General features: G+C 43.6%; 1 protein-coding gene across 1 annotated transcript; it reads right to left on the reverse strand.

The window, feature by feature from the left end:
- Positions 1-12,850: 12,850 nt before the first annotated feature.
- EXTL1 (exostosin like glycosyltransferase 1) lies at positions 12,851-78,525 on the reverse strand. The gene is made up of 11 exons (XM_014054533.2): positions 76,033-78,525; positions 37,894-37,987; positions 33,688-33,795; positions 32,220-32,339; positions 28,257-28,389; positions 24,145-24,263; positions 18,914-19,003; positions 17,663-17,749; positions 15,769-15,929; positions 14,932-15,103; positions 12,851-13,298 (listed from the first exon to the last, which is right to left on the reverse strand). The coding sequence occupies exons 1-11, from the start codon at positions 76,968-76,970 to the stop codon at positions 13,110-13,112; spliced, it is 2,211 nt and encodes a 736-aa protein (XP_013910008.2). The 5' UTR covers positions 76,971-78,525; the 3' UTR covers positions 12,851-13,109.
- Positions 78,526-119,190: the final 40,665 nt, after the last annotated feature.

A 119,190-nucleotide genomic window follows, 5' to 3' on the forward strand; every position in this document is an offset into this window, starting at 1 on the left:
GTAGGAATGGAGATTTTGCAATAACCTTCCCCCAGGAGTGGGAAGGAAATGGAGATTTTGCAGTATCCTTTCCCTGAAGTGGGGAGGGAATGGGGATTTTGCAGTATCCTTCCCCCGGAGTAGGGTGGGAATGCAGATTTTGCAGTATCCTTCCCCTGGAATAGGGTGGGAATGGAGATTTTGCAGTATCCTTCCCCTGAAGTAGGGTGGGAATGGAGATTTTGCAGTATCCTTCCCCTGGAGTGGGGAGGGAATGGAGATTTTGCAGTATCCTTCCCCCGGAGTAGGGTGGGAATGCAGATTTTGCAGTATCCTTCCCCTGGAGTAGGGTGGGAATGCAGATTTTGCAGTATCCATCCCCTGGAATAGGGTGGGAATGGAGATTTTGCAGTATCCTTCCCCTGAAGTAGGGTGGGAATGGAGACTTTGCAGTACCCTTCCCCTGAAGTAGGGTGGGAATGGAGACTTTGCAGTATCCTTCCCCTGGAGTGGGGAGGGAATGGAGATTTTGCAGTATCCTTCCACTGCCATGCCCACTAAGCCACGCCTGCAGAGCCAGTAGTAAGAAATTTTGAATTTCACCACTGGATGCCACAGATATTTATAGTATGATAAAGTTAAAGGTTAATGTGGATTTCAGAAATCATTGTATTAGATGTGTCATACTGAAAATACGGTATATAAATATAAAGTGAGGTTGTGTCTTAAAGGTCTCAGCTGAAGAAGCATATCCTAGAAACAAAACAGTAGCAGAAGGATATAGTATTCAATGGGTTTGTTAGGCAGACCCAGTCACACCCTTGTAGAATTCAAACTAGCTACTTTATTGTCCAATATTATGGGCAGAAAACAATAAGGTAGCTAGTTTGGACTTTACAGTTGTGGGCCTGGTTGTTTACGCCTGACATTTACAATTATCAGAAAAATTCAAAATGGATAAAACATTTTTTGATATGGGGCCAAGTAAGATAGAATTTCAAATAGAATTGTGCAGTGATGATGAACATATAATTACTAAAACGTACTTGTATAAACTTACTGAAATTTGAAACAGGAAGGTTAAAAAATGTACGATAAGGTAGACAGAGAATTTTGGTTATAATATACAGATGGGAAAAGGTGTGGTTGAAAGGTTGAAATTTACATTGTGTTATGATCTCAAAGAGAATTTTTATAAAATGCTGTACCTTGGTATAGGATGCCAAATAAATTATCTAGAATGCACTTCAAACGTATGTTGGCAACCTGAACATGAAGGTAATTTTGTCATGCTTGGTGGACGAAAGCTAAAATAAAGTTTGGTCTCAGACACATTCTTTGGTACAGAGGATTTTAAAAATTTAATTGAAGCCAGGATTTCTTCTTTTAGGACTAGTAGATAAAACAGAAAGGAGCTAGTGGAGTATAATATGACCCATTTCCTATTGAAAAGGAGTAGTGGAGGGAGATTAAGGAAACTCAAACTTTCTAGCAGGGGCAACCACATGGGAAGGGGTGAAAAAAGTCAAAATGTTGGTCATGACATCACTCTGGAAAAAAGGTAATGCTTGAATTGTGTACAAAACTTACGATCACAATTGAGCCCAGACGTTCTGTTGCTAAGTGAGACATTACTTAAGTGAGTTTTGCTCCTTTTTACGACCTGCTTGTTAAGCCTTGTGCATCGTTCTCTGGCTTTTGTAGGCAGACTTTGATCCCAGGGCCCTTCATAGCATCCCGCCTTGCTCTGTCCCCAAATTGTACTTGCTTCTTAGATTTTTCCAACTACCATTTTCCTAAAATAGCAATAAGAAGCACAGGTGTTTTATCATTTCAACTACAGATGAGTGAAGCTATGAAGATGCTATAACCACTAGGGGGAATTATCTTCTGGCATCACCCAACCATTTTTGGCACAATCTACACACACACACACACACACACACACACACACACACACATAAATGGCTGTGTGTGTGTGTTCCAGTATAACACTGGAATGCCTTGAGCAATTTCAACCAAACTTGGTATACAGATGACTTACTCTCTGGAAAAAAAATACTATAGGGTAAGACACCCTTAATACCCCTAGGGGTGTGTGTTCTGCTACGATACAGCCTGTTGAGCCTTAAAATGGCTTCTACTGTACTGCTGTAAAATGGCTTCTACTGTATAGCGCAGCGGAGTTGCCATGGTAACAGCTTCACAGTACTTCACAAGGGGGCTCCCTCTGGTAAGGGGGAAAATCCAACATTAGAAATTATGTTTGGTCTGGACATTTCCCCCCTATAAATAAATACCCAGGTGATGTCGGGTTATCAGTATAAAATAAACCTGTCCTCATCATTGTTAGTTCAGCATAATGGAGGTTGGATGGCTCCACATCCTGTTTTACTGCTCTAATATTACTAGAAAAACTGAAATGACAGCTCTTAACACATCACAGTTATGGCTTCTCACAGCAGTTGGTAAACCGATCACTACATCTGTGTGAATATTCAGTTTGGACCGTTAATTTGAAAACCATTTGATTAAAACTCTAAATTGCTTTTGAATGAAACTGGACAGTTGATTCAGGCAATTAGGTCTCCCTGAATTGATACAGACAATTTCAGTTGTTTTTGTATATGCGTGCTAAAGGTTCTTTTTTCCAACTGATTCAGAAATCCAGATAATAAGTGGATTTGGGCAACTAATTTGAACAATCCCTCCAAATGATTTTTCTGTTCAATTGGAAATAGTTGAGTTGGATTCATTTTGAACTTGACGACTGAAATCAGATTCTGCATGGTTTGTGCAAGCCTGTAGACTGCAAGAATCAAAATTGTCTTTTGAAACAATGCTCCCTCTTATTGATAAAAGTTGAAACCCTGATTCGAATCCTTCAGCCAACCACTGGAGGGCATTAGAGATTTATATAACTTGGGTTATGGACATGCTTGATTTCCTCTTGCAGGTAAGACATAGGGAAAGTGAATTAAATTGGGGTCAGGATCTCCTTTATGCCTCCATCTGCTAACCAGTAGCATTGAATAAACCTTCCCGCTGTTTTATTCTTCTTTTGGCATTTCCATTTTTCACTTCTGTTTCATGATCGTAAGACATGAACAAAAATAGGTTGCTTTAATTACTGCTGTTGTGTTTTGAACCTAGTAATATTAAAAGCCTTTCGCCTACTTTATCTCAAGAATTCCTTAGAATAACAATCTGCATGGAAGGCTGGAAGGGCTGCCATATTAAAAATGGCTTAGGCAGGGTGATAATCCCTACAGATAGTCCTCAACTTACAACAGTTCATTTAGTGACCATTCAAAACTACAACAGCACTGAAAAAAAGTGACTTATGACTTTTTCACACGCAGCCATTGCAACATCCCCATGGTCACATGATCAAAATTGGGATGCTTGGCAACTGATCCATATTTATGACCGTTGCAGTGTCCTGGGGGTCATGCGATCCCCTTTGTGTGACTTTTTAACAAGCAAAGTCAACAGGGAAGCCAGATTCACTTAACAACCGTGTTACTAACTTAACAACTGCAGTGATTCACATAACAACTGTGACAAGAAAGGTTGTAAAATTGGGCAAAACTCACTTAACTGACTCAGTAACGTAACTTTTGCACTCAATTGTGGTTGGAAGTTGAGGACTACTAGAATTAGATTATGTTCAATACTGTTTTTATCGGTGTAATTATGTGGATGTGTTCCATCAAGTGCTTTATTTAAGTGGTTTTATGTATTTGCTACCCCATTTCCTTAGTGTGCTTACTTAGGGATTTAATAATTATATAAAGTATGTGTTTGAGAATAAATACAGAGTTTTGCCCAGTACTCCCAGTGCTGATATTATTGGCAATAATTTCCAAAATCAAGTTCTTAATCTCCTATGTTGACCTTCTCCCATTCTGGTCATCTCCAGAGGTCAAAACTATAAGAGCTGTTATCTCCGGTCACCACCACCTATATAGTCAAAGTGACTAGTTTTGAGTGTCATGCTAAGCCATGATAATGTGATTTGTTTGGGCTTCTTTTCAAATGTGCAAACCATTCAATGAGGGCTGTAACATGGTTTCTGTCTTTGGACAATATAGGAGCCCACCAACTGAACTGCTGGTCAATTCCATGCAACATTGATAAACCATGATTTACCAAATAAGTAAATGGTCTCCCTGCAAAGCCCAGCTTTTGAACATAATTGAAAAACCACAAGGAATGGGTTCATGCAAAACCAAATCCCAGGGTTGGGTGGAGCTAGGTGGCACCTAAATTGAAATAAACACATTCAAACCAATCACTTGATGCTTTACTTGTTGAATAAGCCAGGGTAGCATCTAGTATTCCAGAGACATCATGTTAGCAAAGGCAAATCTTGTAGCATTATTTGTAAGCCTTGGTCACTTCAAGATGTCTGAACTTCAACTCCCAGAACTCTTGAGAGGTTGAAGTGAGTAAATCTTCAAGTTGTTGAAGTTGACAAACACTGTCCCATAGTGTATGGATCAGTATTATTTCAGGGCAGGATGGATTCACAGGCAAGTGGGATAATGTTTCAGGTAAGGATGGCTGTTAAGGTAGGAAATTGCCTTCTTGTTTTCGTCTGGTTAAGATTGTATCCATTCACTGCCCATATCAGTAGTAACTGAATAGTAACGAATAGTAATAATACAAAAATGATCTAGTCCATTTTCATGGCTAATTGCAGAGATGAACCTGGACTCTTTTCATTCCAATCTAATTTAACGGGGTTAAGACGCTGAGCTTGTCAATCAGAAAGGTTGGCAGTTCGGCAGTTTGAATCTCTAAAGCCGCGTAATGGATTGAGCTCCCGTTATTTGTCCCAGCTTCTGCCAACCTAGCAGTTCGAAAGCATGTAAAAAATGCTAGGTAGAAAAATAGGAACCACCTTTGGTGGGAAGGTAACAGTGTTCCGTGCGCCTTCGGCGTTTAGTCATGCCGGTCACATGACCACGGGGACATCTTTGGATAGCGCTGGCTCTTTGGCTTTGAAACTGAGATGAGCACTGCCCCCTAGAGTCAGGAACAGCTAGCACATATCTGCAAAGGGAACCTTTACCTTTAAGTATAAATTGAGATAATTCTCATTCTCCCCAAGCTCCTTGGGGGTGGGGGTGGGGGCAAGTTACTAATGAAAGAAAACCTTTTAAACTTGGTTTGATTATCCAGTTTTATTTTACGATGTAAGAATCATATGATTTATGATGAAAGTTGTAAAATGTCCAGCAGCCAAGGACAATTTTGACATCTGGAAAAGTAAGCAAAACCCCAAATAAGAGTCCACTATTAAGAAAATTACATGAGTAAGCAGAAGTGGTAAATTGGTGACCATTTGAAGACACCCACAAAAATACTGAAAGGCTTCAAAAAGCTGAGAAGCCAGTGATTAAATTATTGACTATCCAGTTAGATGCTGATCTTAGGGAATTGAAACTGTTACATTTCTGATAAACTGTTAAAGGTTAAATTGCATGCTATTGTGGAGATAGTGCCGTTACGTTAAAAGCCTTATGTACTGCAACCCCTTTAAAAATGATGCATAGAAAACCATTATTTTTAAAGGGGGGAAATATAGATTGGCATTCACTTTGTTCAAATTATTGTGTGCAATTTGAACTGGTAATTTCCCATCTGTCTAGCCTGTAAGGTCCTGGAACAGAGCAGTTCAATTCCGAGATAATAGATATTGGCTTATATCTTGCCAAAATAAATTATGAAGTTGACAATGTGATGTTTAGAGGCAGGAATGTGCCTGCAAATATCTTTTTTGGCCTCTCTTGTTTCCTGATCCACCAGATTCTACGTTGCATTCCCCCCCCCCCAAATAGTATTTATTGAAACATAATAATAAAGGGGAAGCTGATGTGCCACAAAGCTAAATATCAGCCGCTAGCATTGGTTTTTCTTTCTAAGTGTACCTATGGGACCCACATAGATCCCATAAGCATTCTAAGAAAATAAACACTTGGGTGGATGCAGCACAGAGCTTCCTGGAAATGTTCCCACATGTACAGGGAACAACAAAACAAAACGTAGGTGGCCAGGAGTAACCTCACCAGCTTCACTCATTCATTTATATATTTATGGCAAGTGGCTCTTTTACGATGGGTTACATCTCTTCTGTTGCCACTTGGTAGCACACTTCAAAGATTGCAAAGGCACCAACAGATCCTCAAAAATAAATTCACTCAGCAAGCGATTGAAAGGCACATTATGTACCGTAGGAGATGACCAGGGGAGAGGTCAAGCAGGTCATCAACTTAGAGTCTCTTTGCACTCACAACAGATTAAGTCCAGCCCACCTTGAATTCTGGTGACTCTTATTTACCGCCAATTTGTTTTGACTGTTAGTAGTTTAGATTCTTGTAGAGCAGCTGTGTCAAACTTGTGGCCCGCAGGGTGGTTGCGTCACATGCTGGTCACGCCCATACCCGGTTTAGCGAGGGGAGGGGAGAGTCACAATAAATCACGTGATGATGCCGTGATTACACGAGTTTGACACCCCTGTTGTAGAGTGTTCGCATGCAATGAACCCATAGGCATTTGAACTGCCTTGCTTCCAGATTTATTGCCCCTGACATACAAAGCAGGGATCTTGAAATATATTCTACAGTTTTCAAAAATCAAATATACTGTATATAAAATATATATTTCAAAAAGAAGAAAGAAAAGCTGCTTTATGGTTAACAGGCTGTAGGTTTCCTTGCAGAAGGGATCAGTGGATTGATAGAATTTTACCTTAAGGCCTGCAATGGGATGCTTACAAATAGCAATTGTTCCTTTGGCCAGCACTTCCCTAAAAGTGTATTTGGAAAGTGTTTAATGGAAGACCAATTCCCTGGCTTGGAGAGAGAGGATTTGTGCCACAGCCAGGAAAGGCCTTTTCACGTGAAGGAAGGTTTAGTTAAGGTCCTGCTTTGGCAATAGATGGAAAGAAATACTGTTTTCCCAGCTGAATCACGTACTTGGTTATCAGACTCTGGGATTTATCTAGCATAAGAAGGAAGATCTATTCATCTGTGTGTGATTTGTAGATTGCTGGTTACCAGTCTCATTAGTTATATATCTGGATTTCTGGAGCTAAACATTTGTTTGCTAGAGACCAGCAGAGGCCTGCAAGCCATCTTTTCTTTTTGGATTTCAGGCCTGCCACACTTTCTACTGTGGGGAAAGGTGAGGAGGGATTATATGAAGTTGGGTGAAACGTAGCCATAATAACATTCTTCTTAGAAAATCAAGGTCATCTTTGTCTCTGCATCTGGCCAGAACTGGATGGGTGGAATCTGTCTTCGTGGCAGTGAAAGATTGGACCATGTGATGATGGGTATTGGGACAGGATCTTGAACTTTCAACTGGGTGGGAAAACCTGGAAGCTTTCAGATTCGGGTTTTCCCAGATGTGCCAACATGGCTCTTTTGATAAATTGGATCTTTGAGGAATCTCTTGCTTCAGACTCTGACTTTATATGGGATGCTATTTGGAACCCTGACACCAGCGATAAAACAATGTTTCCTTTCAAGTTCCATTTTCTAGGCTTTCTCCAGGCTTCTTTGAATTCAGGAGCTGTAGTTAAAACCCTGGAAGATACCATATCGGAAAAAGCTGGTTGTAGATTATGATATGAAAGCTATTAGATCTTCACCACCCAACATGGTACTTTCCAGATGGGAAGGGTGGTTTGTTTGACTGCAGTTGACTTTCAATGTAGACTGACATTCTCTTCATCAGTTCCCAAGTCTTCCTTGGCTTGACACCTAATTGTGGCATTATTGACATCTGTTAATCAGCCATTCAGATGTGGGAAATGTTTTGGAGCAACTGTATCAGCCCCATCAGGAAAAGAAATCAAGGAATTATGTCTCCATTTGGCTTCATTCCCATACATTTTTGCCAAGAGAATAGTAACCAAATCCTTCCACACAGCAAAAATACAAACATTAGCTTCACTAATCTTTCAGCAGATATTATAGTAATGTATTCTTTATCCTCCTTTCTCATCTATTTTTTTCTTTCCATGTTGGGAAAACCTCGACCAAATCAGTAACTCCTGGCACTTCCACGCAGCCCGTTTCCATTCCTCAAACCATGGAATTTTTGGTGCTTTCTGAGCTTGGCTGTTTATTTACAGATGTTGCTTTACCCAACTAAGTAAAATCTTCAGGGCACCGATGATATTCCCTAGCTGGGTAATGAAAAGTCTGCAAGAAAACCGCCAAAGCTCAGAGACCACCAAGGCAGGGGTGAAATCCACTTGCCTTTATTACCGGTTCGGTAGCAATGTAAGCGCTCGCACACGGCACCTCTATATATGCGCAGGATCTCCCGTGCATGCGCAGAGCATAAAAAACGGACGTGATGAGGTTCGGGCGTGTGGGTGGAGCCTGTTACTGAGCACTTGCAAAGATAAGCGAACAGCGATTGGGGGGGGGGGGGGAAATCCACTGTACCATGCGGTTTAGGTTTGCTAGAAAGCAGGAAGTGTCAGAGGTGATCATAGGAAAAATCGGTTCATCTGAACCCGCAGCATTTTTTTTACTGCTGGTTCGGGCAAACCAGTAGCATTTTTACCACTGGTTCAGGTGAACTGGTCCGAACGGGTAGCATTTCACTCCTGCACCAAGGATTCAATAGTTCAACCTTGAGCTACAAATACTCTCTTCTATTGATTCCCCAGTCATTCAGAATCATTTCCGAAAATCTGCATAATCCTCATCAAGCAGAGAACCAACTAAAGAGTTCTGGAAAGTCTTTGCACTGAGCAACAATAGGAATGCCAAAAGCGATAGCTGGCCAGCAACCTACTCCCCCTCCCCCTCTACTGTTTAATTCATCCCTTTTTAAAAACAGTATCACTGCAGAGGAAGATGGCGATGCCACCTCTCTGCTTTGTTGGAGAAAACATTGTAAGAATAGCATCAGAGGTGGCATTCATCAGGTTCTGACCAGTTCTGGAGAACCGGTAGCGGAAATTCTGAGTAGTTCGGAGAACCAGTAAATACCACCTCTGACTGCCCTTGCCCCTATCTATTCCCTGCCTCCTGAGTCCCAGCTGATCAGGAGGAAATGAAGATTTTGCAGTATCCTTTCCCTGCCATGCCCACCAAGCCACGCCCATCAAGCCGCACCACGCCCATCAAGCCACACTGACAGAACCGGTAGTAAAAAAAAATGAATCCCACCACTGACTAGCATGGCATTAGAGCACTTCAAGCTGTCGAAGTTCCTCCAGTGAGAAAGTGTTCCCTTCACAGCTTTGTGTTTCTGCTGCAAAACTGCATACACAGCTTTTTTTTTTCCTTGCACCATAGTTGACCCAGAAATTATTCGGTTCAGCTGCCAAAGATAGAGAGCCAGGCTAGTATACAATGCATTTTGACACCTTGGTTAAAATACGTTGCAATTGGTATGTTCCCTTTTGCTAATGGACCCCCAACCTTCCCAAAACTTTTCAGGGAGTTAACATTTCAGCCCCATGGGCCAGTAGAGCTGACAAACTGGAGGGAAGGATGTTGTCTTTGATCATGAACCTCCCTGCCTCACTCATTGTCAGAAATAAATCCTTTGCTTAAAACACCTTGCTTGGAAGAGAAGTCTAACAAAGAGAAATTGGCAAATGGCTTAAGTGCTCTCACCTATTCATAAAACATAGATTGCTAGAGCTGGAAGGGACCTTGGACGTCTTCTAGTCCAGGGGTCTCCAACCTTGGCAACTTTAAGACTGGTGGACCTCAACTCCCAGAATTCCTCAGCCAGCTTTGCTGGTTGTGGAGTTGAAGTCCACCAGTCTTAAAGCTGCCAAGGTTGGAGACCCCTGTTCTAGTCCAAACCCCTGATCAAGGCGGGAGAACCATCCTGGTCAAATGGTTGTCCAGTCTACTTTTGAAAACCTTCAGTGATGGAACACCCATACAACTCTGAGAAACCGTTCCACTGACTCATCGTTCTCTCTCAGAAAATCCTTCCTTATTTCTAGGTTGGATCTCACTTCTGCTCCATCTGTTACGTCTTGTTCTGCCTTCTGGAGCTTTGGAGAATACGTCAACCCCTCCCCCCCTCCTCTCTGTTGCAGCCCCTCAAGAACTGCAAGATAGTTATCCTTCTCTTCAGTAGATTAGACATACCTCAACCGTTCGCCATACGATTGAGCATCCAGACTTTGGGTCACCTTTGTTGCTCTTCTCTGCACACTTTCTAGGTTCTCAGCATCTTTTTTGTATTGTGGTGACTAGAACTGGAGGCAATATTCCAAGTGTGGCTTCACTAGTAGGCATTCAGTGGTTATTATGAACTATGGTGGCATTATCAGCCACAGTGGCGCAGTGCTTAGAGTGCAGCACTGCAGGCTATCTCTGCTGACTGCTAGCTGCAGTTAGGCAGTTCAAATCTCACCAGCTCAAGGTTGACTCAGCCTTCCATCCTTCCGAGGTGGGTAAAACGTCGACCCAAATTGTTGGGGGCAAGAGACTGACTCTGTAAATCACTTAGAGAGGGCTGTAAAAGCACTGTAAAGCGGTATATAAGTCTAAGTGTGATTGCACTTAGTTCTGTTCGGACCGAGGCTTCCCAAAAGCATGAAGCCGACTCCTCGTCCCGATAAAACCCCTTTTATTTAGTTTAAAGTGATTTCCTCTCCAGCAAAGTCCCGGCCAACAGTCTTTCAAGAGATTTCACAGCTACAGACCTTTATCAGGCTTGGAGAGTTGCCAGGCCGCTATCTCCCAAACGTCACTCTGTAGCACACGGTTCCACCACAAAACCGTGGTAGACTAAAGCGCGCTCGACGAAAGCGTGTACCTGACGTCATCACAGCGCGACGAAAACATCACGCTGTGAGCGGTAAAGTTAAAATTAACGCGAAAACCTTACCCTAACCCCCCCAAACCTAACGCTAAACCTAACCCTAACCCTAAACCTAACCCTTAACCTAACCCTAACCCTTAACCTAACGCTAAACCTAACGCTAACCCTTAACCTAACCCTAACCCTAACCCTAACGCTTAATGTAACCCTAAACCTAACCCTAACCCTTAACCTAACCCTAACCCTAAACTTAAACCTAACCCTTACCTTTTCGTGAATCAGCTTGCTTTAAAAGCGCTTTTTAAAGCGCCCTTTTTTCTCCACGGTGGTATTTGTCGCGCTGCTGATGACGTCAGGTATGCGCTTTAATCGGGCGCGCTTTAGTGGACCGCAGTTTTGTCGTGCCACGGTAGCACACAATACTTGGCAAGAAGTCAGGAACAGAACTTCACCCTAATGATAAGAATTGTCTCCTTCAAACTCCCCTCCCCTTTCGCTCCTCTTTATTCCCTATGGGAGGGTCCATTCACTGTCCACTTGTGGTTTGACTCCTTAGTTGACCCTTGTTCCTTAGCTGTTCCCTTCTCCTGGCAGCGCTGCTCATGCACACACTGGGAACAGGCTCCAGCTGTTCTTCTGCCGCACTGATGTCCAACTCCGAAGGCAGATGATAACTGTCAGACGGTCCTGGCCCCCTCTCTGCCTCTGACGCAGAGCCCTCATCAGAGCCTTCCCCAGACTCCAGGATTGGCCCATGTTCCTCCCCAACCTCCTCACTGTCTGAGTCTGCCACCAGCTTTGCTGGCCGCTGGTGGTCCACAACATTATCAATTCTCATGATCTTGATGCTGTCCCTCTGTTGATGCAGCCCAGGGACTGCACCTGCTTTTTGAGCAGCTGCAACCCACTGCTGACTCATACTTAAAGCAGTGGTTCACTAGGACATAGATCTCTCTCGTAGTTGCTACTGTTGAGCTGGGTGTCACCCATTCTATACCCGTCCATTTCTCAGAACAGCGTCTCCTAAACATCACCCTTTCCTGCAAGAAATCTTGCATCAAAAGTAGTCCTTGACTTACAACTATTCATTTAGTGACTGTTCGACATTATCACTGCCCTGAAAAAAAGTGATGTGATCATTTTTCACACTTAAGGAACCACTGCAGCCTTCCCAAAGCCATGCGATCAAAATTTGGCTGGGGAATTCTGGGAGTTGAAGTCCACAAATCTTAAAAGGTTCAGAGATTGAGAAACTCTGTTTTAGAAGGTAATGAGAAGCATGTCTTAGAACAAAGTGGCACGGCTGTTAAGAAAGATTTTCTTCCTTGCTTAGTCAACCACTGGAGAAAAAATTAGCCCGAGGACACCATGATTTCAGCATGTTCAGATTGTTTCATCTTCCCAAAAGACATCATGTTTTGTCTCTCTATATAAAAATGGCTCTGTGAGGGTATGTTTCAGCATAACGCCTCGAGCAATTCCAAGCAAACTTGGTACACAGATGACTTACACTCTGGAAACAAATACTGTGGGGGTAAGATACTCCTAACACCCTCGGGGTGTGTGTTGTGTTAAGATGCAGCCTGTTGTGCCTTTAAATGGCTTCTACCGTTCTGCTATAAAATGGCTTCTATTGTGCAGCGCAGTGGAGTTGCCATGGTAATGGCTTCACAATACTCCACAAGGGGCCTCCCTCTGGTAAGGGGGAAAATCCAACATTAGAAATTATGTTTGGTCTGGAATTATTTTTGAGGACAAATGTATAGATTAGGATAAATAAATACCCAAGCAACACCAGGCTATCAGCTAGTTCTATAAAAAAACAACAACACCTGCCTCTGCTAAAAAGCAGGGAAATAACAAGCAACTCGAAAATACACCCTTTGGCTGATTTCGGCACCTGCAATTCTAGCTAATGGGTCAGTAGAAGCCAATGTAGATTAGGCCCCACAGATTTTGAACCCATGTTCACCATCCGTGTCAAAACACCAAAGCCAGCATTTCTGTCTCTGGTCTGAAAAGAGACGGCTACCTGAAGGCATTCGAGAAAGAGTTGTTTTCTGCAAAACTTTATTGATACTGGTAAAACCCAATAAAGACTGAACATTCCTCTGGCACCACCCCTGGCTACCAGTGAGTGTTTCCATTTTTTTTTTAGTATCCAAAGTTCAAAGGGCATCGATGCAGTGAACCCAACCCCAAATCCGGCCATAGCGCCAATGGCCTACAGCAAGCAGTGAGTCCAGCGTGGTTGGTGTCTTCTCCAAGCGCCTTCCTTCTCAGAGAGCATTGGTGAGCTTTCTCCCCCAGAGCTAGTCCCTCTCCATTTGCCGGTACTTTTTCCGTAGCACAGATACCTGATCCTTGAAAAGCACTGGGTCCAAGCGAAACTGCGAATGCACCAGAGGCATGTAGCCAAACCAGGCAGCAAAGCGATTGACGCACTCCTGGCGTTGAGCGAAATGGAGACTGCTGTTGGATGGGGGCGCACTCTTCAGGAGCTTCAGAAACAGAGAGAAGAAAAGGAGAGAGACCCAGCATCGATATTGTAGAAGATTTTTTTATCCCATCTTTATTACTTTACAAATAATTCAATAGACATTATAACCCTGTTTCTTCCCATTTTCCACATAACGAGAATCCTGTGAGGTGGGTTGAGTTGAGAGTGGGGGACTGGCCCAAAGTCAGCCAGCTTTCATGCCTAAGACGGGACTAGAACTGACAGTCTCCTGGTGATTTGCCAAAACTTACCCAATCGTCTTTCGCGCCTAAGGCAGGACTAGAACTCAAACTCTCCTGGTGATTGGACCAGTTACTCAGCTTTCATGCTTAAAATGGGACTAGAATTGACAGCCTCCTGGTGATTGGCCCAAAGTTACCCAATCATCTTTCGTGCCTAAGGCGGGACTAGAACTCAAACTCTCCTGGTGATTGGACCAGTTACTCAGCTTTCATGCCTAAAACGGGACTAGAACTGACAGTCTCCTGATGATTGGCCCAAAGTTACCCAGTAGGCTTTCATGCCTAAAGCAGATCTAGAACTCATGGTCTCCTGTTTTTTTAGCCAGCATTTTTACCATTACACAAAAGGACTTTCATTTCAATTCCAGGCACATTGTTAAAGAGTGAAATTCTGAATTGACAATAAGTGCAATTGCCCTCTTCTGCTTTCCATGGTGAGTGCTTCCTTGTGCCAGAGTTGGTTTAATTTTTTAATTCAAATTCTGGATAAGGATGACAAAAACAATAGCTACCTGCTGCCGTTGCTTCTCAACAACTGGCATTGAGAGGCGGACTCCCTCTAAATATGGAGCTTTTCACCTTTCTGTGTATCATCCAGCTGCCATAAAAGCTTCATGTATATTACCCTTATCAAAAAAAAGTGCTCTTGGCTCACACTGTTCTCCACACTAAACAATTAGCTCAGGTTCCAAAGAGCCACATGGACCTCTCTGCAACGTATGGATTCCAAAGAGCAGCACAAGTAAGGTTGGGCAATCTGCTATCCTTTAAACCGGTGTGTCAATTCCCACTGTCAGTAGCCAATACTGCCCTTAGGGGAGTGAAATCCTCACATCTCCAAAGGATACACATGGGAGAAGGCTGGCCTAAGTCAGTGATGGCTAACCATTTCTGGACTGAGTGCCCAAAGTATGTACATGCGTGAATGGGCATGCACACCCGAACCCCCAAAATGCAATGCGCCTGGCCCCCTGCACATGTGTGTGACCCCCTGCATGCACCCCGGCCCCCTTGTGCATGCGCGTGTGACCCACACACACGCCCCCGCTGCACACCCCACTCCCCGTGCATACGCACATGTCTCCCCATGTGCCCCCCCAGTCCCACGCATGAGGCCTCGCAGATGCTGGCCACCCCCCATGCATGCCCGGCAGAGACCCGAAAACCAGCTGGCTGGTGGGAGGAGTGCGTGCATGTGTGGCAGAGCTTAGTTGGGGCAACGGCTCACATGCCCACAGAGAGGGCGCTGCGTGTCACCTGTCTAAGTCATATTTAAAGGGCATCAAAAGTATTGGAAGAAAAATCTCAAGACAGGAATAATGCCTTCCCTTGTCTCCTCTTCCACCACCACCACCACCGCTGGCCACTTGGTTTCCACCTGCGCCTGCCTACCTGCTGAGGTGGGCTCTCCCTGAGATGTTTCTTCTGGGTCACTTTGATGGGGGGCAATTTGGTTACAGCAGAAACCAGAAAGTTCATCAATATGTCCTCACAGTTGGCAATCTGGTCGACAAAGTTCCTTAGCTTGTCAGGCAAATAGTTGCTGAAGAGACTGTGATAATACCTGTGGAAGGAAAACACAGGGGTTGAAGAAATGTATAGGGATCCCCATCCTCAACCTGCTCCCTCCAGGTGTGCCTCCTGGACCCCAATTTGTTTTTTAAATCATTCCCAAGTGCATCATTTAGAATGTTCTGGTTGAATATTAGGATATTTCTAACATGTCCCAAAGGTGCTTTTTCAAGAGGCAACTGGACTTTCTGGTTTTTCTTTGAAGAGGTTTCTCTTCTGAAGAAGCTTCTTGGATGAGAAGCAAAACGTCTTCAAAAAAATACCCCCAGAAAGTCCAGTTGCTTCTTGAAAAAGGCAAGATGATGTAGTTACTACCGGATTAATTGTAAAGACATCAAGCTTCCCGTTTACTCTTCAAACGTATCCGAAAGATGCTTGAGGTTCACCCACATTTGTTTTAGAATGGGACTGAGGGAAGAACGTATCTGAAAAGTATGAAAGCAAATTCCAGTGGAAGGTTAGGGAGAACCACTTGCAAGCAACAGCAGTGGGGACCAAAGGGGGTGCTGAGCTTTCCTCTCCTAAGAAGAGTTCAAGCAGAAGCTGCCGTATCCCAGAGAGACCTCCATCGGGATTCCATCACTGAACAGGAACTGGGTTTGATTGCCTCAATAGGCTCTTTCCAACTCAGGGAGGTTCTTCAGCCAGGAAGGGTACCTGTGATAGAATGCTGCTGCCGTGAGAACCATAGAGAACTCATTGGTCCATTTGGAAGTGTAGATCCACTGGTTCTTGCCCGTATCCCAAAAATGGCTGCGCATTGGGAAGCCTACAATCCGGTCGGGGAACTTTCTCCATACCACAAAGGCAAAGTCAACCTAAAAGGTAAGGAGGAGAACAGGAAAACAGTTTGAGGAAAGAGAATGTTTCATTTGAAGGCTTCAGGTTGTCTCCATGAAAGTCATGCCTTCTACTTTAGATTGATATTCCTTCTCTCCCCCCCCCTCCAAAGAAGCATCATCTCTAGAACAGGGATGGCCAACCGTGGCAATTTAAAGCGTGGCACGACAAAACCACGCTCCACTAAAGCGCGCCCGATTAAACCGCGTCGCTGACATCATCAGCAGGGCGACAACAGCGACCGCGGAGAAAAAAGGGCGCTTTAAATAGCGCTTTGAAAGCAAGCCGATTCAAGTTAAGGTAAGGGTTAGGTTTAGGGTTAGGTTTAGGGTTAGGTTAAGGGTTAGGGTTAGATTTAGGGTTAGGTTTAGGGTTAGGTTTAGGGTTAGGTTAAGGGTTAGGTTTAGGGTTAGGGTTAGGTTTAGGATTAGGATTAGGTTTAGGGGGGTTAGGTTCAGGTTTAGAGGTTAATTTTAGCTTTAGCGTTCACAGCGTGCTTTTTTCGTCACTCTGTGATGACGTCAGCTACGCGGTTTCGGCGAGCGCGCTTTAGTCGAACGCAGTTTTGTGGTGGAATCTTTCAAAGACCTGTGGAGTTGAACTCCCAGAGTTCCTCAACCAGAATAGCTTGCTGGGGAATTCTGGGAGTTGAAGTCTACAGATTATCTCATGACATTCATGATATTCGTAATGTGTATCCCCTTAGATATCCTCTATGATCCAGAAATTTCTAGAGTTCCTACTGCTAGCCATGCTGACGGGGCATTCCAAATGCAGTAATGAAAGTTATCAGGTTGGGAAAGGTTGAACTATTCTCATCAGCAGCAATTCTCCAATATCAGCCACAGTCTCTGCTAACCAGTTCTGGAGATGTCACAAATTAAAGCTAGAACCTTTTGCAAGCAGACCACGCAAAGATTGCTCAAGTTCCCTTTCCATATCTAAACAAGCATTTTACAATGGGGAATCAGAATTGGATAACTAATAGACAAAAGAATTCCATATTTTAGTTTATATAGGTAATTTCTTTCCCCCCATTTTTCTAAGTCAACCAATTTAAATTTCAATCATTTAATTTACAATGCATATACATAAATATATTGTCAGGGTTCCAAACAGCATCCAAAATTAAACCAGAGTCCAAGGCAAAGTTCCAATTTATTAAGAGAGCCATGTTGGCGCATCTGGGAAAATCTGAATCTGAAAGCTTCCCGGTTTTCCCCACCCAGTTGAAAGTTCAAGATCTTGCCCCCACACCCACAAGTTCATCACATGGTCCAATCTTCCATTGCCATGCTGGCAGTCCAACCCATCCAGTTCCGGTCAGGTACAGAGGTGTAAAGTCAAAGGATGACCTTGGCCTTCTAGAAAGAATTTTGTTTTGGCTACATATCACACAACTCTGTATAATCCCCCCTCCCATTTTCCCACAATAGAAAGTGTGGCAGGCCAAAGATCCAAAAGAAAAGATGGCTGCATGCCTGACATATATAGGCTTATAACATAGGTTTTGTCAAATAGGTAAGATATATATGTACATATATTTGGAGAGAAGGAAAATAGTATTTCTTAAGGATCCCTAATGGACAGACTGTTTCTCACCTGTCCAGGTTGGAGGCCTTGCCCTGTGTTTAAGTAGTCACATGTCCCTTCCTGATTCCAAGGTCCATGGCTACAACACAAGTAGAAAGATTCTGGAGAACTTTCTTACCTCGCTGGTTGAAAGGCTGGTATATTCATCAAGGCTCAACACAGCATCTGTCCCAAGAGAAGAATAAGGCAAAAACCGTTCGCTGACCTGCAGGAGAAGAGGCAAGAAACAGAAAAGCACCTTCGGTCATCCCTTCAAGATAGAACCAGATAGGAAATCAAAGTCGTGTAGAACAATGCTACTTTTGTTGTAAAGATATAGGAGAGCCAAGTTGGGTTAGTGGTTAAGGCACCAGGTTAGAAACCAAGAGGCTATGAGTTCTAATCCCACCTTAGCTATGAAAGCTGATTAGTTGAACTTGAGCCAGTGGTTCTCAGCCCAACCCATCTCACAGGGTGGTTGTTTTGGGGAAACTAGGAGGAGGAAGATGTGCTTGATATGTTCGCCACCTTGAATTTATTTGTGAAATCTATTTATATAAATGGGTGTATGTGTGTGGGTTCCAGCATAACTCTGGAATGCTTGGCGTAATTTCAACCAAACTTGGTACACAGATGACTTACTCTCTGGAAACAAATACTGTGGGAGTAAGACACCCCTAACCTTCTCAGTGTGTGTGTGTATCTGTTTGTGTTCCAGTATAACTCTGGAACGCCTGGGCCCCTGAAATGAAAAGGAATGATATCTAAAGTATCAAATCACAGTATTTTTGACAGTGATAGTGTGCATTTTGGATCCACGTTCCTGTTCGTCTGTGTCTGTGTGTTCCAGCATTACTTGATACTACAGATATAATTCATTCCTTTTCCTGTCTAATACAGGATGGTCATAAATAAATACCCGGGCAACGCCAGGTTATCGGCTAGTTATTAAAAATGGGAGATAGGTAGATAGAGATGATAGAGAAAAGGGGGGATAATCTTACAAGTCTCCTTCTCTTTCTCCCTCTCTCCATCTTCTCTTCATGAAAACTAGGGGTGGACTTGTCTGAGATGTTTCCATAGATTACTTTTCTGCTGTAGGTAATTATTTCCTCTTGAATCCTTGCCCACAGGAACACTTCTTTTGAAAATTAAGAGACCAAGAAAAACCAAGTGGAAGATTTACTCTTGTCCTTGGATTGGACTTTGGTTGAATGTTTGCCCATTGAAGGATGAGGAGAAGAACTGGTTCTGAATGATAGGTGAACTGGGGTGTTTAAAAAGCAGGATTCCTGCTGGAGTGCAGGATCTCTGTTGATTTTTGCCAAGGTCTCCCCTTCCTAAAAAGTGCTCCATGACAACCCCAAACACAACCTGGATGGCCTCTTACCTTGTTGCTGCTTAAAATGACAGTCAAGGGAACTGTGGTCGGTGGCCACTTCTGTGGAGGTGGCTTCTCACAGCTCCACAAAACTAAAATCTGTACAGGAAACAAGAAACGCCATCTGAAACAAATGTGCAGCAGGACGAGAGTCTGCATTTTGTGCTGTATTTATTTGTTTGTTTGTTCCTTCTGCAGCTTTATCTGGCCACCCATCTTCACCAATTAACTCTGGGCAGCCAACAAGGCTTACAAACAAAAACATACATCTTTAAAAGAATTAAAAGATTAAAAGATGCCAGATAAAAATAACCAATTGCTCAATTCATTGCAGAGCACAGCATGTACAAAAAATCAAGCCTTGCTAGAATCCTGACTCTAAATTGAGAAGGGAAAGCCAAGTTTTTAAGTGGGTTTAGGTGGACAGATATTTCATTTTTCTCCAGAAATGATATCCTCCCAAAGCCCCAGATTCCCCTAAAAATCAGACTAGATTTTTCTATGGGGTGCGGGGGAGGCTTTAAGAGTGAAGCGAGTCAGCTAAGGATTTAAAAGCAGCGGTGGGATTCAAACAATTTAACAACTGGTTTTCTGCCATAATGACCAGCTGGGTTGGTGGGGCTCAGTGGTCATATGATTGGCTGGGCGTGACCAACTCAACGTCACTCACATTGATGGGTGCTTTGCCTTAGCTGTTACAATGGAATAAGGGTTAACTGGAGAGGCAGTTTCTGTAAGCAAGGCAATAAAGATTAGGCTAGAAACAACACCAGATTGTTTCCTTCCTGCCTTCCTTACAGGATTAGCCCTGGAAAGTGGGGGAAAAAACAAAAGGAGATTTCTTCCAACAACTGGTTCTCCGAACTGCTTAGAAAGTTAACAACTGGTTCTCCCGAATAGGTGCGAACTGGCTGAATCCCACCACTGTTTATAAGCACTCTCTCTCATCTGGACAGCAAGGCCCAGTCTTCTTAGCCAATCTGGCCTGTTGGCAGCCTGCTTGGGGATTATGGAAGCTGAAATCCATCTCTGGGGATTCATCGGGCTGGAGAGGGACTGGGTAAAGAGTTAGGCAGAAGACAGCATTTCATGAAGGCAGTCTTAAAAGCACGTTTTTTGGTTTCTGCTGCAAACACCTCCCATGGCACATCTCCTCCCATCAGTGGGAAGGAACAAAGCCCGTTGGCACAGAACCTCATTGAAATGGGCAGGAGCCGTGCCAAAGCCCAAGAGCTCTGCTTATTTCCATGGGTCTTATATAAGGAAGCATGCAGAGACGACTCTTGTTGTGCTAAAGGCGCCTTGTTTGAACTCCGTCGCAGTACAAACAGTACCTCCTGCACTGATCCTCAAAGCCGCCCTCTATTTGGGGTGGTCCCCTGGTTTTGTCTCATCACCAGACTGCCTCGGGAATTTCAGCTTGTACAATTTTCCTTACCCTGCTTGGCAAGCTGCCCGAGGCCCTGCTTTCAAACGGCAACTGTAGGTTTGGAAGCAAGTATTCCACTGTGCAAAATGCTGCCACGTTTTGGCTTCCAGAAGGTTGTTCTTGAGCCAGCATTTTAGGTTCATAGGAATGGTTGACAACCCCCCACCCCCCAAAAAATGTTAATGGTTTCCTGCAACAAATCTAAACTGTACGACCAAGGAGCAGCTAAAAAGTTGCTCTAGTAAATGCATTTCAGTTTGGCTTGTCATAATGAAAGCTGCAGAGACGTTGGTCGTTCTTAATGAAATTTTCCCACTTGATATATTTGAGATCTTTCTCGTAAATTGTTTTGTAGGGATGTGGTGAAAGGAGACTTCTTTTAGCAGCAGTCATGTCAATCTCATCTAACAAATGCTCTGTCTTACACATTGGCCACAAAAATCAGAACACCAAATACAAGCTGGGCGGATACAACCTCGTAGATGACCCTCACTCAGTCAAGGACCTAGGAGTACTCGGTGCATGGAACGCTGTTGTTACCTTCCCACCAAAGGTGGTTCCTATTTTTCTACTTGCATTTTTACATGCTTTTAAACTGCTAGGGTGGCAGAAGCTGGGACAAGTAACGGGAGCTCCCTCCGTTACGCGGTGCTAGGGATTCAAACCACCAAACTGCTGATCTTTCTGATTGACAAGCTCACATCTTAGCCACTGAGCTAATGCTCGTAACTTATCTGTACTTTTCTTGCTGTAAGCTTTTCTATTAAGTGTTTTTTCCCACAACATTCCATGGCCTCCCTGCCCATTTGCAATTCCCAACCTCACAATGCCTTAGAAAAAGAGTCCCTCTGGGAGTCAGTGTAATCATGGGAAGCTGGGAAGCAGACAACCTTTGGAGACATCATTCTACTAGGAAAGGTGAGACATTTGCACATTCCCATTGAGTGCCTCAGATCTAAACAAAACGCAGGACCATCACACTCTGAGCCGAGGTGGCGCAGTGGTTAGGGTGCAGTACTGCAGGCACGTCAGCTGACTGCTATCTGCAGTTCAGAGGTTCAAATCTCACCGGCTCAAGGTTGACTCAGCCTTCCATCCTTCCGAGGTGGGTGAAATGAGGACCCAGACTGTGGGGGCAATATGCTGACTCTGTAAACCGCTTAGAGAGGGCTGAAAGCCCTATGAAGCGGTATATAAGTCTAACTGCTATTGCTATTGCTACTCTACCCAAGATAATTTTGTAGACATATTTCGGATTTCCTCCAATTGAATGAGATTTTTTTTTTTAAATGCAGGATTTGGCAGTAATTCATATTGTGGGGCAGGACCAAACAATTGCCACTCAACCTCTCCAAAAGGAAACCCAAGCCTTCATTGTTGTTCCTTTCTTTCTCCTGTCTCTGAATTACTTTTGACTCTTGGCAAGTATGATAGGTGGACAGGTCTCTGCAGTTTTCTGGGCAACATTTTTAGAAGCAGATTGCCATTTCTTTCTTCCAGGAGCTGAGATGTAATAATTGGCCTCAACACTAGAACTCATGGTCTCCCAGCGTCCACCTAGCATCTTTAAGAAGAACCCCAAACAGGCTCCTGTATAATGCATTAGATTACACACCAATGCATGTTTCGTTGGTACTTTTGCTAAAGTAGCCTGAATCTTCCTGTCAGGCCTGCAGTCATCTTTTCTTTTGTATCTTTGGCCTGCCACACTTTCTATTATTCTATTATTCTACTATGCATTTTCTATTGTGGGAAATGTGGGGAATTGTACGGAGTCAGATGCTATGTAGCCATAACAAAATTCTTTCTAGAAAGCCAAGGTCATCCTTTGTCTCTGCACCTGACTGGAACTGGATGGGTGGAACTGCCAGCATGACAATAGAAGATTGTACCGTGTGATGGACTTGTAGGTGTGGGGGAAAGATCTTGAACTTTCAACTGGGTGGGGAAAACCGGGAAGCTTTCAGATTCGGGTTTTCCAAGATGTGCCAACATGGCTCTCTTAATACATTGGAACTTTGAGGAATCCTTTGCCTCAGACTCTGATTTACTTTTGGATGCTATTTGAAACCCTGACACTTTCCTTCTAAAGCAGACAAGCTATGAGGACAATGTGTTTAGACTCCTGAGCTCACATACTTAGAAGACTCTATTTACTGCCACACATTTTGAAACGCTCAGGATGGGCGCGGCCTGGTTAGCTGAGCTCATCTGCAGTAGAGACATGGCTGTTGACAGGACTTGCCCTGTAGTTAAAGGGGAAGGTGAGACCTGCTGACAGCAATGAAGGTTACTAGCCCACCCAGGTGTATCCTAAGGCTGCCACACCCCTCTGACATACAAGGGAATGGAAAAGGCGCCAGAGCTTGGTGGGTTTTGTACAGCACAACTCTGGAAGATGACACCTTCTAGCAATCTTCACAACAAGAGGTGTGAACCACAATGTAAAGGTTGTAGACCAAAGCATCAGAGGTCTGGATTAAGAGGGTAACAAGGAGGGGAGAGCTGCTATTAAACATGAGGATGATGGGAAAGAGGCGATAGACATTCGAGATTAGGGCAGTCCTCGACTTACAACAGTTCATTTAGTGACCATTCAAAGTTAAAACGCCCCTGAAAAATGTGACTTATGACCGTTTTTCATACTTACAACCTTTGCTTCATCATCCCCATGATCAAGGTCATGCCATTATCCCCCTTTGCGAACTTCTGACAAGCAAAGTCAATGGGGAAGCTGGATTCACTTAACAACCCTGTTACTAACTTACCAACTGCAGTGATCCTCTTAACAACCGTGGCAAGATAGGTCGTAAAATGGGGCAAAACCCATTTAAAAAATGACTTACTTAACAACACAAATTTTGGGCTTGATTGTGGTTGTAAGTCGAGGACTACCTATATTGGACTGGACTGGATTGTCCTGCTACCTATTTTAGGTGGAGATAGATCATTTTTCACGTTCTTCAACATAAAACCAGCATGTTCGTATATAGATAGTCCTTGACTTACGCCCAGAATTGGGACTGGAACGTCCATCACTATGCAAGGCAGTTGTTAGGTAAGATCTGCCCAATTTTACATCCATTATAGCTGTGGTGGTGCAGTGGTTAGAATGCAGAACTGCAGGCTCTTCTGCTGACTGCCCAACTGCCAGCAGTTCAGCAGTTCAATTCTCACCAGGCTCAAGGTTAACTCAGCCCTCCATCCTTCCCAGGTGGGTCAAATGAGGACCCAGACTGTTGGGAGGCAAGAGGCTGACTCTGTAAACCGCTTAGAGAGGGCTGTGAAGCACTGTAAAGCGGTATAGAAGTCTAAGCGCTATTGCTATTTTCCTTCCTTCCTTCCTTCCCTCCCTCCCTGCGGTTAGAATGCAGTATTTCATGCTAACTCTGCTCACTGCCAAAAGTTCGATCCTGACTGGCTCAAGGTTGACTCAGCCTTCCATCCTTCCGAGGTCAGTCAAATTGGAAACTCAGATTGTTGGGGGCCATAGGCTGACTCTGTAAACTGCTTAGAGGGCTGTAAAGCACTGTGAAGCGATATATAAATATAAATCTAAGTGTTATTGCTTGTCTGGAATGGTTGTTAAGCAAGTCATAGCACTTGCAAAGGGAATCATGCAGTCCTTAAGCAAATTCGGCTTCTCCCGTTGACTTTGCTTGTCAGAAACCAGCCAGAAAAGTTGCAAATGCAATTATATGACCACAGGACAATGCAATCATCGTAAACACATGCCCGCTCACATTTTGTTTGTGTGATTTGGAGGACACCGCAACTATCATCACCACAACAACTATAGAAATTCCTTTACCTTGGCGCAGTATTGGGATCTGGAGACAGCTTGGGTGAGCTTGAGGATGGGCTGAGAAAGGGAGACAATTGGTGAGACCGCCCAGATTAACGCTGTAAACTTCTCGGAGGGGCTGGATCCTGTTAGGGGAGAGAACTGGTGAGCCTTGAAACCCTCCTCCAAACCTGTCTTGGGTTTTTGGCTCACCTGCTGAAGTTTAATCCCCATCTAACCAATTATCAGTGGTTTATTTAGTGCTACCAGTTTACATGACATTTTCAGAAGATAAAAGAAGAGTGGTCTCCACCCACAGGAAACTTGCAATTCAGATTTCATTGCCAATGAAAACAGTAGGAGAAAAACAAACAGGAGGAATTAACGCAGATGAAACAGAGATAACAACATTAGTGACAATTTCAGCTGTGCTCATTTACAGGAGGAATCCACAATGTTGCTCTAATGGACGCCAACTGTCAGGTACCCTGCCCCATCAGTCTTTATTACTTTATCAATTTATATTTCATGATTGCTCTACCAGAGGAGCTACAAACTTGGCAATCTTAAAACTTGTGGACCTCAGCTCCCAGAATTCTGGGAGTTGAAGACCACAAGTCTTAAAAGTTGCTAACTTTAGGGACCTCTGCTCTTGCAGTTCAAGGCAGCCTACGCAAGGATCTCCCTTCACTTTAACCACTAAATTATTGTCAAAGATAGACTGAGTGACGAAAAGTGATAGGCCCAAGATCTCCCAAGGAGTGGCTGAGATGGGAGCTGAACTCCAGTTCTAACCCAACACACCCAGTTCTAAAAGCCAACACAGTTCTAGGCTGCATAAACAGAGGGATAGAATCACGATCACGTGAAGTGTTAACACCACTTTATAATGCCTTGGTAAGGCCACACTTGGAATATTGCATCCTGTTTTGGTCGCCACGATGTAAAAAATTTGTGGAGACTCTAGAAAGATTACAGAGAAGAGCAACAAAGATGATTAGGGTGCTGGAGACTAAAACATATGAAGAACGGCTGCAGGAACTGGGTATGTCTAGTTTAATGAAAAGAAGAACGCAGGGAGACTTGATAGCAGTGTTCCAATATCACAGGGTCTTCCACAAAGAAGAGGGAGTCAAACTATTCTCCAAAGCACTGAGTGTAAAACAAGAAGCAATGGGTGGAAACTAATCAAGGAGAGAAGCAACCTAGAACTAAGGAGAAATTTCCTGACAGTGAGAACAATTAATCAGTGGAACAACTTCCCTCCAGAAGTTGTCAGTGCTCCAACACTGGAAGTTTTTAAGAAGATGTTGGATAACCATTTGTCTGAAGTGGTGTAGGGTTTCCTGCCTAAGCAGAGGGTTGGATCTTCTCTAAGGCAATTGTTAAGTGAGATCCGCCCAATTTTACATCCATTATAGCCATGGTGGTGCAGTGGTTAGAGTGCAGTACTGCAGGTTCTTCTGCTGATTGCCAGCTGCCAGCAATTCGGCAGTTCAAATCTCACCAGGCTCAAGGTTGACTCAGCCTTCCATCCTTCCGAGGTGGGTGGATCGAGGACCCAGATTGTTGGGGGCAAGAGGCTGACTCTGTAAACCGCTTAGAGAGGGCTGCAGAGCACTGTAAAGCGGCATATAAGTCTCAGTACTATTGCTATTTCATTCTATTCTCTTTACTGTGTGGGTTTCTCCCTTTTGATTTCTCTCCCAGAGGCCTGACTGTAAGCTTCTTGGGAGCAGCGGCTGTTTCTCTGCCTTACTTATGCAATTCTTTGTCAGCCCTTCAAAGTAGATCAGGTCAAGAAACAGGCAGAGCAGGGACTCCAGGAATGTTGTTTATTTTAATTTTTGAAAGCCTGTCCAAGTTTCTCTTTGTCCCATCTTAAAAGTAAACAAAACCACAGTGGTCTTGTTTCTTTCTTATGCTTCCTGCAATCCTTAGACTGTGTAATCTCTACGTCCCTCTTCAACGGCTTTTTCTTTGGCTTTCTCAAACCTTCCTCAAAGTCATCTCTACGATTCTTTGCATGCTGTAAGGTTAGACCCTCTCCCTGATGATAGATGCAGTGGGTAAATGCTAATTTAAAAAAAAAAGATTTTAAAAAAATCAGAAGATAGGCATCAGCTTCCTCGGGAAACTTTAAAATTTGCAGAAGTACAAAAATACTTCAGTGGGAAAATGTCTGAGGCACAACACCTCCTAAAATAGATCACCACGCAAGCAAATAAACATTTGAGATAATGATATTTCTGAGTATCTGTAAAAGATGAAACTGGAAAACAGGTGGTGGAAGTCACAGTGCCTGATGGGCTATCCTGGAAGAGAGACCACAGGTACTCCTCGGCTTAAAACCATTTGTTTAGTGACCGTTACAACAGCACTGAAAAATGTGACTAATGACCGGTCCTTGCACTTCGTGGCACGACAAAACCGCGCTCGACTAAAGCGCGCCTGATTAAACTGCGTCGCTGACGTCATCAACAGGGCAACAACAGCGAGCGGGGAGAAAGAAGGGCGCTTTAAATAGCGCTTTAAAAGCAAGCCGATTCAACTTAAGGTAAGGGTTAGGTTTAGGGTTAGCTTTAGGGTTAGGTTAAGGGGTAGGTTTAGGGTTAGCTTTAGGGTTAGGTTAAGGGGTAGGTTTAGGGTTAGGTTAAGGGTTAGGATTAGATTTAGGGTTAGATTAAGGGTTAGGTTTAGGGTTAGGTTTAGGATTAGGTTTAGGGGGGTTAGGTTTAGATTTAGGGGTTAATTTTAGGTTTAGCGTTTACAGCGTGCTTCTGTCTCCGCGCTGTTGTCGCGCTGTGATGATGTCAGCTATGCGGTTTCGTCGAGCGCGCTTTAGTCTAACGCGGTTTTGTGGTGGAACCCTTGCACTTATGACAGCATCCCCACAGTTACGGGATCAAAATTCAGATGCTTTGGCAACCGGCATGCATTTAGGATTTTTGCAGCATCCTGTGGTCCTGCAATCATCCTTTGCGACCTTCCCAATCGGTTTCCAATGAGCAAAGTCAATGGGAGAAGTTGGATTCACTTAATGACCACCTCATGTAACAACTGCACTGATTCGCTTAACAATCAGGGCAAAAAAAAAAAGCTCATAAAATCAGGCACAGCTCACTAAAACCACTGCCTTGACGGGCAACAAAAATTCTACTCCCGGTTGTGATCGTAACACAAGCACTATCTAAATACTTGAAAAGGAACATTCATTGCTGCAACATTTTGTGGTAGGTCCACCACTCCAGCAACTTCAACTTTTTAGGAAAGAAGAAGTAGGAATAAAAAGAATCAAGTTGTTCTGACCGAGGCTTCCCAAGAGAATGAAGAAAACTCCTCGTCCTGACAAAAACCCCTTTTGTTAATTTACTGTGAATTTTGCTCTTTCACAGCAAAGAGTCTTTCAAGGGAGGATTTACAGCCACAGGCCTTATCTGGCTTGGAGAGCTGACAGGCAGATAGTAGTCTTGAGAGTAGTGGCCATTATTTTCAAGAAATCTCTCTTGCAGTTTTGTAAGAGGAAGGACTATTGTTCTGACCAAGGTTCCCAAGAAGATGAAGCAAACTCCTTGTCCCAACAAAAACCCCTTTTATTAATTTACTGTGAATTCTGCTTGTTCACATCCAGCAAAGTCTTTCAAGGGAGGATTTACAGTCACAGACCTTTTCTGGCTTGGAGAGCTGACAGGCCGATATCTGCAAAACCTGTCAAGGAGTCTTGGAGAGTCACGAACCAATTAAGCGAACTAATTGTCTCCTGCAAACTCCACTCCCCTTTTGCTTCTCTTTTGTTTCCTCTGGGAGGGGCCATTCATTGTTCACCTGTGGCCTTACTCCCAAGTCGCTCCCTGTTCTTTTACTGTTTCCTTCATCTGGCAACTCTGAGCATGCGCACACTGGGAACACGCTCTAGCTGTTTGTCTCCCTCACTGATGTATGACTCTGAAGGCAGCTGATAACTGGCATACGGCTCTGGCCCCCTCTCTGCCTCCAACACAGAGCCCTCATCAGACCCTTCCCCAGACTCCAGGACTGGCCCATGTTTCTCCCCAACCTTTCCACTGTCTGAATCTGCTGCCAGCTCAGCTGGCGGGCCACAACACAAGTTAGAAACAGCACAGAGGTATTTCCCCTACCTTGCTGCGGATAATAGAAAGGGAAGTCGTTCAGATGAGTAGAGTATTCTGGTAAGGCCACCAACCCTCCAGGAAGTGTGTTCCAGAAGAACTTTGGGCGTGATTCCTGATGAAATATCCGATCTTTTATTATCTAGCAAAGAGAAAGATAGTTGTCATTACACCCAGATCCAAATGTGCCATGCCATTATTGTCTTTTTGATACCTCTTCTGTAATTGTGTGAGGATACTGGTCACACTGGTTGGCTACCAGCAGGCATATTTTGTGCCTTAAGTAAGAAACTGCAGGTGAGACAGTCTGATAAAGCTCTGAAAATGTTACATAAATGTTAACTATTACTATAACATTAAGCAAAGCATGCTAGGCTGAAATACTTCTGGTGCAAACTATACAAGAGTTAAGAGCTGGATTCAATAAAAAATAGTTGTCTTCAAAAATAAAAGCAAAGCAGTTACTGTATTTTTCGGAGTATAAGACAACAGGAGTATAAGACGCACCAAGGTTTTCAAGAGGCAATTTTTTTAAAAAGTAGGTAGGTAGATAGAGGGATAGAGAGGGAGAGAAAGAGAGAGAAATACAGTAGGTAGGTATTGAGATAGAGTAGTTAGGTAGATAAAGGGAGGGAGGGAGGGAGGGAGGGAGGAAGGGAGGGAGGGAGAGAGAGAGAGAGAGAGAAATACAGTAGGTAGGTAGGTAGAGAGAGGGGGATGTAGGTAGGTAGGTAGAGGGATAGAGAGAGAGAAATAGAAAGAGAGAGAGAGGGAGAAATACAGTAGATAGGCAGGGAGAGAGAGAGAGTAGGTAGGTAGATAGGTAGATAGAGGGAGAGAGAGAAATACAGTAGATAGGTAGGGGGAGATAGGGTAGGTAGGTAGGTAGAGAGAGAGAAATACAATAGGTAGATAGGGGGAGAGAGAGTAGGTAGGTAGGTATAGAGAGTATGTAGGGAGGTAGATGCTTCCAGGTGCTGGAGAAGGAAATCACTGACAATCTGCAGCACCTAAGACTTGTTTCTGCTGGCACAGCACTTGATCAATCTAATTCTCATCAATCACTCTAACCAAAGAGCTTTCCAAAAGGAAAAAAAAAGTTTTTGCACTCTGTTTTCAGCCTCTTTTTTGAGGAAAAAAGGTGTGTCTTATACGGTATATTGCATGCAGGGAGTACAATTATTTATATTTGATTTCTAATTTCCGAATGACTTCATGTGGGCCGGATAGGGACAGGCAAAGAGGCCATAAAATGCCCAGATCTGCTATAGGCATTCACCTCTAGACAGGAATTTTATTGGCTAAAAACATCTTGAACAGGTCAGAGCACTTGATCAATCTAATTCTCATCAATCACTCTAACCAAAGAGCTTTCCAAAAGGAAAAAAAAAGTTTTTGCACTCTGTTTTCAGCCTCTTTTTTGAGGAAAAAAGGTGTGTCTTATACGGTATATTGCATGCAGGGAGTACAATTATTTATATTTGATTTCTAATTTCCGAATGACTTCATGTGGGCCGGATAGGGACAGGCAAAGAGGCCATAAAATGCCCAGATCTGCTATAGGCATTCACCTCTAGACAGGAATTTTATTGGCTAAAAACATCTTGAACAGGTCAGAGGAAAAAGGAGACTTCTCTTACCGTATTTTTCAGACTATAAGACGCAACGGTATATAAGACACACCAAGATTTTGAAGAGGTAAGTAAGAAAAAAAAGTTTTTGTCCTCCCTGGCCTCCAGAAGCACTCTGCAGGCTTCAGCAGGGCTGGGGAAAGGCAAAAATGTGCCCTTTTTTGCAAAAACAGGTGGAAAATGGCCCGGGTTTTTTGTTTTTTGTTTTTTTTGCAAAAATGGGGGCATTTTTCCCTTTCCCCAGCTCTGCTGAAGCCTGCAGAGTGCTTCTGGGGGCTGGGGAAAGGCAAAAATGCCTCAGTTTTTGTGAAATACGCCCGTTTTTCACTTAAATAGGATGCTGGGGTAGGGCTTTGTGAGGCCAAAAATGGCTGTATTTGGTGTATAAGACACACCAACATTACCATGCTCTTTTAGTGGGGGGAGGAGGTGCATCCTATACTCTGAAAAATACGGTATATTTACATCTATATACCTAAAATATTTTTAAGCATTAAATGATATAGTTAGGACCCTTCAAGAGGAAGTTAAAACTTAAACTCTTTGATTTCCCTTCCCCATTTCTCAAAACTTTGGAGCAGAAGGAAAAAAAGAGACAATGATGTTTCCCAAGGTGAGAGAGATTGTGGGGTGGGGAGATTGAAGAAGGAAGGAAACAAAATTAAAAACATAAATCGTTTGGCAGCTTATCTCATAAACGGCAACCCAGCCCAGGTGGTGAGAAAGCCGGGAGCAAACATTTCAAACTATTCAAAGAGACTTCGCCTTTTATTGGCACCTATGAATTTCTGCCAGTTCTGGGTCCAAGAAAGGCAGCCTGAAGTCCCCTTGTACTCATAGATCTGGAGAACCTCACAGCCAACCTAACTGTTGTGGCCCACCAGCGGCCAGTGGAGCTGGCAGCAGATTCGGGCAGTGAGGAGGTTGGGGAGGAACCTGGGCCAGTCCTGGAGTCTGGGGAAGACTCTGATGAGGGCTCTGAGTTGGAAGCAGAGAGGGGGTCAAGGCCTTCTGACAGTTATTAACTGCCTTCGGAGTCAGACATCAGTGAGGCAGATGAGCAGCTGGAGCCTGTTCCCAGTGTGCGCATGCGCAGAATTGCCAGACGAAGGGAACAGCTATGGAACAAGGGTCGACTTGGGATGGTGAATGGCCCTTCCCATAGGGAATAAAAGAGGAGCGAAAGGGGAGTGGAGTTTGCAGGAGACAATTAGTTCATTCCTGCCTTCTTGCCAAGTATTGCGGATTCTGAAAGATATCGGCCTGGCCACTCTCCACACCTGATAAAGGTCGGTATTTGTGAACTATCTTGAAAGACTGTGGGAGAGGAAAGACTTTGCTGGAGAGGAATTCACTGTAAATTAAATAAAAGGGGTTTATCGGGAAGAGGACTCGACTTCGTGCTGCTGGGGAATCCTAGGTCAGAACACTAACTGGTGTATCAAGCAACAAGCCGAAAGGTTGGTGGACAGCAGGTGGGAAGATGGTCCAATAATAGCCATCCCCATGTGGTTTAGACCAGCTGTGTGGAGCTTGACCCAAGGATCAGTGAAGCCATGGAGGGAATCGCATGACATTAACCACACATCCTCCCTTATCTCTCCTCCAACTCAGCCCTGACCTAGAAGCAAAGAGAGAACTACTAGAAGGAGGTTAAAGGGCCATGGGAACACACCCTGAGGAATGACACACCTTGACACACCTAGACCAACTTGAAAGCTAAAGGTTCCCACCTCTCTGTGGCTTCCTCTGGTCAACATGCCAATCCATTATGTGCTGAACTTGTTGCAGGAAGCAAGCCAATTTGTTTCAGTGTTGACTGTGTTGGGCAGTGGTGGGTTCCAAATCCTGTTCCAAGCGGAATGGTTGGAACGGGCCCGGCATCACCAACATGGACACGTGCGGAGCACGCACACACAAGCATGGTGCGCGCATGCGGCGTACTTGCCTGTGATGCTTCCGCAAGCCTCCATGATGTTCCAACTGCTCGGCGGAGCGTCACACTGGTGCCGTATATGCCAAAGGCTTAAAGGAACAGGTAAGGAGCTCGGGCGGGCGGGTGGGCCCTCTGGAGCACCGTATCCAAACAGTACCCGGTGTTCCAGGCAGCTCCTGAATGCCTGTACTAGGGCATACCGCCTGCAACTCATCACTGGCGTTGTGTGACCCTATTCACTGTGCTCTACAAGGCACGTTTTATGGCTTGTGTTCTATGAATCCAGCCAATTCTAATTTATTTAGCCAACCACGGTTCACCGTGACATGTGACCCCAATCATAGAAACAGGAGTAATTACAGATGAAATATTTGGGCAAATGGCGGGCACGTTTCTGCAGCTTACCTCAAGAGTGGTTTGAACAATCTTCTCCACAGAAGAAAAATACGTTTCCCATAAAAACTGGGTTTGCTGCTGGAAGGCCAGGATTTTGTCACTGTTCAGACATCGGACCGTAGATGGAATCTGTTGAGGAAGCAGCATGAACAGAAGACATGACGGGGGAATGCAGAGAACATTATGATGGAGGGAACAACCGCAATCATTTTTATAGAGATGTTTCAGTCTTTCAGTTTTAGTTTAGTTTAGTTTTATTGATTTTGTATGCCGCCCACTCCCGAAGGACTCCGGGCGGCTTACAATAAAACGAGGGGGATAATACACAAAACAACATATTAAAATATACAACAGTCACAAATTCCAATTAATTTTACAGTGTTGTGTTAGTTTTCCAAGCTTCTAAGGATCTTATACTGCTTATACATTTCAGTGAAATTATTAAAATGGATGTAATTTTCCTTGTCTGTATTTTATGCTACTATACTGTACAACTGAAATACAGTCTTGTTGTTTTGATGGAGGAAAGCATCAAGAGTTCTTCCTTCAACAACAAAAAAGCACCAAGCATGGTGTGGAGACAACCAACCAAACTGAGCAGTTTGGTCTAGTGGCTAAAGCATCACGCTAGGAGACTATGAGTTCTACGCCCAGCTTAGGTATGAAACCAATTGGGTGACTTTGGGTCAATTAACAGGAGACTGTGAGTTCTAGTCCCACCTTAGGCATGAAAGCTGGCTGGGTGACATTGGGTCAATCACCAGGAGACTGTGAGTTCTAGTCCCACTTTAGGCATGAAAGCTGGCTGGGTGACATTGGGTCAAACACCCAATGATTGATCACTGGGCCAGTCATTCTCTCTTAGTCCAACCCATCTCACCAAGGTTGTTAATGTGGGGAAACAGGAGGAGGAAGGAGTATTAAGAATGTACACTGCCTTTGGTTATTTAAAAAATAATAAAAAGTGGGGATGAAAATAAATAAATTAACTTCAGAATGGGTGTTGACTAAGCTGCGTATGCATATTATAGCTATTTATCCACAGAATCAATATTCCTCTGACCAGCAAGGATCTATGCACGACGCTCCTGGCAATGTCATAACAAAGGTTACAATAATTCGGCTACCGGAATTCAACACATTACTAGATCAGTTTCTCTATTTAAATCAATTCCTAGGTTACCCATAGCAAGAACAGCAAATAAGTGAGACATGATCAATGAAAGGCCATATAAAAATACTGCAAAGAGGTAAATAAATTAATACCCCCGTATTCCAAATAATTGCTGTACTTTATAGAGAAAAACGAAAGCATCTTATACAAAGGACAAATGTTCTTTTTGGATGGTTTAAAAAATAATAATAATAACAATGAACAAGGGCTCCAAAGCTCACCAATTAGAGCAGCGTTTCCCAACTTTGATGACTTTAAGGCTTAGGGAGTTCAACTCCCAGAATTCCCCAGCCAGCATGTTACCTGCAGAAGAAGCCGCTCGTCTCCGACGATGGATGATTTACTCCAATCAATCACCTCCGAAAAGGGCAGCTCCCACCCATTGCTGAGCAGGACCGGGATGCAGGCAGCCTGGACCAATGAGAGAACAGAGCAAGGATCACCAGGTTGCAGGAGAGGGGAGAGAGAGAAAATGACCTTGGGATCCTGAGGTTCAAAGGACCTTCAGTGCTGCTTACAGGTAGTCCTCGACTTACAACTGTAATGAAACATGCCATCACAGTTGTTAAGTTGCGGTAGTGATAAAGAGGGTCAGTTATGTGCCCAAGTGGAGTTTATGACATCTTTTATGCTGGTCATTAAGCGAGCACTGTGGTCATTTAGCAAAACAGTGGTTCGCTGCAGGCATGGGTTTGCCAAAAATGGGAAGTAAATATAGAGTTGTTGTTATGAGGAAAATAAGAGGGGGAAACGCTATTGTTTGTCACCTTGAGTTATTTGTAAAATAATAAAGATGGGCTACAACTGAATAAATGCAATAAATTTTAAAATTTGGTTGGAAAAAAAAACACTTGCAAGCAAATCGCCTCGCTCAGAACGCAAGGATCTCATTCTCACTTTCGTAACCGTGGCACCAAGATACCAATGTCATTTTTTAAAGCCATGTCCTACTGAGGCTGCTTTTATCTCATATCCAGCCCAGGGGTGAAATCCAGCAGGTTCTGACAGGTTCTGGAGAACCTGGTAGCAGAAATTTTGAATGGTTCAGAGAACTGGTAGGGGAAAATTTGAGTAGTTTGAGTAGAACCGGCAAATGCCACCTCTGGCTTGCCCTAGAGTGGGGTGGAAAGGGAGATTTTGCAGTATCCTTCCCCTGCCACACCCACCAAGCCACACCCACCAAGCCACACCATGCCCACCAAGCCACGCCCACAGAACCAGTAGTAAAAAAACCCTTGAATTTCACCACTGATCCAGCCCATATCCAACTGAAGCAGTAATGAAGACATTCTCCTTTTAAAGTGGTGTTTTCCCTCTTCTCCCAATATCATTGTAGCTATGAGAATGATCCATGAAGCTCCATCCAGAAGGATATGGTTAGGGGTTGGGACAGTGGTGGGATCCTGCCGATTTAACAACTGGTTCGGTGATTGCATGTTTCACTGCACACGTGTGTGCCGTTTTACCAAAGCTTACCTTCCACATTACTTCTTGGGGAGTAACACAGCTGAGATGCGCCAATCCACTCTGCCGCGCTAATCAGCTGAGAGGATATAGGTAAGCAAAGCGCAAGGGTGAGCGAGCGGACCAACCTGATCGCTGGAGCTACCGGCTGAATCTCACTCCTGGATTGGGATCTACCCAACTTTGATTAGTTGCTTTTTTCCTTCAAATTGTACTGATGTTTTATTAATTACATTTCTTAGTGCTTAATAAACATCGTGTTGTCTGGGTATTTAATTTGCTTAACAATTCTGATTATATTCTTAATCCCCACCCCTTTTTTCTAACCACTGGCAAAATAGATTCCATATTTGATGGTATTCTGCGTCTTCTTTCTGTTTAATTTTCAATGTCAATCTAGCCATTTCTAGTATCTTCTTAATTATCTCTTCATCTCACGGTGTTTCTTTATTTTTTCGAATATTGTGTGAATATAATCCTTGCTGCTGTTACAACACGTAATATTTAAATACATACTTTTCTTATCTAATTTTTCTGATATTTTACCTAATAAAAATGGTTTAAAATCTATATGTTTCCCTATCGTCTTTTCTAGCCACCTGTGTATCTTTGCCCAATTTTATTTTTTTAGTTGCCTTTTGTAGCCATCTCAGGTTGATGGCAGGAGAGACTGGACTTCTGCAAAAGTAGCTGCCCAAATAGGGTCTGGCCTTGTCAGCCCTTATACGGGCTACTTTTATGTATACAGTTTAGTGCTCTTTGGAAAAACTGCTGGATGTGGATTTCAGACAACTCTAGTTAATCTAAAGCAGGAAAGGAAGCTGGTTCTGCCACTTGTGGGTTGTTGGTTCTGTCACAAATGGGCACACAAGGTATTTTTTCTTCTTTTTTTGCTGCTTTTGCCATCAAAAATGCCCCTGATATTTTTATTATTGGCAGTGGAGAACCAGTTAAGGCAGGGGTGTCAAACTCGATTTCATTGAGGACCGTGTCAGGATTATTTATTAGAGTTGGTCCAGTGGTGGGATTCAATTTTTTTACTACTGGATCTGTGGGTGTCGTGTAGCTTGGAGGGCGTGGCTTGGTGGGCATGGCAGGGGAAGGATACTGCAAAATCTCCATTTCCACACCACTCCAGGGGAAGGATACTGTACAATCTCCATTTCCACCCCACTCCAGGGGAAGGATACTGTAAAATCCCCATTCCTTCCCCAACCCACTAACCTGCTTTCCAGCTCCGTTCTCCTGTGCAGGGCAACAGAAGAAGATCCAACCGATTAGCTGGGACTCAGGAGGCAGCAAATAGATGGGGCGGGGCCAGCCAGAGATGGTATTTGCCAGTTCTCCAAACTACTCAAAATTTCCACTACTGGTTCGCCAGAACTGGTCAGAACTGGCTGAATACCACCTCTGAGTTTGTTGCACAGTCAGCCAGAGGTTTAAACTGGATGTGGTATTTTTATCCACCCATTGAGTCCTTCTCAACAACCTGAGATAGGTAGATATTGTTTGATGGTGTTAAAGGTATTATTGCAAGATTGCTATTAACCTTTTTATTATGCTGTTATACATCTTAATAAGACTGCATTGTTGAAACACAGGAATGTTTCTATAATATGATTAGAGACAATTAACATACCGTTGTTTAGATAGCTTAGAGTATTGGGAAGAGAGAAGGGAAAGAAAAATATTCTATTCATGTTAATTACAATTTAGGATGTCAACATTACAAGCATAAAATGACATGGCTTTTTTTTATTCCAAACTTGAGGATAACATTGAAAAAAGAATCATTGCAATTTACATCAAAGCACTGGTTGTATAGATAATCCTCGACTTACAAGCACAACTGAGCCCAACATTTCTGTTGCTAAGCAAGACAGTTGTTAAGTGAGTTCTGACCCATTTTACAACCCTTTTTGATAGTTGTTAAGTGAATCACTACACTTTTTAAGTTAGTAAGTGAATCAAGCTTCTCCATTCATTCTGCTTGTCAGAGGGTGGCCTGGGACATAGCAACTATCGTAAATACATGTCAAGAATCCGAATTTTGATCACATGACCATGGGGTTGGTCCAACGGTTGTAAGTATGAGTTAGAATGCAGCATTTCAGGCTGCTCACTGCCAGGAGTTCGATTCTGACTGGCTCAAGGTTGACTCAGCCCTCCATCCTTATGAGGTGGGTAAAATGAGGGCCCAGATTGTTTTGGGAGCAATATGCTGACACTGTAAACTGCTTAGAGAGAGCTAGTAAGTACTGTGAAGCAGTATATAAGTCTAAGTGCTATTTCTATTTTCCTTCCTTCCTTTTTTCCTTCCTTTTTTCCTTCCTTTTTTCCTTCCTTCCTTCCTTCCTTCCTTCCCTCCCTCCCTCCCTCCCTCCCTCCCTGCCTGCCTGCCTGCCTGCCTGCCTGCCTGCCTGCCTGCCTGCCTGCGGTTAGAATGCAGTATTTCAGACTTGCTCACTGCCAGGAGCTCGATCCTGACGGGCTCAAGATTGACTCAGCCTTCCATCCTTCTGAGTTGGATAAAATGAGGACCCATATTGTTTTGGGGGCCATAAGCTGACTCTGTAAAATTCTTAGAGGGGGATGTAAAAGCACTGTGAAGCGCATATAAGTCTAAATGCTATCGCTGTAATAGAGCTTTTGATCTTAAACAGAATACTGTACTTAATATTAAAATTTCCTTATATTGTTCCTTGGTGTTTGTACAAAGGAGTGTGTGTGGGTGTGTCTGTGTGTGTGTATTTACAAGAAACAACTTTCAAAATAATTCAAATCTGTGACATAGAGCTAGTGTGGTGTGATAGAGTGCTGAAGAGGCGAGGCCTAGAAACCCAAAGCCTTCTTTAAGCATGAAAGGCGACTGGGTGATTTGGGACCAGTCCCTCCCCATCAGACCATCCCATCTCGCAGGGCTGTTGTTGTTGTTGTTGTGGGGAAAACAGGAGGTGGGAAGATTAGGTAAGTTCACCACCTTGACATATATATAAAAAGATGAGATAAAAATCTAAGAACAATACAGTAATAATAATCATGTACCTGCAAAGCTTCTAGGAACCGGAAGGATCCTAAACGTCTCCCTCGGGGGATGATACAAAAGGTAGAGTTGTGCAAAAGCTCCTGATAATCAAACCTGGGAAAAGACAACACAAAAATGTTGCAAAGTAGAGGCAATCAGTCGCTCGGTGCTCTTTGGGGAACGAAATGAGTCCTTTTTCATTTTGGATAGGATTTGGATTTCCCAGTGGTGTCCCATCCTAATATTATCTGAGCAATACCCAAACAAATTTGCCCTCCAGCTCTTTGGGATTACCATCCATGCCAATCAATCGCAATGCCAATCAATCACATCAATCAATGCCAATCCATTGCCAATGCCAATCAATCGCATCCTCTCCTGCCGAGAGCTTTGTAACTGCAATAGGTTTACATCAGGGGTGTCCAACCTTGGCAACTTGAAGAATCCGAATAGAGCTGGAAGGACCTTGGAGGTCTTCTAGTCCAGCCCCCTGCTCAAGCAGGAAATCCTGTACCATTTCAGACATTAGACATAACCCATAGTAGGGAGGAAGAGGATGAGGAGTTATTGTCTGGGTTATTGAAGAATACATATGATCAGAAATAGTCTTCCACAGATAATGTGAGGATGGGACTATTGCCATCACTATCCTAAACAACTAATTTCATAGGGCACTTCTTGAAGATTTCCCCAAAGCCCCGAGGTACATTCTGTAGAACAGTGTTTCTCAACCTTGGCAACTTGAAGATGTCCGGACTTCAACTCCCAGAATTCCCCAGCCAGCGAATGCTGGCTGGGGAATTCTGGGAGTTGAAGTCCGGACATCTTCAAGTTGCCAAGGTTGAGAAACACTGCTGTAGAATACTTGGCCTGCCTATGAAATAAGGGGTTGATATTGGCAATTGCCTCTTCCTGGTCACCAATCCAGTACATTTTTGGTTTGGCAAAAGCTAAAGATGAGTGCAATCAAATACAGGCTATCAAAATGGATAAGAACTTAAATTTAAGCTAACACTATGACAGAAAGAGTGAAGTAAATATATTTCTCAACTATTACTGCATTTGCAAATCCAGCAGCATTGTTTAAAGTTTTTTTTTTCAAACACGTTTTTTATTTTATATTACTTATGCATATCAATATACGAATGGTGTGATATCTGGGTATCCTACATTTCAATACAAATATGCATAATGTTGTTACTCATAATTATTACATTTCATTCTCATTATTTCCTATTGTTTACACGTATCCTACCCTTCAATTCCTAAAACCTCCTTCTTATTCTTCCATATATCATATAGCATTGTTTAAAGTTAATTTATTGTTCAGCAACCATTTGAAGTTACAACAGTGCTCAACAAGAAGACTTATGGCCGGTCCTTGAAGTTGTGGCTTTTGCAGTGTCCTCATAGTCACAGGATTATGATTCAGGCACTTGGCAACTGGCACACTGTTACAATGGTCACAGCTTCCCACAGTCACATCATCACCCCTTCTGGTCTTCACTACCAGCTTCCAATAAGTCAAGTCAATGTGGAAACCAGGCACCACCTGATGTTGTGCTTAATGACTGCACATGATTCCTTAACAACCACAACCTGAGCTGTCACTGTACACTGAAGATCACATTTAATTTCGTTGTACAAGGTGCAATGGCAATAAAGTAAAGTAATCTTATCTATTTTCAGCAAAGCCCAGGCTGTAAGTAATTTTTAACCGTCTCAAGACTTGCCGACTTCAACTCCCAGAATTCTCTAGCCAGATTTAGAAGTCCATAAATCCATAAGTCTTCAAGTTGGACATTCCTGGTTTACACCAAACTACGTTCAGGAGCCATGAAGAACTTCATGGAAGTTCTTCCGAAAATTTCCATTGAGAAATTCCTTGGTCTGAAGCGGGTTGATTTCAAATGTCCTTTAATAAGCCTCTAAGCCCATGATGGTGAACCTATGGCACACGTGCCACAGGTGCAGGGGTGGGTTGCTGCCAGTTCTAACCTCTTCTATAGAAGAGGTTCCACAAATCTACAGTGCTGTTTAGAACTGGTTCCAGCTCCCTCCCACCGCCCATCCGCACATCATCAAGATGAAGAGCGAGAGGAGGAATTTTGGGAGTTGAAGTTCACAAATCTTGAAGCTGTCAAGTTTGAACACCCCTGGGGTTTTTTTTCTAAAGGGTTAGGGGTGCAAGGGTCTTGTAACTTGACAGCTTTAAGACTTACGTGCTTCAAATGCCAGAGTTTTTGAGCCAACATTTTGGTTGCTAAGCAAGAGCGTTGTTAAGTGAGTTTCACTACATTTTACAAGTTGGCCACTCCCACCCAGTCACATGGCCGGCAAGCCACTCCCACCTGGTCACATGGCCAGCAAGCCACTCCCACCCAGTCACATGGTTGGTAAGCCACTCCCACAAAGCAGGCCACACCTACAGAAGAGGTTCTAAAAAATTTTGAAACCCACCACTGCACAGGTGGCACGTGGAGCCATATTTGGTGGCATGCCAGCTGTCAGCTCCGGAACGCTGGCCAGATGATTTTTTTGCCCTTCCGGAGCCTCCCCAGCCTTTAGGAAAGCGTCCATAGGCTGGAGAGGGCGAAAAACAGCCCCAACGGGTCAACCGGAAGTTTGGAAACAATCCGTTTCCGGCTTCCGGAGGGCTTCTAAAGGGCCGGGGGAGGCCGTTTTTGCCCTTCCTGGGCTTCAAGAAAGCCTCCAGAGCCTGGGGAGGGGTCATGCGCGCATGCACGGATGGGTGGGGAGGATTGAGTGGACACGCGTGCGCAGTACAATTTTGGCATGCCGTAAGAAAAAAGTTCGCCATCACTGCTCTAAGCACAACACAGAGCAAGGAATGGATTCGGGGACTTGACACAGAAACCCCTGTGTGCCAAAACCAAGACCAGAGGGAGAGGACAGAAATTTCCACTGTGTTCTGTTAAAGCTGACCTCACCCTCACCACCAATGTACAAACATCCTTAGTAACGAGAGGAGGCAAATCCACAAAACACCTTTGTATGGGGTATGATTTCCCCCAGGATGTAGACAAGAGGGTTTTTCAATCAACCCCTCCCGCTTTCTGGCTTGCAAACAGAAGCAAAAGTGTTTATGTGCATAGCCAACAGTAGCTCCCGCTTCAGGCAGCTTTGGGATATGCCCATAAATTATTTCTTACTTCCAGAGATTTATTAGTCACCCTGGAACCCAGCCATAAAGCAAGAAGATAAAAATCCATGTCAAATCAAAGGAAGAACACTATAAAATGAATGGGGGGGGGGGCAGGGGAGGAGATGAGACGGGGACAGCAATTGTTGGATAAGCAGCAGATGCTTAAAATGGCGTCTTAATAGCTAAAACTATTTGGAGATACATGCTCCCAAAACATGGGGAAGGGACTGAAAAAAATACGAGGAATGAAAGGACTGAGAAAGTGGAAAGATCCTCACTAAATGCAGAAAAGAATAACAAGGGAGGCGCCAGGCAGGCCCCTCAAGGGAGGATATTCTGCACCTTTGAGGTTATGACTGAAAAGGACTATTCTCAAATAGGCATCCACTATGTCTCAATGCAGAGGAAGGCCTCTGCTGATGTGGGAAGTTGCGGTCCCAATCTATGCTTTAAAAAAAAAGCTGAGTCTTTCTAAATATGTAGGAATTCAAATGCTCATTCAAAGTCATTCTCCTGCATATTTTCTTAGAGATGGGGAGGAGGAGGAGGAGGAGGAGGAGGAGGAGGAGGAGGAGGAGGAGGAGGAGGAAGAAGGAAAAGAAAAGAAAGGAGAAGATGAGAAGGAGGAGAAAGGAGGAAGAGGAGGAGGAGAAAAAGAGAAAGGAGGAGAAGAGGAGGAGAAAGGAGGAAGAGGAGGAGGAGAAGAGAAAGGAGGTGGAGAAGGAGGAGGAAGAAGAGGAGGTGGAGAAGGAGGAGGAAGAAGAGGAGGAGGAATAGCAATAGCAATAGCAATAGCAGTAGACTTATATACCGCTTCATAGGCCTTTCAGGCCTCTCTAAGCGGTTTACAGAGAGTCAGCATATTGCCCCCAACAATCTGGGTCCTCATTTTACCCACCTCGGAAGGATGGAAGGCTGAGTCAACCCTGAGCTGGTGAGATTTGAACCGCTGACCTGCTGATCTAGCAGTAGCCTGCAGTGCTGCATTTAACCACTGCGCCACCTTGGAAGAGGAAGAGGAAGAGGAGGAAGAGGAGGAGGAGGAGGAGGAGGAGGAGGAGGAGGAGGAGGAGAGAAGAAGAAGAAGAAGAAGAAGAAGAAGAAGAAGAAGAAGAAGAAGAAGAAGAAGAAGAAGAAGAAGAAGAAGAAGAAACAATAGTAATATTTTTTTGTATTGTGGTGGTGGTGGAGGAGGAGATATTCTGCTTATTCTCTTGCAGGGATGTAATAAGACTTGCCTGGTTCCGTGAAGAGGCCAACGGATGTGTATGATGTGAATGTCCTGCCTTTCATTGTACTGTATAAGCATTTCTCTGGCAATCCGCAACTTTCCTGGCTTTCTACACTAGCATTTAGTTATTTATTTTGACTGGTTGGCTTGCTGATTCAGGAGCTCAGGGGGCCCATCCACTCTTCCTATTTTTCCCCACAAACATCAACCCTGTGAGATAAATGGCACTGAGACAGAAAGATGATCAAAGCTCTTGAAATGGGTCTTCAGGTTCCTTATCCAACAATGTCATCACTATATAATACAGTCTCTAATGCAAAGGAAAGATATTAGAACATTGGTTTTCAGCCTTGGCGACTTTAAGCCATGAAGAATTACTGGAGAATTTCTGCTGCCTCTGGAGAATTTACATCCATTTATCCAATCATAAATTAAGGGAAGGGTTTTGAAATGCCATTTGAGCTCCCCTGCCCTCCACTTCTTCCTCCCCGCAATCTTTTTCCTATTAGGCCTAGATTTTGTGAGATGTTCAAGCATAGACAATATATTTTGTTTTGCACAAAACTTACACCTGGTGGCTAGTATGCCTCCTATGAGATGTCCAAGGAGACTGTGATTGTGCTGTGTTAAATAAATTCACCTGTGGCACCTAACAGATATCCTACAATGTGTTTGCAGGCTTTAAGAAATATCCCCTTCACTAAAAAAGACACCATGTTCTCAATTACTTGGGGAATATATTTTTTCACGCAAAGTAATTACTTCATATTGTGAGATAAAGATGAAAAATCTGTTGCCCTCCAGATGTTACTGGAGCAGGGGTCCCGTCATTCCTCACATTTGGTCTCGGCTGTCTGAAACGGCTGGAAGCCGAAGGATAATTGGGTGAATTGACTTAAAAAGTACGGATCAAATGGATTTTTCCGCTTCTGCTTGTCCTCAAATATGCTCCCCAACTCAGTCATGGGGGCCCTGAAAGAAAGCTTCTGGCTTCCCCACATCTTGGTGGCCTGCTACCTAGCATCTGCCCACAGCCTTCTTGAAGTTCAACGGGATGAAAGAGGACTTTCTGGAAGCTGTAAAAGGAGAGGTAAAGGCACTGTAGGGAGCCTATAAACCACAGTGGAAAAATCCAATATTTGCGTTCGGCTTAGACACATCATCTTGTGCGCTTTGCCAATCAGCAACTCAGTGGGTCAGAGAGAACAAAGAAATTAGTGTGATCCAGCATGGAAGCGTTCCCTCCACTTTAACCAGGAGGAGGGCCACCTTCTAGCCCAAAACTTCAAGAGAAGGTTAAGGATGAACAAATTGTTGAACTAAACCCTCCACCCTTCTATGTAATCTCACACCAGTTCTCTAAAGTTGCCAAGTTGCCAACATTTGCTGAGTGGACCACCGGCTTGTTCAAACCATGTTAGGAATGTAGGGTTTGAACAGCGGCTTCACACCTCAGGTTTTCCAATCAGTTGAGAAGCTTGTTTTGCTGAGCTGTGAATCTGAGGCAATTTCTTATGCCACAAAAATCCAAATGAAGGCAGCAGTCTCTTTGCTGGGTCAATTCAAATGTGGTTACAAGTTATGTGCAGGCCCTGGAAATCAATAAGTTATGAAAAGTTATGATGTTCTTGTACAGGATTAATGACACAGGATAGGAGAAGAGGCATGATGCTAACGACTTAGCAAAGTGACACAAAGGTGGGAAGGGAAAAGGCAAAGCGAAAAAACAGAACTAAGCAAAAAATAAAATTAAATGTAGGGCAATCTCATTTTGATTTCTGAATACTCTTACTTAAAAAAAAAACTTTCTGGGTCTTTAAGTCCTGTGCCTTTGTCTTCTTTCCTTCCTTTTTCATTAAAATAAGATGATTTTTGTTTGGTAATGGCACAGGATACAAATCTGCCAAATGATTATCATTTTTTAGGGCATGGATAGGTTTCCCAACACCTCTCTGGGTATCAGGGTACAGTAGATGGCAAAATTTATGTAGGTCATTTAAACAGTATTTTTTCAAACTTAGCAGCTTTTAAAATATGTGGATTTCAACTCCCAGAATTCTCCAGCCAGCATTTCTGGCTGGGGAATTCTGGGAGTTAAAATCCATGCAGCTTAAAATTGCCAAGGTTGAGAAAAACACTGTTTAAACGGCCTATATAAATTTTGCCATACGTACCATGAGAGGTGATGTCCGCCCTCTTAAATTTGTTGAAATTGAGAAACACGGATTTAGAATCTCTGCATGGACGGAAGCTCCAGCTTCTATATTTTTCTTCATACTGGTTAATCTTAGCCAGAGGCAACCTTGTCGCTATTTCCTTTTTCTTATGCTTTCTAAATCCCTAAATCCAAAGCAGAGATCTCTGCCCTGAAACAATATAGGTCTCATAGGGAATCAATTTTTCCCCGTGTTAGGAAACTTACCCTGTATGAATGGACCTATACAGTGCACCATACACTAATCAAACAACACGGGATCACTTCAAACCTCAAGACATAAACCAGGATCCCCCAAAGTGGTCAATATCAACCCAACAAAGCGGGCAATGAGACTATTCAAGGGATCAATGTTGATGCTGCTGCTGTTATTGTTATTCTTAGTACTATGAGTTAAAGTAAAGGTAGAGGTAAAGGTTCCTGTTGCACGTATGTGCTAGTTGTTCCCGATTCTAGGGGGTGGTGCTAATCTCCGTTTCAAAGCCAAAGGTGCACGGAACGCTGTTCCCTTCCCATCAAAGGTGGTTCCTATTTTTCTACTTGCATTTTTACATGCTTTCGAACTGCTAGGTTGGCAGAAGCTGGGACAAGTAACAGGAGCTCACTCTGTTATGCGGCGCTAGGGATTCGAACCACTGAACTGCCAACCTTCTGACTGACAAGCTCAGCATCTTAGCCACTGAGCCACCGTGTCCCTCTTAAAGTAGTCTTTATTAAATTATTTTTGTGTAATAAATATTGTGGGTTGATAAACAATCTCAAATTTCCTGAACGAGATGATGATCCCTACCATGAACATAAACTAATCCAGATTTCTGTGTTGATTTAATATGTTAACTGGGTGGACATGATTAGAATGTATGAAATACACTACAAAGCCTATGTAACAAAAAAAAATTATCCCCATAGACCTGGGGTATCAAACTCAAGGCCCGCAGCCTGCATTCGGCCCTCAGGAAGCTTAGATCTGGCCTGCGGGGCTGCCCTAGAAACAGCGAAGGATCGCCCTGCGGTGCCTCTGCCAGCAAAAACGGAACTCAGGAGTCCGTTTTCGCTGGCAGAGCACTCGGGCCACTATAGGTGCCCCCGACATGAGTGATTCAAACTGGTCATGCCCCCTGCCTCCCCCAGGTCAAACACAACCCTGATAGAGCAGAGGTGGCGCAGTGGTCAAATGCAGCACTGCAAGCTACTTCAGCTGACTGCAAATCTGCAGTTCGGCTGTTCAAATGTCACCAGCTCAGGGTTGACTCAGCCTTCCATCCTTCCGAGGTGGGTAAAATGAGGACCCTGATTGTTGGGGGCAAGAGGCTGACTCTGTAAACTGCTTAGAGAGGGCTGAAAGCCCTATCAAGCGGTATATAAGTCTAACTGCTATTGCTATTGATGCGGCCCTCAATGAAACCCTGCCACAAGACAAAAAATGCAGAGATGGACATCATTTTAAAAGGAGGGTAAGTTGTGGAGAATTGGGGCGTTTTAGGTAATTCCGAAAGTGAGGCATTTGTAAACATGGCCACAGGACTGGGAGAATCTGAGCAGGGAAGTTCAGCAGGCAAAGCTTGCGTGAAATCAATGTAGCTCCAGTCAGAAGCGGCAAACAGCCTGTGGCTGGATGGAGAACAAGTGCCATGGGGCTGGAGAGCATCCAGCAATCCCTGAAACTGCCAATTCTTTGTCCTAGATACAGGACCACATGCTTGCAGTGAACTGGCTACAGGGTTGGCAGGACCATCCCGGATTTCTTTTGACATCTTTCTAAGGAGTTTGGCAAGAGCCACTGATAGCCTGTCCAAGCCTGATCTATGGGGCAGCATGCGCGCAAAAAAAAAAATAGAAGACGCATTTTAAAAGGATGCTGACTTCAGCCAAGAGGCCACGAGCCATGGATAATTTAGCAACAAGAGTCATTGGGAGCTAGGTGGATACAGAGAGGATAAAATAATAAATAAACCACAGAAATTTTGACATCAGGTCATTCTGTTCCTTCAGGATGGCTTTCTAAAAGTGAAACCTCATCAGGAAGGCTGGTTTGAATTTTAATTTTTTTCTTCAAAGAGGGAGGATTGTAAAGCTTCAGCATGTGAATATGTACAATGGGCTAAACCCAGGATGATAAATATAATTAGTAAACATAATAAACATAATTCACCCAACTTCCTGCACCAAAAAAAAAGAAATGTTATTATTTTTAACATAATGGCCTGGTTTAGCCAATGTTCCAACGCATTAGTTTGGTTTCCTATAATAGCAATAGCACTTAGATTTATATACCGCTTCATGGTGCTTTACAGCCCTATCTAAACGGTTTACAGAGTAGAATTCTTTATTGGCCAAGTGTGATTGGACACACAAGGAATTTGTATAATTGAAGTCTGTGGCTGTCTTGTTGGGTTGCAGCGCCAAACCAGACAGTTATAGAGGTGCAGATGACAGACTCAATAATTCCTCTGTAGAACTGAATCAGCAGCTCTTTCAGCAGTTTTAACTTTCTGAATTGGCGCTGAAAGAATATTTCTTTGTTGTGCTTTTTTGCCGACATTTTTTGATGTTAGGTGTCCATTTTAAGTCTTGAGATATGATAAAACCTAGAAACTTGAAAGTCTCTACTGTTGATACTGTGTTGTCTAGTATTGTAAGAAATGGTAGTATAGGTGGGTTCCTCCTAAAATCTACCATCATTTCTACCGTTTTGAGTATATTTAGTTCAAAATTGTTCTGGTTGCACCATAAGACTAGTTGTTCAACCTCCAGTCTGTATGCAGATTCATCGTTGTCTCGAATGAGACCAATCGCTGTTGTATCATCTGCAAACTTCACTATTTTAACAGAGGGATCTTTTGAAATGCAGTCATTGACGTATAAAGAGAAGTGGAGAGAACACACAGCCTTGAGGGGCTACAGAGTCAGAATATTGCCCCCAACAATCTGGATCCTCATAATACACTGAACAAGCTCCACCTAGCCCCATTTCAACATGGCTTTCATTACTGATGATGCCACCTAGCTGGGTAAATGAAATATCTGCAAGAAAACAAGCAAGGTAAGACAGTACCAAGGACGCCACAGTTCAACACTGAGCTACAAATATTCTCTTCTGTCAGGATACTCATTCTTAAATAGTACAATGATAAACCATAATAGTCCAGGTAAAAATAACTATAAAACCAGGACTCTTCCTGTTACAAATGAATGCATATTCTAAGTTAGCATGGCTGTTTCTTCTTTATCACTCCTGCCCTCTTCCTCCTGTCCTTTGCAAACTCTGTTGCTTCTGATAGATGTTTGACAAACATAAAATCAGCTGGCAATATTTTTTCTTAAAGATAAAAGTTGGATGTTTCACAGGCTGAACTTCCAACACTCTCATGACTTCCGAAACTTTAGTCTTTTGGCACTTGGTGCTAAACAAATAGCTGATGGACTATAATATTTTCTAGTGATTATAATAACATCATCTGCCTATCCCAGATCCTTGGGAAGATCTCAATAGGTGAATAAAAATGCCAAATCCATTCTAAACATCTGGCTGATTGTGTGATGAACCATAATAATAATCCTGGTTTACAATATGGATCCTTGAGTCCAAATGTAACTAACCCTGATTCCAAGAGGAAATTTACATAATGAACTAATGTTTTTCTCTCCATACAGTTTGAGGCAGTGGTGGGATTCAGCCAGTTCGCACCACTTCGGGAGAACCGCTTGTTAACTTTCTGAGCAGTTTGGTGAACTGGTTGTTGGAAGAAATCATTAGAGTAGAGAACCAGTTGTTAAATTATTTGAATCCCACCACTGGTTTGATTGCATTTGGTATCAAAGCACAAGGGCACCATTTCTGCAAGACCTAATTTTTTTAGGGGGGAAATATTCTGTGCCCTCAATGTGTTCTTTTGATTTGTGGCTCAATTGAAACTTGTCCAACTTCAAATAAGAACGGTGGTAGCAGCAGCAATGGTTGCTAAACCAGTGTTGACTTTTTGTGCATTTTTAACTGAAAGGAGGAAGGAGTGCCTCAAATTCTTTTGGCACTCCAACAAGCCCCAAGGAGACTAAAAAGGAACTAGGCTGCCTTTTAGGAGAGACAAGGAGCAAAGCAAATACTTCTGTCCTCCAGCTAAGAATAGATGTATTAAGGGTTTTCTTTTCTTAATCCTGTAAAAGTGTGAGGACCACCAATCCCAACATTCCCAGCCATGACACTTATGATGGTTGAGAACTCAGGGAGTTGAATTCTCAACATACAAGGAACATACCAGATGCCCACGCCGGTTTTTCCCCCAAGAAACCAAATTCAAAGAACCAATTCCCAATTCCTAAGTCTACTTGTAGAGTTTTGTCAGATTTGCTCTCGTCAAATTATAACTTGGAGCCACCTCTGCTGGTCTATGATCATGATAAAGATTTGATATGGAGTCAGCAACTTTTTGGCAGTATTATTATGGAATCATCGTTAGAAATGTCTCAAAGATCTTCTTGTTCCATCTCCTGCTAACACAGTATAAGAAATGCATGGCTCTAACCTAGCACCTCTGATAGATGGATAGCAGAGGTGGTATTCAGCAGATTCTGACCAGTTCTGGAGAACCGGTAGTGGAAATTTTGAGTAGTTCGGAGAAACTGGTAAATACCATCTTTTGACTGGCCCTGCTCCCATCTATCCTCTGCCTCCCAAGTCCCAGCTGATCGGGAGGGAATAGGGATTTTGCAATAATCTTCCCCTGGAATGGGGAGGGAATGGAGATTTTACAGTATCCTTCCCCTGCCATGCCCATCAAGCCATGCCACACACAGAACCGGTAATAAAAAAATTTGAATCCCACCACTGGTGGAGAGCCAACTTAGAAATCTCCAAGAATTTTTTTTATCTTCCTCAATTGTTTGTTCCGCTATTAAATAGCTTGCTTTATATCAATAAGTTCATCTTAATGTTTACTCCAAATCCTTACTCTTACAACCTACTCTAGCTAGTTTAGTCCCTATTACTTTAGAGCAGCAGAGAACACTCTGATCAGTGTCTCTTCGCACTTCCACCATCAGGCAGAAGACATCGAAGCATAGCCAGCCAAACAAATTCGTTTAAAAATAGTTTCTATCCTTGGGTTGTCAGACTCTTAAACACAACCACAATCACTCCACGAACAGGCGGAAACATATGACTAGTTTTTCTTTCTTTTTCTCTAATTACTTGCATATGGATTATTCTTTATACTATTTATGTTGTTTGTATTTTTTGTCATGGATTGCACCAGTGAGGCTAAAACCAATTTCGTTGTATATATGATGTGCAATGACAATAAAAGCTATACTACATACTATGTGTGCCCCAGGCCCATCGTCTGTGTGTCCAACTTCTTCTGTTATGTGGGGAGCTTTATTTTTTCCAGCTAAACCTAATTCAATGCCATCTATTTTCCTTCACACAACTTTACCTTTATGCCTTTTACCAGCATGGAAAATCACTAGTATTTCCCCACACACACAATGGGTTGGTTCTGCCAGGAGGTCTGATGATGCTATTAGCTTGAACAATTATTATCGAAGGATGCTCCCTTTGAGGACATGGCTAGGAGCCATTATGCTAACAGAGCCCAAGGACAGCTTCCCAGAAGTGACCAACAGTCTCCCCATTAAACCAAAAGCACAGGAGGCAGAAAGCCAGAATTAAGTGCTGTGAACTGCCTATAACTAATTTCCACATTTGAAAGCAAAATTACTTGTCATCATTCCAGTGTTATCACTGCAAATGATTTCCTAAAAATCTTATTAATCTGAGTTCTGAAAGAAACATTCCTTCTTCTCCTATCTTGATGTGTTTATGAAGTGACCTAAAAAACAGCTTTAAGAGAGAGGAAGTTCTAGCCATGTACATATAGACGGGGTTCTAAAATTACAGGGCAAAAAATATTGGACAAAAATACATACATGGTTGAAAAAAATGGTAAAGCAGCATTTAGATCTAAAACCAGAAACATTTTCGTTGGGCATTTTGTCGGAAAAATACAATAAAGGGAATACGTATTTAATTTTACATGTGTTAACAGAAGCTAGAATTTTGTTTGCACAACAATAGACAAGTGAAGAGATTCCTATAGAGGAAAATGTAATAAAAGAAAATATTAGAATGTGCAGAAATGGATAGATCAACACTTAAAATTAAGGAAAAGGAAGAAACTGAATACTTTTTAACATGGGAATCATTTTATCATTGGCTAAGTAGCAGAAACAGAAGTTAGAAATACGGTAACATAAGAGAAGGATTAATTACATAAGGAAGGTTTATTAAAATTGATAAGCAAATATTATTTTGCGACCTTCTGACAAGCAAAGTCAATGGGGAAAACAGATCCACGTATCAACGGTTTTACTAACTTAACACATGCAGGGATTCATTTAACAACCATGGCATTAAAGGGGATAAAATGGGGCTCACTTAATAATGGCCTCGTTTATCAACAAAAATTTTGGGCTCAATAGTGGTCATACATCGAGGACTACCTGTCTAATACTCCATTCAACTAAAGATCCTTGTGATGCGCTGGCCAGGTGTGCTACAAGCCAAGTCCAAAAAGGAAAGGAATACCTGTACAATAAAACTACATCTTTTGCAAGGCTGAGGCAATGATATAGCACAGAACTGTCCTATTTCAGAATTTTAAAGAAAAATTCACAATGATTTGAGCCAAGGTGGCACAGTGGTTAGAGTACAGTATTGCAGGCTACTTCAGCTGACTTCTAGCTGCAGTTTGGCAGTTCAAATTTCACCAGGTTCAAGGTTGACTCAGTCTTCCATCCTTACAAGGTGGGTAAAATGAGGGCCCAGATTGTTGGGGGGCAATATGCTGACTCTTAGGTCTATAAAAGCACTGTGAAGCAGTATATAAGTCTAAGTGCTATTTCTATTTTCCTTCCTTTTTTCCTTCCTTCCTTTCCTCCCTCCCTCCCTGCGGTACTCTGAAGTGGTATCTATGTCTAAGTGCTGTTCCTTCCTTCCTTCCTTTCCTTCTCTTCCCTTACCTCCCAGCGCTTAGAATGCAGTATTTCAGGCTGCTCACTGCCAGGAGTTCGATTCTGACTGGCTCAAGGTTGACTCAGCCCTCCATCCTTATGAGGTGGGTAAAATGAGAACCCACATTGTTGGGGGCAATATGCTGACTCTGTAAACTGCTTAGAGAGGGCTAGTAAGCACTGTGAAGCAGTATATAAGTCTAAGTGCTATTTCTATTTTCCTTCCTTCCTTTTTTCCTTCCTTCCTTTTTTCCTTCCTTCCTTTTTTCCTTCCTTCCTTTTTTCCTTCCTTCCTTTTTTCCTTCCTTCCTTCCTTCCTTCCCTCCCTCCCTTCCTGCAGTTAGAATGCAATATTTCAGACTAACTCTGCTCACTGCCAGGAGCTCGATCCTGACTGGGTCAAGACTGACTCAGCCTTCCATCCTTATGAGGTGGGTAAAATGAGGACCCACATTTGTTGGGGGCAATAGGCTGACTCTGTAAACCGCTTAGAAAGGGCTATAAAAGCAGAATGAAGTGGTAGATAAGTCTAAGTGCTATTGCTAGTGCTACTTCCTAGGTTAAGAGGAAGAAGCAATCAAACAAAGCATGACATGGACCAAAAGAGGCTAAAACGTTTTTTCTTTGATGTGTGCTAGCAGCCCAAATGTAAGTGTTCACCTCAGGGAAGCATTTCAACATCCAATCCAAAACTTTTCCCGGCTTATAAAGGCTGCTCTGAGTGCAGTTTTTACACCCTTCTCAGGTTCTTGTTCCCTGGGGCCATAACTGACAGCCTCTCCTAAATTAAATGCTAATGGCCATGCAAATGATTCCATACAGCCAAAGTAAGTAAATAACTTGCAGATTGCTGAAGGGGCAGAAATGTAATCCTAAGGGAATAACTATCGCACTATTTATTATTTTGTCAGAGAAGCAAAGTAAGAAGAAACTCGGACTTTGCCAACTGAGGTAGGATTCTCCTGCCTGGCAAATTCTTTCATTGCGTGTGACGGATGAATCCACATCAATATAGCAACCTAGTTATGTCAGGAAAAAGAACCAGTAGAAAGAGTTATTTGTGCATTCATACACCCAGTTATCAGATGAATAACTTTTCTGCAGTTTTTTTCTTCTTTTTACTGGTTCATTAGGTATGAGATACGGTAGGAACCAATTCCATTTCAAAGGGGGGAATAATATTTTAGTAACTGTCATTACTGTATTGGGATTGGGATTCTTACATGTTCTTTAGTTCCAAGATGGTTGTTGTGGCCCGCCAGCAGAGCTGGCAGCGGATTCGGACAGTGAGGAGGTTGGGGAGGAACATGGGCCAGTCCTGGAGTCTGGGGAAGGCTCTGATGAGGGCTCTGTGTCGGAGGCAGAGAGGGGCCCAGAGCCGTATGCCAGTTATCAGCTGCCTTGTCCTAGTTTTCCAGAGGTTCCCGTCCGTTTTTCTACTAGATAAAACAATCAGGTGAAATAATTGTTTTAGGTGAGCTTCCTAGCATTTTAAGAGTGCTAGACTGATCTTCAGAAATAGCCTAACTGATAGGTCACAGACCCAAAGGAGCAGTTGCACTGAGCAAAACTCTCATTCACTTCCCCCCAACACTTTCCAAAGGGTGCCAGACCTGTTTCCAGAAATAGCCCGGCTATCAGATAAGAGGGGAAAATGAAGGAGAGCAGAAGAAATTAGGAAGAAGGAGCAATTGATGTTGTGACCCACCAGCGGCCAGCAGAGTTGGCAGCAGATTCGGACAGTGGGGAGGTTGGGGAGAAACATGGGCCAGTCCTGGAGTCTGGGGAAGGCTCTGATGAGGGCTCTGTGTCGGAGGCAGAGAGGGGGCCAGGGCTGTACACCAGTTATCAGCTGCCTTCAGAGTCAGACATCAGTGAGGCAGACAAACAACTGGGGACTGTTCCCAGTGTGCATATGTGCAGAGTTGCCAGATGAAGGGAACAGCTAAAGAACAGGGGTCAACTTGGGAGTAAGGCCACAAGTGGATGATGAATGGCCCCTCCTAGAGGAAATAAAAGAGGAGCTAAAGGGAAGTGGAGTTTGCAGGAGACAATTAGTTTGCTTAATTGGTTTGTGACTCTCCGAGACTCCTTGCCAAGTTTTACAGATATTGGCCTGTCATCTCTCCAAGCCAGATAAGGTCTGTGACTGTAAATCCTCCCTTGAAAGACTGTGCTGGATGTGAATGAGCCGAATTCACAGTAAATTAATAAAAGGGGTTTTTATCAGGGCAAGTTTGCTTCATACTCTTGGGAAGTCTCGGTCAGAACAATAGTTGAGGAATATAGCCGATTAAGTGGTTCCGCCCAGGCGCCTGATGGACCATGAGGGGTTTCAGAGGGAGCTTGGAGAGATACCCAATTCCCTTGTCCGCAATCTGGCTGAGTCTTTGGTCGCTGCCTAGAACATTACGGCGGCTGGAGCATTGGATCGGATTGTGCATTTGAGGCCTCTCCGTGCCAGCGGCTCCAGGAGGGCACCTTGGTTTACCGAGGAACTCCGGGAAATGAAGCGCCAAAAGAGACGCCTAGAGCGACGTTGGAGGGCTAGTAACTCTGAGCCTGATCGATCACTTCTAAGAGCCTTTATTAGGACTTATCTAGTGGCGATACGGGCGGCAAAATGTGCGCATTTTTCCGCTCTTATTGCGTCCGCGGAATCTCGCCCAGCCGCCCTGTTTAGGGTGACCCGCTCCCTCCTGAAAGATGAGGTGGTGGGGGAACCCTTGCAGGGAAGAGCTGAGGAGTTTGTTCAGTTTCTGTCAGATAAAATCACTCAGATCCGGATAGGCCTGGACTCCGTTTGGGCAATGCCAGCCGAGATGCCGTGGGCTAGTCTTAATCAGATTTCTTGGGATGAGTTTGAATTTATCACCCCAGAGGAAGTGGACAAGGCCATGGGAGCGATGAGTACCTCCACCTGTTTATTAGATCCGTGCCCCTCCTGGCTGGTTTCCACCAGCAGAGAGGTGACACGAGGCTGGCTCCAGATGATTATCAACGCATCTTTGCAGGAGGGGTTTTTCCCGCAACCATTAAAGGAAGCAGTGGTGAGACCCCTCCTCAAGAAGCCTTCCCTGGACCCAGCTGTTTTGAAAAACTATCATCCCGTCTCCAACCTTCCTTTTTTAGAGAATGTTGTTGAGAAGGTGGTGGCGCTTCAACTCCGACGGACCTTGAAAGAAACGGATTATCTAGACTCCTGTCAGTCTGGTTTCAGGCCCGGATACAGCACGGAAACTGCTTTAGTTGCCCTGACCGATGATCTCTGACGGGCTAGGGATAGAGGACATTCCACTATCCTGGTGCTTCTTGACCTCTCAGCGGCTTTCGATACCATCGACCATGGTATCCTTCTGTGACCCCTGGGGGAGATGGGAGTGAGAGGCACCGTATTACGGTGGTTCTCCTCTTACCTCTCTGACAGGTCGCAGTCGGTGTTGGTCGGGGGGCAGAGGTCGACCCCTAGGCCCCTCGAGTGTAGTGTGCCGCAGGGTTCGGTCCTGTCCCCCCTCCTATTTAACATCTACATGAAGCCGCTGGGTGAGATCATGTGACAGCACCGGGTAAAGTATCATCAATATGCTGATGATACTCAATTATATCTTTCTGCCCCTTGCCAGCTCAGTGAAGCGGTGGACATGATGTGCCGACGTCTGGAGGCTGTTAGGGTTTGGATGGGGCGAACAAACTTGTGCTCAATCCCGATAAGACTGAGTGGCTTTGGATGTTGCCCCCGAAAGAACGGTTTGGACAGTCCATCCTTAACCCTGGGGGGAGAAAATGTACGCCCCTCAGAGAGGGCTCGCAATTTTGGAGTCCTCCTGGATTCGCAGCTGAAATTGGAACATCATCTGTCGGCTGTGAACAGGGGGGCTTTTGCCCAAGTTCGCCTAGTGCACCAATTGCGGCCCTATTTGGATCGGGATGCGTTTTTTTTTTTTTTTTTAAACAGAACTTTTTTATTTTTCTTTAAAAAAAAAACACAAATATGTCATCATTTGTCAATCATTAAGACATTGAAGTACAATTTTTTTTGTTGTGTGTACCCCTCCCTCCCTCCACCCCCCCACCCCCCTTCCTCCTTCCCCCCCCCCCGACTTCCCAGAACCCGTACCCGGTATGGATTTTTAACTAACACAGTCTAAAATCTATTGAGAAAAAAGAAATAAAGAAATTAATGACATTCTAGATTGACCTTAGCTTCTTCTTACTGAACTGTCTTTTAACAGTTTAAATCATTTCTGATCTTAAGCATAGGCTAACTGGAATTTCTTAGTCCCGTATTTATTTTGTATATAGTCAATCCATTTTTTCCAGTCTCGTTTATATCTCTCATTTGAATGATCTTTGAGATATGCCGATATTTTAGCCATTTCAGCTAAGTTTGTTACTTTCAATGTCCATTCTTGGATTGTAGGCAAGTCTTCCTTCTTCCAGTATTGCGCCACCAACAGTCTTGCTGCAGTTATCAGGTGCAGAATCAAATTGGTCTCTACCACTGTAAAGTCAGTACATATACCTAGTAAAAATAACTGAGGACTAAACTTTATCCTTCTTTTAAAAACATTTTGCATGACCCACCATATTTTTATCCAAAATGCCTTAACCTTTTGGCAGGTCCACCATATATGATAATATGTAGCATCGAGAGAACCACACCTCCAACATTTAGGCTGTACATTCGGATACATAGAAGCCAACTTTTTAGGATCTAAATGCCATCTATAGAACATCTTGTAAAAATTTTCTCTCAGATTTTGAGCTTGTGTAAATTTCACATTTCTTACCCAAATTCTTTCCCATGTATCCAACATTATTGGTTCCTCAATATTTTGAGCCCATTTTATCATACAATCTTTAACTAATTCTGTTTCCGAATCCATCTGTATTAATACATTATATATCCTCTTTATATGCATTAAGCTTTGATCTCTTATTTGTTTAAACAGATTATCCTCAACTTGAATAAAACCAATTTTTTGATCTATTTTCCACCTAGCCTGTAATTGCCCATACTGGAACCATGTTTGAACTACCTTCTCCTCTTTTAATACCTCTAAAGATTTTAATTGTAATACCCCCCTTTCCGAGGTAAGAAGCTGTCTGTAGGTAATTCTGTCCTGTTTTTGTGCTGTATTCATATTTTCAATTGCGTGTCTAGGAATTGCCCACATGGGTATCTTGTCATTTAATTTATATTGGTATTTCTTCCAGACCCGCAATAAAGCATTTCTTAAAATATGACTTTTAAAGTTCTTATCCAATTTTTTGTTGAATAACAGGTAAGCATGCCAACCAAATAGCAGATCGTGTCCCTCAATGTTCAATATTCTATCATTGGTTAAGTGAATCCAATCACTAATTACAGATAATGCCACTGCATCATAATATAGTTTTAAATTAGGTAGTTTCAATCCTCCTCTCTCACGTACATCTTGCATTATTTTCATCTTTACCCTCGGCTTCTTTCCTGCCCACACAAATTTGTTGATACCCTTCTGCCATTCTAAAAGGTTCGCATCTTTTTTTAGTATAGGTAACATTTGGAAGAGAAATAAAAATTTTGGTAGAATGTTCATTTTCACTGCCGCTATCCTACCCAGCAAAGATAGGTGCAATTTCTCCCATTTTTTCATCTCTGTCTGTATGCTATGCCAAAGTGGTTCATAATTATGCTTATATAATTTCCCATTTGAAGTTAAAATGTTAACTCCAAGATATTTGACTTTTTTAACTACCTCACATCCTAGCATCACTCCTAATTCTTCCTTTTGTTTAATATTCATATTTATAGCTAATATTTTGGTTTTTCCTAAGTTTATTTTAAAGCCCGACACTTGACCATATTGATTAATCATATTCATTAAAACCATACTGGATTCCTGCGGTTGTTCCAATATTATGACCAAATCATCCGCAAAAGCGCGGACTCTATATTCTTGCTGCCTAATCTTGATCCCTTTTAAACCATCCAAGCCCCGTATTTTATTCAACAATACTTCCAAAGTTATAATAAACAATAATGGGGACAAAGGACAGCCCTGTCTTGTACCTTTTCCAATTTGAAAAGAGTCTGTTAGACTTCCATTGACTATGATTTGTGCTGTTTGCTGTTGGTATATTGCTTTAATTGACTGTAAAAAATTATCTCCTATCTGCATTTTTTGCAGTATCTTCAACAGAAATTGCCAGTTAACTCGATCAAAGGCCTTCTCAGCATCCAAAAATATAAACGCAGCAGGGATCTGGTTGTTCTTTCCCAAATATTCTAATGCATTAATAATTAATCTAACATTACTTTTCATCTGTCTCCCTTGTATAAAACCTGTTTGGTCCGTATGTATCAATTGTTGAGTGACCAACATTAACCTATTTGCTAATATTTTAGTAAAAATTTTATAATCTACATTCAGTAATGAAATAGGTCTATAATTTTTGGGTTGAGTAGTATCTTGATCTTCTTTGGGTATCAAAGATATAAACGCTGTCTTCCAAGATGGAGGGACTTTACCTTCCGTTTGAATCATATTAAATAATTCTCTAAGAGGTTCTACCATTTCTAACTGTAAGTTTTTATATTAAACCGCTGTCAAGCCATCTGTACCTGGTGCTTTCCCTGACTTTAATTGCTTAATTACCTGCAGGATTTCCCCCGAGGTTATTGGTTGATTCAATTTTTGCCTGTGTTCTTCTCTAACTGAAGGTATTTTCTCTTTGTCTAAATATTTGTCTATGTCTAAACCATTAATTTTATCCCCTTTATACAGTTCTGTAAAAAATTCCCAGAAAGCCTTTTGAATCTCTTCCTGTTGAAACACCTCCTTCCCTCTGTAAATCAGTTTAGATATATTTCGAGTTTTCCTTTTTTTCCTAATCTGATAAGCTAACCATCTGCCAGGTTTGTTTGCATTACAAAAAGTATTGTGTTTTGCATATAATAGATTAGTAGCCACCTGGTCAGAGATCAACATGTCAAATTGAGATTTTAATATGTTAATAGCCTCCTTAACCTTTGTATCGTCTGGGTTCATTGTTAACTCCAGCTCTTTTCTCTTAATTTCCTCTTCCAGTTCTGTTCGTTTTAACCCTTGCTTATTTCTATGTGTTTTATTTATATTCATCAAAACTCCTCTCATATACGCTTTGCTTGCGTCCCATACAAATTCCATAGATGTACCCTTATTCATATTCAAAACAAAATATTCAGATAGTAATTTTTTACAATCATTAATATACTTTTCATATCTAAATAAGTTTTCATTCAATCTCCAAGACCTTCTTGCCTGCACTACCCTTCCCAACTCCATCCAAACTGGGTTATGGTCCGAAAGGATCCTAGCTGCAATCTTTGTTTTCTTGACCCTAGAAAGCAAATCATTAGTGGTTAGAATAAAATCAATCCTTGAGAGGGATTGATGCCTGTCCGAGAAGAAAGTGAAGTCACATTCCTCTGCATTTCTTTCTCGCCAAATATCTCTCAATTCAAAATCATCCATAATGTCAAAGAAAGATTTGGGTAACTTTGCTCGCATCTTGGTATTTAGGCGGGAAATCTTCTTATCTTTCTTAGTGTCTATCACTCCATTCCAGTCACCCAATAGTATACAGGAACTATAGTCCCATTGTACTAATTTAGCATGAAGATTTCTATAGAATCTATCTTGCTGTTGATTGGGAGCATAAATTCCCAAAAGTAATGTCTTTTTCCCTTCTAAGATTAAGTCTAAAGCAATATATCTTCCGAAGGGATCTGCTTCTATTAATTCAGCTTTCATGTCTTTTCTTAAGTATACAACTATACCATTCTTCTTTTCCATAGCAGAAGCTACAAAATGTTGACCAAGTTTTGAGTTGATCAAATATTTTTGATCAGTTGACTTGATATGAGTTTCTTGCAAACAAATTACATCGTTCTTAAACTGTTTGAGATAATGAAATATTTTCTTCCTCTTCTGTGGAGAGTTCAGTCCGTTAACATTCCATGTTAAAATCTTAGTTGTCATCTTTGGTTGGTTGAAGCATTTTTAGAGCTTCCTGCACGGCCTGTTTAACCTTAGGTCTAGCTCCTCCCATTGCTTCCAGATTTGTTGTTGTAGATCCTTGATCGATGGCCGATGATTGTTGATGCTGTTGCTTTTTAGCTTGTTTCTCCATATGTCTAGTAGTCATGCGGCTAGGTCTTGGTTCCATAGCACCTTGCAATTCTAGAGAAGAGAGATGCTCCATCTTGTCTGATGGTTGTGTAGTTTGCTGTCTATCCTGTCCTTCTTGTGGTCTTTCTCTAGGTCCAGATGGTGCAGGGTGTCCGGCCTTCAATATATTATAATAAAAATCTCGGGCTTTCCATACAGAGTTGAGGCGGTATCTTTGCTTATCAAATGTAAATATGATGCCAAATGGTGCATCCCATCTATACTGTATCTGACGATTTCTGAGTTCTTCGACCAAAAAAGCGTAGTCTCTCCTGGCTCTTAACATTTGAGGTGGTATCTCTTTCAAAACAGCCAGGTCTTGACCGCCAATTTGAAGCTTAGTGTTATAAGATGCTTGCAGTACCATATTTCTAAACTCTCTTGTAGTAAAATATATAACGATGTCTCGAGGAAGCTGCTTCTGCTTTGCCAGCCAGGAGTTAACGCGGTAAGCTTTGTCAATTCGCCAGTCTTGATTGGTCCCTGGTCTTCCCATCAGGCGGTCAAAAGCTTCCGATAGGGTCTGTTTCAGGTTCTCCTGTTTCTCCTCACGCAGCCCCCTTACTCTTAATGCGAACTCCATTTGTCGGTACTGTATCATAATAATTTCTTTTTCAGCATTTTCCACTTTTTGTTCCACCACCTCTGTTTTCAATGTCAAGTTAGCATTGGCATCATTAAGAACCTCTAGAGTATCTTCCACTCCAGAAATATGTTCTGTTAATACAGTTACAAGACTCAGCATGTCGTCTCTAATTTTATCAACCTTAGCCTCAAATTTCTCATACAGCTCCTGTTTAAGTCCTTTTATTTCACTTTTAATTTCTTCTTTCATTTCTTTTATTTCCTCTTTTCTCTCCTCTCTATTATCTCTAAATTTATCTTCCATTTTAATTGTCTGTGCATTAAGAGCCTCGCTTAGATTACTCAGGAAAAATTCTTTCGTTAACACATCCCCAGCAGGGGGCGTAGGAAGCGGAGGCTGCAGCTTTGTGCCAGGCACTGAGGATGTGCCCCTGGAAGTAGAGGGTGACGACTTCAAGTTAATATTTGGTTTTGAGGCCATTTCAAAATTTATCTGCCTGCAGTTAATAAAACTCTATTGCCTGAATATGCAGCTTTAAGTAAAGAGGCTTTTATTTTGAAGTTTAAGGCTTGGCAAAACTTTCAGTGAGTAAACATTGTAACAAGACCATTCAGCAGATTCATCACCATTTAACTTCCAAATAAGCAAGGTTAATGAAGGAGTAAAATTCTTCTATTGTGAAACCAAAACAAGTGATAAGCAATCTCTTTTGTTTTGAATTCTTGTGAGGATTAGCAAGAAGTGTTCGTTATTACCGGAGAAACCAGCCTGCTCGGCGCCATTTTAGAAGCCTCTGAGTAAATAATTTTTCGGAGGAGAAAAAGAAAAGAAGCTAAAATGTTGATAAGCAATTATTGTCCACAGTAAACGGATCCAGCTCGTGATAAGAATAAATCAAACAAAACTTTGAGCAGAGTGGGAGAGACCTACTTTGTCCTGCACAAGGCAGTTTGAAGTTCCCAGCACGGACAGCCGTTCTGCCTTGGGCTAGCCCCCCTTTCCTTGCAAGCACAAAAGCTGCAAAAATCGAAGAGCATTTGCCAGCAAAACAGTTTCTTCTTTCCTTCTTGCCTGAAGGATAAGAAAACCTGATAAGACGTCAGATGGAAGATCCTCTAAACAGGTACGTAGTCAGGAATTCGGAGGCAGCTGATTTTTTGCTGCCCCCACCAGTAGGCTCCTCCCAGGAAGTTCGATCGGGATGCGCTTTTAACGGTCACTCATGCCCTTGTCACCTCGAGGCTGGATTATTGTAATGCGCTCTACATGGGGCTACCCTTGAAAAGCGTTTGGAGACTGCAGTTAATTCAGAATGTGGCCGTTATAGTGCGTGTGCCGAGGTACACCCACGTTACACCTATCCTCCGTGAGCTGCACTGGCTGCCTATTGGTCTCCGGACTCAATTCAAGGTGTTGGTTATCACCTTTAAAGCCCTACATGGCTTAGGGCCAGGATACCTTCGAGACCGCCTGCTGACGCATACCTCCCAGCGACCAGTAAGATCCCATAGATTGGGCCTCCTTCGGGTGCCGTCGGCCATACAATGTTGGCTGGCGGGCCCTCGGAGGAGAGCCTTCTCGGTGGCTGCTCCAATTCTCTGGAACCAGCTGCCCCCGGAAATTTGGACCATACCCACTCTGATGGCCCTCAGGAAAGCCATAAAAACTTGGCTGTTCTGGCAGGCCTGGGGCTGTTGACCTCACTATTGAGGTCCGGCTCCAACTAGAATGAATTTGATGGATGATTGTTGTTTTAAATTGTGTTGTTTTTTATGTTTTTTATATTTTGTTTGTAAGCCACCCGTAGTCCTTTGGGATTGGGCTGCATATAAAAGTTTTAAATAAATAAATAAATAAATAAATAAATAAATAACGTGGGAATCCCATCTTTCACTGATCAATAATCTTACAATAATTCACACTCTTAACATCATCTCTGTCCAACACTGAACTATTTCAAATCAAGAAATTAAATCTCCCCCCCCCCTATTTTCCCTCTTCTTTTCTTTCTTTTCTACTTTTCTTCAACTTTTTTTCCTTTTTTATCTTTCCAGAAAATTTTTTAACCATACTCTTCAATTATACAGAAGAGGGGAGGGGATTTTGACTGGGGGCTGAACTTGAGAAAACATGAGAAAAGCTGTGGTTTTCTTGAGCTGCATTTGAGGTGACTCATTAAAGTAGCTAGCTCTTTTTCTTTCCTCAAAGAAGGAGGACCTTGGAAAAAAAGACACCGCTCTTTTTAAGTGATGTGGCTTTCACAGTCCCATGGATTCTGAAGCACGTCTTCCAAATGCACAACTCCAATGTTCAGTAATGCGTAATCAAGGATGAAAACCATAGTCATGGGAGAGATGGAGCAGTAGAGACTTGCTCTTTGTGCTTGTGGTCATGTGCTGCAATTGCACATCAAAGATTATGTCTTTGGCACCTATTTGTAAAGTTAAGAAATAATTATTTATCTGTGCGCTTATCACAGAAGTGCATGCATTTTAATCAGTGGTGGGATTCAAAAATTTTTACTACCGGTTCTGTTGGTGTGGCTTGGTGGGCGTGGCAGGGGAAGGATACTGTAAAATCTCCATTCCCTTCCCACTCCAGGGGACAGTTACGGTAAAATCCCCATTCTGCCCCAATCAGCTGGGACTCGGGAGGCAGAGAAAAGATGAGGGTGGGGCCAGTCAGCAGTGGTATTTACCGGTTCTCCGAAATACTCAAAATTTCCACTACTAGTTCTCTAGAACTGGTCAGAACCTGCTGAATACTACCTCTGATTTTAATGCTACATACATACATACATACATACATACATACATACATACATACATACATACATACATACATACATACCAACAAATCACTATCAGGCCATTGTTGGCAAAAGCCTTTAAGTTGCAGAGCCAGTTAATACTCACTTAATTCTCTGTAACTTCAAAATTCTCAGGAAATCTCATTTGGTCTATTTATTTCATGGGACACAAAATTTACACAGCTATGTATATTTTGCCTGGGGTGTGGTGTGGTGCAGTGGAATAGAACAGAACAGAACAGAGAGTTGGAAGTGACCTCCAACCCTCTGCTCAGGCAGGAAACCCTACACCCCTTCAGACAAATGGATATCCAACATCTTCTTAAAGACTTCCAGCGTTGGGGCATTCACAACCTCTGGAGGCAAGTTGTTCCACTGATTAATTATTCTGTCAGGAAATTTCTCCTTAGTTCTCCTTGATTAGTTTCCACCCGTTGTTTCTTGTCCTGCCCTCAGTTGTTAAGTGAGTAACCATAGTTGTTAAGTGAGTAACACAGTTGTTAAGTGAACCTGGCTTCCCCATTGACTTTGCTTATCAGAAGCTCGCAAAAGGGGATCACATGATCCAGAGACACTGCAATGGTCACCAGTATGAGTCAGTTGCCAAGCATCTGAATTTTGATCATGTGACCATGGGGATGCTGCAACAGTCATAAGTGTGAAAAACGGTCACAAGTCGCATAAGTTGCAACTTTGAATGGTCACTAAATAAACTGTTGAAAGTTGAAGATCACCTGTACAAGAGGCAGTTTTTAAACCGATGAAGACATTTACTACTTGAAATCTGTCTATTACAGTATATAAATGTACACTTATGGTGATGATGTTCCTCCATCATGTTTGAAGAGGACCTTGATATCTAACAGGTTGTGGGCTGTCCACAAAGTGTCCGCAAGTGACAGGTAAGGCCTATACGGGCACGAAAGGTTCTGCCACAGGTTGGGCAGAAATGTGTGGGTACCACTGTTGCAGTATTTGCAGCTGTGTCTTTGCGGAGTGCCTCGCTTCTCTTGTGCTAGGGTGGTCCTTCTGTCCTCAGATGCCTGGCAGCCTTGGTGGATCAGCGTGTGCCATGTGGATCAGTCTTGCACCAGGGTTTCCCAGGATGTTGATATCCAGGGGCTTGAAGGAGGCTTTCAATGTGTCTTTGCATCGCTTCCTTTGTCCCCCTTGCAATCGCTTTCCTTGAGACAGCTCACCGTAGAGGAGCTGTTTGGGGATGCGATGGTCTGGCATTTATGGTACAAATATAATAAATACCGTAACTATAAATATTGAACAATAATATTTGATGCAGAAATCATCAAAGTCTCCAAGGCTTTCTTTCATCCCGCAGAACAAAGAGAGATTTTTAGAGAGGGCAGGGAAATTCATCTCTCTCTCTCTCACACACACACACACCCCAACAGGAGGCTCAACTATATTAAGATGCAAACGAGACATCAAGAATTTCTCGTCTCAGAATACCTAGCGTGAGGCCAGCGCTTAGCCACCTCTATTCAATCAGAAACTTCCTCTCTTTCTCTCCCCCCCCCCCCCAGCTCCTCTCGACAGCCGACAATTCAATCTGTGGCTCCTGATCGGATTCCATCTGCCTCACTACTGGATGTCCTACACGCATCCCAAAGCAAATCTATTGGAAGTGATGGTTTCATTAAAGAGCCCATATGGCTGCTTTTAAGTGTTATTCCGCCTTTTTCTGCAGGTGGTTTGGCAGAAGGTAAGCATATCTGGTGAGGTTCCCCGCCCCCCTTTTGGAGGAACCAGCTGGTGCAAAAAAATAAAATACCCTTGGCTGCATCTGCGCGAGAAACACAATTAGTAGGAAGAAGACTCACGAGGGACTCTTCAGAAATCACTCTCCCTTTCCCTGCCTGGTAATTCCAGAAGACCTCTCCGATTACTGAGTAACGATTACTCTCTCCCGGTCATTTACTCTGGCTATATACCGTCATAACTCTCTTTAGAGCAAAGCTACTTAATAGTAAACCAGGGAGAGGAAACTTCTACTTCTGACCTAGAGAGCTCAACAGAAATTGAGGAAATGCTACGACAGCAATCAGGTCACAAAGCAGCGGGATGGATCCAGGGGTGGGTTGCTGCGGACTCGCACGGGTTCGGGAGACACGCTAGCTAAGAATCTGCCCAGCTTGGAGAACCTGCAAATCCCACCCCTTGCTGGCCCCACCAGTGGGGAAATCTAATTTTTTTTACTACCGGTTCTGTGGGCGTGGCCTGGTGGGCATGGCTTGGTGGGGTCATGTGACTATGTAGTCATGTAATTGAGGGATCAAAAGACAGAAACTCACTTTAACAATGAACTGCTGGAGCAGGGTTGGACTAGATGACCTTCTAGCCCTGGATTATTCTCTGAAGGTGTGTCTAGTGCCAGGTTTGTGGTCCTTCCTTCCTCTCCTTTTTCCCTCCCTCCCTCCCTCTCTTTCTTTCTTCTTCTTTCTTTCTTTCTTTCTCCCTTCTTTCTTTCTCTCTCTGTCTCTGTTTTTGTCTGTCTGTCTCTTCCTTTCGTTTCTTCTTTCTTTCTCAGTGTCCCGACCCCTCTCCCCCATTTTGGGCCTAGCAGGCTTCAAGGAAGCCTGCTGGGAGCAAAAATGGACCCCCCCCATTCCCTGTTTTTGACCCACCCCCACCTCCCATTTTTGGCTGGGAGAAAAAACGGCCCCTGCACCCTCTGTTTTTGGCTGTGCAATGTGTAATCATTGAAACTTAAAAAAAAAACTTTTTAAAGTATTTTTTTACTAGCATTTTTTACTACAGGTTCGTGTGAACCGGCCCGAACTGCTAGTATTTCACCCCTGAGCCCCGCTCATCCCACCTTGCCCCCCCCCTCCCAGGAGGCCCTATGCCGCCCGTTTGGGATTGCCAGAACTCCGGGGAGGGGAGGGGTGGGCAGGGCCAGCCAGGAGTGGGATTTGGAGGTTCTCCAAACTGTACAGAAACCTAGCCAGCGCTTCTCCCGAATCCCTGCGAGCCCCTGTAACCCTCCCCTGACATGGTAAATATTTAGGAGAGGATCACTTTGAATATGGTGATTTACAAGTGAACATTTGGGCATCAGTTTAAAATGAAGGCCCAGGCAAGGTGGGGAGAAGTGCTGAAGTGCCACTCAGCAGCCAGGCAGGGTATTTTTAAAATCCTTTCACGCAACCAAATAGACTCTGCTGCGGATCTGGCAGTTCTTTGATGACATGTGTGATGCATTCAAAAGCAGCATCTCCGTTCCTATTGCAGCCTCAGTGAGCATCTCGGCTCTTGGCAAGAAGATGAGTCCGTTCCTTCTATGCAAGGATGCATCCTCGCTTTCCCTTGGGCCTTTCGTGCAAAGATACACCGATATGAAAAAATGCACTGCCAGAAATGCTTGGGCTTAAATGTCCTTTGATCTAAATCAAGATACAGATTTTATTTTAATTTTAAATTAATGAATTCATCCACTTTCTCAACATCCTTCCAGGACCCCAGCAAAACATTTTTTTACACCGCTATCAGCATTTCCAGGCGCAAACAAGATCCAGAGGAAGAGGGGGAGGGGGAAACGCCCCCATATGAGGAAACAACTGGATCGTTCCAGGACTAAAGTGGAGTCTTGATTTATTTATTTTTTAATTTGTGTCTTGCTTTTTCTCCATGGAATTCAGCTTGCACCTGCTGATGTGTCTCCACTGCAGCCCACATTTATCTTCATTAAAATATTGACTGGCTTCACACAGTAGGCTAAATCAGGGTGGTCTGTTTAACACAGTGCTTCTCAAACCTGGCAAATTTTAAGATATCTGGACTTCAACGCTCAGAATTCCCCATCCAACAAGCATTAGTTTAACATCTGCATCTTGCCTAAGCTGTGTATTTCAGATTTGATTTTGAAAGTCAACATGGTACTATATCCATCACACCAGTATCAGCCTAAAGCTCATACAGCCACAAGATAGATAAGACAGATGACAGACATAGGTAGGTAGGTAGATAGGTGGGTGGGTGGGTGGAGGGAGGGAGAGATAGATGGATAGGTAGGCAGGCAGGCAGGTAGAATAACAGAGTTGGAAGGGACCTTAGAGGTCTTCTAGTCCAACCCCCTGCTCAGGCAGGAAACCCTACACAACTTCAGACAAATGGTTATTCAACATCTTAAAAACTCCCAGTGTTGGAGCATTCACAACTTCTGGAGGCAAGTTGTTCCACTGATTAATTGTTCTAACTGTCAGGAAATTTCTCCTTAGTTCTAAGTTGCTTCTCTCCTTGACTAGTTTCCACCCATTGCTTCTTGTCCTGCCCTTAGGTGCTTTGGAGAATAGCTTGACTCCCTCTTCTTTGTGGCAATCCCTGAGATACTGGAACACTGCTATCATGTCTCCCTTAGTCCTTCTTTTCATTAAACTAGACATACCCAGTTCCTGCAACCATTCTTTATATGTTTTAGCCTCCAGTCCCCTAGAATCTGGGGAAGCCAGATTCACCTAACAACTGTGTTACTAACTTAACAGCTGCAGTGATTCACTTAAAAACTATGGCAAGAAAGGTTGTACAATGGGGCGTAAAGTCACTTAACAAATGTTTCACTTAGCAACATAAATGATGGTCGTAACACAAGGACTACCTGTACCAAAGGTGGTATTCAGCAGATTCTGACCAGTTCTGGAGAATCAGTAGCAGAAATTTTGAGTAATTCGGAGAACGGGTAAATACCACCTCTGGCTGGCCCCACCCCCATCTATTCTCTGCCTCCCAAGTCCCAGCTGATCAGGAGGAAATGGGGATTTTGCTGTAACCTTCCCCTGGAGTGGGGAGGTAATGGAGATTTTGCAGAATCCTTCCCCTGCCACCCTCACCAACTATGCCATGCCACGTCCACCAAGCTACGCCCACAGAACCAGTAGTAAAAAATATGGAATCCCACCACTGACCCGTATTTACCCCAAACTGAAAATATAGGAGATCCCTTCCTGTCTGATATGCTACATAACATGGGAGGAAGCTAAATGCACCCAAGGCCATTCCTCCTAAACTAGCAGATTCCTGCCAGCTGAACAGTACTGCCCAAAAGCCCTTGTTGTTGAAGCCACACAATTGGGAACCTCGCTGGGAGCAGGTCCTGGGCTGTGACATTGCACTGCAACTCCAGACCCAGCAAGGGAAGGGATCTCTCCGACATATTGTACACATGTAGCAAAAGTCGAATTTGGCAGGTTTTTCTCTGCTGTTCTAAGTGAGGCATGCTCTCATCTCACTGGTTTCACACTCCACAGGAGATCCCCAAAAAAATAAAGCTTAGCTTGCAAATTAACCGACTGCAGCCTCTTTGGGCAGGCAAACTCAAGGAAAAAGAAGGCAAAGGAATCAGAGAAGGGGTTTCCCCCCCACAAATGATTAATAGTGCAAATCTATGTACTCAGGCTTCAGTGTAATCTATGGGTTCACACACTGGGGTGAGCCATGATTTGCTCAACCGTGTCTTATCAAATAAATTACAATGGGGCAGCTTTACCCAAAATAAACAATGAGGAGTTGTGTCAAAGGATGGGACTGGGAGGGCTGCAGCCACGGAGTTCAGATATATTTCCTAGGTCTCTATTTTTATTTTCGCCTGCTCTATTTTCACAAAGAGTAGCTAGAATTTCATGGAGCAAGAGCTACATTTTCCTTCAACAGGTTTTGTAGAGGAAATCTGGGAAAAACTAATTCACTTGAATGCAGATTCAAATTATCAATAATCAGTATATGTATAGATGGATTTTGATTTGGCAAAACCGATTTGCACCATAATGAGAACTAGGAACTTGTTTTTATTCATTTTACATTGTCACTTTATGGAAAACAAGCTGATTATGGATTTAAGAATTTGATTCAAGAGTGACAATTTATATCGATACAAGTTTTTTAAATTATTATTTTGCAAACGTATTGTTTTTCACCATTATAGCTATAACTCCCATTTTTATGCAACTGTTAAATGCCCTCCTATAAAGTTGCCTTGCATAGTTTATGGTCAGAAGGAAAATAGTAAAAGCTTTATTCCACTTATTTATTAGTTGTTCTTGGAATAACTGTCTCCTTTCCAAAGCAAAACAGAAGAAACCCAAATTAAGCAAAATCTATACCCACAAATTGGACACAATTAAATAGATGGATAGGAATACGGTGGCTTAGTGGCTAAGACGCTGAGCTTGTCGATCAGAAGGTTGGCAGTTCGGCAGTTCAAATCCCTAGTGCTGTGTAATGGAGTGAGCTCCTGTTACTTGTCCTAGTTTCTGCCAACCTAGCAGTTCGAAAGCACGCAAAAATGCAAGTAAAAAAATAGGCACCATGTTTGGTGGGAAGGTAACAGCGCTTCATGCGCCTTTGGCGTTCATTCATGCCAGTCACATGACCATGGAGACGTCTTCGGACAGCGCTGGCTTTTCGGCTTTGAAACGGAGATGAGCACCGCCCCCTAGAGTCGGGAACGACTACCACATATGTCTGAGGGGAACCTTTACTTTAAATAGATGGATGGGGAAAATGTTTACATTTATATGCACTACAGAAATTCAACAGCAAAAAAAAAAAGAACCAGATTTAAGGTCTTATATATCAGAAATAAAAAAATACCAAATAAACATTAACTAGGAAACAGTTTCACAATCCCTGATCCATCGTGTAGAAAATGGATTGAAAATCTCATGTCTATAAAACAATGTCTATAAAACAAATTACTGCATATCTTCCAGGAACTTGTAGAAACCATTGAAGTATTTGCGAAAGTGAGATAAAAACAAGAGTTTTCAGGCACAGTTAGGCTAGCCCTAATTGTTCAAATAAAAGGTGATAGATATATGCAGGTTAGTTTCACCCAAGAGAACTGGTCATGCATACCAACATTTACGACTGTTGTGAAATTCAGTATAATATAAAGTTCCTTGTCTTTTAAGTTAAGACCATATTGCTCAACTCTGCTCCTGGTTTTCTTGCAAACTTTAAGAAAAAAAAAGACATAATGAGAAACTACAAAATGCAAAATGAGAAACTATAAAATGCAAAGGAAGAAATTATAGTTTGAATTCCAACTCCAGCCCTGGATTGCAGACCATAAAATAATCTTTGACTTACAACCAGTTGCTAAATGATGGTTCAAAATTACAATGGACCTACTTATGACACAGATTCAAAATTAACACAGCTGCTGCTCCTCCCCCAATCACAACACTGAAACCAGGCTGCATTTTGGGCCTTTTTATTTATTTATTTGTATCCCACCTTTATTATTTTTACAAATAGACAGCCAATATATGCAACACACCTTCCTCCTATTTGCCCCACAACAACCATCCTGTGAGGTCAATAGGACTGAGAGATAGTGACTGGCCCAAAGTCACCCAACTGGCTTTCATGGCTAAAGCGGGACTTGAACTCATGGTCTCCTGCTTTCTAGCCTAGTACCTTAATCACTAGGCCAAATTGGCTCTTCATTAGACCATTTGCGTCATCCTGTGGTTACATGTCTCCAATCTGCAACTTCTTTTTGCCAGAAATGGCTTTTTACTTCTGGTTTCCAGCAAAAAAAAACAACCCACAATGGATTTGGACAATGGATTAACTTAACAGCTTCAAGGGTCACATATGGACTATGCCATTTGCTTATGGCCACCACTGTTTAACAAGTGGCACAACTTGCAACCATAATTCTTGACTCCATTATGGTCATAAATCAAGGATTACCTGCACTCTGATTCTTTTTCCAGTCTTGGGTTTCTAATCGGACTTTCAAATCCAATTTCATTGCTCTGAAGGAAGAAAGGGCAGTTGGATAGTGCCAGAACATACATACATAAATATATATAAATGGTTGTGTGTGTATGTGTGTCTGTGAATGTTCCAGGATAACTCTGGAACTCCTCGAGCAATTTCAACCAAACTTAGTATACAGATGACTTACTCTCTGGAAACAAATACTGTGGGGATAAGACACCCCCAACACCTCTCGGGGGAGTGTTCTGTTAAGATACAGCCTGTTGTGCCTTAAAATGTTTTCTTCTATACTGCTGTAAAATAGCTTCTACTGTACAGCGCTGTGGAGTTGCCATGGTAACGGCTTCACAGTACTCCACAAGGGGGCTCCCTCTGGTAAGGGGAAAAATCCAATATTAGAAATTACGTTTGGTCCAGACATTTCCCCACTATAAATAAATACCCGGGCAAAGCAGGGTTATCAGCTAGTTTCCAATAAAAAACAAAGTAGTACAGAGCAGCTCAGTGAAGGAGATATAATACAAAAGTAACCCTTGTTCTAATAAATCCAGGTTTATGTGACGGAACCTGCCACAGCAGACCCATTCTCCCTTGCCTACATATATATTGAAATGACACACCAGCACTAAGATATCTAGAAAGCAGAATAAGTCCCAAACAATATTTCAAACCCACAAACCATTTCTTCTCAGCTGCTTTTCCTTACTTACCACATCAACAATGTTCAATTCTGGATTGTTATCCGAATCATACAAGACAACCATTTAAACCAGTGGTTCTCAACCTTTCCAATGTCGTGGCCCTTTAATACAGTTTCTCATGTTGGGGTGACCCCCAACCATAAAATTGGTGCCTCGGTTCCTAAGACCATCGAAAATATGTGTTTTCTGATGGTCTTAGGTGAGCCCTGTGAAAGGGTCATTCGACCCCCAAAGGAATCCCGACCCACAGGTTGAGAAACACTGATTTAAACACTCACAAAACCACACTTCTGCTGTACTGATAAATAGGAATAATGTAGAAGAATCATGCCCTAGATATTTCTATTATTTCAAAATTTTAAACAATATCTAAATCCGCAATGAGGCTGAAACTGAAAGGGCTGGTTGGAACATGCGCTCCAATGTGACATGAATGACTGCATTCGCCCATTATGGTGAGCCAGATAGTGGTTTATTTGACTTTATCTGTGCATGTTTCACGAACTCAACCACAGGGATTTCTATACTACAGGTTATGGCTTAATACAGGGGTGTAAAACTCGATTTCATTGAGGGCCACATCAGGTTTGTGTTTGACCTCTGGGGGCCGAGGTGGGCACGAGCAGCGTGGGAGTGGCCAGCTCGACGTCATTTGTGTCGGGGGCACCTGTGGTGACCCGAGCGCTCTGCTAAGCTCTGTTTTCGGCTGCCACGGCCTCCTGCAACCCTCTGCCAGTGAAAACGAAACTTGGGTGGGGCGTTTTTGCTGGCAACACCACCACAGGTTGGTCCTTCTCTGTTTCCAGGATAGACCACAGGCCAGATCTAAGTACCCCACTGGCTGGATCCGGCCCCCAGGTCTTGAGTTTGACACTCCCAGTTTAATACATTGTCTGAATCAAGCCAAAAGTGATTTATTCTATAGATTATATAGATACATAAACATAAATCTGGTATCCAAAGGGTTTGTTACCAATAAATAAACTGTGGGTTAACAAAATGGCTAAACCCCTTGTGTCCAGAATGTCAAAACCAGCAAAGATCCAGCAAAATGAATCTCCACATCTCTCACCTTTTCCAGCACGTTTATGGAGATAAGATAGTTAAACCTACCTGGCTCAGAGTCACAAGCAATGTTTGTGCATGTGCAAACTGGCCCCTCAGTCTTATCAAAGGTGTATTGGTGAAACCACTACAATGCTCATTGCATTTTCTTTGAATTCTGGTAAGGGATGAGTCACACACACACAGACGCACACACACACAAGAAAATGGAACCTGATCTGCTTAGATTATCTGACTTTTAATGAGGTGATGCCTGAAAAAAAAATCCCTCTGTGTCTTTCCCATCCAGAAAACTGAGCAGTGACATCTAAGGGGATAGTGTCAAAGAAAAGGAAGATCAGAGAAATGACTCACCATCTGTTACTCTGCCCGAAATCGAAAATCACATTTTATATCAGCACAAGCCTGCAGAGCTCAAGATTTCTCAAGGTGAGAAGAAAAGATATAAAGCAACTTCCTTCCCTGATTCATCCAATATCCGGTGCTCACATCTGCTCTTCCACAGCGTTTTTATGTACTATCTATCTAAGCGGAAGAGTAGCACGGAGGAGATGTATTGCTATGCATATAAATATATACATGTCCAATCCATCTCCCTCCCCTCTCCCATCTTTTCACATCCCTTTGTCTCATTTTCTGGACTGAAGATCCTTTGGGGGAGGGGGGGGTACAGATATTCTTTGAGATGTTGGGTTTTTATCTATTGGCCCTTTATTTCTGCATTCACCCCACATTCTTTCCGTACAGAGGTTTAAAAAGCAGAGTTTTAATAAGTTTGGGAGAATACCACATTGCCCTGAGTCTGGAAAGAGACCTGTATGTTCAAGAATTTGTTTTCACAATCTGTTACATCCAGAAGTTCCTTATAAATATCACTCAGGGGGAAAAATCAGATACCTGTTCCTTGAAGTACAGGAATTTTATTTGAGAACTTCATAAAAATGGTGCACAGATATACAGACACACATACTAATGTCTATGGTAAACTGGTGGCCAGAAAGTCACCAGGCTAGAAACCAGGAGACAGTGAGTTCTAGTCCTACCTTAGGCAAGAAAGCCTGCAGTGTGACTTTGGGCCAATCACCAGAAGACTGTAGGTTCTAGTCCCGCCTTAGGCATGAAAACCAGCTGGGGGACTTTGGGCCAATCACTGGCTCTTAACCTAATCACCTCACAGGGTTGTTGTAGTGGGAAAAACAGGAGGAAGAAAGAGTATTAGTCACCTTGGAGCTATTTATACAAATTATGAAGGTGGAGTAAACAAATAATGAAATGTTGAAGGATGTGGAGGAAGCATGTGGGGAAAATATATCTACAGTATAATAAAGCCAGGGAACAATTGTCTTTGTATCACAATTTGCTTTTCTGGCACTTGAAATCCGTCTCTGTTTGCCAAAAGATGGTGTTTTTATAGGACCGACTGACAAATGAGGAAACAATAACAATCAAATGCTCAGAATACCAAGAATTTAAAGCCATGCCGATATAACACCCCTTTATTTTATGGGATTAAGCAGCAAAAGAAAAGTGTAAGAAATATTTCTAAAGCAGAATTTTGGAGTGTTATTATGTGCAAATTATTGTCATATATTTCATTAGAAAAAATAGAAAAGGTGTCACAGATGGACCCTTGCAGATTTTGCTTATCATTCAAAAGTAATCTATTTGCTCTATATATAGACATTCTTTAAAAATATGAGATATATGGTTTCCTCACTATCCTAACGACATGTTGACCAACCTTTCACACAAATATCTTGCACGTATTTATGTATTCAGGTTCAGCCTATACCCAAGGGTTAATTAAGACAGGGTGGATTTACTTATAACATTATCAACAGATTTGTGCCCTAACTTAATCAACAAATTCCCTCACCTTAGGCATGAAAAACTGGCTGGGTGACTTTGGGCCAGTCACAATCCACCTCACAGGGTTGTTGTGGGGAAAAAAGGGGGGAAAGGTATGTTTGCAGCCTTGAGTTATTTATACACAATAAATAAAGGCAGGATAAAAATCAAATAAAATTTAAAAATACGCTTACTGAAAAAAATGAATTTGTATACGCTTACTGAAAAAAATGAATTTGTGAAAACACGCAATGATAAATAAAAGTCCAATGCCCAATGTACCACTGTACCTTTGAAAACTGGATAAATATTTCTTTAAAAACTGAAAAGAGGACTATTCAAGGAAATTAAGAAGGATAAACATGACCATATAAAAGAACCCAATGAACTGTGAGCAACATTCTCCTCCCTTCTGAAAATAATTTGCAAGGTACGTCAATTTCAATAAATCAAATATGCAGATTAGTGGAAGATTATAAACCAGCTGTTGCCTGCAGAACTGAGCAGGAAAGACTAATGTATGCCTCTAACACAACTCTTTTATTACAGGGCTGTAAATGTCCCATGCAAGCTTAAAAGTCACACAGAAGTCTTCAAACTTAGTTTGTTAGGAAGCCCAAGAGATAAAACAAAAGCAATGATTGCTTAACTAGCCCTACTGACCTTTAGTTTAGTCTAGATACTGCAGAAGACAATGCATATTGCTTCAGCCCTACAAATCATGTGAAATACTGAGAAAATCCAACATTTGCATGCTGAAATATGGAGGCATCAAATTTCAAAAATAAGAGGGGAGAAGAAATTAATTTCTTGTGTTTTTGTCTTTTATCCTACAAAAATGGACTTCAACTTTAAAGACAGGAGTCCTTATACCATCCTGGACAAGAAAAGATTGGACAAAGGTTTGTTCCATATAGTACATTATAAAGACTCTTGACGTGGAAAAGGGATCAGACTAGAACAGCGTTTCTCAACCTTGGCAACTTTAAGATGTGTGGACTTCAACTCCCAAAATTCCTCACCTTGGCTGGCTGGGGAATTCTGGGAGTTGAGATCCACACATCTTAAAGTTGCCATGGTTGAGAAACATTGGGTCATTAGAAGACCTCCAGGATCCCTTCTAGCCCTATGATTCTATAATTCACCATTGGGAGAGAAATATTCTACATACACTCAAAGCCACTTTTCATTTTCTAGGTCTGTTCTGAAAGTGAAAAAGACTAGGACAATTTAGCCCTACTAGTTTGTGCAAACATCCTAATGACACTCAAATCTAACATACAAAGGGCACAAAACAAGCAAGGTTTTCTACATATATCCCAGTATTTAACTGTAGAATCTCTATAGTGTTTGCATTTTTTAAAAGGTACTGATTCCTCTAATTTCTTTAACCCAACAACTTAAAAGTGATTAGGAACCCATCTGAGCTTACCCTAAACATTTCAATACCTGAGGCTGAAAACATTGCACCCTATGCCGTTATAACTTGGGGCAGAGTCAATTAAACAATGATTTAATGGTATTCAAAATTTAGTGCTTCACAAAATGCCTCACTTTCATGAGGCATTTTTGGAGAGGAAAAAATGTTGACTTACTTTTCATACTCGATATTATCTTTGTCACACCGCTTGTCCTTGTGCTTCTCCCAGTCTTTCCCGTGTTTACATGTGGCCAGAGAAATAATATCTTTACCATTATGGATGTGGCGGAGAGCATTCCTGGTGTCGGAACCAATGCCGGTCAGGTATCTCTTCCCTTTAAAAACCAAGAGATACTTTTTCTTGGGTGGGAGAGAAGTCTTGTATAACCAGCCTCTTTCCCCACCTTTCTGAGGATGCTCCTTCGAAAACAAAGGGATGGAGATATCAAAACCAGGCCGAAAGTTCTCGACATAAAAACTGGCTTTGGCCAGGATAGCCTGTCCAATGTCAAAGCCCAAGTCTTCGGTGTAATTAGGCCACGTGCCAGAATACAGGTTAAATATGAGATGGTTTTGTCCATCGTTCCAAAGCTGGAAACCTTGGATTTTCTCGTTGATGTTATGGACATATTGTATGGAGAGATGGTCCCTATCCAACGTGTCAATGTTTAGAACAAACAGGCAGGCCTCCTCAGGATTGGAGGTGTAATAATGTGACTCTTCAATGGAGCTGATGATTTTGAGGTAACTTTCGGATACAGGATCCCCTCCTTCCAGGGGGTAAACAAAGACTTTGAACCCGTGTTGCCTACATTTAGAAAAATCAAAGCAAGTCTCCATACGGCACCTGCTGTTCTTGTAAAGACTCAGCTTCAACTGCTGCCGGCTTTGGGGAGATTCATCGCTGTGGCCCCTTTCAGTGCCCTGGAGCTCCTCAGAACCTGCAAAGTTCTTAAGAAGAACCTCGTCGGCCCACCGAGGCCAGGTTTTTAAGACTTCCGCTTTTTTGTTGGAGAAAAAGGGAAAGCGTCTTATTTGGTCTCCTCCAAACAAAACAAGCAGAAGCCAGGTGGCCAAGAGAGTCACGAACAGGTATTTTTTCTTGGCCTGCATGGGTTCATGCAGAACCCACCAAATCCTTATTTAGAAAGGAAATAAATTGGATCAATACGGCAATCCAGAAAGTGAATTATTCAGACACAAGGGGGAATTAAAATTTATTGGAGAGAAACAAGAGTTCAGGCCTCAGAAATAGAGCCTAGAATGCTGCAGGCGGCAATTTCTAAGGGTCCAATTTCTCTCCCCATTTTTGGATATACCCTAGCTTTGAAATTCACCATGCCACCATTTTTTCTTGTTAGAGTTGGTTTGGTGGCTTCTTCAGTTACAGCAATTTGGTGTGGTTCTGAATCTGAGCCACTCCAGCCTTTTATTATCTTATAATCTTCAGTCCATATTTATTTCAGGCTGGGTAAACAGCCTGAGTTTGCTTATTGGTTTCCCCCCCTCCCCCTTTACCAACTTCCTGGTGTTTTTCTTTTTCAATCTTCAATGACTGCCCTATCTTTCCCCGAGGATTAAAAGAAACAAAACTGTGTCATTTTATCAACTTGCCCTTCCAGTTTGTGACTGAATTGGGTTCTTCTTTTGTTCTGCTATCTGATTTGACCGGGCACAGCCCTATTCCCTTATCACACACCTCTAGGGGACCAGCAGACAATCCAACAAGTAACAGATAAAAGTCTCACTGGATACTAGATCCTTAAAAGATCCTTCATGGAGAATCTGCCTTTCTTCCACTCAGAAAATTGGTTTGAATCCTTTTTTTTTTTTTTTGCCGTTAAAAAAACAGATGAACCCAGGGACTGTCTTCTGCTCTTGAAGAAAGGTAAAGAAACACTTGCAGCCCCAAATTTCTTAGATTCTTGGCACTGCCGGCTTTCCAATGAGACATTTCTCTGCTCCCGAAGAAGTAAACTCAAATCTTCATCCACCAATAATCTTCAAGCCAGGTTTTGTTTTTCCTGCGGTTTTCTTTTGTTTTATTAATATAACTATTCTTTGAAGATAGGACTTTCAACAAGTTTAACTCTCAACCTTCCCAGAAGCCTTCCAAACCTTCCCGGTTAATTTTTCCCCCCCATCACCTTTTTGGGGACCCAATTAATTCGATCAACGCTTCCTGGAAGTCCCCAACCTTTTTCTCCAACCGAAGTTCTTTCTGTCTGGGAGGGTAAGGTTTTTAATTATCCTCTTTTATTATTATTATTATTTTTCACCCCAACCCGCCTATCACTTTTCTCTCTTTGGCCGGAAAACTGGTGCTTTCTGCGCTTTGACGCTTGTCCTTGACTCATGCGATTCTTCCGAGGCTCCGAGACCCCGTTTACCCCGAGAGAGGCAACAAATGCGGCGGGAATCCCAGGGCAACGCACCCGCAGTAACCTTAGCGCACCTTAAAGCTTTCCGTTCGCCCTTCCTGCTCAGTCCATTGCATTCCGCATTAGCCGCACTCCCCGGCCGGCTTCCTTGCAACCATCAAATAACCTGGCAAGCCGCAACCATCCACCTTCTCCGTGTGTCCCGTCAATCACGGCATTGCGCGTCGCCGGTCCAGCGCCCGCTCCCCATCGCCGCTGCTCTCCCTCCTTGCCCGCCTTCGCAACTCAACGCGCAGCGTTCCGCTTCCACCTTCACAACATTCCACCCCGCCACGCCCCCCTCTCTTCTGATTGGTCCCCGGCCCCCTCAAAGGGCGTGGCCGCTGTCTAACTCTTTCCTCGCCGAGGGCTCCGAAGAGGGAGAGGGAAGGTTGCTCATTGGCTGTTCCTGCCGCGCCCGTGTGGGATGCTGGATGCTCCACGTGGGAAAAGTGGAAGGCCGCGTTCGGTGCATTGAAGGCTCCTCTCTCACCACCCTCTCTCTCCCCCTTTCTCTCTCCTCTCTCTCTCTCTCTCTCCCTCCCTCTCTCCCACTCCCCCTCTCCTTCTCCCTCTTCCTTTCCCCCCCTCCCACCCTCCTGGTCTCAAACTTGGGTGGGCCGTTGAGAGGCAGGGTGGATTACTTTGGATCAAGTGGGTGGGAGCCTCCCAGATGGAATGAGTTACTAACCTAGTTGGGGGTTATTGGGGAGTAACAGTTGTCCCTCAGGCGAATAGAATAGAGCTGGGAGGGACCTCAGAGGTCTTCTAGTCCAGCGGTCACCAATTGGTGGTCCTTGAGAAAATGTTGGCGGTCCGCAGAAAAATTATTTGCATTTTTTATATTGCACTAAATCAGGGGTCCTCAAACTATGACCCCTGGGATGGATACGTGCAATGAACGTTTGTGTTGCTGCAGAGTCTCCCCCTCTGGGGTCTTTTTATGAGGGTCGAAGGGGGGCAGAGATTCCAACTTGGGGTCTGCTTCAGCCTTCTGGTGTGAGGCTTTGGGCGAAGGCTGGAGGGAAGCACCGCTGGTGGCAAAGAGCCAGAGGGCCTTGTTCCAGTGGGACTGCATCATGGCCTGGACCTGGCTGACCATCTCAGCCTGCTGAGCCTCCAGGTGTCGGTACCTGGCCTTGCACTCCCACAGGTCTTCCCTCTGCTTGGAAAGCCTATGCTCATGGTCCACAGTGAGGTGCTTCTGCTGAGCCTCCTTCTCAGCCAGATCCAATTTCAACTGAGCTGTTTTGCAAACTCTTTCTTGTGGAGGCTGCTTAGCTCCAACAACTGCTTCCTGTTAGGGCTCTAAGGAGCCTGGGTGGGCAGGCGGGGGGTGGCTGAGAGTGAAGGGGCAAGTAGAGGCCATCAAGATGCCCTTTGATGTGAGTACCATCGAGTTGGCCACACCCACCCAGTCACATGACCACCTAGCAATGCCCACACAGCTGGTCATTGGGCAGATCATATTAGTGATCCGCGGAATTTAAAATTATGAATTTAGTGGTCCCTGAGGTCTGAAAGGTTGTTGTCTTTGGTTAGTGAAAGTTTCTCCTTAATTCCAGGTTGCTTCTCTCTTTGATTAGTTTTGAATCATTTTTTATTGTCCTGCCGTCTGGTGCTTTGGAGAATAATTTGACCCCCTCTTGTTTGTGGCAGCCCCTCAAATTCTGGAATACTGCTACCATGTAACCCCTAATTCTTCTTTTCTTTAGAATACTAGCCAAACTCAAATCCTGCAGCGATTTTTCATACGTTTTAGTCTCCAGGCTTTTGATCACCTTAGTTGCTCTTCTCTGAACTTTTTTCAAAATTTCAACATCTTTTTTTATAGTGGTTGCAATATTCCAGATGTGGTCTTGCTAGGGTTTTATAAAGCGGTATTAATACTTCATGAGATCTTGATTCACCACCCAAAGGGCTCACTCCAAGTTCAAATTATATTATTTAGGACACATGATATGTCCTAAGCCCACCTCTCAGCAGGCTCTAGTGCTGGGAAAGATGAAGGTAAAGAGATGACTGGCAGCAAGATAGAAGGTTATAGTGCCCATGGTGGCCATGAAGGACCAGATTAAGGACTAGTCATGAAAAGGATCTATCCATGGAGTCTCCAGTTGATGATGCATCTATCTCGGACACATCATGGAAAGACATAATTCTTCAGAGAAGTCTATGATACTGGGAAAGGAGAAAGGAAAGAGAAAAGGATGGCCAGCTATGACATGGAAGGACTCCATCACAGTGTTAAGAAGTCCAATGTTGGAAGACCTGAAAGATCAGGTTAGGGACTAATTGTCATGGAGAAAATATATCTCTGTGGTCACCAGGAGTCAAAATGACTCCATGGCACATAATCATTCAGTTCTCCATTAGGAAGGTCACAGATTGGCATATGGATTTGAGTTTCAGTAACATTTATGGATTAGAAGAAAAAAAAGGAGAGTACATTGTAATTGTAGAGCAAGAGTTGAACTCAAGTTTTATTTATATGTATTGTAAAAAAAGTCAGAAGTTACTCTTTTTAATATATTTCTCTATTTTTTATTCTTTATATTTCTATCTGCTTTCTTTTTATATATCTTTTTTTGACTATTAGCTATTTGTTTATTTTTTACTTTCCTAAAACTTTATGACATATGCATGTCTATGTGTGTGGCCCTACTCCATGTTGGAGTACCCTCCCTCCCTATCCATACACACATAAAAACAAAAAAGGTCCCACATCGGGAACCGATGTTGTGTAGATAATTCCAAGCCTATCTTGGTAATTGTGCAGTTCCCTGCCTACATCTGTACTTCATCATTCCAACATGGAATAGGGCCACTACTTTTACAAACACTGCTTTTTGGAAAAGAATAGGTCAAGACTTCATTGGAATTACCTATCCTAGTAAACTTTGCTTCTGGCTCAGCATTGCATAGGATGCTTTTAAAATCCTGGTGTTGCATTAAAAGCTATGGCTTATGGGAGGTTTGTTGAGCAATTACACATGGTTTGATTGACCAAAGCTAAGCCATGTGGCATGTTTGGTTCGGGGTGGGCTTCAAAAATTTTAGCAAGGGGTTCTCTGCCTGGTTGCTGGGTGGGCGTGGCCATGGTGGGTGTGGTCTAGTCAGCCTCCACCACCACGGCAGGGGAGGGGAGGCTTTTTGCCCTCCTCGGGCTCCAGAGGCTTTTTCGAGCCTCCCGGAGGGCGAAAACAGCCTCCCCAGGCTCCGAAGGCCCTCTGGAACTTCCTGAACCTCCAGTAGGCCCGTTTTTCACTTTCCCCAAGCCTCCGTGCACACCCGGCACTTATCTGCATCCAAAACAGGCCATGTGGGGACTTCTGGGAGGAACAGAGTGGACGGGGCCAGCCAGAAGTGGGATTTGGGGGTTCTCCAAACTGCACAGAATCTTAGCTAGAGGTTCTCCTGAACCCCTGTGAGCCCCCAGCAGCCCAACCCTGGTTTGCTTCCCATAATGGGCTCCTGAGAGGCGGTTTCTAAGCTGTTTTAACCATTAGGGAAAATGGCTGGAGATTGATAAGGAGAAGAATCTTCACCTGTCCCTGTTTCTCTCGTGGCACGACAAAACCGCGGTCCACTAAAGCGCGCCCGATTAAAGCGCGTACCTGACGTCATCAGCAGCGCGACAAATATGACCGCAGAGAAAAAAGGGCGCTTTAAAAAGCGCTTTTAAAGCAAGCCGATTCATGTAAAGGTAAGGGTTAGGGTTAGGTTTAGGGTTAGGTTAAGGGTTAGTGTTAGGTTTAGCGTTAGGTTAAGGGTTAGGTTTAGGGTTAGGTTTAGGGTTAGGTTTAGTGTTAGGTTAAGGGTTAGGTTAAGGGTTAGGTTTAGGGTTAGGTTTAGGGTTAGGTTTGGGGGGATTAGGGTAAGGTTTTCGCGTTAATTTTAACTTTACCGCTCATAGCGTGATGTTTTCGTCGCGCTGTGATGATGTCAGGTACGCACTTTCTTCGAGCGCGCTTTAGTCGAGCGCGCTTTAGTCTACCGTGGTTTTGTGGTGGAACCGTTTCTCTTGGCCTTTCTCACCTGCTTATTGCTAGCTAGATATGCTATACTTAATATTAAAGGTTTAGCTTGAATATTATTTAAGTTTCTGTTCTTCCCACCTTCTCTTCAAAATCTAGTTTGATTAAAAGTGATTTTTTTCTAGCATCATGTATTTCTCAATAAGTCTAGCTTTTGCTTCAAATATATTAATTGTCTGCCTGTATCCCAGAAAACTATTTCATGAGCATATTTTACTTTGTTAACGGGATGCTTTCCGTTTCCATACTTTCTATTCTTTCAGCATCCTGCTTATGTTCAGGAACATATCCTCTAACGAGAGCTCCTGCTGAGTTAAAATCAACAGTGATAAACCAAATCTAAACTGCATCTTTCCAGAATAGGTAAGACTAACAATGCTCTTCCTGGTCTGCATTTTGAAGGAGATACAGGACTTCTAATAGCAATAGGAATAGTACTTAGACTTATATAGTAATAGCACATATACCGCTTCACAGTGCTTTACAGCCCTCTCTAAGCAGTTTACAGGCTCAGCATATTGCCCCCAACAATCTGGGTCCTCATTTTACCCACCTCATAAGGATGGATGACTGAGTCAACTTTGAGCCCGACAGGATCTAACTGCTGACATTCGAGAGAATTAGCCTGCAATACTGTGTTCCACAACTCTTATGGGAGACATTTGGTAGGTGCCAAATGTCCAGGTTGGGAAAGGCAGACTTAACACACCAATCCTCTCCCTCCTTCTATGCATCTTGCACCTCTGAGGCCTTATTTCCATAGCGCATAGCCCCATGTGCCCTTCAACCATCCTGTTTGCTTCAGGTCAGCTTCCTTCAAAAATGCAGTACAGGTGAAATGCATGTCATCCTGTCAATAGCTTAACTGGCAGAGTTTTGGAACTCTTGCCACATTTGATGTCTGTAAAATATTAGAAGAAACCCAAAACTGAATTGTTAAGACAGTGAATTAATTCTACAATAAATTTAGCATTATGGAATAATGAAGGGACCCCACTCAGGGGTGGTATTCACTTACCTTTGCAAATGTGAGCGTGCATGTGCATGCTGCGTGCGCACACACCACCTCTGTGCATGCATACAGCTGTCCACGCATGCACTTTTGGCAAAAAAAGGCCTAAATGGGATGCCGTACAGCCAGGGTGGGTGGGCGGGGCCACCTGTGATTTCCGCTACCAATTCGGGCGAACCAGTCCGAACCAGAAGAATACCACCCCTGACACCACTACTTGATGTGTAAGATTCCTGTTTAGATAGCTTTGTTATATACCAACACAACTGTAAGGTGGCTCAGTGATTAAGACACTAAGCTTGTCGATCAGAAAGGTCAACAGTTTGGCAATTCGAATCCCTAGCGCCACATAATGGAGTGAGCTCCCTTTACTTATCCCAGCTTCTGCCAACTTAGCAGTTTGAAAGCACATAAAAAAATGCAAGTAGAAAAAATAGGAACCACCTTTGATGGGAAGGTAACAGCATTCCGTGCGCCTTCAGCGTTTAGTTATGCTAGTGGTGGGTTTCAAAAATTGTTGGAACTTACTCTGTGGGTGTGGCCTCCTTTGTGGGAGTGGCTTGCTGCCCATGTGACCGGATATGAAATTATGAATTAGTACTTAGGTCGGTCCAAGTAGCTATTCAGAAACTCTGGCATTGAAACATGCAAGTCTTAAAGCTGTCAAGTTACAAGATCCTTGCCAGTGGTGGGTTTCAAAAGTTTTTGGAACCTCTTCTGTAGGTATGGCCTGCTTTCCGGGTCCACTGGTGGAACTTCTTCTAACCGGTTTAGTAGATTTGACGAACCAGTTCTACTGAATAGGTGCGAACTGGTAGGAACCCACCTCTGAGTCATGCCAACCACATGACTATGGAGACTTCTTCTGACAACACTGGCTCTTCACTTTTGAAATAGAGATGAGCACTGCCCCCTTGAGTCAGGAACAACTAGCACATATGTGTGAGTGGAGCCTTTACTTTTACCTTATATGCCAACTCAGTGCTTTGGGGGAAACTACAAGCTAACAGTAAGCTTTGGTGTATTTTTAACTATTCACATTTTCTAGAAAATCAGGATGCAAAACCTCGATTTAAAATAAGCATCCAGTCCTTGATGTAGTCAGAAATATGAGCAGGAAATTTTAAATTTAAAGCATAAAAGTCCCACATGGTCTCAGGAATTCTTTGCCTCTGCAATTGATCGTGCTGGTGTTACAGCTAGTACATTTCACTTATGACTGTAATTGAGCCCAACATTACAGTCGTAAGTTGTAATGGTCATTAAACATGTCGCTACATGTCCCATCTTACAACATAAACTTTAGTTTCTGGAAGAAAACAAAAATTGTGATCATGTGACATGGGACACGGTAAATAACTCTAAATGTAGCAGGGGTGAAATGCTACCCGTTCAGACCGGTTCGCCCAAACTGATAGTAAAACAAACCGGTATTTGCAATGATCAGCTGTGACGCGTGATTTATATTAGCTAGAAAGCAGAATTTCCTGCTTTCCAGCTAATCTAAATTGCGTGGCACAGCGGAGTTTCTCCCCCCCCCCACTGACTTACCATTGCAGGTGCGCTCGGTAGCAGGCTCCGCCCACCCACCTGGATGTCATCACATCCATTTTTGATGCTCTGCATGCACAGAAGCTCCTGCGCATATGCGGAGGTGGCGCGCACGAGCACGCTCATATTTGCAAACCGATAGCGAAGATTTCACCCCTGAAATGTAGGCTAGTAGCCATGTGCTCCAAATGTGACCCCATGATCAGGGGGGAGGGGCGCTTCATTTGTGGGGCTCTTGCATTGTTCTTATCTAGCATCTATTCAACGACAGAGGTGGGTTGGGCAGAAAGAAAGCAATACAGAATTGGCTCACCTTTTGTATTAAACCATTGTTTGTTTAACTTTGGTTTATTGAATAAACCCCAACTGGCTGGATTCATAGAACCCATTTAGCTGTAAACCCTGGTTGGCAAACTGTGATGACTGAATGTGCACAGCATGCTCAAACAGCAGTAAGGAAACTACAGGATGGCTGAGCGTTTTATTTGTATTCCACTTTTATATGTTTATATATAAATAACTCAAGGAGGCAAACATATAGATACAGATGATCGGAGTTGGAGGGGACCTTGTAGGTCATCTAGTCCAAATCCCCATCCAAGCAGGAGACCCTACCTATGCCATTTCTGACAGATAGGACAAAGCTCCCACAACTTCTGAAGGCAACTTCTGTTCCATTGGTTGATTGCTCTCATTGTCAGAAAATTTCTTCTTATTTCCAGGTTGAATCTCTCCTTGTTCAGTTTCCATCCATGATTCCTTGTCTGGCCTTCAGGTGCTTTGGAAAATAGGTTGATCCCCTCCCCTCTGTGGCAGCCCCTCAAATATTGGAAGATTGCTATCATCTCTCTCCTGGTGGGCCTCTTCAGTAGACTAGCCATGCCCAATTCTTGCAACCGTTCATTGTATGTTTTAGCCTCCAGTCCGCTAATCATCTTGATTGCTCTTCTCTGCACTCTTTCTAGAGTCTCACAACAACCTTCTTAGGTGGGTTTGGCTAAGAGAGAATGACTGGCCCAAAGACACCCAGTTGTATTAAGACATACTAAGGCAGAACTACAACTCACAGCCTCCCAGTTTCTAGCCCGGGGCCTTCACTGCTAGACCATACTGAATTAGGCCAGAGGAATAATTTTCTCTCCCTGCAGATCTTCATAATGGGATCCCCGACTGATCCCACAACCACCTCCCATTTCCACTTTTGTTCATTGGAATCTCTCGGTTCTGCTCATAATCTGATAATTCCATTCTTTATGAGATCACAGCCTTTCACCATGGCAACACAATTGACCTGATTTGTAGGAAAGTTGCATGGCACATCCCTGCCAATTGGCAGCCTGCTGTTATCAAAACCAACACTCTGCGGCTTTAAAACTGACATTAAAATAAAGCTATAATTATTGACAAGGAAGGAAGGATGGGAGAGAAAAGGATTTGAGTGAGTGTCCTCCCAACGGAGATAATTAATGAACAGGTTTGAGATTATGTTAGTTAAAATAAAAAGACCCCTGTGCCATTAATTGGTGCAAATAAACTGTATATTGTCACCCTGCCCATTTAAGTTATATGCAGAGCACATCACGAGAAAGTTGGGACTAGATTAATCACAAATTGGAATTAAGATTGCTGGGAGAAATATCAACAACCTCAGATGTGCAGATAATATCACTCTAATGGCAGAAAATGAAGAAGAACTAAAGAGCCTCTTATGCGGGTGAAGGAGAGTGCAAAAGTTGGCTTGAAACTCAAAATTAGGAAAATTAATATCATGGCATCCGGCCCTCTCAATTCTTGGCAAATAGATGGGGAAGAAATGGAGGTAGTGACAGATTTTATTTTCCTGGGCTCCAAGATCACCGCAGATGGGGACTGCAGCCAAGAAATTAAAAGACGCTTGTGCCTGGGGAGGAAAGCTGTGGCAAATCTAGACAGCAGACTAAAAAGCAGAGACATCACCCTGCCAACAAAAGGGCTTATAGTCAAGGCTCTGGTTTCCCCAGTTGCAGTGGATGGCTGTGAAAGTTGGACCATAAAGAAGGCTGAGCACCAAAGAATTGAAGTCGTTGAACTATGGTGCTGGAGAAGACTGCAAGGCGATTCAATTGGTCAGTCCTAGAGGAGATCAACCCTGACTGCTCTTTAGAAGGCCAGATCCTGAAGATGAAACTCAAATACTTTGGCCACCTAATGAGAATCTTCCTTTCCCCCTCCATTCTGGGGTTGGAATGCTTTGCTTTTCACCTGTTCCTGAGAGTAAGGTTGGTAACAATTTTCAAGCTTCTTCATGCTTCAAAAACCAATTCTAGCCCTCCACCGTGCTTTGAGGCCTTGTCAGCAAAGATGCTCAAAAGTTACCACTGATTTTTATAAAGAAGAGATTTTTTCTACCACTTCAGACCACCAAGCTCTTGGCATTCATACAGCTTTTTCATTCCCCACCTTCTGTCTTTGGCAATATGTTTAGTATTTTAAAAATGGTGTTGTATCACATTCCCCCAGCCTTCTCAAATGCATATCTTGAGCCTCGGGCTCAAAATGACATTTTAATCACCAAGAATTGATGCTAAGGCTATTGGGTTTTTACCTGGATTTGTTCCACTGAGCTTTTCCATCTCAGCATTGGAGGCTTTATTTGCTCTGGAGTGATTGATAGATCACTAGATTGGAAGAAGAAACACTGGGAATCAATGGCTCCAGTCTTCTAGTGTGAGACTGTCATTGATGGGGGAAGCAATGTAGAAAGATTTCATTCCCCAACAAACAGTAGAGAGAAGGTTCCTTCTGTAATCCACCCCAACTACTAGGGATCGTAGCTTTTTAATCCCCTTTTAAAACATCTGAGTTGGTGTCACCAAACACACAGCTGCCTTCACCTGTCATTAGGCAGCTCTGTCAGAGGAAGACCCTAATAGGACTTTGAGGAGGGGATGAAAAGTGGTAATGGGACCATGTGTCCACATAGCTACTAGTTGGCTAATAATGTAGAATCATGATATAGAATTGGACAAGGGGATAGATGGGGAACCCATCAAATTTGCAGATGACACCAAGCTGGCAGGATTAGCCAACAGTTTAAAATGCAGAAGGATCTTGGCAGACTTGAACATTGGGCGCTATTTAACAAAATGAAATTCAAGTGTGAAAAAAATAAGGTTCTACATTTAGGCAAGAAAAACAAAATGCACACGTACAGTATAGGTGATACCTTGCTCAATAGTAGTAACTGTGAGAGGGATCTTGGAGTTCTAGTGGACAACCATTTAAATATGAGCCAGGAGTGTGCAGCAGCTGCCAAAAATACCAACACAGTTCTAGGCTGCATAAACAAGGAGAGAATCGAGATCATGTGAAGTGTTAATACCACTTTATAATGCCTTAGTAAGGCTACACTTGGAATAATGCATCCAGTTTCGTTTGCTACCATGTAAAAAGAGACTCTAGAAACAGTGCAGAGAAGAGCAACAAAGATGATTAGGGAGACTGGAGACTAAAACATGAAGAATGGTTGCAGGAACTGGGTATGTCTAGTTTAATGAAAAGAAGAATTGGGGGACATGATAGCAGTGTTCCAATATCTCAGGGATTGCCACAAAGAAGAGGGAGTCAAGCTATTCTCCAAAGCACCTGAGGGCAGGACAAGAAGCAATGGATGGAAATTAATCAAGGAGAAAAGCAACTTGGAACTGAGGAGAAATTTCCTGGCAGTTAGAACAATTAAACAGTGCCATAGGTTTGCCATCCCGGTAGTAGACTGTTCAGATATGGATAGATTGAAATTGAAAATTAAGCAGAAAAATACACCGAATACCATCAAATATAGAATCTATTTTACCAGTGGTTGGAAAAAAGGGATGGAGATTGAGAATATAATCAGAATTGTTAAGCAAATTAAATATCCAGACAACACAATATTTATTAAGCACTAAGAAATTTAATTAATAAAGAATCAATAAAATTTGGGATCAACTGCCATGATCATTAAGCAAACCCATTGTTGGCTGTGGAAACTTCTGTTTCCAGTAAAAAAATATTGTAAATCACAGTCATGTGACCATCATAGTCATGTGACCATCACAGTCATGTGACCATGGGCGCTGCAAATGACTGTAAATACAGGCTGGTTGCTGACCACCTAAAATGCGGTCATATGACTGGAGCGAATGGACATCGGCACTTTGAAACTGGGTCTTAAGTAGCTTTTGGGCAGTCCATTATAACGCAGAACAGTCACTAACATCTAGTAATAAGTCAAGGACTACTGTATTCCTGCCCCAGTCCTCTCTTATTGACCATTGTCTTTTTAGTGGCTGTTCTTCCTATCCTTCAAGGCCATTCCCTCGTCTCTCTGCAGTTCAGCTGCTTAGCGCGTCTCTGATACGAAATCCTTCACTTTTTCATTTAGCTCATTCAATACGCATCCATTATTAAAATTCTACTTATGCTCCATATCTTTTCCACAATGGTGGCTGAACTCTGGGGCTCTCCTAGGAGGTTCCCAGCTCTCTCTTAGGAGGACCTTGGAATCTCAAAGGAAAGCTTCATTTCATCTGAGTAGTGCACCACAAACCTTTTGATCATTTTTCAGAAAATGAGGCACGTGCCATTGCTTAAAGGCCAGTTCAGCTGGCACAACTGCACACCCATTAAAGGGTGGGTGTGTAGAAACGGGAGCCAAGAAATCGGAAGGAATTTTGGCAGCCCCCTTTTTCCAACTAAGAGATTTTATTAAAAGGCAGCTGCAGCTCAGACAAGCTTTAGCCTTTTCGGTAGAATGCATGAGTCAGAAAAAGAGGCTACCCACGATTCTCTTGGGTTTTTGACTACCCCAAACAGAGGTGGTAAGTCGAGGACTTGGTTCCACCACAAAACCGTGGAGGACAAAATCGCGCTCGACGAAAGCATGCATTTGACGTCATCACAGCGCGACGAAAACATCGCGCTGTGATCGAAAAATGTAAAAATAAAGCGAAAACCTTACCCTAACCCCCCCCAAACCTAACCCTAAACCTAACCCTTAACCTAACCCTAAATCTAACCCTAAACCTAACCGTTAACGTAACGCTAAACCTAACGCTAACCCTTAACGCTAAACGTAACCCTAACGCTCTAAACCTAACCCTAACCCTTAACCTAACCCTAACCCAAAACCTAACCCTTACCTTTATGTGAATCGGCTTGCTTTAATTTTAATTTTATTTCAATTTTTAATTTTTTTCGTCGTGCTGTGATGACGTCACATGCGCGCTTTCGTCGAGCGCGATGTTGTCCTCCGCGGTTTTGACGGGTCACGGAGGACTTCCTGTACTCCCAAGAGCAGTGCTTGGAAGACGAGGCGTGTCTGCTTACCTTCTCTCTCTTTTCCGTCGGCAGAAATCGTAAGCTGCCAACATGACCTGGTTGGGTGTGGAATTTGCTGCTTGTGCCCTGGCTAGGAGCAAACAAGGAGCAGCCTGAAATGCTCCGAGTCAAGGACTCCTTGTGTGAGTCAGCCCGCCATTGCAGTGTTTATCTTTGTGCATGATGGATTTGTAGCTCTTTTCTAGTAGGGCGTCAATAAAGCTTTTCTTTGTTTAAAGGTGAGGCTCAGGTTTGGAGTGCGGCTACTGTAATTTAAAACTCTGGTCAAGCCCACAGAAACCAACTGTACTACAGCAGTTTGATCCTCTTTTTAAGGACGGGACGACAAACAGACAGACACACACCCTCACTCCCTGTCCCCACCGCCCCGAGTGCAGCCCTTCTGGAGGTGCAGCCCAGAACAATCAGCTCTTTTTCTAAGCTGCTTTTTAAAAAGTCAATTCTGGTGCCAGTCGCTGGTGAAAGAAGGAATACAGGTAGTGGACTATTGACTTACAACAGTTCATTGAGTGACCATTCAAAGTCACAGCAGCACTGAATAAAGTGACTTATGGGCATTTTTCACACTTATAGCAGTTAGCAATAGCAATAGCAGTTAAACTTATATACCGCTTCATAGGTCTTTCAGCCCTCTCTAAGCGGTTTACAGAGTCAGCATATCGCCCCCAACAACAATCTGGGTCCTCATTTCACCCACCTCGGAAGGATGGAAGGCTGAGTCAACCTTGAGCCGGTGAGATTAGAACCGCTGAACTGCAGATAGCAGTCAGCTGAAGTGGCCTGCAGTACTGCACCCTAACCACTGCGCCACCTTGGCTCTTATGACCCAGAGGTGATATTCAGCAGGTTCTGACCAGTTCTGGAGAACCAGTAGCGGAAAGTTTGAGCTATTTGGACAACCGGTAAATACCGCCCCCATCTATTCTCTGCCTCCCAAGTCCCAGCTGTTTGGGAGGAAATGGGGATTTTACACTATCCTTCCCATGCCACGCCCACCAAGCCACACCATGCCCACCAAGCCACGTCCACAGAACCGGCAGTAAAAAAAAAATTGAATCCCACCACTGTTACAACCGTTGTAGCATCCCCATAGTCAAATGATCAAAATTCAGATTTCTGGCGCAACTGATTCATATTTACGACAGTCGCAGGGTCCCAGGGTCATGCCGATCCCCTTTTGTGACCTTCTGACAAACAAAGTCATGGGCGAAACCAATAGCACGCTTCACAAGCGGGCTACTAATTTAACAGCTGTCGGGATTCGCTTAACAACTTACGGCAAGAAAAGTCGTCAAATGGAGCAAAACTCACTTAGCAAATGTTTCACTCAGCAACAGAAATTTTGGGCTCAATTGTGGTCATACGTTGAGGACTACCTATATGGAGGAGGAGACTTAAAGATGACTCTTGAATCAAGCCATCTCCTGCTCCAGGGTTGTCCAAATTCGGCAACTTTAAAACCTGTGGATTCAACTCCCAGAATTCCCCAGCCAGCAAAAAAGGGTTGTAAGATCGGATTGGCCACGTGGGTGACCTGATTTACGACCATCATGACTTATAACTGTAATGGGGTAAACTCCATGGTGGTGCACTGGTTAGAGTGCAGTACTACAGGCTACTTCTGCTGACTGCCCGTTCAGCAGTTCGATTCTCACCGGCTCCAGGTTGACTCAGCCTTCCATCCTTCCGAGGTGGATAAAATGAGGACCCAGATTGTTTGGGGGCAAAAATGCTGACTCTGTAAACAGCTTAGAGAGGGTTGTAAGCAATGTAAAGCGGTATATAAGTCTAAGTGCTATTGCTATTATGGTCATAAATGAAGGGCCATGATATGGCAGGGGAAGAATGCTTACCAACGTTGCCAACTTTAAGATGTGTGGACTTCAAGAATTCCTCAGCCAACATGTTGGCTAGTATCATGACTGCAAAATTCAGGCGGATCAGATCCCACTGTGCCTACTGATTCAACACCCACTGGGTCCAACACTGATACCACTTGGGTCCTTTCTCAGCCAGCACTGATTCTTTAGCCAACGCAGGTGCCTAGAAGCAGAGCGACCCTCTCCCGGCCTGTACACCTTGCACCCCATCAAAGTAAAAGTGTTGTGAACAAGTAGTAAGATGCTGATTCTGAATGCAAACCAGTGCCTCCTTGCTGGCAACTGCTGAGCAGGGAAAGCCTCAGCTGTGCAATCTCAGCGGGGGCAGGATTCACACTGCTCAGAGACTGCCTCCCATTGCTCGGCATCTGTCTTCATGAAATCCTGCTTCGTTTCAACTTCGGCGTGTTCCTGACCCAGTCTCTGGCTCATCCCTCACTACTTTGCAAGCTACTGTATTAATGTGACATTTGATCAGAGGTGGCATTCAGCCAGTTCTGACCATTTCTGGCGAACCAGTACTGAAAATTTTGAGTAGTTCAGAGAACTGACAAATACCACTTCTGGCTGGCTCAGCCCCATCTATTCTCTGCCTCCTGAGTTGTTTGGCGTCCCAGCTGATCGACTGAGCCTTCCTTCTGTTGCCCTGCACAGGAGAACGGAGCTGGAAAGCAGGTTAATGGAGTGGGGAGGGAATGGGGATTTTGCAGTATCCTTCCCCTGGAGTGGGGAGGGAATAGGGATTTTACAGTATCCTTGCTCTGGAGTGGGGAGGGGATGGAGATTTTATAGTATCCTTGCCCTGGAGTGGGAAGGGAATGGGGATTTTACAGTATCCTTGCCCTGGAGTGGGAAGGGAATGGGGATTTTACAGTATACTTGCCCTGGAGTGGGAAGGGAATGGGGATTTTACAGTATCCTTGCCCTGGAGTGGGAAGGGAATGGGGATTTTACAGTATACTTGCCCTGGAGTGGGGAGGGAATGGAGATTTTATAGTATCCTTGCCCTAGAGTGGGGAGGGAATGGGGATTTTGCAGTATCCTTCCCCTGCCATGCCCACGAGCCATGCCACACCCACAGAACCAGTAGTAAACCATTTTGAATCCCACCACTGAATTTGATGGCAGCAGCGTTTCTCACCTTTAGCAGTTTTAAGATGTGTGAACTTCAATTCCTAGAATTCCCACAGCCATGTGGGAATGTATGTGAAAACTTAATAGAACAAACAGTTATCGGGATGTTCTTTATTGGTTCCTTGGACCCAAGGGATTTGTCTCTGGTGTAGAAGCTCTCAGTATACATACAAACAGCAAAGTAATAAAATCATAAGATGCCAATAGGAGAAGGTGGTAGGAAGGATGAGAAGCATAATAGTAATACAGCTCTACTACATGGGTAAATATCCTTAGGCAGAAGACAGTGCTGTGGGAATTATCTCAGAAGTCACATGGGGTTGATTTTGAATTGAAGGAGGATGAAGTGATCACAATGACGGTCTATAAAAGCTGCTTTCAGAAGCTGCTGGTGCTTCAGATGATGTACTAGTAATTAGGCTAGTTCTAATAGCAATAGCACTTAAACTTACATAGCGCTTCACATTGCTTTACAGCCCTCTCTAAGCAATTTACAGAGTCAGCATTTTTGCCCCCAACAATCCGGGGCCTCATTTTACGCACCTTGGAAGAATGGAAGGCCGAGTTAACCTTGAGCCAGTGAGAATCGAACTGCAAAACTGGCAGTCAGCAGAAGTAACTTGTAGTACTGCATTCTAACCACTGCACCATATTAACGTTACCATTATACTGGTAACAACGGAGTGGTGCGGTGGCCCAGAGGTGGAACTCTTGCCTCACAATCAGTAGGCTCTGACTTTGATCCTAGATCCCTCTTTCTCTGGGAACTTTGTGAATCGATCTCCTGAACCAAAGTCTGCATTGGCGACAGGAAGGGCATCCGGCAGTGGTGCGATTCAGCCACTTCAGGAGAACCGGTTGTTTAACTTTCTGAGCAGTTTGGTGAACTGGTTGTTGGAAGAAATCATTAGGGCAGAGAACCGGTTGTTAAAATTATTTGAATCCCATCACTGGCACCTGGCCATTAAAAACACACTGCTAGCTCCATTCAGTTTCCCCAGAGTCCATCCGGCAAGGGATTATGGAGTCGTTAAAGGAAGATGATGATTATACTATGTTGGAAGAAATGTCCATCTGGGTTCAGCTCCAAGTGGGAAAAAAGACACTGGAAACATAGACGCTGCTTGGAAAGATGGTTTAATGGTGGACAGGATCACATGGCTTGAGCTCCTGAACAGAAAAGGGAGGGGGTTCACATGCTTCCAGATGTTTGGTGAAGAAAGAGAGAGAGAGAAGAAGGGGCTGGCTGGGTTTTTTATACTCTTGTTTGGTCCCACCTCTCTGTTTCCTACTCCTGTGTAAGAAATGTATTCTGATTGGTTGTCAGACTCCCATGGGGCCATGCAGGGGCAACTCTCTAGGCTGTGTTTTGAGTCAAAGTTTGATTGAGTTTCCAGATGCCATGTGGTGAGTTTCTGTAGAAGGCTAATCTTACCTTTATTATGTAAAGTAGACTAGCTCGGGCTTTAATGGCTCATTGACAAAAGGGGTAGGGGCAGGAAGCTGCAGGCAATCTGTCTTTAAAAACATGTTTCTCGCTTTTCACTTCCAGGGAAATATCATATTCTGCCTTCTTAATATTTTCAAGGACATTTCAGTTTTCTAGCAGAGGGGTGGTTTTTAACTTCCTACAACTGTAACAATTTTTGCTTGCTTGCTTGTGCCAGGTCCTTGTAAGAAAGACCTTCACACGTCTTTCCTTCTGCAGGACAAATTATCCTGATGATATATAGAAGCTGTCATGGGAACATATCAGAGACTCCTTCCCCCACCCCCCATCCCACCCCCCAGCTCAACTGGGAGAGCCTAATAAATACGTGAAAAGCTACCGAGGCTGATTTAATCAGGAGCAAAATGGAGGCAGGGCTGCCCTGGGATCGGCTGTTGAGAAAGAGAAGTCATTTTTTCCCGCGCAGGAGAGAAAGAAGATGAGGCCTTGGACTCAAATCTGCAACCTTTTCAATCATCTCTCTTCCCTGCCACTCCCCCCCCCCAAATTCCCCTTCCCTGGGCACTAAGCTCATTTCATTCTGCCAGCTTTTATGGCTGTGGGGATGATCTATGGAGGGACAGGCATCCCTTCGGTGTGCGCCAGCCACATAAATACTCCCAGCCAAGGCATTAAAAAGGAGGGAAAGCTCTACTTTGGGAAAGAAACAATAACAAGAAAAGAGGCAGAGATGGAAGTGGTGGGCAATGAAACCAAAGGCTCCATTTATTTGCCTCCTGTTGCTCCTAGGCCCCCTAACCCCAAAAGGTTACCCCAAAATGGTTCTTTAGGACGACTGAAAGCAAATCAACTTCAGATGGAAAGCAGCTGGGGCAAAATGGCCTCGGAGAGCCAGTTTTCTACCCCAATGAATACATTATTAGTTCGTAAGTTTGGAATAATGACTTGATGTTTCTTCTGTGGAAGCCTGGCATGGGGGAGGTCTTCTCTGCCTCTGGTTCGGATTGAGAATAGCACTTAGACTTATATACTGTTTCATAGTGCTTTTACAGTCCTCTCTAAGTGGTTTACAGAGTCAGCCTATTGCCCCAACAATCTGGGTTCTCATTTTACCCACCTTGGAAGGATGGAAGGCTGAGTCAACCTTGAGCTGGTGAGATTTGAACTGCCAAACTGCTGGCAGCCAGTGATCAGCAGAAGGAGCCTGCAGTGCTTCACTCTAACCACTGCGCCACCATGGCTCATTACTATTATTCTTCTCTTCCTTGCTAGTATCTATCTCTTCCCACTTATGACTATAACTATGTTGCTTGTATCTTTCAAATTATATTGTTTTATTTGTTTACTAGTATGATTTGATAGCTTGTTAGTAACCTTGACTATCATTAAGTGTTGTACCTTATAATTCTTGACAAATGTATCTTTTCTCTTTATGTACACTGAGAGCATCTGCACCAAAGACAAATTCCTTGTGTGTCCAATCACACTTGGCCAATAAAGAATTCTATTCTATTCTATTCTATTCTATTCTGTTCTTCTTTACGTACACTGAGAGCCTTTGCACCAAAGACAAATTCCTTGTGTGTCCAATCACACTTGGCCAATAAAGAATTCTATTTCATTCTATTCTATTCTACTCTACTCTACTCTACTCTACTCTACTCTACTCTACTCTACTCTACTCTACTCTACTCTACTCTACTCTACTCTACTCTATTCTATTCTATTCTGTTCTTCTTTACGTACACTGAGAGCCTTTGCACCAAAGACAAATTCCTTGTGTTTCCAATCACACTTGGCCAATAAAGAATTCTATTCTATTCTATTCTATTCTACTCTACTCTATTCTATTCTATTCTTCTTTATGTACACTGAGAGCCTTTGCACCAAAGACAAATTCCTTGTGTGTCCAATCACACTTGGCCAATAAAGAACTCTCTTCTATTACTATGGATTTAGTCTACTTAGAACTACATTTTGATCCAATTCGGTGCTGCATATAAGTAGTCCTTGATTTACAGGAGTTCACTTAGTGACCGCTCAAAGTTACGGCACTACAAAAAGTGTCTTATGACCATTTTTCACACTTACGACCTTTATAGCAGCCCCATGACCATGTGATCAAAATTCAGATACTTGCCAATTTTTGCCTGCTTAGAACCGTTGCTGTGTCCCAAGGTCATGGGATCCCCTGTTGTGGTCACCTGACAAGCCAATTCAAGGGCGAAGCCAGATTCACTTTCCAACAGGGTTACTAATTTATCAACTGCAGTGATTCACTTAACAGCTGTGGCAAGAAAGGGCGTAACATGGGGCAAAACTCACTTAACAAATGTCTCGCTTGCCAACAGAAATTTGGGGCTCAATTGGTGGTCATAAATAGAGGATTACCTGTACATGCTTACCTGGCCACTGTGGAAAACGCTGGTAGAGAAACTTGCTGAGAATATGGTAATTATACCGCTTTTATTCTTGCAAACCAAACTACGCAAGGTAGCTTGTCAAGAGTCCAGGGAATGCGTCTATGTGTGAAGTCTCTCTGCGTTCCACAGTGTTGCATGTTTGATTCAAGCTTCTCTTCAACTGCAGGCACATTCTTGCATGAGGGTTAGTTAAAGTCTTTCATTTGGCTCATTTATTTAATGATCTTGTTTTTGTGTACGCCCACACAAAAATCATACTCTGGGGAATGTGCGGCAGAGGGAAAAACTCAGCCACATTTGCTTGACACAGCCCCCAAGCAAACCTTGGTTTAACCACAAGACTTTTGGCAACTCTTACCAAAGTTTATTTTCCAACAGCCAATGACTACCACCAGTTAAAATAAGTCAGAACGGAAACCCACAGAGTATTGTAAGTTTTATACATTCTCACAACATGGATGTGAAAAATAACCCACAGGTATGGAAAGTGGAGACCTGATTGGCAGTAGAGGTAGTCCTCAACTTAACAACAGTTCATTTAGTGACCGTTCAAACTTACAAAAGCACTGAAAAATGTGACTTACGACGGGTTTTCATAGTTTTCCAGCATCCCCATGATCATGGGATCAAAATTCAGATGCTTGGCAACTGGTTCATATTTATGACAGTTGCTGTGCGCCAAGATCATGGGATCCTCTTTTGCGACCTTTTGACAAGCCAAAATCAATGGGGAAGCCAGATTCACTTAACAACTGGGTTACTAACTTATCCACTGCAGTGATTCACTTAACAACTGTGGCAAGAATGGTCATAAAGCGGGGAGAAACACACTTAACAAATGTCTCACTTAACTACAGGAATGATGGGATCAATTGTGGTCGTAAGTCAAGGACTACCTGTACTGTTCCACCTAAGGAAAGGATCTTGATTTTCTTTTGAAAATAAGTTACCGTAAACTTGAGCTCCCCCATGTGACGCAACTGCTAAAAAGGCAAATCCCTTCTTGAAGTACATTAAGAGGAGGGTTCAGACCAGGGGTGAAATCCAGCAGGTTCTGACGGGTTCTGGAGAAACGGTAGTGGAAATTTTGAGTAGTTCAGAGAACGGGCAAATACCACCTCTGACTGGCCCCAGAGTGGGGCGGGAATGGAGATTTTGCAGCATCCTTCCCCTGCTATGCCCACCAAGCCACGCCCACCAAGCCGCATGACACCCACCAAGCCACGCCCACAGAACCGATAGTAAAATAAATTGAATTTCACCACTGGTTCAGACAGATCGCAGGAAGTAATTCTCCCTCTCCAATCTGCCATAATCAGATTAGTATTCCACTTGGAATACTTTTTTATCTCTGTGTACTGCAATTCAAAATGTTCAATTACCAATTTGATTATATAATGCCTCTGTAAGGCCATACATGGAATCCTGCATCCAGTTTTGGTTGCCACAATGTAAAAAAGATGTGGAGACTCTAGAAAGAGTGCAGAGAAGAGCAACAAAGAGGATTAGGGGACTGGAGGCTAAAACTTATGATGAACAGTTGCAGGAACTGGGTATGTCTAGTTTAATGAAAAGAAGGACTAGGAGAGACATGATAGCAGTGTTCCAAGATCTTAGGAATTGCCACAAAGAAGAGGGAGTGAAGCTATTCTCTAAAGCACCTGAGGGTAGGACAAGAAGCAATGGGTGGAAACTAATCAAGGAGAGAAGCAACTTAGAACTGAGGAGAAATTCACTGACCGTTAGAACAATTAATCAGTGGCACAACTTGCCTCCAGAAGTTGTGAATGCCCCAACGCTGGAAGTCTTTAAGAAGATGTTGGACAGCCATTTGTCTGAAACGGTATAAGGTTTCCTGCCTAGGCAGGGGGTTGGACTAGAAGACCTCCACGGTCCCTTCCAACTCTGCTATTGTATTGTATTGTATTGATTACATACCAGTACACAACGGTGAGGGGTCTGGAAATCAAGCTGTGTTACAGTTAACAGAATAACAGAGTTGGAAGGGACCTTGGAGGTCTTTTAGTCCAACCCCCTGCTCAAGCAGGAGACTCTATACCCGTGATGGCAAACCTATGGCACAAGTGCCGATGTGGACATGCAAGCTGTTGCCCCAGCTCAGCTCCCCCACGCATCTGTGCATGCCTCCCACCAGCCAGGTGGTGTCTGCCATGCATGCGTGGGGGACAGGGCACAGGCAAGGGGGTTGTGTGCATATGCACAGGGGGGCAGAGGGAGCACAGGAGATTGCATGCATGGGGGTTGCACATGCATGCACAGATCAGGGGAGTAAAGGGGGATCGCACGTGCATGTGTGGGGCTGGGGCACATGTGGGGGCACATGCGTTGCACTATGGATGTGCGTACGCACACTTTCAGCACACAGCGACAAAAATATTAGCCATCACTGCTCTATACCAGAGGTCCCCAAACTTGGCAACTTTAAGACTTGTGGACTTCAACTCCCAGAATTCTCCAGCCAGCTATGCAACTTAAAGTTGCCGAGTTTGGGGACCCCTGCTCTATACCATTTTAGACAAACGGTTGTTTGCTCAATATTGAATATATTTCCAAACCCCTGGAACGAGGTCACATCGTTGCTTTCTGCTTATCAAAAAAAATATGGAGTGGGCAGGGAAATAGATGCTGAGCTGGGATACACAAACCCTGGAAAAAGGATTTTTGGGGAAGGATAATCTGGCAAGGCAATCTTGCGAGAGCTACAGACCCCATTCTAAAATAATAATTTTTTAAAATCCTATTTACTGCACGGGTTTAAAACCAGTCTCTCTTCCACGTTTTGCTCTGGGGAGCCCTTTTAAAAATTACGGAGGATTCCCCAAAGAGTTTTTGTTTGCTATCCTGGCTGGAGAATCCTGGGAGTTGAAGTCCACAAGTCTTAAAGTTGCCAAGTTTGGGGGGCCCTGCTCTATACCATTTTAGACAAACGGTTGTTTGCTCAATATTGAATATATTTCCAAACCCCTGGAACAAGGTCACTCTTCTCATCGTTGCTTTCTGCTTATCAAAAAAATATATGGAAATGTTTTCAGGAAAAAAACTATTGATATTAATAAAGGGTTTCGTACTGTTCTTTTTACACAATTCGATCAACATTCTACGAGGGTATCGCTTGTAATTTTTCACAAGGCAAATATTGAAAAAAATTAATCCCATGCAAACAAAAACTCTTTGGGGCTCCCCAGAGCAAAACGTGGAAGAGAGACTGGTTTTAAACCCGTGGAGTAAATAGGGTTTTTAAAAATTATTATTTTAGAATGGGGTCTGTAGCTCTGGTGGGATTACCTTGCCAGATTATCCTTCCCAAAAAATCCTTTTTCCAGGGTTTGTGTATCCCAGCTCAGCATCTGTTTCCCTGCCCACGTCCCTTTCCCTCAACCCCACATTTATGGTTCGCCCTCCCTTTCAACCGCATCTGAGTTTCCACCCTTTTGCATTTCATCGCTTGCGAAGGCTATCATTTGTGATCTGGCAGCCTCAGGCCGCTTCAGGGGGATCAGAGGCGGAGGAGGGCCCCAAGGGGCCGCAGACTCTCTCGCCAACAGAAACAAGAGGCAAGAAGAAGCCAGCCGCCTTGCAAACTCCGGTCTGTGGCTCCGAGCTGCCATTCCCGATTGCTTCGGGTGGTCCACCAGCTGGTGGGGAATTCTGGGAATCCCAGACCTAGCATAGCTGGAGGGCATCTGTGGCAGGGGGCTGCTTTAGTCACTTGGCTGTAGTGCTTGGAGCCAAGATGTGGATCAGTGGTGGATTTCACATTTGGTTACCACCGGTTCGCTCCCCGCATACTTTGCTTTGCGCATGCACCTGGCCTTCTGCGCATGAGTTTTATTCGCCCAGCATCAAAAACATGCCTAAATAGGACAGCATCGAGCCCGAGCAGTAGGTGGGGGAAGACCAGTGGTGGGGTTCAAATAATTTAACAACTGGTTCTCTGCCCTGATGACCAGCTGGGTAGGCGGGGATCAGTGGTCATATGACTGGGTGGGCGTGGCCAACTCAGTGTCACTCAGGTTGATGGGCGCTTCACCTTAGCTGTTACAATGTAACAAGAGTTAACTGGAGAGGCAGTTTTTGTAAGCAGGGTAATAAAGATTAGGCTAGAAATAACACCAGAATGTTTCCTTCCTGCCTTCCTTACAGGATTAGCCCTGTAAAGGGGGAGTGGGGGAAACAAAAGACCTGGCATGTATTACTGAAACCTGGCTGGGCCCAGAGGGAGGAGTCCCCCTTGTAGTGCTGTGCCCAGAAGGATTTCAGGTGCTACATCAGCCGAGAGCCCAGGGAAGGGGTGGGGGTGTGGCCGCCGTTATCCGGGAGTCGTTAGTTCCTCGTAGGGTCCCTGCCCCGGAGATTGTCGGGTGTGAGTCTTTGCTGTTAAAGTTGGACCTCAAGGGTCAAGTGGGTTTGCTGCTAACGTACCTGCCTCCCAACAGCGTTGCAGCAGCCCTCCCCTCGCTCCTCGAGTCGGTAGCCGAGCTGGCAGTTGAGTTCCCCAGGTTGATGGTCCTGGGGGACTTTAATTTGCCTTCGCTCGGTGAAAACTCTGATGGGGCGCAGGAGTTCATGGCTTCCATGACAGCCATGGGCTTGACCCAAGTAATTCGAGGCCCAACCCATTCAGCGGGACACATGCTTGACCTTGTATTTCTCTCGGAGCAGTGGATTTATGATCTTGGTCTGAGGGGGAGTGACACCATACCCCTGTCGTGGTCAGACCACTGCCTACTGAGGCTCGACTTCCGGAGGCCAAACCCCCACTGTAGGGAGGAGGAACCGACCAGGTGGTTCCGCCCCAGGCGTCTTATGGAGCCGTCAAGGTTCCAGACAGAGCTTGGGGTTATTCCTGACACTTTCGCCCACAATCCGGTGGAGACTCTGGCTGCTGCGTGGCACTCGGCGGCGTCAGAGGCCCTCGACCGGATTGCGCCACTGCGGCTCCTCCGAGGCGGCGGATCCCGGAGACCTCCTTGGTTCACCGAGGAACTCCGGGAGATGAAGCGCCGGAGGAGATGCCTAGAGCACCGTTGGAGGTCCGATAAGTCCGAATCGAACCGAGCAATGGTAACCACCTGCACCAGGGAATATACTAGGGCACTTAGGTCAGCTAAGAGATCATACATAGCCACCCTGGTCGCATCCGCTGAGTCCCGTCCAGCCGCCCTGTTCAGGATAACCCGCTCCCTATTGAACAAAAGGGAGACGGGGGAACCCCTGCAGGGCAGAGCTGAAGAATATGCCCAATTCTTAGCGGACAAGATTGCTCGGTTTCGGTCGGACTTGGACTCCACACCTGCAGTTCCAGCCGAGGCACAGGGGGACCAAGTAGAACAGCTCTGGGTTGAGTTTCAGGACGTTACCCCCGGGGATGTGGACAAGGCCATGAGAGCTGTAAGTTCCTCCACCTGTGTTCTGGATCCGTGTCCCTCATGGCTGGTTGCTAACTGCAGTGAGGTGACACGAGGCTGGATCCAGGCGGTTGTAACCGCCTCCCTTCGGGAGGGGAACTTCCCCGCCACACTGAAAACGGCGGTGGTGAGACCCCTCCTGAAGAAACCATCCTTGGATCCAGCTGTTTTAAACAGCTATCGCCCGGTCTCCAACCTCCCCTTTCTGGGAAAGGTTGTTGAGAAGGTGGTGGCCTTCCAGCTCCAACGGTCCTTGGAGGAAGCAAACTATCTAGACCCCTTCCAGTCAGGCTTCAGACCCGGTTACAGCACAGAAACCGCTTTGGTCGCATTGATGGATGATCTCTGGAGAGCCAGAGATGAAGGACACTCCTCCATCCTGGTTCTCCTTGACCTCTCAGCGGCTTTCGATACCATCGACCATGGTATCCTTCTGCGACGACTGCGGGAGGTGGGAGTGGGAGGCACCGTGCTACGGTGGTTCTCCTCCTACCTCTCGGACAGGTCGCAGTCGGTGTTAGTGGGAGGGCAGAGATCGTCCCCAAGGCCCCTAAATTATGGGGTGCCGCAGGGTTCGGTCTTATCCCCCCTACTATTCAACATCTACATGAAACCGCTGGGAGAGATCATCCGCAGGCACGGGATTAGATACCATCAATATGCGGACGATACTCAATTGTATCTGTCCGCCCCGTGCCAAATCAATGAAGCGGTAGACGTGATGGGCCGGGGTCTTGAGGCCGTTATGGACTGGATGAGGATTAACAAGCTTGTGCTCAACCCGGAAAAGACCGAGTGGCTGTTGTGTTTTCCTCCCAAAGATTTGGCCAACATTCCAACACTCAGGCTGGGGGGTCAAATTTTATACCCCTCAGAGAGGGTTCGCAACTTGGGAGTCCTCCTGGATCCACAGCTGTCATTCGACCACCATTTAACGGCTGTGACCAGGGGGGCATTCGCCCAGGTACGCCTGGTGCGCCAGTTGCGACCCTACCTGAACCGGGAGGCCCTCACAACAGTCACTCGGGCCCTTGTGACCTCTAGGCTGGAATACTGCAATGTGCTCTACATGGGGCTGCCCTTGAGGAGCATCCGGCGACTTCAGATAGTGCAGAATGCAGCCGCGCGAGTGATTGCGGGTGCACCCCGATTCACCCGCATAACACCTATCCTCCGCGAGCTGCGCTGGCTACCTGTCGATCTCCGGATGCGCTTCAAGGTGCTATTAATCACCCATAAAGCCCTACATGGCAGTGGATCTGGATACTTGAGAGACCGCCTTCTGCCGATTACCTCCCTACGACCTATAAGATCGCATAGATTAGGCCTCCTCCGTATCCCATCGGCCAGCCAATGTCGGCTGGCAACTACAAGGAGGAGGGCCTTCTCAGCAGTAGCCCCGACCCTTTGGAACGAGCTCCCCGTGGAGATTCGTACCCTCTCCACCGTCCAAGCCTTCCGCATAGCCTTGAAGAACTGGCTCGCCCGTCAGGCCTGGGGATAAGGACCGCCACCCCGCCCGAATGATGAATGAATGTTGTTTACTATTTTATTATATGTTGTCGTCTTTAATATTGTATTCTCCCCCCTCCCTGGTTTTTCTGTGAGCCGCCCTGAGTCCCCTCAGGGAAAAGGGCGGCATACAAATGTTAATAAAACCAAAAACCAAAAAAATGAGATTTCTTACAACCACCGGTTCTCCAAACTGCTTAGAAAGTTAAGAACCGATTCTCCCGGATAGGTGCGAACTGGCTGAATCCCACCACTGGGGCAGACCCACCCATGATTTCCACTATCAGTTTCAGCGAACTGGTCCAAAATGACTGAATACCACCTCTGATATGGATTTGCAGGGTTCTTCAACAGTCTAGGTATCTCCAAGGGTTCCTTCCTTCGTAAAGAGTGGCCCTCTTATTGGATGAGGTTCTGTGCCCCAACTCTCAAATTTCTCCAGTCTTGGCTTCATTTCTGTCCTCCAGAAGGCAATTTCTTGTGTATCAAAGCGCTAGATTGTTTCTTGTTCTCCATGTTCATCCAGCTAAAGCAAAGCGAGGCACAGCTCATGCGAGAAGAGATTCTTCAAAGAGATAATTCTTTGAATTCCAAAAAAAAAAAAGAAGTCTGAATAACGCTTGGAACATTTTTTATGGAAAGAGCCTTAAGATACATTTTAGGCCCAACACACCACCTATTCACCTGGATACAATCTTGTCTGGCATCATCATACCCCTAGTTTGAGTAATGTAATGTCTGCAAGAAAACAGCCAAGCTCAGAGAACACCAAGGACCCCTGTGTATTCACTGGCTGAGTTCATACATTATCTGCTTCCATAGAATACTGAGGATCCGGTGGCAGGACAAGGCACCAGACACAGAAGTCCTCTCCAGAGCAGGCCTGCTATCCGGTCACATGCTGATGAAAACCCAGAGATGCTGGGCAGACCATGTTGCAAGGATGCCAGACCATCGCATCCCTAAACAGCCCCTCTATGGTCAGCTGTCTCAAGGAAAGCGATCGCACGGAGGACAAAGGAAGCGATGCAAAGACACGTTGGAAGCTTCCTTCAAGTCCCTGGAAATTGACACCACCTCCTGGGAAATCCTGGCACAAGATCAATCCACATGGCACACACTGATCCACCAAGGCTGCCAGGCATCTGAGGACAGAAGGACAACCCTAGCACAAGAGAAGCGAGGCACTCCGCAAAGGCAGAGCTGCAAATGCTGCAACAATGGTGCCCACACATTTCTGCCCAAACTGTGGCATAACCTTTCGTGCCCGTATAGGCCTTACTAGCCACCTGCGGACACATCATGGACAACCCACAACCTGTTGGATATCAAGGTCCTCTTTGAACACAATGGATGAACATCAGTCATGCACTATGCTAAGCCACAATGAGACGGTTCCACCACAAAACCGCGCCCGACTAAACCGCGTCGCTGACATCATCAACAGGGCGACAACAACGCGGAGACAGAAGCACGCTGTAAACCCTAAACCTAAAGTTAACCCCTAAACCTAACCCTAAACCTAACCCTTAACCTAACCCTAAACCTAATCCTAACCCTTAACCTAACCCTAACCCTAACCCTAAACCTAACCCTAAACCTAACCCTTACCTTAAGTTGAATCGGCTTGCTTTCAAAGCGCTATTTAAAGCGCCCTTCTTTCTCCGCGCTGGCTGTTGTCGCCCTGTTGATGACGTCAGCGACGCGGTTTAATCGGGCGCGGCTTAGTCGAGCGCGGTTTTGACGGGTCACGCAATGAGACTGATTTAGGCTTATCTAATGTGATATTAACCCAGTCGCTGTGGTTTATACATGATGGGTCATAGTTTAGCATCTTGTGCAGACCCAGCCCATTATGATTTATAGAACAAGATTAGGGCTGAACAAACCACAGTTCAGCCTGGTAAGGTAATCTCCATCTCTAGATGATCTTTGGCCCAGTGTAGGTACAGTAAAGTGTAAGAAACATACTCATGATTTATGAGAACAAATAGGCGCCGAGGTCTCTCATTAAGTAGGAGCCTGGTTGCACTTTTCCCCCTACAAGGGCACAATTGGGACTTTCCCCCCCCTTGCCATTTATGCCAAGGAAGAATCTGTCATTGGCATCGGTACTAGATTTTCCTCTGAAGTCAACACCAGCTTTGGAAGAGAGATTTCCTTCGGAAGTGCCAGAGGGAAGAAAAAGTTTAAATGTGCGTTCCATGCTTGCTCCCACTCTGTTAATTATTCTGCCGCTTTCAAATTAATTCAATTAAAAAATAAAAGAAAGCATAAAGATGAAACTTGGACTTGGATAAGGTGAGCTGCCCTTCAAACATGTGAAAAGTACACCTGGAATATTATATTTAGAGTGTGTGTGTGTGTGTGTGTGTATCATTAATTGAACTGTTTACCAAATATTTGGGTGTCCTTGTAATTCAGATACAGGATTAGATTTGTACAACATGCTAACCTTGCTGTAGTCGGTTTAGTGTGTCGTGCAAGGACAGCATCTGTTGCTGTCGGTTCCGCTATTAATTGTCAAAAGTTGCTTTTTGACAAATGGCGGTTTCAAGAGGTCAGATTTTCAGCAAGAAGAAGGCCAAAGGGGAGAGTTAAAATAGAACAGAATATTAGTTATTGGCCAAGTGTGATGGGACACACAAGGATTTTGTCTCTGATGCATAAGCACTCAGTGTAGATACAAACAGCAAAGTGATAAGTCACAGATCATAAATCATGATACAACAAGCGAAAGCCATGAGATACTAATGGGAGAAGGTAGTAGGAAAGATGAGAAGATGAGGAAGATGAGAAGGATAATAGCAATATAGTCCTACTACATGGTAAATATGCATAAGATGGTGCTGTGGGAATTAAGTGTTTTACAGAGTGACGGCATGGGGGGGAGTACTGTCTCCATGTCTAGTTGTTTTGGCATGCAATGCCCTGTAGTGGCATCCTGAGGGCAGAAATTGAAACAGTTTATGTCCATGGTGAGAGGGGTCTGTAGATATTTTCTCAGCCCTCTTTCTGGCTTGTGCAGTATACCAGTCCTCAGTGGAAGGCAGGCTGGTTGCATTTGTTCTTTCTGTAGTCCTAACTATTTCTTTGAAGTCTGTGCCTGCCCTGTTTGGCTGCTGCACCAAACCAAACAGTTATAAAAGATAAAGGTTCCCCTTGCACATTGTGCTAGTTGTTCCTGACGCTAGGGGGCGGTGCTCATCACTGTTTCAAAGCCGAAGGGGAAAGCATTGTCTGAATATGTCTCTGTGGTCATGTGGCCAGCATGACTAAATGCCAAAAGCGCACGGAACACTGTTCCCTTCCCACCAAATTGCTCCCTAATTTTCTACTTGCATTTTTACATGCTTTCGAACTGCTAGGTTGGCAGAAGCTGGGACAAGTAACGGGAGCTCACTCCATAACACAGCACTAGGGATTCGAACTGCCGACTTTCTGATCGACAAGCTCAGCATCTTAGCCACTGAGCCACCGCATCCCTTTTAGACAGTTATAGAGCAGTGGTGAAATTCAAAATTTTTTACTACCAGTTCTGTGGGTGTGGCTTGGTGGACGCGGCAGGGGAAGGATATTGCAAAATCCCCATTTCCTCCCCACTCCAGGGGCCAGACAGAGGTGGTATTTGCTGGTTGTCTGAACTACTAAAAAATTCTGCTACTAGTTCTCCAGAACCTGCTGAATTTCACCCCTGTTATAGAGGTATAAATAACATGTAAATGTGAACATGTCATGGAGAGACAGACAGACAGACAGACAGACAGATACAGAGACACACAGAGAGAGACAGAGACAGAGACACACAGAGAGAGAGAGAGAGAGAGGGAGAGAGAAACACCTCCTTTCATGCTACTATCTCATCCAGAATTTTCAATTTAAGAACAAACACAACTAGGGGAGGGCAAAGGGTACATTAAAAAATTCAAGACAGTGGGCAAAACCACACAAAACCATTTTTTTTAACAAGTGTCACATGCAAAATAGGGACAAGGCTTTCAAAAACCTGATCCTGGCTTCGAATGGACCTTTTTAATAGTGCCCCCTCCCCCACCCTGTAAATACAGCTCGTCTTCAAATTAAGGCCACAATTGGGACCAAACCTTTTTATTGTTAAGTGGGTTGGTCATTAAAAGTGAGTCACACTGAATTTTATGACCTTTTTTTTTTTGCATTGATTGTTAGGTGAATCACACACAATCATTTAGCAAATCCAGCTTTTCCCATTGACTTCGTTGGGAGTGGGTTGGGAAATTCACAAATGTCACACTTGCGACTCCAGGATGCCGCAACCATTGTAAATGGGTGGAATCATGATCATGTGACTGCGGAGACACGCAACTGTCGTAAGCACAAGGGCCAGTCCTAAGTTAACTTTTTTCTGCACCGTCATAACTTTGAATGGTCGTTAAAACAAATTGTTATAAGTCGAGGACTACCTATAAAAGAATAAGATTCCGTTGACTGATCCCTTGTTTTTCCAAGACTGCCAAAGTTGGGTTTGCTTTTGACTTAGCGTTATGTTCCTGTATAATATTTTTCAGTTGTGGTTACCTCTTAACACCTCAAAGTGTAGCACAAGATGTGCACATCTCACAATTTATCCCCTACACACACACACACACACACACACACACACACACAGAGAGAGAGAGAGAGAGAGAGAGAGAGAGAGAGAGAGAGATCCTAACCTTATAAGGGCATGTAATGTTTTTCAGTTGCATTTGCATGCGAGTTTGCAACCTGGAGATCAACTCTCTTTATCTTTTTAATTTCCTGGAATGTCTTCACTCCCCGACAGTTACCCCTCCCTGCAAGTTCTTACCCATATCGGCCTTGGATGCCGTTTCCATTGTCTTTTTCAAAGTTACTCTTGGGTTGTAATTTTTTAACATTACTTCATGCGCGATGAGTAATCACATTAATTGCCTGGCATTGTATATCTTTCAAACGATCACACGGATCGTTTTGGTTTCATTAGGAAATAAAAACTCACCGACTCAAATGGAAAACCGAGAGTGAGGTATTTGGGGTTTTTTTTCCATCGACTTCAGTGGATGAGAAGGAGATAAAGAAGGGAGAACGCATTAAGAATGAACGCAGTAAGAAGAAATGGGCAGCTCACCTGTGAAAAAAATGCTAAGGGTGGCTAATGAAGATCCAGAGATAGAATAACAATTGGAAGGGACCTTAGAGGTCTTCTAGTCCAACCCCCTGCTCAGGCAGGAAACCCTACACCACTTCAGATTAATTGTTCTAACTGTCAGGAAATTTCTCCTAAGTTCTAAGTTGCTTCTCTCCTTGATTAGTTTCCACCCATTGCTTCTTGTTCTGCCCTCAGGTGCTTTGGAGAATAGCTTGACTCCCTCTTCTTTGGGGCAACCCCTGAGATATTAGAAGACCGCCATCATGTCTCCCCTAGTCCTTCTTTTCATTAAACTAAACATATCCGGTTCCTGCAACCGTTCGTATGTTTTAGCCTCCAGTCCCCTAATCAGGAAATTTCTCCTTAGTTCTAAGTTGCTTTGATGTTCTCCAAGGGAACCCCGACAGGCCAAAAAGGCATTAAGATGAATCCTGTTGAAGGTGAGGAACTAAAAAGACAAGATCAGAGAAACATTATCTGATCTCAACATTCACTCGGCTGATTCATGGCATCTCCCAAATGTTGCATGAGGGGCCCAGCGTCAAACCTTGCTTTGACATTCAACAAAACAGAGACCGGGCAGCTGAAAGCTCCAGAAAAGTCCCATAAATGCTCCCACTGAGGGGGCCGTTATTCTCCCCACCACCCGTAAATGTGCCAAAAGGAAGGGAGTTGTAATTAACAGCCTGTTCTCCAAAGCAAGGACAGTGTGATTTATTTTTCATAAACTGGTCCCCAGAGAACCTGGCAGCTCTCATTAGTAAACATTAATTTCGGTTTATCCTTCTGCTCTGTTACAGCATTTGTATCCTCACGCTGTGTTTGTTCCAGGCAAGGATCAGACTAGTTGGGAGGGAACAACAAGTATAGCTTCTCCTAAAAAGAGTTTCCAGGTAATCAGGGTAGTCTGTAAAATGTGATCCAAAACATCAAGGGGCAGCCATGATGGAGCAATCAAAGCTGTACCTGGTGTTTTTTGTTTTTTGTTTTTTGTAGAAAATTTTTATTTTTAGACAGACATAAACCAACAAGACCAGTAGTGGGATTCAGCCAGTTCGCACCACTTCGGGAGAACCGGTTGTTAACTTTCTGAGCAGTTAGGTGAACTGGTTTTGGAAGAATCATTAGGGCAGTGAACCGGTTGTTAAATTATTTGAATCCCACCACTGAATAAGACATAAAACATAAAAACCATCTTTTATCATATACAGTGTGTCGATTGATTACAAGGTTTTTGTGCAACCTTTCCATAGTCATCACTTGCAATTTATATGAAATCACATATTATCAAATCCAATATATTTATATACATCATCATTATCATTGTACCTTATTTGTTTGACTATCACTATTTATTCCTTCACTTTCAACGAACTATACTAAATATTGGGATCATTTATATTATAACGATTCATTACATCATCTTCAATCTACCCAATAATAATATATCTTTATGTTATATTCAGTGTCATTCTATTATTCTTGTATTGATATCATTCTCTAGTATCTTTCATTTCCATGGTTTTTTTAATCTAACCATTGATAAAAAAGATCCCATGTCTTATAAAATTGTGTATCTTCTTGTTCTCTAATTTCAAATGTCAATTTACTCATTTCTGCACATTCCATTATTTTGTGAATAACTTCCTCCTGCGTTGGTATTTTCTCATTTTTCCAATTTTTAGCAAATACAATTCTAGCTGCTGTTAACACATTTACAATCAAAGATTTCAATTCTCTATTGTATGTTTCCGGTATAATTCCCAATAAAAAGATTTCAGCTCTACCTGTTTTTTATGTCCATCTCCTAGAAAACAGGTGGAGTTTTGATGGCACCATGGTGGTTCCCTCTTGACTTTTTGGATCACAGCCTGCAGGGACTTCATGGGAAAGAGTCCACTGATTACATCAAGAAATGAAAAACCCAAGGACTGGACTGGGACCCATCATTAAAGGTTCCTATGCATTTCTGTTGTTAAAGCCCTTGTAGGTTTCCTTTTGAGGTAGAAGGAAATTTAGATTAAGGCACAGCGCAAGGGAGGCGGTGGCTCAGTGGCTAAGACACTGAGCTTGTCAATCAGAAAGGTCGGCAGTTCGGCGGTTCGAATCCCAGCGCCGCGTAATGGAGTGAGCTTCCATTACTTGTCCCAGCTTCTGCCAACCTAGCAGTCAAAAGCATGTAAAAATGCAAGCAAAAAACTAGGGACCACTTTGGTGGGAAGGTAACAGTGTTCGGCGTTTAGTTATGCCAGCTACATGACCACGGAGACATCTTTGAACAGCGCTGGCTCTTCGGCTTTGAAACAGAGATGAGCACCGCCCTCTAAGTCAGGAACAACTAGCACATATGTGCGAGCGAGGTGAACGTTTACCTTTACAGTACAAGAGATATCAGATTTCCTTTTCTGGTTCTGAGAGCCCGCCCACCCCTGAAAGAAAAATAAAATAAGGAGGGAAAAATTGACGAAGCAACAGAAAGTTTTCAAGGAGCAAAATAGCTGTCTCATATAGTACCTTCACCCTGGGCCGGATTTTCCTATAGGCTAACTAGGCTTCAGCCTAGGGCCTCAAGATCAAGAGGGGCCTACATTCAAATTGTTAGCAAAATTTAAATTACACTATTCTAAAAACAGTGAACACTAAAACACTGAACCGAAAATAAGGAGAAATTCTACGCATATGACTAATAAACAAACATAAAAATGTATTGGTTAAGATCATTCCAGCGCCGCGGCAGTTGGGGAGCCCACCCACGTTCCTGGCACCGGCTGTCAGGCGAGAGGCGCGGCCACTCCCAGTAGCCGCCCCGTCGACGCGGAGCCCACCAGCGGCCAGGCAGGTGAGGGCGAGGGGGCCGAGCCGGGCAGCTGAGCGCAGCAGGGGAGGCAGCTGGCTTTGCTGCCTTTGCCGCAGAGCAGAGCCGCCCTCCGTCGGGAGGCCAGCTATATATATTCATATATATTGATATATATCACAGTAATGATGTATTTTATTGTCTCTCATGTAATTTACAAACTTAAAAATGGGAGGTGAAAGGGCCTCATAAGTGGAACAGCCTAGGGCCTCTTTTCATCTAAATCCAGCCCTGCCTTCACCCCATTTAAAAAAAAACACGGTATAAATCAAAGAAGAAATTATTGCTATGTTAGGTTGTGCTCTGGTTCTCTTTTAGACTTCAGTCCTTGATAAGTCCCATAAAGTCCCAGGCAGCCCTCAAGCCAACTAGGCTGCACCTATCTCAGTTATAGAAATGTGCCCTTTTATGTCTGCATGTATTTTCATGTTCCATTTATGTCCTCCAGGTATTGGGGGAAGAAGTACGTGCTTCTCTCCTCTGCCTTATCCTCCCATCCACCCACCGAGATTGGTTGGGCTGAGAGTCAGTGTCAGAGGTTTCACTATCTCTTGTCTTAGAGTTGACAAAGCCGAAATGGATGAATGCTACTAAGCCATGAACTCTGTTTTACCATTCAAAATGGTTTTGTACAGCATGAGAGACCATCCACCTCTTGGCTTAGCATAAATGAATAAACTGTGACTGACCCTAGATTGTCCAATGAATCCCTCCTACTAGTAAGATCCCCCTGAAGATATGTTTAGTCCATTTTTTTTCCAACTGGTTCCTCCACCAATCCAGTCTAAGTGTTGCAGCTACATTTGAATTTGTTAGATTTTGAGGGAATGTTATGGAAAGCAGAATGACTGCCCTTTCTGGTCTCTCTCTCTCTCTTGTCTTTTGGAAAAGAACTATGTATATGTAATATATAAACATCCTACAAGGTTGCTTCTTACCCCATCCGAGAGATAGATACTAGATAGATAGATAGATAGATAGATAGATAGATAGATAGATAGATAGATAGATAGATAGATGATAGATAGATGATAGATAGATGATAGATAGATGATAGATAGATAGATGATAGATGATAGATAGATAGATAGATAGATTAGATTAGATTAGATTAGATTAGATTAGATTAGATTAGATAGATAGATAGATAGATAGATAGATAGATAGATAGATAGATAGATAGATAGATAGATAGATGGCAGGCAGGCAGGCCGGCCGGCAGGGCGGGCTAGATTTGTATCAGAGTGCTTCTAAGATTATTTGGACATTCTCTTCATATTTATACTAGGTAAAATATATATATCTTAGACTACAACCCACTTCAGCCTGTAATCAAGATGACTGGTGTTCATAAGAATTGTAGCCTAAGATTAGGATCCAGATGGGGAAAGATGGGTTAAAATAACTCCAGCATCTTGGCAATTCCTAGGACGTGTTAGGGAAGAGAATTCTCAGTGCTGCTCCTATCATTAAAACCGATTGTGGTCATGGCTTCCTGTTCAGATGTTCATGGGTGGTAGCACATTCTTGGCAGAGGGAACCATTCTGCTCATGGTCCTCCTGCCTTCAGAAATGGTCAAATTTGCTACCCCATTACCCCAAGAAAGGTTTCAATAATCAGCCCAAACTGGCTTTTCTATATGGAATGGCGGCAGTGGCATCTTATTCAAAGCTCAAAACAGCAAAATTGGTCAGTCTTCAGAATTTGGTACACATTTCTTTAGTGTTTTTCATCTTCCAAACTATCTCCTAGAGCAGGGGTGGGCAGCTATGGCAATTTTACACCCTTATTTAGGAATTCTGAGGGTTGAAATCCACAGGTGGTAAAGTAAGTTGCCATCGTTTCTCTTACAGAAACCAGTCCACAGAAAGGGAATGCAAAGCCATCAAGCAGAATCTTCTTATTTCACCCTGGACCAGGGGTGGGATTTAAATTTTTTTTTTACTACTATTTCTGTGGGCGTGGCTTGGCTTGATGGGTGTGGCTTGGTAGGTGTGGCAGGGGAAGGATACTGCAAAATCCCCATTCCCTCCCCACCACACTAATCTGCTTTTCAATTCTGTTCTCCTGTGCAGGGCAACAGGAGAAAACCCAGCCAATCAGCTGGGACTCAGGAGGCAGCGAATAGATGGGGGCGGGGCCAGCCAGAGGTGGCATTTGCCAGTTCTCCGAACTATTCAAAATTTCTGCTACCGATTCATCAGAACTGGTCAGAACTGGCTGAATACCACCTCTGCCCTGGAAATGCTCCTGTCTATTTATCCGATGGGTCATAAAGTGAAGGAAGTCAGGATATATAGCTAGATGGAGCCAAGCCCATCAAGAAAGGACCCCAAGCAAAAAAATTCTATCTGAACAGTTGCAGCTTGCAGATGTCAGTGGCATCGGGCATAAACCACTTTTCCCAAAAATGTGAATTTGGCCATCTGGGAACAATTTTCTTCTTCAGCTCAGTTTGAGGGATTTCTGCCTGTTTGAAGAAAACACGTGAGCTCTTCTTTCCCCAACAATGTTCAAAACAGAAGCCCCGCTTAATAAATAAATAAAGGGAGGAAAAGGTTCTATTTTTAAAAAGTGCCTCTTTCAACATCATTCCATTGTGTATTTAATGAAAATCAGAAGCCTCTGGTGCTACAGCTTCAAATGAAAAGGAAAGCCGGTTTTTCTTGCTAATTAATAGATTTAATTGTGCGGCTTTGAGATGAGCTCAATGCATTAAGAACAAAACAGGTGAGAGTTGAAAAGTGAGGCTGTGCTGCCCTTCAGCTGTAGATAATATTAAATAGCTCCGATAACCATTTGTTTTCTCCTCAATGAATGGATTGAGGTCCAGCTACTCCTTGACTTAACAACCACTTGAGCATTGATGGGATTCAAAAAAATTTACTACCGGTTCTGTGGCTTGGTGGGCGTAACATAGCTTGGTGGGCATGGCTTGGTGGATGTGGCAGGGGAAGGATACTGTAAAATCTCCATTCCCTCCCCACTCCAGGGGAAGGATATTGCAAAATCCCCATTCCCTCCTGATCAGCTGGGACTCAGGAGGCAGTGAATAGATGGGGGCGGGGCCAGCCAGAGGTGGTATTTGCTGGTTCTCCGAACTACTCAAAATTTCTGCTACCGGTTCTCCAGAACTGGTCAGAACCTGCTGAATACCACCTCTGCACTTGAGCCCCAAATGTCCATTGCTAAGCAAGGCAATTAAGTGAATTTTGCCCCGTTTCTAGCCTTTCTAGCCATAGTTGTTAAGTAAATCACTGAGTTGTAAAGTTAGTAACACGATTGTTAAGTGAACCTGGCTTCCCCATTGACTTTGCTTGTCAGGAGTTTGCAAAAGGATCACATGACCCCGGAACACTGCAACCATCATAGCAATAGCACTTAGACTTATATACCGCTTTACAGGGCTTTACAGCCCACTCTAAGCGATTTACAGAGTCAGCCTCTTGCCCCCAACAATCTGAGTCCTCATTTTACCCACCTTGGAAGGATGGAAGGCTGAATTAACCTTGAGCCTGGTGAGATTCATTTTCTGACATGTGCATGCCCCATGGGCCGCCCTTCTTTCTTGTCGCAGCCCAGTCGAGAGTGCACATGTGTGCAAGCAGTGCTTCCTTTTTGGCACTGGGTGCCGAAAAAGTTCACCATCACAGGTTCTATATAGATGTTGCTAATGTCTATAGGCACTATTGAAACACAACATTTTGACCCTGAGCTACAAATGTTCTCCTTTATTGGTACTGTGGACAGTAGCTCCCCTCCCACTAAAGTGGGCTCATTTCTGATCTCTTTTCAAGGATAGTTTGCTGACAGATGTCAGAAGCAGATGGACAGAGTGGTTGGGTGTAGCTGATGCCCAATATCAAATTGCAGGGATGGAAGCCTTTGGCAGCCGAATGGTTATAGGGCTCCCCCTGCTGGATTTTAATGGGTAGGAAATGTTCTGTTGAGGAGAAGACAAAAATAGAACTAGGGCTGGCAGATAGGAATGGTTTAATTCAGTGAGTCACCACTGAGTTGGATGCAGCCCTGAGTGAGTACATGTTCAAATCCTGCCATTTCAACCTCTCTCTAGTAATGAGCTAAATGCATTCCGTCCATTTACATCAGGGGTAGTCAACCTTTTTATACCTACCACCCACTTTTGTATCTCTGTTAGTAGTAAAATTTTCTAACCGCTCACCGGTTCCACAGTAATGGTGGTTTATAAAGTAGGAAAGTAACTTTACTTTATAAAATTTATAAAGCAGAGTTACAGCAAACCCCTACAGCCCACTATGAAAACTGGAACACCCACTAGTGGGCGATAGGGACCAGGTTGACTACCACTGATCTACATCAATCTTTTTCGTTTAAATTGGAGACTATAGATGGGGAGACTTCAACTCCCAGAATCCCCCAGCCAGAATGCAGGCTAGGGAATTCTGGGAGTTGAAATCCACATATCGAAAAGTTGCCAAGCTTTAACAACATGGATCGACATTATGCAATCCGCCATCTGCTCAATTCATGCCTAAGATATAGGTAGTCTTTCTATGCGCTGATTATGTTACTTTACTGGTTAAGGCACCAGGCTAGCAACCAGGAGACTGTGAGTTATAGTCCTGTGTTAGGCATGAAGGCCAGCTGAGTAACTTTGGGCCAATGACCAGGAGACGGTCAGTTCTAGTCCTACCTTAGGCTTTAGGCCAGTCACTCTCTCCCAATGCGGTTAATAGCTCCATTTTGAGCCTCTTGAGTTACAGGAGTGGAATGTATGTTTCCTATCTTGTATTTCACACTGTACACATACACACAATGTAACACAGGGGGAAGCAGAAGCTCATACAATTCCATTACTTCATTACACTGAAGGTAGAAACACTTCCTATAACCTTTACATATTTTCCTTCCTTGGTGTTTGCTTGTAAAGTTTCCTGCTGCACCCATTCCCCCCCCCCCCTTTTAATCACGTCTGATTCTCAGAGACAGCCTATACAGGCAGTGGTGGGATTCCATATTTTTTTTTACTACTGGGTCTGTGGGCGTCGCTTTGTGGGCGTGGCATGGCTTTGAGGACATGGCTTTGTGGGCGTGGCAGGGGAAGCACACTGCAAAATCTCCCTTCCCAACCCATCCCACTAACCTGCTTTCCAGCTCCGTTCTCCTGTTCAGGGCAACAGAAGAAGATCAGCTGGGAGGCAGCAGGGGCGGGGCCAGCCTATTTGCTGGTTCTCCGAACTACTCAAAATTTCCACTACCGGTTCTCCAGAACTGGTCAGAACCTGCTGAATACCACCTCTGCACTTGAGCCCCAAATGTCCATTGCTAAGCAAGACAATTAAATGAATTTTGCCCCATTTCTAGCCTTTCTAGCCATAGGTGTTAAGTAAATCACTGAGTTGTAAAGTTAGTAACACGATTGTTAAGTGAACCTGGCTTCCCCATTGACTTTGCTTGTCAGGAGTTTGCAAAAAGGGATCACATGACCCCGGGACTCTGCAACCATCATAGCAATAGCACTTAGAATTATATACCGCTTTACAGTGCTTTACAGCCCTCTCTAAGCGATTTACCGAGTCAGCCTCTTGCCCCCAACAATCTGAGTCCTCATTTTACCCACTTTGGAAGGATGGAAGGCTGAATTAACCTTGAGCCTGGTGAGATTTGAAATTTGCAAATTACAGGCAACCAGCAGACAGCAGAAGTAGCCTGCAGTGCTGCACTCTAGCCACTGCGCCACAGTGGCTCTTAAATGCATAAATGCATGCCAGTTGCCAAGCGTCCTAATTTTGTTCACATGACCATGCAATGGTTGTAAGAGTGAAAAATGGTCATGTCACTTTTATCATTGTGATTTCAAATGGTAACTAAATGAATTGTTCTAAGTAGAGGACTACCTTCTATTCCCCCTTTATTATGTTTGCATTATATTTTGTTAGGGAATTTGGGGAGTTGAAGTCCATCTGTTTTAAAGAGGTCCCTGCCGTTTTCTTGGCAAGGTTTTTCAGAAGTGGCTTGCCATTGCCTCCTTCCAAGGGCTCCAGAAAAAGTGACTGACCCAAGGTCACTCAGCTGGCTTTGTGCCCAAGCCAGGACTAGAACTCACTGCCTCCTGGATGATGCCTTAATCACTGCATTGTGGTTAAGAATCTTTTCCAATCTTTAGGAAACACAGATTTGTTTCCATATTTGTTGACATAGAACAGTGGACTTTTTAACCACCTCATCTCCTACAGCAGTGGTTCCCAAACTTGGCAACTTTAAGACTTGTGGACTTCAACTCCCAGAATTCTCCAGCCAGCTCTGCTGGCTGGAGAATTCTGGGAGTTGAAGTCCACAAGTCTTAAAGTTGCCAAGTTTGGGAACCACTGTCGTACAGCTTTTAAGACTTCGGTGCTTTGCATCTGCGCCTGCTGGTCTCAGATCATTGGCCATCCTACTTCACTTTCTTATTTATATTTATATTTATTTATTTGTCAAACATGTACAAGATAACAGGTATAGGTATGAACATAAACATGAACAAAGGAAGTAGATTCAGATAAATGGGGACAGTAAGGGGCGGTAGGCACGCTGGTGCGCTTACGCAAGCCCCCCTTTATGGACCTCTTAGGAATGGGGTGAGGTCCACAGTAGACAGTTTGAGGTTGAAGCTGTGGGGGTTTGAGGAAGTAACAATGGAGTTGGGTAAAGCATCCCAGGCGTTGACCACTCTGTTGCTGAAGTCGTATTTTCTGCAATTGAGTTTGGAGCGGTTTACCTTGAGTTTGTATCGACTGTTTACCTGTGTATTATTGTGGTTGAAGCTGAAGAAGTTGTTGATAGGCAAGGCGTTATAGCAGACAATTTTGTGGCAGACCTTAGTTGATGCAGTTCTAGGTTGTCCAAGCCCAAAAATTCAAGCCTTGTGGCATAGGGAATTCTATTGTGAGTAGAGGAGTGGCGTATTCTTCTCGTGAAATACCTCTGAAGCTGCTCCATCGTGTTAATGTCCGATATACAGTGTGGGACGAGCTGTATTCAAGAATCGGCCTGGCGAAGGTTTTGTATGTCCTAGTTAGCAATACAGTGTTAAATGTTACCGGAGAAGAAGCTTTGCTAAATTAGGTTAACAACTCTTAATGCCTTTTTGGCAATGCTGTTC

The sequence above is a fragment of the Thamnophis sirtalis genome, unplaced genomic scaffold (genome assembly GCF_051295495.1).
Source record: "Thamnophis sirtalis isolate CommonGarterSnake01/CBP01778 unplaced genomic scaffold, rThaSir2_p1.2 scaffold_13, whole genome shotgun sequence".
Lineage (NCBI taxonomy): Eukaryota > Metazoa > Chordata > Lepidosauria > Squamata > Natricidae > Thamnophis > Thamnophis sirtalis.

Bases quoted from the DNA above. Each gene is read 5' to 3' on its own strand.
- EXTL1 (XM_014054533.2), bottom strand. From the start codon at position 76,970: ATGCAGGCCAAGAAAAAATACCTGTTCGTGACTCTCTTGGCCACCTGG. The intron at 17,750-18,913 runs GTAAGAGGCCAT...CTTCTCCTGCAG, and splicing joins TCATTTTAAGCAGCAACAAG to GTCAGCGAACGGTTTTTGCC. The intron at 15,930-17,662 runs GTAAGAAAGTTC...CTTACCTTTTAG, and splicing joins CCAGCCTTTCAACCAGCGAG to GTTGACTTTGCCTTTGTGGT.